Source organism: Macaca fascicularis, chromosome 5 (assembly GCF_037993035.2).
Source record: "Macaca fascicularis isolate 582-1 chromosome 5, T2T-MFA8v1.1".
NCBI lineage: Eukaryota > Metazoa > Chordata > Mammalia > Primates > Cercopithecidae > Macaca > Macaca fascicularis.
In genome coordinates, this window is record NC_088379.1 from 160533928 (window position 1) to 160667771 (window position 133844).

At 37.3% G+C, this 133844-nt stretch overlaps 1 protein-coding gene and 1 long non-coding RNA gene across 11 annotated transcripts; both read left to right on the forward strand.

Annotated features, from left to right (window-relative positions):
* Window positions 1-28253: 28253 nt before the first annotated feature.
* LOC135970825 (uncharacterized) lies at window positions 28254-32510 on the forward strand. The gene is made up of 3 exons (XR_010586676.2): window positions 28254-28383; window positions 32234-32312; window positions 32409-32510. It is a non-coding gene; the product is annotated as an uncharacterized lncRNA (long non-coding RNA).
* A 6325-nt stretch (window positions 32511-38835) lies between these two features.
* GUCY1A1 (guanylate cyclase 1 soluble subunit alpha 1) lies at window positions 38836-108592 on the forward strand. 10 transcript variants are annotated; one of them, XM_015450950.4, is made up of 10 exons: window positions 38836-39212; window positions 39338-39411; window positions 69772-70138; window positions 76966-77027; window positions 81631-81689; window positions 83888-84597; window positions 86933-87418; window positions 93303-93446; window positions 98218-98372; window positions 106493-108592. In XM_015450950.4, exons 3-10 carry the CDS (start codon window positions 69884-69886, stop codon window positions 106692-106694), a joined length of 2073 nt encoding a protein of 690 aa, XP_015306436.2. In that variant the 5' UTR covers window positions 38836-39212; window positions 39338-39411; window positions 69772-69883; the 3' UTR covers window positions 106695-108592. The 10 variants fall into 10 exon arrangements, with proteins under 10 accessions (XP_015306436.2, XP_015306441.2, XP_005556204.2 ...); XM_015450955.4 differs by having other exon boundaries at window positions 69822-70138; XM_005556147.5 differs by having other exon boundaries at window positions 38836-38953.
* Window positions 108593-133844: the final 25252 nt, after the last annotated feature.

Consider the following 133844-nt stretch of genomic DNA (forward strand, 5'->3'; position numbering starts at 1 on the left):
ATCAAAGTACAGATGGTGAGCAAAGCTGTGGAGTGACTGAAGTCATTCAGGGAGATGGTAAGAAAGGAGAAAAGGAGAAAGAATAAAAAGATTATGCTGCACAACACTAGAACTTTTTCTGTGGAGAGATTTTCTGGGGCCTTTTTTAAAAGCATGTATTCTGGCCGGGAGCGGTGGCTCACACCTGTAATCCCAGCACTTTGGGAGGCCAAGGAAGGCGGATCATATGGTCAAGAGATTGAGACCATCCTGACCAATGTGGTGAAACCCCATCTCTACTAAAAACACAGAAAAAAAAAAAAATGCCGGGTATGGTGGTGTGTGCCTGTAATCCCAGCTACTATGGAGGCTGAGGCAGGAGAATTACTTGAACCCAGGAGGTGGAGATTGCACTGGGCTGGGATCTCGCCACTGCACTCCAGCCTGGCAACAGAGCGAGACTCCGTCTCAAAACAAAATAAAACAAAACAGCATGTATTCCTATACCTTTATTAATCCGTCGGTAGAGGAAGGGCATTTGTTCTTAAAGAAGAGTCAGAGGTCATATTCCTCAAGACCTCCCATAGTATTCCACATAAAGCGGTCTGGAAAACAATTCAGCAGTGAGTCAGACAGTTTGGGTTTTAGCTCCCTACTTTGCCTCATAGCAACCATGTGTCCTTGGAAAACCCCTTAATCAGCCACGTCTTAATGCTGTCATTTGTGCACCTAGGATGCTGGTACCTCCACTCCATCTGAATCAGGATGACAGGATTAACAAAGCTACATAATATAGGTGAAAAGCCCTTTGAGCTGAAAGGTCTTTTAAAATAATTGTAGTTAATATTATGATGTTCACTCTAGAGCAGGGGTGGGTCGGGGGGAATTCCTAAACCTATTTTGAGATCTCATAAAATATGGAGAAAATAGAAAGTCCTTTGCCAAACCTCATAAAACCAAAATTGACAACATTTCTGACATGACTCATTCTTCCTTTGAAAGCTAACTGTGAAATCAGATAAGGGTCAACTCATTTTAAATAGAAGCTTAAGGAACATAAACTTTTTTTTAAAGTATTTTCAAAATGAGACTGCTATTCTTTTTCACATTGCTCATTTGGGAGGTGTCTATTAGTTATATCTAAGTTATCCTATACATAATGCTCGAATCTCACCCTAGTCCTAATTTTTAAATTTTCCCTTCAGGCAGATATATTTGTATGGTGGCAAAAGTAGTCAAATTTTCCAATTATGTTTCTCAAATCTTCAGTGAGCTTTCTTGTGGTGCTCTCAGTATTAACCAAAAGCTTTGAAAATCCTTGCATTTATTTTTTAAATTCCAGAAGATTTATCTAGAGATGAGAAGCATTTGGAGTTAGAATGTTTATACTGCCAATGACTCAAGGAATGTATTTTCTATAACTTACATTTTCAAGCTGTAATTATAATTTTTTCAACCATTTTTAGCTCTTTGGATTACAGCCAGTCTTCACTGTCACTGTTTATGTGTTTGAGTTCTTGTAAACTCTGATTTAGAAACACTCTAGAATTCACTATCCAAGCAGTTTATAAGAAATTTGACTCTTGGTTCATATGTATGTTAAGTGGTTTTTTACATACTCTGCCAAGAGAAGGACTTATGCTTTCTGCTATCATCTCTCCACTTTATTTTTCCAACCAAAAAGTGTCCCAAACATAAAAACATTATGCAAGGCTCCATGTACCACAAAGTATTAGCTATGTTTTTTTTTTTTTTTTGGTGGTTGTTTTTTGAGACAGGATTTTGCTCTGTTGTGCAATCATAGCTCACTGCAGCTTCAACTTCCTGGGTTCAAGTGATCCTCCCTGCTTTAGCCGCATGAGTAGCTGGAACTACAGGTGTGTGCTACCACATCCAGCTAATTTTTGTAATTTTTATGGAAAGAGGGTCTCGCTATGTTGCCCAGGCTGGACTTGAATTCCTGGTCTCAAATGATCTTCCCACCTAGGCCTCCCAAAGTGCTAGGATTACAGATATGAGCCACTGGGCCTGGTCATTAGCTATGATTTAAAGGGAAAAAAAGAAATAAAAACCTTCACTGAACATTTAATTAAATTTCTTTAGTTTTGTGTGATAGAAGGTTAAATATAAATATATATTCAGGGATATATATATTATATATAATATAATTTATAATAAAATATATATATTTAAATATATATATAAAATATATATAATAAAATATAAATTTGTTTTGATTTTTCAGTTAATTTCTAAGCTATGTTAGTCCTAGGGATAGTAAATGTTAGGTACCTACATGGGCCATCTCTCACCACCCACATCCCAAACACCAGAAACCCATCATTACACATTTTCTCAATGAGGACTCAGAAGTTTTCTGATCACAGTGACCCAGGCAGCACCTTTTGATCAATTAGAATTTTCACGTAAGTTGACACCTATTTGCCACCCAGAGGCCAACAGTCAGGATAATAAATACCAATAATCATATATGTATTTCATCTTACTTATCTATAGCAGATATATCTTATATGGAAATTTTATCTTTGAATATTAAAAAAGTCGTACTTGTGACTTAATTTATGCTGTAAGTACTTAGACAACTATTTTTCTATAGTTGTTAACACTATGTATAGCATAATAAATTATCACCATTATACCAGTAGTCTCTCTATAATCCTTCATTACCATCAAAAAACAGTGGCGTGTCTTCTTTTGAAAGATATTCATGTGTACTATTTGAGGGATGGTTACACTAAAAGCCCAGACTTCACCACTATGTAACAGATCCATGTAACAAAACTGCACTCATACCCCCTAAACCTATAAAAATTTTACCAAGACAATGAAGTGTTTTTGTTTTTGTTTTTTTTCTTGACCGAGTCTCACTCTGTGGGCCAGGCTGGAGTGCAGTGGCACAATCTTGACTCACTGCAACCTCCGTGTCCCGGGCTCAAGCAATTCTCCTACCTCAGCCTCCCAAGTAGCTGGGATTGCATGTGTGTGCCATCATACCAGGCTAATTTTTAGTAGATATGGGGTTTCACCATGTTGGCCAGGCTGGTCTCGAACTCCTGGTCTCAGGTAATCTGCCCGCCTCGGCCTCCCAAATTGCTGGGATTACAGGTGTGAGCCACCGTGCCTGGCCCTGAAGTGTCTTTTTAAAATTGTTAAATGAACCACTAAAATAAAATGAATTGCTAAATACTCGTATAGCAATTATCACTATACTTATTTCAAATAAACTGGTAATTTAGCAAAGTAAGAGTATGTTGATTTTAAGTGTCATGTGAAGTTTGTTTTATCACTTCCATGACTACAGTCTATTTTTTCATATTTCTGCTAATCTTTTCATTTCTATCTGTAAAGCAATAACAAAATGGACATTTATGATGCACTGATGTAGAAAGTTATCACTATTCTTCTTGAACACATCCATTTGCCTCTTATTGAAGGCATTTTCTTTTTTCTTAAATATTCTTTTGGACCCCTCCAAATGAAATGCTACTAATTGCATTAAGTCACATGATGTAGCCTTTGAGATTATGCAGATGTGTGTTGACAAAATAGCTATTTCAAACATTGTACATGGCCTACAAAAAAAGTGTTTTAATGACTAGGAAAAAAGATTCACTAAGGAAAGCAAGTTGACGGTAAGCAACTGTTTCTTTTTTAAACATTCCTTCTGTTGGACTAAAATCTTATATCTGTCCTCCTTTTCAAGTCAGTTCTTCAACAGGTTAATCTTAGTCATTATTCATTTAATAGTGAATGTCTGGAAGGATACAGTTTTGATATGTAGGTAAAGTATATGGTATATAGTACTCCTGGCTGGGAGCCTTGGACAACTTTATTGGAATACACAGTTCTTAGTTGACAGCATGAAATTGAGTTTCAGCCACCATGGAAAAATGTGGTATCTCATTATCTATAGAACTATAATGTGAGATCTTAGAAATCCAGTTCTTGTAAACATACTTATAAAAAATAGTAGCACTAAAGGTGTGTTTTGTACCAGCAAATAATATATCTCTCTGTAGAGAATTTACATTTGAAACTTACCTTAATTAACTTAGGCCTTGTTATAAAAATCTGGAGCTCTTACGTAAATAATAGTTATAATAATAGTCAGCTTATTAGAAACTTATTTTTAACAGGATTCATTCATTTTTTAATTCTTTCTGTTGATAAAATTAATTGAACAAATAAGCTTATCATAGAGAAATTGAGTAGAATCTTATAGATTCTACTACAGAAAATATGCTGCCACACCAAAAAGGTTCACAATTCCTGTCCTGGATCATAGCACTTTTAATCTCTCTTGAATTGCCACATATCTCATTTGAGAATTAAAATGACCTATGCTGTAATTATATGGTATTGATGAACACTAGAGAGTTTAAGAAATCTAATTTCCATGATTCAAGCATATTGGTTGGGGAAAATGTATATTTCCTTCTCAGAGCAGAAATCAATGACTCTAATTTCAAAATGAATTACATGACATGTAATTAGGATTTTATTATAGTAATAAAACTGGTGAAATGTCAGCACATAACAATCATTTAAACAAAGAACCAATTAAGTGAAAGGTTTTAATGTGTTTACTGATAGATATAACTCAACCATAGTCAATAATTTGATTTCCTAAGTAACAGTCTCATCAATAAAACAAGCTGTCTCGTGTCTGATATTGGTAAATCAATGACCAGTAACTTGGTATTGATGCATCACAAAATACCTCAGTCTTCAGAGCATACAACTGTAAGGTTAAACAGCACAGCAAGTAAACAGCACATGTGACTAATACTCCTGGAGCTTTGTAGTTTGCAACCTTCACAACGCTTGGCAGCTCTGAGAGCCCATAAATAACATCATATTAATGTTTTAATCAACAGTTTTGATGAAAGAAATGAAATAGTCTGACCATGATACGATTCTCACTTTTATATCAAGATTAGCTCTAAAATAAATTTTTTTTGTTTTTATTATTTATTTATTTATTTTTTTGAGATGGAGTTTCATTCTTGTTGCCCAGGCTGGAGTACAATGGCATGAGCTCGGCTCACCACAACCTCTGCCTCCTGGGTTCAAGCAATCCTCCTGCCCCAGCCTCCTGAGTAGCTGGGATTACAGGGGCCTGCCACCACACCCAGCTAATTTTTTTGTTTTGTTTTGTTTTGTTTGTAGCAATGGGGTTTTGCTGTGTTGGCCAGCTCCCGATCTCTGGTGATTCGCCCACCTTGGCCCCCCAAAGTGCTGGGATTACAGGCGTGAGCCACCACGCTCAGCCAAAACAATGTCTTTTACAGTTTGGTAAGTGAAGATTTCCTCAGCCCATGTCTTCCCCATTCAAAGTGACTATATGAAATGAGATAGAAGTTAAACATTTTTGTTTGTCAAGATCATTTGTGAGTTGTGTTCAAAATGTTACTAATTTTAGTAAAACACTCCAATGTGTGTGAGATTTGCTTAAAAAATAAATCAGTGTATTCAAGGTCATCCCTCAACAGTGTCATTCTCATGTGCATTCGAAGTGTTTTCTTCAGTGGAAGCAGAAGAATGACATCATAGCGAGTACCATTAGGACTCCATCCAAGCTGGGCTCTCTGGTCTGTACCACAGCCCATAACAGAGGTGGACCCATGGGAACATGAAGGGTAGTGCACATCGTTTTCTGTGTGCTAGGGCTGATAAAGGAAGAGCAGCTTTACTCTGAAGAATAGATTGAACTCTCAAATATACACTAGCCCAAAGAAGTTCATACATTTTTGTGAAAATGAGAAACTGAAATGCACACACACACACACACACACACACACACACACCCTTGAGGCCTGGAGTCACAGGCAGCAGATGTGGCATACCACATTTCTGATCTGATGACGTTCCCCCCAACCACCTGTCAATGATTATTGCAAGGTGAGACCACCTGCTATCTGGGCCACTCATCTCAGATAAAACTTAAAACGAATGAATTCAGCATTAAAGTTCTAATTCGTGAGTAATTACATGAGCTTTATTTTAATTATCTGTTCAATAAGTATTTATTAATTCCTAATAAATAAGACATGGTCCTTCCCTAAAGAGCTCATAGTGATGTCTTACAAACAGATGCAAAGAAAATACTGCAATATCACATCCTAAGTCCTACAATACATTTATGAGCAAGCAGATGAGAAGCGCGTGATCTGCTTTTGTTCAGGGTTTGGGCATAGAAGGAAAGGCCTCATACCCGAGAGTACTCTAAAGGAGGCAGCAGAAGTGGAGCTGGGACCCAGGAGAAGGTCAGTACCAGTTTGGCCTCTCTGATCTTTGGAATATGAAAATAGTAAGTCTCCATGGAAGAGTGTACAAAGAGCTGGGGCTAGAGTTTCCTTAGGATAGAGCCAGCTTCATTTACAACGAAGTGTCACTATGCCTTCTAGAAAGAGGTACAGACGTGTAAGTTTGTAGAGCACAACAGGGGTCCAGGGAGGATAGGGAAATAGTGGAATGTGACCTCCTTTTCCTCCCTAGACCAATGTATTTCTAAATGCAGCCTAGAGTAAGAAAAAGGTGTTTTGATCCACTGTCAAAAGCATGGTTTCTTTCTGCCTGTGCTCTCCACTCCAACTATGCTCATCTCTTTTCAGTTCTTGCAACATACTACGTTCCCAGTCCTCAGTGCTCTCGCACATGCTGTTCCTCCTGTCAAGACCATCTTCCCTGCCCCGAAACTCCCCTCAATTCTCATACACACTTCACATCTCAGCCTCAACTTCACTCCCTCTGGGACATGCCCTGACCACATTTCTACCTCCCATCTGCAGAGATCAGATTCACCTTTGAGAAGGTCTATACTTCTCTGTACTTTCCTTTCATAGCACTTACGGCTGTTCTGAATCACATATTTAGCTATTGTTTCCCCTCTCATGGGCTATGGAGCAGTGGCCAAAATATTAAACTATTTTGCTCACGACTGTATATCTACCGACCTGGGCAAAGAACTTAGTGCACAACTTGTGTTCAAAATATACCTGTTGAGTAAACAAATGAATGGATGCTCATTCTCAGTGCAGCAGAAATAAAGCAAAAGTAAGGGACTGTTTTTTTAAGTTAATTGACATTTTGTCTTAGCCCTCCTCCAGCTAATTCTGTACACTGCTGGAAAATTTATGTTGATTAATTTTTAATGAGCTTTTTAAAATTTTAGAGTAGTCTTTAAGTTTACAGAAAAACTCCCACTCCCAGTTTCTCCTGTTATTTACATCTTACTTTAGTAGAGTCTAATCGTCACAACTAACAAACCAATACTGCTGTATTCCTAATAACCAAAGTCCATTCTTTATTAGAATTTACTTAGTTTTTACATCATGTCTTTTTATGTTACAGGACCCCATCCAGAATGCCACAATCTATTTAGCTGCCTTGTCTCCTCTGGCTCTTCTTTTCCTTCTTTTTTTTTTTTCTTTTTGAGACAGGGTCTCACCTTGCCACCTAGCCTGGATTGCAATGGTAGGACCATAGCTCACTGCAGCCTCGAATTCCTGAGCTGAAGTGATCCTCCCAACTTTGTCTCCTGAGTAGCTAGGACTCTAGGCATGAACCACTATGCAGGCTAATTTTTAAATTATTTGTAGAGATGGGGACACACCATGTTGCCCAGGCTGGTCACAAATCCCTGGCTTCAACTGATCCTCCTATCTCGACTTCCTAAAGTGCTGGGATTACACATGTGAGCCACTGGGCCCAGCTCAGGCTCTCCTTAACTGTGACAGACTACCCTTGTTTTTGCTAACCTTAACAGCCTTGCAGAGTATTGGAGTTTTTGTTTGTTTGTTTGTTTTTTGTTTTGTTGTTGTTGTTGTTTTGAGATGGAACTTCACTCTGTTGCCAGGCTGGAGTGCAGTGGCATGATCTTGGCTTGCTACAGTTTCTGCCTCCTGGGTTCCAATGATTCCCCTGCCTCAGCCTCCTGAGTAACTGGGACTACAGGTGCACACCACCATGCCAGGCTAATTTTCTGTATTTTAGTAGAGATGGGGTTTCACCATGTTGGCCAGGATGGTCTCGATCTCCTGGCCTCGTGATCTGCTGGCCTCAGCCTCCCAAAGTACTGGGATTACAGGTGTGAGCCACCATGCTCAGTTATTGGTCACATATTTTAAGGACTGTCTCTCTACTTGCCTTTTGTCATGGTTAGACAGACATTGCCAGTTTTGGGGAGGAAGGTCACAGAGGGCAGTGCCATCCTCATGGCACCAAGGATATATATTGCCAACACGACTTATCATGGCTGATGTTGTCCTTGACCACCTGGCTGAAGTACTGTTTGTCAGGTCTCTCCACTGTGTAGTTACTAACTTCCCCCTCTTTCCAGATGGAATTCTTTGAAAGGGAGTCATTATGCAGTCCACACTTAAGGAGTAGAGTTACATTCCAGCTCTTTTAGGGTATGGTATCTATGTCAATTATTTGGAATTCTTCAATATTAGACATTCATCTATTCTCACCCACTTATTTATTATTACATCAATTATTTATATTAGTATAGACTCATGAATATTTATTTTATGCTTTGGGTTATAATACAATACTACATTTTTAATCTTATTGCTCAAATAAAGCCCATTCAGATGACTCCTTTGTCTCATGAACATAGGTTGGTCAAGTGTTTGTTTGCTTGTCTTTAAAGCGTCTTCTTACTTTCTGGTAGAACAAGATGCTCCAGTCTCATCTTGTATGTTCCTTGCCCCAGCCCTGGAATAGCCATTTCTGCATGGAGCTCTGCTTAATTTTATTAGAGAGTAGAATTAGAAACTCAGATTTGGGAACTAGATGATGATTGCTTTTTAAAACTAGTTCAAATTTCAGATTTGTTAAATTTATTTTTATGGCGGAGTCAACAACATTGTGTAGCTGTTTCCCTAACATTGATATAATATTATGCTTTCTTAATGAGCATTTAGTCTTGATTTTTATGTAATAAATAATGATATGTAGTACATTAATTTGATTTTTGTGCATGTTTTGTTTGTAGAGACGGGATTTAGCTCTGTAGCCCAGGTTGAAGCACAGTGGCACAATCATAGCTCGCTGCAGCCATGAGCTCCTAGAATCAAGCGATTCCCCCACCTCAGCCTTCTGAGTAGCTGGTATTACAGGTGCAAGACCGTGCCTGGCTGGTAAATTTATCTGTGAAGTTATTGTTGACATGTTCCTTTATTTTGCCTACTTCATTGATATCCTTCATTTCTGAATCTCAAAGGACTCACAATAGATGTGTTAGTTCTTTTCCAATGCACCCTCTAGTCTATAGTTTGAAATACCCAAAGGAAAAATTTCTGAACCAAAATTTCTTGCTTTTTAAGAATGACTTAAGTGTTAAACACTTTTTTTCAAGTGTTTAACATCTACTTTTTCATTTTTGCTGTTCTTTTGATATATCTAACTTGGCAGATATAGAAAATTTCATCTGAGAAAGAAAAGACCTCTGAACCATTGGCCCCTCTGATGTAGAGCAAAGGAAATTTCTGTTATAAACAGAGGAAGTCAGATGTTTCCTTTTCTCTAACTTCTAAGAAAATTATTATTGCTAACATCTACTCCCACCTAGGAATAAAAGTAATTTAATTCAAATAAAAAAAAATTCCTCATCACAGAAATGTATTTGGTTTATCTAGACACAGATGCTAAACAATGTTCTAATCAACTTGATGGGGATAACTGCTGTTTGTACATAACATAGGTAAGTATACTTTAATCATTGCACAATCTATATTATTTACTTCTAATACAAGGACATGGCTGAATTTTGGAACATATTTGAATCTTGTAATAACTGGACAGTCAGTCTTTATAAATGGACCATAAGGTACTAAAGGAAAACACTTGCACGAGGCTTTATAACTATAGGTGCGCTTCAGTTTTTTCAGTTTATTGTCCATATCCAACACTTTTGAGAAATATTTTCAAATGATACCTATTTTCAAAAACATTTTTAAAAATTAAAAGTAGTCTGGGTGTGGTGGCTCATACCCGTAATCCCAACACTTTGGGAGGCCAAGGTGGGCAGATCTCATGAGGTCAGGAGTTTGAGATCAGCCTGGCTAACACATTGAAACCCCATCTCTACTAAAAACAATACAAAAATTAGTTGGGTGTAGTGGCAGGCACCTGTAATCTCAGCTACTCGGGAGGCTGAGGCAGGAGAATCGCTTGAACCCAGGAGGCAGAGGGTGCAGTGAGCCGAGATCGCACCACTGCACTCCAGCCTGGGTGACAAAGCGAGACTGCATCTCAAAAAAAAAAAAAAAAAAAAAAAATTAAAAGTAGCAAAGCTATATACATTAAAGGCAAACTCTATTTTAATCTTTTGTTATTAACTGTTTTGAATATAACAAATAGGACTTCCACTTTCAGATTTGGTGTGTTAAAAGCTTGGAAGCTGTCACTTCTGCCTTTACAAAAAGAAAAAGCTGACAAAGTGAAAAACAACTACTTTTTTTAGACCCAACAGAAAGCTGAAGTGGTGTGGCAAACCACAACAACAAAATCTGAGTATCTAGAGGATGATAGATAAGCAGCAGCCACTGGAAACACAAACTTGTAGAAATATATAAGTGGCAATTTTGATGAATTTCTAGACACTATGTGTGGCCTAGGGTGACAGTGAGGAACTTTTGGGAGCCACAATCTTGGAAGAGTTTTCACACTTTTGTGTGAAACTAACCAGGAAACTAACCAGGCTCTCACTGTGAATATTTAAGAAAAATCCCCTCCTGGCTCTGGTAGGAAAAGGGACAGAGAAGTTACTGTGAAATAGTCACAGTGCCTTCTGCATAAAAATAGTCTAGTCTATAGAGAAAAGGAGTCACCTTTTTAAGTGAAGGCTTTCCTCCAACTCTAGCCTTCCTGCTTCACATTGGGCAGGGAAAAAAAAAACAACAAAAAACTATGCCACTGAAGAAACATTTGTGAAAGTCATAGCCCTGAGTCATAGACCCACTCAAAGACTGAGATTTAATTGCAAGAGTATAGAACTCATTCCATCTCCCACACTCTACCTCCACACCGATAGGTTTCTGTATAATATTAGTGGATTGTTGCTGAAATTGCTGCAAGAACAGGCACTCTCTGAGGAGGAGTGGTTAGGAAGCCCAGAGTCAAGAGGGGAGATAAATACAAGAACACTAAAGGATTTGAAGCCTCTGATACCTAAAGTCAAAGCACTTATCAAACACAGTTCAATACCAACCCTAACACAAATTCACAAACTAAATGACCATTTTCCTCAGTTCCTACTACCAAATACAACATGTCTAGCTTTCACCAAAAATTACAAGGCACACCCAAAAAAGGAAATAACCAAGCAAACAATGAAAAACACAATCTGAAGAAACAAAGCAAGCATCAGAAGCAGACTCAGATGTCAAACAAATGCCGAACTCATCAGGTCAGGAATGTAAAATAACCACAGTTAATATATAAAGATCTCTAATGAAAGAAAACTGACAACATGCAATAACAGATGAGTAATATAAGCAGAGAAATAAAAGATCTAAGAATCAAAAGAAAATGGTAAAAGTCTAAAAAGATGTTAACAGAATAAAGAATGCCTTTGATTGACTCATCAGTAGAATCGGGCATGGCCAAGGAAAGACTTAGGGAGATTGAAGACAGAACAGTAGAATCTGTCCAAACTGATATTTAAAGAGAAAAAAGAATGAAAAAAAGAAAACAGTTTAGAGCATTCAAAAACCATGAGTCAATTTCAAACTATCTAAAACACATGTAAGAATAAAAGGAGAAGAAATAGAATGGAGCAGAAGAAATATCTGAAGTAATAATGATCAAGAACTTTCCAAGATTAATGACACACTTCAAACCACAGATCCAGAAAGGTTAGAGAACACCAAGAAAATAAATATCAAGGCTGGGTGTGGTGGCTTACGCCTGTAATTCCAGCACTTTGGGAGACGGAGGCGGGCGGATCACGAGGTCAGGAGATGGAGACCATCCTGGCTAACACAGTGAAACCCCATCTGTACTGAAAATACAAAAACTTAGCAGGGCGTGGTAGCGGGAGCCTGTAGTCCTAGCTACTGGTGAGGCTGAGGCAAGAGAATGGCGTGAACCCGGGAGACAGAGCTTGCAGTGAGCTGACATCGCACCACTGCACTCCAGCCTGGGCGACAGAGCGAGACTCCATCTCAAAAAAAATTAAAAATAAAATAAAATAAAATTTACACCTAAGTATATATTTAAGCTGCAAAAATATAAAGACAGAAAAATCTTGAAAGAATCTAAGGGAAGTGAGTGAACAATATCTATAGAAGAATAAAGATTAAAATTACAGTGGACTTCAGATCAGAAACTATGCAAGAAGGCTAGGCGTGGTGTCTCACGCTCATAATCCCAGCATTTTTGAAGGCCGAGGCAGGCGGATCACCTGAGTTCAGGAGTTCAAGACTAGCCTGGCCAACATGGTGAAACCCTGTCTCTACTAAAAATACAAAAAAAAAAAAATTAGCTGAGCGTGGTGGCAAGCGCATGTAATCCTAGCTACTCAGAAGGCTGAGGCAGGTGACTCACCTGAACCTGGGGGTGGGAGGCTGCAGTGGGCCAAGATCTTGCCAGTGTACTACAGCCTGGGCGACAGAGTGAGACTTCAAGAAAAGAAAAGAAAAGAAAAGAAAAGAAAAGAAAAGAAAAGAAAAGAAAAGAAAGAAAGAAACTATGCAAGGAGAGAGTGTCATGAAATATTTAAAGTGTTGAAAGAAAAAAATCTTCCAGCCTGGAATTTTATATTTAAAAAATTTAACCTTCACAAATGAAAGAGAAATGAAGACTTTCTTAGACAAACAAAAACTGAAAGGATTCATTGCCATCAGAACTGTCCTGTAAGACATGTAAGAAGTTCTTCAGGGAGAGAGAAAATGATGCAAGTGAGAACTTGAATCTGCATAAATAAAGGACATGTTGGAGAAAAAATTAAAAAGCTTTTTTTCTCTTTTTCTTACAGTAATTGAGCTAAAAGATAACTATTTAAAGTAACATTACTATCAATGCAATGATTAATTATAGAATATGCATCAATGACAAGAATGACATTGATGTCATAGGGATAGGAGGGAGGAACTGGGAATATTCTGTTATATGGCACCTACACTAACATGAAGTGGTAAAGTGTTACTTAAAGGTAAACCCAAATTAATTAAAAACGTATGTTAGAAATTCAAGAGCAACTACTAACAAATTAAAAAAATATATATGATATACCAAGATAGGAGAAAAAATGGAATCATATAAAATGCTCATTAAAACCAGAAAAGGCAGATAAAAGGAGGAAAAGACACAATAAAAAATGTAATGAACAGAAAACAATGAAAACATGATGGATATTAATTCCAACTACAGTCATACCTTGTTTTATTGTGCTTCACTTTATTGCTCTTCACAGATAATAATTTTTTAAGAATTGAAAGTTGGTGGCAATTCTGTGTCTACTAAGTCTGTTGGCAGCATTTTTCCAACAGCACATGCTCATTTTGGATCTGTGTGTCACATTTTGGGAATTCTCACAATTTTTAAAATATTTTCATTTTTATTGTATCTGTTACCATGATCTGTGATCAGTCATCTTTGATGTTACTGTTGTAGTTGTTCTGGAGCATTATGAACTGTGCCCGTGTGAAACAATGAACTTAATTGCATAACTGTTGCGTGTGTTCTGATTGCTCCATTGACTGACTGTCCCCCCAGCCCCACATCTCTCTCCTTCTCCTCAGGCCTCCCTATTTCCTGAAACTCAACAATATTGCAATTAGGCCAATTCATAACCCTACAAGTTTTGAAGTTAAAGGAAGAGTCACACGTCTCTCACAAATAATTAGAAATTATGCTTAGTTAGGAAAGGACCTCAAAAGCTGAGAGAGGCCATAGCTAAGTCTCTTGAATCAAACAGCCAAGCTGTGTACACAAGAAAGTGTTCTTGAAGGAAATTAAAAGTGCTACTCCAATGAACACCCAAATGACAAGAAAGCAAGACAGTCCTACTGCTGATATGAAGAAAGTTTGAATGGTCTAGATAGAAGATAAAAGTAGCAACAACATTCCCTTAAGCCAAAGGCTACTCCAGAGCAAGACCCTAACAATTCTTCAATTCTCTGAAGGCTAAGAGAGGTGAGAAAGCTGCAGAAGAAAAGTTGTAAGCTAGAATAGGTTGGTTCATAAGGTTTAAGGAAAGAAGTTGTCTCCATAACATAAAAATGCAAATTGAAGTGTCCAGGAAATTATCCATTTCTTCTAGATTTTCCAGTTTATTTGCGTAGAGGTGTTTATAGTATTCTCTGATGGTAGTTTGTATTTCTGTGGGGTCGGTGGTGATATCCCCTTTATCATTTTTAATTGTGTCGATTTGATTCTTCTCTCTTTTCTTCTTTATTAGTCTTGCTAGTGGTCTGTCAATTTTGTTGATCTTTTCAAAAAACCAACTCCTGGATTCATTGATTGGATCCTTTCCTTATTCCTTATACGAAAATTAATTCAAGATGGATTAGAGACTTAAATGTTAGACCTAATACCATAAAAATCCTAGAGGAAAACCTAGGTAGTACCATTCAGGACATAGGCATGGGCAAAGACTTCATGTCTAAAACACCAAAAGCAACAGCAGCAAAAGCCAAAATTGACAAATGGGATCTCATTAAACTAAAGAGCTTCTGCACAGCAAAAGAAACTACCATCAGAGTGAACAGGCAACCTACAGAATGGGAGAAAATTTTTGCAATCTACTCATCTGACAAAGGGCTAATATCCAGAACCTACAAAGAACTCAAACAAATTTACAAGAAAAAAGCAAACAACCCCATCAAAAAGTGGGCAAAGGATATGAACAGACATTTCTCAAAAGAAGACATTCATACAGCCAACAGACACATGAAAAAATGCTCATCATCACTGGCCATCAGAGAAATGCAAATCAAAACCACAATGAGATACCATCTCACACCAGTTAGAATGGCGATCATTAAAAAGTCAGGAAACAACAGGTGCTGGAGAGGATGTGGAGAAATAGGAACGCTTTTACACTGTTGGTGGGATTGTAAACTAGTTCAACCATTATGGAAAACAGTATGGCGATTCCTCAAGGATCTAGAACTAGATGTACCATATGACTCAGCCATCCCATTACTGGGTATATACCCAAAGGATTATAAATTATGCTGCTATAAAGACACATGCACACGTATGTTTATTGCAGCACTATTCACAATAGCAAAGACTTGGAATCAACCCAAATGTCCATCAGTGACAGATTGGATTAAGAAAATGTGGCACATATACACCATGGAATACTATGCAGCCATCAAAAAGGATGAGTTTGTGTCCTTTGTAGGGACATGGATGCAGCTGGAAACCATCATTCTTAGCAAACTATCACAAGAACAGAAAACCAAACACCGCATGTTCTCACTCATAGGTGGGAACTGAACAATGAGATCACTTGGACTCAGGAAGGGGAACATCACACACCGGGGCCTATCATGGGGAGGGGGGAGGGGGGAGGGGTTGCATTGGGAATTATACCTGATGTAAATGACGAGTTGATGGGTGCAGCACACCAACATGGCACAAGTATACATATGTAACAAACCTGCACGTTATGCACATGTACCCTACAACTTAAAGTATAATAATAATAAATAAATTTTTTAAAAAATGCAAATTGAAGCAGAAAGTGCTACAACGAATGTGCAGATGTAGCAAAAATAATTGATGAAGATGGCTACACTAAACAGATTTTCAGTGGGGACAAAATAGCCTATTTTGGGAGAACATGCCATCTAGGACTTTCAGATCTGGAGAGGATAAGTCATTGCCTGGCTTCAAAGCTTCAAAGAACAGGCTGACTCTCTTGTTAGGGGTTAATGTAGCTGCTGACTTTAGATTGAATCCAAAGCTCATTTACTAATCTGAAAATCCAGGTTCCTTTCATAATTATGCTGAATCTACTTTGCCTGTGCTCTATAAATGGAACAACAAAGCCTGAATGACAAGACATCTGTGTATAGCATGGTTTGTTGAATATTTTAAGCCCACCGTTGAGAACTGCTCAGAAACAAAGATTCTTTCCAAAATATTACTGCTCATTGACAATGCACCTGGTGACCCAAGAGCTGTGATAAAGATGTACAAGGAGATTAATATTGTTTTCATGGCTGCTAATATAACATCCATTCTGCAGCCCATGGATCAAGGAGTAATTTTGACTTTCAGTTCTTATTATTTAACAAATACATTTTATAATGCTATAGCTGCCATAGTGATTTCTCTAATGAACCTGGGCATAGTAAATTGAAAACCTTCTGGAAAGGATTTACCATTCTAGATGCCATGAAGAACATTTGTGAGTCATGGGAGGAAGTGAAACATACTAACTTTAACAAAGAGTTTGGCACAAGTTGATTTCAGCCCTTATGCATGATGTTGAGGGGTTCAAGACTTCAGTGAAGGAAGTAACTGCAGCTGTGGTGAAAATAACACAAGAACTAGAAGTGGAACTTGAAGATGTGATTGAATTGCTGCAATCTCATGATAAAACTTGAACAGATGAGGAATTGCTTCTTAGGAGGGAGCAAGGGAAGTGGTTTGTTAAGATGGAATCATCTCCTGGCGATGCTGCTGTGAACATTGTTGAAATGACAACAAAGGATTTAGAGTATTACATAAACGTAGTTGATTGATAAAGTGATGGCGGGGTTTGAGTGGATTGAGTTCAGTTTTGAAAGAAATTTTACTATGGATAAAATGCTATCAAATAGCATTGCATGCTATAGAGAAATCTTTCATAAAAGGAAGGTCGACTAATGAGGAAAACTTCATTGTTCTCTTATTTTAAGAAATTGCTGGCTGGGCAAGGTGGCTCATGCCTATAATCCCAGCAATTTGGGAGACCTAGGCAGGCAGATCACAAGGTCAAGAGATTGAGAACATCCTGGTCAACATGGTGAAACCACGTCTCTACTAAAAATACAAAAATTAGCGGGGCGTGGTGGCACGCGACTGTAGTCCCAGCTACTCAGGAGGCTGAGGCAGGAGAATCACTTAAACCCGGGAGGCAGAGATTGCAGTGTGCTGAGATCGCGCCACTGCACTCCAGCCTGGTGACAGAGCATGACTCTGTCTCAAAAAAAAAAAAAAAAAAAAAAAAGGAGAAATTGCCATTGGCCACCCAAACTTTCAGCAATCACCACCCTTATCAGTCAGCAGCCGTCAACCTTGAGGCAAGTCCCTCCACTAGCAAAAAGATGACTCCAGAAGGCTCAGATGATTGTTAATATTTTGTAACAAATTATTTTTAATTAAGGTATGTAAATTTTTTAGACATAATGCTATTGCAAACTTAATGGACTACTGTATAATATAAATATTTATATGCACTAGGAAATAAAAAATGTGTGTGGCTCCCTTTATTGCAACGTTTAGTTTTTATGATGGTCTGGAACTAAACCTGCAATATCACCAGGGTATCTGTATATCAAGAAACACCTCAAATGTGAATTATATAAATATACTAATTAAATACAGTGATTGTCAGAGTAAATGTTTTTAAAAACCCAACTATGTTGTCTATAAGAAACCCACTTTAAATATAAACACAAATACAGGTTAAACATTAAGTGATAGAGGAAGATATACCATGTTAACACTAGTCAAAGAACGCTGTAACTGCTATATTAATTTCATATAAAGCAGACCTCAGTATGAGATAATTATCAGAGATAGAGAGTGGCTTTAGATAATGTTAGAAGGGTCAATTCTTCATGAAGGTGGAACAATCCTAAAGTTGAATGTATAGAAGACAGCATCAAAATATACAAGGCAAAATATGACAGAACTGAAAGGAAAAATAGACAACAGATTGTTGAAGCCTTCAACATCTTTATTTTGGTAATTAAAAGATTAAGAAAGCAGAACATCAATAAGGATATGGTTAACCTAAATAGATTAACCCCATTAATTAGATTAATTTAATCGTATTGACATTTATAAAAGAATCTATTCAAAAATAACAAGTACACATTCTTTGTAAGGCTCTGTAGACCATACATCAAAATAAAACACATTGTTGGCCACGAAACACACACTAACAGGTTTAAAAGAATATAAGAATATAAATAATAGAGCAGATGCTCTTAGACAAAAATAAAATTAAACTGGAAACTAATAACAGAAAGGTTGCTGGAAATTTCCCCAAATATTTGGAAATTAAACAATGCACTTCCAAATATGATGAGTCAAATAAGCCTCAAATGAAATTTAAAAATAGTTTTAATTAAATGAAAATTAAAGTTAACTCACCAAAATTTGTTTAGTCTGTGGAATACTATTCAGTCATAAAATGAAATGAAATAATGGCTGTTGCGGCAACCTGGATGGAGTTGGAGGCCATTATTCTAAGTGAAATAACTCAGGAATGGAAAACCAAATATTGTATGTTCTCACTTGTAAGTGGGAGCTAAGCTATGAGGATGCAAAGGCATAAGAATATTATAAGGGATTTGGGAGAGAAGTAGGGGATAAAAAAAACTACATACTGGATACAGAGTGTACTCCTTGGGTAATGAGTGCACCAAAATCTCAGAAATCACCATGAAATAACTTGTCCATATAACCAAAAACCACATGTTCTCCAAAAACTATTGAAAAATTTTTAAAAATGTGTAGTAAGGTAAAAGCATGCTTAGACAGAAATTTATACCACTAGATTCATATATTTAGATAAGAAAAATGATTTAAAATAATTAATCTAAGTTTCTATATTAGGAAGCTGAGGAAAGAATGGAAATTTAAGCCCAGATCAAGCAGAAGAAATGAAATAATAAGAATTAGTGGTGATATCAATAAACTTTGATGAAACATTGGAGAAAGTCAATAAAACCAAAAGCTGATCTTTTAAAAAGATAAAGTTGAAAATCTCCCTAACCAGTCTAATGAAGACAAAAACATTGAAGACACAAACTACTAATATCAGAAATAAAAGAAGGTTTATAATTACTGATCTTGTGGACATTAGAAGTAATAACGAAATATTATGAACAACTCTATGCCCAGACTAGGGATATACTTAAATGAAACGGGCCAGTTTCATCTAACGTGTAACTTGGATGAGGTGAATAGATCCCTGGAAGGACAAATTAAGAAAATTTCACACAAGGAAGGATAAATAGATAATATGATGGGCCTTTATCTGTTAAATAAGTTGAATAAATAATTGATAATCTTCACAAAAGAAATTACCATGCCTAAATGGCTAATTCCATCAAACATTTAAGAAATAATAGAAGCAGAAGAGGTACCTCCTAACTCATTCTATGAGGCCAGTACCACCTTAATACCAAAACCAGATAAAGACATTTTGAGGCAGGCATGGTGGCTCACACCCGTAACCGGGGCATTTTGGGAGACCAAAGTGAGTGGATCACCTGAGGTCAGTAGTTCGAGACCAGCCTCGCCAACATGATTAAACCCCATCTGTACTAAAAATACAAAAAATTAGGTGGGCATGGTGGCACCTGTTATTCCAGCTAGTCGGGAGGCTGAGGCAGGAGAATCGTTTGAACCCAGGAGGTAGAGGTTGCAGTGAGCCAAGGTCACGTCATTACACTCCAGCCAGGGCAACAAGAGTGAAACTCCGTCTCAAAATAAGACACTTCAAGAAGGGAAAACTATAGACCAAAGTGTATAGGATACAATCAGGATATTCTGTATAGGATTTTAGAAAAGAAACAAACATTACATTAAAACAAAGAATATGAATAAACTACAGAATTTTGTTAACATAATTTATCAGTAGCGATTCACTGATTTGTACCGAATATACTACATGTAAAATGTTAATAGGGAAAACTGAGTGTGTGGTATATGAGAACTCTTTATACTAATTTCTGAATTTTTCTGTAATGGTATAACTGTTTTTTAAAATAAAATATTTTAAAAAATAATCTTGACACTGGAAAAAAATGAATGAAAAAAGAAAATGAAAAGATGAATCTCAGACTGGGAGAAAATACTTACAAATGATATATCTGACAGTACTACTTGCTGGTGAGGATGCAGAGCAACAGAAACTCTTACTTATTGCTGATTGCAATTCAAAATGTTACATCCACTTTGGAAAACAGTTGGCAGTTTCTTACAAAAATAAACATAATCTTTCTATGCCATCCTGTAATTGCATTCCTACGTACTCAACCAATTGAACTGAAAATTTAGGTTCACATAAAAACTGCATGTGAACATTTATAACTACTTTATTCATAATCACCAAAAACTGGAAGCAAGCAAAATGTTCTTTTAGAAGTTAATGGATAAATAAACTGTGGTCCATCCTGAACACTATGGAACATTATTCAGCAATAACGAGACATGAGCTATGAAACAAACAAAGAAATATAAAACACATAGCTGAATCTTAAATACAAATTTCTAAATGAAACAAATCAGTCTGTATCAAGCTACATACTGCATGGGTTCAATTATATGGCATTGTGGGAAAGGCAAAACTATAGAAACAGTAAAAACATCAGTTGCTTCTGGGGGAAGGTTGCATAGGTGAAACACAGGGGACTTTTAGAGCTGGTCTATATGATAGTGTAATAGCGTAACATGGCAACACGCATTTTCACTAAGAATTTTACAGCACAGAGAGGGAAACTTAATGTATGCAAATTAACATAAAATTATTCATGAGGGTGAGGGATCCCAGAATGGAATGCACAAAATCACACAATAATCTAACTGTATTACAAATGTATGAAAAGGCTTCACTGAATGAGGTCGGGAAAATATGTGTTGACGTAAGTAACTCTGGAAATGAGTCGACTGTAAGACTAGGCAAAAGAAACTCCATAAACACTGTACTTTAGTTGATAAAGCTTTTTCTGATGGGGATACAGATGACTAATACTTCAATTGCGCAATAAAGCAAATGATTAGCGGTTTTTTCCTGCCATTTCTCCATGTTAGTGGTTACAATAAGCAAAGGAAAGGGGCTAGAATAATCCATGTGGTAACGGATTAGAGTCAGAGACATCACTAAGAACTCAGGTTTAACTATAGATACAGGCAGCTAAATATGGAAATATTAATAGATACAAGTATATCCAGTGGTAGGAGGCACACACATATTTCCTTGTGTCAGCTGAGGGGCCGAAAAGCAACAACAAACCTAGTAGCAACAAACAAAACTAGTGTCCAGATTTTGGATCCTAATATCATTCCTCAATAAAGAACAACCAAGGGTCCTTGGAGATGCTTGAATCTAGGACTGCAGCAGGAAATACACAACATTATAACATTAGTTTGTAGCAGCTTTTACTGTCAATAAGTAAGGAAGTACTCACAAAACATTACAATGAATGTATGGCCAAGGGACAAAGCTGGAAAATTTTGAGCAACAGAATAAATATAGTATCAGATTATGTTCAAAATATAAAATACATATGGCTGAGCCCATGCTGATATAAATAGTAGATTGAATAAGCGAATAAATGGAGGAGGAAATAACAAATTTTCCTACAGTATTTCAAATAATTGATGTAGATACTCCAGCCTCAAAGAAGTGCAGCTTAGTCCTTCAGTCTTTAAGTGTGGCTGCACATAGTGACATCCTCTCAAACTAGAAAGTATGGAAAGGGGGAGAAGAGTAAATTTTCAGTGGAGAAACCGGACAAACACTACCTCAATCAGGTGATCAAGGTTAAGATCAAAAGGATGTACCCCGATATGATGTCATGACAATGGCACTTTACCTCTGAGATTCTTTCCAAAAACACATAACCCTCAATCTAATCATGAGTAATGTATCAGACAAATAAAAATGATGACCATTCTTCAAAATACCTACCCAGTAATTTTTGAAGCTGTCAAAATCATTAAAAAAGGGCAAGTCTGAAAAACTGTCATACCTAAAACAAACTTAAGGAGACATGACTAAATGTAATGTAGTATCTTGGAACAGGAAAAACAAAACAAAAAACAAAACAAAAACAAAACAAAACAAAAAACAGTTAAAAGCTAAGGAAATAGCCTGGTGCGGTTGCTCATGCCTATTAATCCCAGCACTTTGGCCTATTAATCTCAGCACTTTGGGAGGCCCAGGCAAGCAGATCACGAGGTCAGGAGATCAAGATCATCCTGACCAACATGGTGAAACCCTGTCTCTACTGAAAATACAGAAATTAGCTGGGTGTGGTGGTGCGTGCTTGTAATCCCAGCTACTCGGGAGGCTGAGGCAGGAGAATCCCTTGAACCTGGGAGGTGGAGTTTGCAGCGAGCCAAAATGGCGCCACTGTGCTCCAGCCTGGTGACAGAACGAGACTGTAATTAAAAAAAAAAAAAAAAAAAAAAAAAACCTAAGAAAATACCCAAGAAAATCCTAATATATAAACTTTAATGTATCTACATTGGTTCATTCATTATATCAAATGTACAATATTGATGTCAGATGTAAATAATAGGGGAAATTTGGTGTGGAGTACATTAGAACTCTGTACTATGTTTGCTAGTTTTCTATAAAACCTAAACCGGTTCTAAAATAAAAAGTTGATTTAAAAATGGCATAAGCAACATGTAATATAAATGCAACTGGTATAGTTTCACCAGCTTCAGTCAACTTCTTATCTATTTTGGCTTCTATTATGTAATTGGATACTTTTTAAAGAATTTGCCTTTACAATACATTATTCTTACATTTCATTCTTTATAAAATTACCTACAAACTACTTCAAAATATCAATTTATGGTCTGGGTACATGTCGTTACCAGCTAGGGCTTCATGGTTTCCTTGAAAGAAAGGTATCAGTCGTTTTACGTCTGAAAAGAGATAAATAATTGTCTTTCAGATTTATCTATATGTTAAAATAAAAAGTCTTTTTTTTTTTTTTTTTTGGCAATAGGACACATGCATTAGTCTGTTCTCACACTGCTAATAAAGACATACCCAAGGCTGGTTAATTTATAAAGGAAAGAGGTTTAATTGACTCACAGTTCCACATGGCTGAGGAGGCCTCACAATCATTGTGGAAGAACAAGGGATGTCTTACATGTTGGCAGGCAAGACAGAACTTGTGTAGGGGAACTCCCCTTTATAAAACCATCAGATCTTGTGAGACTTATTCATTATCACAAGAACAGCATGGGAAAGACCTGCCTACATGATTCAATTACCATTCACCAGGTCCCTCCCATGACACATGGGAATTGTGGGAGCTACAATTCAAGATGAGGTTTGAGTGAGGACACGGGCAAACCATATCAATACACATCACTATCATGAAGCATGGCAGAAGCTGTAAACTCAAAGTGGAGGTCTGACACATTGTAATGATCTGTGATCATTATGATGCAACTACTACTAATAACACTGTATTTCAAAATATTAAAAAATCTCAACAAAGGCTAATCGGTGACAACTGAACAACAGGCACAAATAAAAATGATCACATGTAAAGTGTGACATTCCTAGGTAAACCAGAACAGTTATGCATCATTTAACAATAGGGATATGTTCTGAGAAATGTATTCTTAGTCAATTTTATGATCATGCAAACATCATAGAATGTACTTAGACAAATCTAGATGGTATAGCTTATCATCTAGGCTAGATGGGATAGCCCATTTTTCCCAGGCTATAAACCTGTACAGCCTGTTACGCTACTGAATACTATGGGCAATTGTAACACAACAGTAAGGATTTGTATACTTAAACATACAGAAACACATCTAAACATAGAAAAAGTACAGTAAAAATATGATATAAAAGATAAAAACTGGTACCATGAATGGAGGTACCTTGCAGACCAGGAAGGTGCTCTGGGAGAGTCGGAGAGTGAGTGGTGAGTGAACGTGAAGGCCTAGGACATGACTATGCTACTGTAGACTTTACAAACACTGTATGCTTAGGCTACACTAAATTTACTTAATTTTTTTTCATTTCTTCAATAACACATTAATCTTAGCTTGCTGTAACTTTTTAGTTTATAAACTTCTTTTTAAACGTTTTTGACTTCAAGTTTGAAGGTCTGAGAGTGAGGGGTTGGGTTGGGGTAGTGGGTAGGTTATGGAATAAGTCCCAGTCTAAGTGTAAAAGCCCAAAAACCCGGAGTTCTGCTATCTCGGGGCAGAAGATGGATGTCCCAGCCCAAGGAGAGAGAGAGGATTCGCCCCTCCATTAGAGAGTGTGCCACTCTCACACTGATGAGAGCAACCTTCTTTACTCAGTCTGCCAATCCAAATGCTAATCTCTTCCAGAAACACCCTCACAGCCACACCCAGAAATGATATTTTACCAGCGATATGGGCATCCTTTTGCCAAGTCAAGTTGACACAAAAAATTAATCATCACATCTTTGTTTACTTGCAGTTGATGAATTTCTTTAAAATCATGATATTCTAATCATTCGATTAGATTTCCGGAGAAGAGATTGAACTTTTTAATAAAATGGCAAACTCAGAGAAAAGGCAAAGATAAAGAAGAGGTTTGATTTCCATGTTCTGTATATAGCACAAAATGAAAGGGTAATATTATGAGACCATAAATGTTGCAAATGACATAATGGTTAACGTGTCTACGACAAAACAGCCTGGGGAACATTCACCAAAACCTCATGCAACATGGAGTTTACATAAAAAGTGTTCAATTGCTGACAAATATAGTGTAGTGTGTTGAATTGTGGCTCCCCAAAAATATTTCCACCAGGAACATCAGAATGTGACCTTATTTGGAATAAGGATCTTTGCACATATCATTAAGGTAAGGATCTGGAGATGAAATCATCCTGGATTAAGGTGGCCCCTAAATTTAACAATGAGAGTTTATAAGAAACTTAAATTGAGAAGCTACGGAGACACAGAGGGAACGTCATGTGAAGATGGAGACAGAGACTAGAGTGGGGCACCTATAAACCAGTGAACACCAAGCATTGCCAGCAGCAGCAGCATCAGAAGCTTGGAGGGAGGCTAAGAAAGGATTCTCCCTCACAGTCTCCAGCAGGAATCAAACCTGGAGATACCTTGATTTCAGAATACCGGGCTCCTGAACTGTGAGAGAAGAAATTTCTGTTTTTTTAAGCCACCGAGTGCACGGTAATTTGTTACAGTGGCCCTAGAAACTAATACATGTAACGATTTTCATGGAATGGTTTATAGATTTAAGATTCTCTAGCAGCTATCCTAAGGTGGAATGGAATACGAGTGAAGTCGCATAGTCATTAAGAAAAGACCTACAGACATTAATCTTGCTCTCTTTAAATATCCAAACCAAGAGGCTGTTCTAATGGAGATTTTCAATTATCTTAAGGCTAATGCTCATTTGATTAAATTAAGTTGACTAAGATGAATGCTGGGGATCTGAATAACTTAGTTTTGCTATCTGTACAGCCTAAGCATTTGTATAATTGTGATATCTCCCTTTTTGTGTTGTGATGAGTAAACTTGGCCTCCTCCAATGGTGAGATTCATGCCCTATGACTTAAACAAGTTACAGCTTTCTGATAATTGCCTTATTACCACTAAAATAAGCATTTATGCAAACTTTCCATAATAGTGATAGACATTTATATAGGTACTTTTGTATTTTCACTCTCAGTTTCTGACTACAGAAGTGGGAAATGTGCAGAAAACCTGAAATTCGATAGAGTACACTTGAAAATGAGTTAGAGCTTTTCCTAAAATTAAGAGAAAGCATTATTTCTTTCCTTACAGCAATTAAAAAGTAAGTAGATGAGTTCCAGAGGTTTATATGACTAGTCAATCTACTAGGAAATTTAAATCATCCTTAAGAGACTTCAACTGTAAGAAGGTACAATGATGTAGAATAATTTCTTTCACTTAGTTACGAAATAAAATCAAGGTTAAAGTTAGCAGGATCTAAAAATAAAGTTTATACTGAAAGATTCAAAATTTAGATAAAGTTTGAATCCTATTTTAATTAATATTTTCAACTCAAGTTATAGTTGTCCTTGTTCTTTTACCAAAGTGTAATATTTTTAAAGAAATGCAAAAGTAAATTTAAAATATGCTTCTTCTTGAATTAATGTTTGTAATAGTCACTGTTGCTTGAACTGTCATTCCCCACTGAAAGAGATGTGTTAAAAAATGTATGACGTCTGTGTATTTATTCTGTATAGTTGAAAGAATGTCTGTTGGAAGAATTGCCTACCTGTGAAAAGACTGAATTATAAGACAAGTTTTACGCCATAAATCCTTTTTTCTTTTTTTATTTACTCATCTTAACTCTAAAAATAAAACAAACATTATTTGCAGAAGGAAAGCAGATAGCCAATGAGATAAAAATGTTCTCTCTGCTTCAGTACGGTTAAAATAGGTAATATCATCAGATAGGTCATTAAAAGTGCCTGGACATTGGCCATTTACTTTCCATGGCCTGTAGGCTAAAATTATTGTTCTGTAAAGGGAATACAAGTAAGATTAGAAGTCTCAGTCTGTTCTTACATGTTTAATCTCTGAGTTAGATGGCAAACTTTGAGAAAAGCAGATATGACATATTTGGGGCTTCTTAATAGTATTTGTTGAATTATCAAAGATGCACAAAACCATAATTAAACTTTATGCATATAGTCATGTTTTCTTATAAGTTTTTTTCCTTGTCTTCTTGGTTCCCTTTATTCTAATCACCTAACTTAATTATGTGTGGATTTTAAGAAGTTCTTAATTTTTGTTTATTCATATTCTTTGTTGGTATTGTTTGACAGGTTACTATTACAGTAAGAATTTTATTCTTTTCCTCCTAAAATACATCATGAGACTTTAAAAAGAATCTGAACCAAGCAAAAAAACATCTGATTTTCTGAAATCTGAAGACATCAATCTTAGAAAACTTTAGTAAATACAATCATACCCTCATACTCTATTCTCTGGTCACCAAATCACCCCTCACCCTTCCCTTCCACACATTCAACAAATCTTAACATTAGGAACTCCTACTCTGTGTCAGTCACTATGCTGGCACGCTGTATGACTTCACACATTTAGCCTCTCTGAGCTTCAATTTCCTAATCCGTAAAATTGGACTATTTATACTTCTATTTGGAAAATTACTAGACAGCACTGAATTCTCAATTGAAACATCAACTCTTCAAAATTATTCATGGCCCTTTATGAGTTCCCAAAACACCCTCTGAGCATTTCTATGATATCATTTGTATCACTGTGCTGCAATTATTTTTCAAATTTCCTGTCCACCTCTAGACTGTGAACTCTTGGGGAACCATGATTAGATCACAGTTTTAAAAAATCCCCAGTGGGCCAGGCTCGGTGGCTCACACCTGTAATCCCAGCACTTTGGGAGGCTGAGGTGGGTGGATCACGAGGTTAGGAGATCAAGACCATCCTGGCTAATGTGGTGAAACCCCGTCTCTACTAAAAATACAAAAAATTAGGTGGGCATGGTGGCAGGCCCCTGTAGTCCCAGGTACTCAGGAGGCTGAGGCAGGAGAATTGCTTGAACCTGGGAGGCGGAGGTTGCAGTGAGAGGAGATCACACCACTGAACTCCAGCCTGGATGACAGAGCAAGACTCTGTCTCAAATAAATAAATAAATAAAATAAATTAAAAATAAATAAATCCCCAGCGGTTAAGTTAACAAAGAATAAAATATAATTGAATCTAGTAAAGACTGAATAGATAAATTAATATCCATTCATGATATCCATATCATTAATGACATTAATTCATCTCATAGAAAGATAGAATAAATATCTAAGTGTGTGAAGTTAATGAATAAATATGCAATATATCTGATTGAATTAATATTCATACCACTCAAATTAAACTTACCTAATCGAATCATAAAGAAATTGCAATAGAACTGTCTTTCCTCTCAGTGCCAACTCTACCTCTCTACATTATTAATTATTTAGCCTGCTTTTTCCCTAATATCTCTCTATGCCTCAAACTTCTGGTTAATTAACTCAAAGCTGGGGAATTCATTTACAACTTAGATGGGAAAATTTAATACTCTGTAATAAATATATTGTGTGGACTAATCGGACAAAAACAAACTTTTGCATTTTTTGTGATAATAAATGTATTTTCAAGTTTTGCTGTTGTATCAGATTGCTGTTAGCAACTCTGCATCATTATTGCCCCTTTCTATACTTGCTTTTTTTCTATACTTTCTTTCGCAATGCAAGTAGGGAGCTTAGAATGGACAGTTCCCAGAATCCTCCACCAGCAGGGTTTAATTTGGATTCAGAATTTGTGTCAGATTTAGATGAAAGAGAACAGGAGAAGCACTGTTCTCCTCTGGCAGCAGAAGACACCTGCAGGGGCAGAGGACTTTGTTGAGATCTGTATCAACCTCATGACTGCTGCAGGCAGCTGGCATCCTCAAGGGTATGTTCCTCCTGGGATCCCTACATTCCTTCCCGAGGTCTTTCAGTAGTTCTATGAGTATCCCTTTCAGTTTGAAATGTGTGAAGTGATTTCTGTTTTTCTAACGAAAATGAAATTGGATACCGTGGTTGTAACAAAACTTAAATAGTTCATACTTTAGATATTTAAGAAATAACAATCTATTGGCTGCACAACTGACATTCCCTACTCTTCCTACCTTAACCGTCTCCTACCAACCATCCTTCTCTGCTCTATTTTTCTCCATAGCACATATTGCCACCTGACATCCTGATATTTTATTTGTTAATCTTTTTAATGGTCTGTTATGTCATTGTGGAATGCCACAACAATAGGGATCCTTGCTTGTTCCCCAGTTTACCGAATAGTGCCTGGTATATGATTGCTATTCAGTAAAAGTATCTGAATGAATGAATGAATGAATCTGACAAGAGTGCCTTTCCTTCTTTTTGAATGTCAGTATACAGATAAAAGGGGGCTTTAATTGTTGCATGGAAAATCAGAGTGTGCATACTTTAATTTTAAATAAGTCCTTGCCTTATCTGCCTAGCCCTCCAACTGCATTCTTTCATTGTCCTATTATGATCACCATAATGCAAATAGTCTTTAGCTAGTTTGAAAAGGATAATGATCAGCCCAGCACTGAGTACTTTTTGTCTCTGGTTTCTCATTAAATTCTATTGTAATCTGTAGTTTCTTGTAATTTAATCAAGATGAATTCAAAGTTGAGGTTCATAATTTTGATATTTCAGGTGCATAAACTCACTATACGAGGAATTTCTTGAAATGAATTAGAAAAACACTAATACCTCAACCAAGGGCAAAGGACATCAACTGACAGTCCAAAAAATATGAGGTTGTGGTAATAATAATGACCAGATAAACATGTAAGATATTTAAAATGACTTATGAAAGAAATATACTTTGAGATTCACTTTTAATGAAAAATATCAAACATAAATCTTTAGTAAAAATAATAGCAAGCATGTAGTTCATTCTTTACACAAAACAGATAAGATTATAAATTGATTAAAATATTAAATGATCTGGCAAGTGGTATTAGTCACAATTAAATAACTCATTCTCTGAAACCCAAACTCTTGGGAACATATCAAAGAAAAATGTAGGACATGAGGACTATTTACAAAGTTGTTCATCTGTTTTTAATTATGTGTTGCAAATAACTTTAGTTTGTAGCTTTTTGCTTTATTCGTTTTGAGGAAAGGAAGTACTTAAAGTTTATCACTCTATTTCTTTGTATTTGACCTAAACATTTTACATATTTGTTGTTTTTTTCCTCACTATTGTTTCTTGGCAGTTAGATCTTCTGATTGGAAATTGTTCTTTCTGTACTACGTCTTTAGAAATTATTTATAGGAGGTATGTTGGTTTTAAAATTTCAAAGATTAACTTCTTTCCATCCCCACCAACCATTTCTTCAAAGTCAATTTTGCTAAATATAAAATCCTAAAGACAGTAATTTTTCTCTCAGCATTTCTCACACTATGAAGATTGTCTGTTTTCTTCCACCTTTAATTCTTTCTGTTACACAATTTGCAAAGCTGATAGTCAATCTAATTGTCATTCCACTATCCGCAGATGCAGGTGATCTGATTTTCTCTCTGGTTGCTCTTAAGATTTATTTATCTTTGTTTGGTCCTTTTACCAAATGTAAATATTTGTAAGTGGATTTTTAGATATTTTAAAATGTATTTATCTTTCTTGGAAATTGTTGGACTAAGCAGAGGATGGGTGACTGAACTAAATTCTGGAAACTCTTAACCACTATCACTTTGAATACTGCCTTGCCACTAAATTGCTATGCTCTTCTTATAGTACCTTTCAAACATCTTAACCTATCCTTCATATTTTCATCCATCTTTTTGTCTAAATTCAGTATTTCTTTATATATATTTTCCAGTTCATTAATTTTATCTTCAGTTTTATCTCATTTATTTAATACATTCATGAAACTTTATTCCTAATTATTGTGTTTTTAATTTCTAGGAGTTCTTTCTGGTTTTAGTTTCAAACTGGTAAAGTTATTTATTTGGTTTCTTTGTTATACTATAAATACATTTTATTTAAATATATATATACGTGTATATATATATTAAAAAACATATATTCTGTTTTGAATAATTTCTGCTTTTATAGTCCTTGTTGGTCTGACTTAATTTCTTTAGTTCTCCTTTCTATGATTTATGGCAGCTTTTTCCCTCATGTATTTGATAACTTCCTTATTACAGACTCATTTTCCCTGAAACTGTATTTGTAGTGATTATTTGAAGCTTATCTTTAAAGTGTATTTTCCTAGTGAGGATTACTGTTTGCTTCTGCCTGGCTCCTGGGGCATTCTCAACACATGACCATTTCAAATATAGTTTCTGCCTGGGGATTTTCAACCTACAGAGTTACTATAAATTTCTAATCAAAAACCGTGTAAGTAGAGGCTTGTGATCAGAAATTTTCAGTAGAGATGTGTTTCTTCCCCTGCTCCATTGTGAGCCAATACTTAAAGACACAAGGTACTTTGTGTGAAAACACTCTCCTTCCCCACCCAAGGTTACTATTAGTGTGCTGTCATTTTTGATTTGCACAGCTAGTTTTGTCTTCTATCTCCCCTGCACATGTCACCTGATAACCTAGGCTCTAAGCCCACCAGGTATAAGTAGATGACCTCAGGGCAATTGCCAGATATCATGCTTGCTTACCAGTGGCACCCTATCTCCTCGTTTCTGGTCTCAGCACATTACCTTTTCTGAACAGGCAGCCTAGTTAAGCCTTAAAAGCATATTTAAATTTTTATTCAGCCTGTCAGCTTTTCAGCACTAGGAAGGGTTTCTCTGCACATCTTCCATAGTGTTGGAAAAGGAAAGCTCCTTGCATTAATTTTACAATGAGACCAAAATAGAATACTCTAAAAAGTAATAAGAAAGATTTGCTAAGACGTTATTTCTCTTAGGTAATATTGTCAACTGTTTAAACAAAGTATTTTATAAATATGGGAGCGGCAGCCATAGCTGTCATTTTCATAAAATGAGATTTCAACAAGCCTGCCTCTGCATAATTTGCCTTTTCCCTATGTCAAAACAGTTCTCTTTACTTTCAGACTTGAATCAGTTTCTATTTTCTTTTTTTAAACCATGGCTCAGGATATGCCTTTTGGCCCTGTCTGCTGAGACTATCATTTAAGAGTATCTCAGTGTTTTTGGCTGCCTTTTACAGTTTTGAGATCTATGTGCTTCCCTTTTTCCAGGAGAAGCAGCAGCCATGAAACTCACTTAGGAGCTAGGTTCAAAGAAAACAGTTTGACTTCTAAGGCACAGTGAGAATCAAAAGCAAAACTCATACCCATTCATTAAATGTTTCTGATACAGTTACATTAGCTCATTAATACAAAACATCCCCAGTTAGTGAGCGTCCTGTGTAAGAATAATGAAAATTTCCTGGGCTTATTTTTACAGGACAGCTTAATTTGGCATATTATTTTTCTCATACCATATTTTGTAGCTTTAAGTTATGAAAGTATAATCTAAGAAGTAGAAAATGTTTTATCTCTTATAATATTTTTAAAGAGATGGTACTTTAGCAAATAAAGGCTACTTTTAAAAAAAATTATTTGAAAGTTTACAAACTGTCTTTTTATACAGATGACTCTCTCTTTCCTATAGATCAGAAGCTCATATTACTTTGGAATATTTCTTAAAATATAAGGGGTCATGCTGTTAATCTCCACAATAATAAAAAAAAAAACCCTCTTCTATAATAATTTTGAGTAAATGTGATGTTCTTTTAACGCTGTTATGTTTTTAACTCTATTTCAACTCAGCTATGCAAGACCTCCTGAACTAGCAGACAGCCATATGGTTGAGGAAGATGTTTGGAGCGTCAGCTTCAGGAGTTTTCAGGTTGTTTATGTATCCAGTGTTTTAAAATAGAAGACGTTAAAAATTTTCAACTCTCTGTAAAAGGCTTTCATTTAATCAACGATTACTTTTGAATAGGTTGTGCCATGAAAGGAAGCACGAATAAGACAACTTTTGTGACATTTGAAGAATCGGGAGAAAATTACCTGAGTATATTTTCCTTAATATTTTCTTTTGTAAGTAACTTTATTGAATATATTTCCAGTGCTTTGCTGACCTGCTTAAGTTTCTCTCTCCTTCCCTTCCTCCTTCCCTCCCTCCCCTTCTTCCCTCCTTTTCTACAAATGCAAAATTAAATGAAAACACAAGACACCTATGTAGTTAGCCATTCTATTAGGAAATCAAGCTATTGAAACTCATTCTCCACTAGTCACTTAGTAGCTGAAATTAATGTTAAGCAAAGACATCAAGAGATCAGTTTGATGTGCTAATGTTGAAAACTCAAGCCTATTATATAATGGCATCACCAGAGTGCAAACGCCCAAAGGCTTCTTCAATAAGATTACAATCTTGACATTTTTAGTGTTTGTGTGATCTTCAACTCTCAGAATGATCTACAGACGCTTGTTAAAATATAGGTTTCTAGAGCCTACTCAAATAATATGACTTAATAAATCTGAACTGGTGATCGTTATTTTGATAATTCGCAAGCTCCTTTCAGAGTAGCCAGAATTATTAATACTCCAGGCTTATGAGCCAGATTGCCTGAGTTTGAGTCCTAATTTTGCCACTTCCTAGCTGTGTGATTTTGGGAAAGATGCTTAATCTCCCTATACCCCAATTTTCTCATCTGTAAAGCTGACATGATAATGATGCTCACCTTCAAAGGGATTTTAGGGGAAATAGATAATGCAATGCATACAAAGTGCTTAGAATAATGCCTGGTGGATAATTATCATCCTATTATGTTAACTATTATGATTAATGATGATTATCTCTTGACAATTAAAATGTTAGAACAACAGCAAAGAGATCATTCGTCCTTATTTTGATAAATTTTTTCTTTGATTGGCACCTGGCATTAGTTTTCTATGCAAAAAAAAAAAAAATAGTAAAGTCAAAGACTCATAAAACACAGACTCTGTCTTTAAATGGCCAATTATTTTGCAAAGTCTAGAAATTTCTTAAGAAACAAGATAGGTAATGAGTACTAAGCTAGAGGAAAAAAAAATATATTGAAAACAGAGTGTTGTTGAACCAACTTAGAATGAGAGCTTAACTACAGCTATCTTTCCATGGATTTTCTTTTCTTTTTTTTTTTTTAAATAGACATAATTTCTTCGTATGGCTGAAGCTTTCTTTTGAAACTGATCAACTTGTTTGAGATATTTTGTGCTGAAATATCTTGAGTTACACTCAAAAACACCTTTGAACAAGTTTCAAAAACATTTATTTTGCAGTAGCCATTAATTCATTCATCTTACTTTTTTATATGACACTGTAACCACTCTACATTTTTTCAATATTCCAAAATCATTGAATTTGTAAGTTACTTCTATGATGGAGTATTTTTGAAACAGCATTAAATATGTCAGGGCCTACAGGATGCCATTTTGTTTTAATTCAAAGTGCATACAATTTATGGAACACTAGTGCCTATGAAATGATATCAGGGCTAACTATTGGTAACTAAAAGAGTCGGTATAACTATTATTTTAACATAAGTTAAACATATAGAGGTCTTTTGTATCTAGACATGTAGCAGGCTTTTCAAATATGAGAAATGATAAAATCTCTCAGACTTGCAAAGTAAAAAGACATGTTTACCATGACAAAAGATGACATAGCATAATTTGCAGTGTGGATAGGTTGAGGATTTCCCACATAAATTTCCCAGTTCTAGTTCCTTTTGGCTTAACAGTTCTTCCTTCAATCTTCCTCTTTTTTCTCACATTTTACAATAAATAGCAAGAAGAAAGTAGGCTGTGCCTTCACCATTTTGCTTAAAAATCTTCTCAGTTAAATATCCAAGATCAATATTTCCACATATCTGTGAGACATAATTCGGCTAACTTTTCTGCCACCATATACTGACATATTAGTCTGTTCTCACCCTGCTAATAAAGACATACTTGAGGCTGGATCATTTTTAAAGAAAAAGAGGTTTTATGGACTCACAGTTCTACATGGCTGGGGAGGCCTCACGATCATGGTAGAAGGTAAAGGAGGAGCAAAACCACGTCTTACATGGCAACAAGAAAGACAACTTGTGCAGGGGAACTCCCATTTATAAAACCATTAGATCTCGTGAGACTTATTCACTACCAGGAGAACAGTATGGGGGAAATTGCCCCTGTGATTCAATTTTCTCCACCTGGCCCTGCCCTTGACATGTGGAGATTGTTAAAATTCAAAGTGAGATTTGAATGCAGACACAGCCAAACCATATCAACTGAGGATCTCGTTTCCTACAATTTCCAGTAACACTTTTCTCATTTCCACCTGTATCCTGTTCAATGCACTTTTAATGTCCATATTTGTATCAGCAGTGTGTTCATGATAATTTATGATGATTTATATATTCCCTAAGATGATGCAGATTTTCTCTACCATGCCTCTTACTTTCTTCTGAGGCCTCACTAGCAGAGTTAACATCCACATTTCTACTAACATTGTGTTCAGGGCAATCTAGGTTTTTAAAATGCTGGCTCCACACAATTCTTCCGGCCTTTGTCATTGCCCAACACCAAAGACACTTTGACATTTAGTTTCCTATTACTATTGTAATGAATTACCCCCAAACTTAGGGCTTAAAGTAACACACATTTATTATCATACATTTGTGGAAGTCTGAAGTTTGAAATGAGTCTCATTAGACTAAAACCTACGTGATGGCAGGGCTATTTTCTGTTCCAGAGACTCTAAGAGAGGATAATTTTCTAGCTTTATTCATCTTCTAGAGGCTGCACACATTCCTTGGCTAAGCCCTTTTCTGTTTTCTTTCTTTTTTGCTTCCTTTTTTTTTTTTTTTTTTTTGAGACAGTCTCACTCTTGTCACCCAGGCTATAGTACAATGGTGTGATCTCAGCTCACTGCAACCTCCGCCTTCCAGGTTCAAGTGATTCTCCTGCCCCAGCCTCCTGAGTAGTTGGGATTATAGGCACCTGCCACCATATCCAGCTAATTTTTTGTATTTTTAGCAGTGATGGGGTTTCACCATGTTGGTCAGGCTGGTCTCGAACTCCTGATCTCAGGTGATCCACCTGCATCGGCCTCCCAAAGTGCTGGGATTACAGGCATGAGCCACTGCACCTGGCCCCCTTTCTATTTTCAAAGCCAGAGATTGCTGATCAAGTCTTTCTAACATAGCATCACTCTGACTCTATTGTTTTAATCTTTCTTTTACAAGGACCCCTTTGATTGCAATGGGTTCACCCACCTAATCTGGAATAATATTCCCATCCCAAGACTAGCTGATTAGTAACCCTAATTCTATCTGCATCCTCACTTATCTCTTGCCATGTAAAATTGCATATTGACAGGTTCTAAGGATTAGCAGGTAGACATCTTTGGAATGCCATTATTCTACCTACCACTGTATTTACTGCTCACAAACACCAATTCCTTGGCAAAAATATAGTGGACAACATTTCTGTTACCATCAGAATCTCTTCTAGTCCAGGCTGCTTCGTGAATGTCTGTACCAGGACTAGAAATGTGTGGACTCCAACCTAATAAGATCTAGTTTTTCTAACTAAAGCTTTACATTCATACAAAAGAGACATTTTGGAGTCTTTGCATCATCTTACTGCAAGTTACCAGTGTAAACTTTATCTCACCAGGTACGTTAAAACAAATTTAAAATGAATAATACTAAGGAAAGGAGGAAATAAGGAGCCAGAAGTTTATCTTATTTTTCTTATACTTGAGAGGTTATCCTAATTTGGTAAACAATACAATCCATAGTTTGTTTGCTAAAAATAAAACAAAGCTCTGCCCCTGACATATATGTAACACTTCTCTCATTTCTACTCTTTTTCTGTTCTCTATCTCTTTCTTAATTCCCCTTGGTTTATGAATTTATTATGGTCCACAAAGTCAGTAGAGATGAAACCATTAGTCCCATTACTTTATTTGAACTGACATGGCAATAGTAACCCAGAAAAATAAAGATGCGGGTTCTAAAAAATCCCTGAATTTAGAAAGATTCATACAATGTGTTTTGAGGCTTATCATACTTAATGCCTTGATAGTAGATCAGTGCTTTTCAAACTTTAATGTGCATAGGAATCACTTGAGGATTCTGTTAAATGGATATTCTGATTCAGTTGGTTTGGAGAGGGGCCTGAACTTCTGTACTTCCAACAAGATTGTAGGTTATGGTACACTGCTAACATAGAAACCATAATCTGAGTAGCAAGGATTTAGATACTATCTCTAGTTGCCATTGTCATTTCATTTGCAAGTGTGAAAGTAACCTACATTTAAATGCTCTCGTACTGTTGTCAATTGTGGGTTGTAGGTACAAGAAAAACAAAGCATCTTGAGAGGAAATAAAAATATCTTGAGCTTTTCTGCCAGCACTAACATGGCTAGGGAGATTACTTTACACTGAATAATTTTCCTTGTTAACATTTTTATTAAGTTGTCATGACAACTTTCTTATTCTCAATAAAGTGGAGAAAAGTTTTAACCCATAAGTCAACTATAAGAAAGAAGACTAGAGCTGGAAGATGATAAAATATTCAGGTATTCATTTATCCACTCAGCAGGCATTTTAGTGAATCCCGTTATGAACCAAGTTCATTGCTAGGAAATTAGGCTGTGAAGATTAGTACTTCCCTAACATCAAGGAACTCTTGTTACTTTTTTAGAGCATATCAAACATCCAGATTACAGAATGTCTTTTGCCGTCACCTTTTGGTGGTTCTAGCCACCCTTATGCTTAGATTGGTTGCTTCCTCTTCTTACCCATTGTCTGACAGTCAGAAAGGACAAAGGAGGAAGAACACAAGATATTCTCCAGTGGAGGGTCTACCCTTGGTAAAAGTCAGTAGCTCTTGGCAGAATGTACTGGGGTTAAATGCAATACTAATCAAGGACTTTGGTGTGCTATAAAACTTGAGAATGGTAAAAGTAGAAATTAATGGGTTAAACAAATCATGTTCCAGAATGAAAGGAATATTGGTAATGGTATCAGTAGGGGAAGACAACAGCAACAACAAAGTCTTTATACAAGCCTGCAACACATGACAACTGTGGATCAGGCATCTGAACCGGCCTATCTTTCCACCATATCTTCCTACACTTTTCTTTATGTACTTTTTATTTTTACCAGATGGTATTACTCCTTGTTTCTTGAATAAAAGTGCCATGCCTTTCCAATCTCTATATGTTTGCTCACAAGTTTCCCTCTGTCAGAAAAAAGCAAAAACAACAAAAACGTCCTCTATTTTATCTTTTTTCAAATATGACCAATCCTTCAAGTCCTATCTCTAATACTGTTCCTTTATGAATGCTGTCAGACACTATCTCATTTTGTTCTGAATGTTTGTAGCATTTAATCTACTTAAAAATAGTATGACTTCCCTCTTCCTTTTACTAATGAATTACTGTGTATTTTTTTAAACTTTTCTTCTACATCTGAAGTTCTAAATATTCTTAGTACAAATGTCCTGCTGATCTAAGAGAGTATCATGGGTTAAATGTAGAGGAAGAGAAGTTTCTGAGATGGCAGGAAGGCAAAAGTTTCTGTGGCTACCTGTGCTTACATTGCTGACTTTCTTAACTGTTCCTGACTTATTTAAATGTATTTTTTTCCTGATTCTGATTAATGTTCACTATGAGGCAATCACAGTATGCAAGACCGGGAGAAAGTCTGCAAATGTGATGAGCTTAAAATGGGACCAGATTAGATGGTGTATTTGGGGAAGATATAAAAGAGGAAGATAACCATGAATTGAACTGAATTGAAAAGGGATCACATAAAGATCATAATTAATTGTTACTTCACAATGGAACAGCATGATGGGATTTTTTTAAGTCAGAAACGTGACTAAAAGCATAGTATCACAACACACGCATCGGTAACAAATAGAACTAAATGCATTGAACCAGGCAGAAGCCAGACCTTACTGAAAATATGTAAAATCTCTGTAACCATAAAATTGCATCTGCAAATGAGTAGATTGGCTTCAAATCTGAAAACCAGGACAAGAATGTCATCAGCACAGATGTCAACTTCCCAGCAGAAATGTTGGAGTTTTTAACTGTGGAAAACTACAGTTTCTCTGCACCAGTGCATAGTGGAGAAGACATGTTTTTGTTTTTCTTTTTAAGTGGGCCAAATTTTCCTGGAGTCCCCTTCAATTTTTGCCTTTCTCTCTTTTTTTTTTTATTTTGGTCCCCCGCCCCAGCTGTCTGTCTCCACACAGTAATTGCTGGTATGGCGATTGGGCGGCTGCACAGACCAGGACTCAGTTCCCCTGCCCTAGTCTGAGCCTGGTGGGTGGGACTCAGCGCAGAGTCAGTTTTCCAGAAGCAGGTTTCAGTGCAGAGTTTTCCTACACTTTTCCTGCGCTAGAGCAGCGAGCAGTCTGGAACAAACCCAGGCGGAGGACACCTGTGGGGGAGGGAGCGCCTGGAGAAGCCTAGGGACCCCAGCCCTGCGTGATCTCACCATGGTGCGTTTTCGCTGCTACTTTCTTTTTCAGTCTTTCGGTGCAGAGAAGGAGAGGAGGCGGGGAGAGGTTTGAAAAAATCGAATGGCTTATGGAAAGGAACTGCAAGGGTTCCTTTGGGGTGATCAAAGAGGGAGACACAGATAGACACAGAGAGACAAAGGCAAGGAGGACTGTCTGGGAGCGACGCGGGCGATACAGTTTCCGAGGCACGCAGCGTCCCGCCCAGCCTGTTGAGCAGGTAGACACGAGCGACCCAAGCGTAAGTGCCGCTGCCGCGAGTGCCCAGGGTGCACTCGCGCGGGGACCCACAGGTGCCACTGCAGGGTCCCCTCTCCCGCTCACCGCCTGCCACCCCTGACGCCCGCTCTCTTTCTCCCTTCGCAGTGCGGATTTGCGAGGGGCACCCTGGAGCTGCTAGAGATCCGCAAGCACAGCCCCGAGGTGTGCGAAGCCACCGAGTAAGTGGTCTCTGCATCCCCACGCGGTCGGGGCTCTTCAGACAGGCGGTCCCTCTTCCGGGACCCCGGCTTGGGCTGGGTCTCCTTCCTCTCCTGAGAAACCTTCCGTACGCTCCCAGCTGCCCAGCCCTGGGGAGCCAGGGCCGGGTTCCCACGCTGGGGAGGAGCGAGAGGAAAGGAGACGACGCCCGGGGGGCCGGCCCAGGGCCTGGGGCCCTTCGGGACCCGCGGCGCCCGAAGGAGGAGCACTGACGGGGGTGGGCGCCGGGCAGCGCCGCGCCGGCTGCTGCGCTCGGGGCCGGGCCGTGAGAACGCGCGGGGCGCGCTGGGGCCGCTGCTCTCCCACGGCCAGGGCGCCCGGGCCGCAGAGCCCGCCAGCCCCATGTAGCACTGCGGCCTCCAGCGCGCCGGCAGGCAAGCGAGCGGGCGCAGCAGGGGGATGCCTGGACCCCGGAGGCAGCAGGGCTGGAGGCGGCGGCAGGCTTCAGGGCAACTTCACCCGGCCGGCTGCGGCGTGGGTAAGAGGTGCGTCCTCCTCCACAGCAAACGCTGCGATCGCCGGGCTGCCCAGAGAAGGCAGCCGGCTAACTTCCAGCGGCTGCCCAGCAGCTCCCTGAGGTGTGCGCGTGTGTGCGAAAGAGACACAATGATTTACTGCTTGGCAGTCCCATTTCTGTTTTCGTTAGGACTGCAGCTCTTGGAGAAACCGTGAGGAGGGGGCCACCGCGGTCTCCGCGCCTATCTGCACCCTGTCGCCCCAGCTGCCTGACAGTGACAATGGTGTGAGGGGCTGCGTTGCAATGTGGTCATGTGATTTCAGGCTATGGATTTCGTGCGTCTTTCTTTGCTCACTGATTTTCACATGGTTATTCTTTCATTTTGCACTCCATAAACAGTTTACATCTTCTGAAGTAAGCCAGAAGATTGTACAGCTCACTTAACGATGACTGGTTGAAGGCACTTGATTTTCAACCTATGGAAGCAGTGCTGAGTTCTAAATAGAATAGATTTTTTTTTTTAATGTCATTTGAACTTCATTTACAACGTATCAATAGTGATATTTTAGGATCAGTCCTCCTATGGTGATTTCACTAAATGCCTATTTAATGAATTATTGATTTGATTTCATTACATCTCTGCCACTTACTAGGACTGTCTTTGTAGGAACATCAAACTTTCCTGTTACATATAGGTAAGCGTTGAGGCACTTGAGGTAATTTTTTTTGGTTTTGGTTCGTAGTGTAGAAGTGGTCTGTTGCTTTTCCTAAAATGGCTATACATATTTTTTCTTTAAGAGTGATAATTTCAGGTGTCCTATTATGTACAGTGCTAAAAAATCAACACGTTATGATAGCAACGATGTAACCAAAATAAGCAACACTTGATTTGTCTGAAAGTTATATATATAAGCTTTATTATTCCTTCAGTGTAAGTTGTCTATGCAGTCTATGCTTTGTTCAGCCATTAAACAACTGGGTCTGTGGATCTTCTTCAATGGGGCCGTGAAGTCCCTAAAATTGTATTTAAACATTAGAGTGGCTGCATTTTAAGGGAGATAGTACAGAGTCAAATATCCAAAAGGGACCTGTGCCCTAATAGAAAATTAAGGACCACGGGGTAAAAACACGTAAGCCACATTTTTTCTTCTTAAAACAACAGGCTGTCTACGTACAGCCTGCAGACATAGGCTAGAAGGAAAATTCTAGAACAATTAAATGGTGTTACAGTAGTTAAATATTTCACATAAAATAGACCAGATGTATGTATTTTTATGTATTAGGAAACAGGTCTCTGAAGTTTATTTAGTAGAAATTTGTAATTAATAGATGACCTTATATTTATAAGGTGTATTTATACTTTATATTGTAAGATCGCTTTCTATTATATGACAGAAAATAAAAATCATATTTTGTCTTTGAAATCCAATCAAAATATAAAGTATTTATACTTGGTATGATGTCTCATAATTTATGAAATATAAATAGCCCCTTAAAGGTCTTGCTTCTAGATTTCAAGTATTAAATAACATGATTAAAATAGTTTTCTGTCATTCAGAGAATGAGGAAGGAAATGTAAAAATATTCTATTTATTTATGGCAATACCAAAAACTAAAAAAGTATGGAAAACTTCACAATGCTTAGTACTTATAACTCTTACAACTGTGACTTATTAAGGGATCTTTCTTAAGACATTTTGAAAAGCTATTTTAATATTTCACTACAAACTTAAGTGATAATATTAAAATTAAAGTATATCTATTACAAATAAATCAATAAAATATTTTGTGACCGAATTTTAAGAATTTTGTCATAGATATTTTTCAAATGAAATTGAAAACAATTAAATCTGTATCTAACATCACTTTCATTGACAAATTGAGATATTGTGTGACTTCGAATTTTTTCAGAAACTATACAAGGGAAATTAAATCCTGCATTTACATTTGCTAACAATTAATTAGTGTGGACTGAGGAGAATATTTATTTCTTTACAGGTTAGTTTAAAATAACATGATGTGTACCCCCATAATTTCTAATTAACCTTTTTATAGAACTAAATAAACATCAAATTAGCCATCAGAACGAATCTCTACAAGTAAGGGGAAAGGAAAAGGTAAAGCAATATTTCAATAATACAAGTCAAAAAGTATGTCCACTAACGGGAAAAAAATTTGGAGGAAGTTGTTATTCAGAATACTTGTTCTGTGTCAGATTCACTAAGAAGTTGCTTGGCTTTTATCTGTGAGAAGATTCCATTTTGATGGCACTGATTTCTACACTGGTTCATTAAACATATTTACCCAAGCCACTTTTCTTAAACATTTCTATTTATTACTTTTCTGCACATTTATAGAAACAAATATTTTTTTCCTAAAGGATCAATAATTAAAAATACTTTTGTCTCTTGGCCATGTACATTTATTCTGCAATAGTTTGTTTTGGGTGTCTACATCTTCACTTGATACAAGAAGAGCTTTTGTCAATGTTTAGTTACTAGTTGATTTACTTGGGGTGAAGTAATGTCCTGGCTATCCTGAATCATATCTGCTCCTTTTATTTTCTTTCAGAACTTTGAAATGTCTTACCTATTATATATGTATTTTTTCTTCTTTCCTGGATTCATGCCAATAGGCTTCATCTTCCTATAGCCTCGAAGGCTTACAGAGGATGAACAGAGTTATTTGGGAAGAGTGAAGGAAGAGCTGTAGAGCGGACTTCCCCCTCAGCCCACAGTAGGAGAGAGTGGCTACGTCTTAAAACTTGAGAGACTCTGGAGCAGGCTCTTCCTTGCCACAAGAATGTGCCTCACAGCCTGTAGTTTCTAACTTCTCTTATATGGCATGCTTTCTGGCCATTAATAATGTTTCATTAAAACAAATCCTCCCTTTTATAAAATTGAGGCCAACTCAAATTAATTAACTCACATACCGAGTCCTCTATCTCATCATACTGAGAATTAGCAGGAAGTCGACAGGAGACAGTGGCTTTGAGAGTGAACACCTTCTTGGGGGAAGCTAATGGGGCAGACCCATTTCTTAATCCTGAACTTTTTATTCTAGGTTCAGCCTATCTATTTATCCTCTTTTGCTATGTCACATGTCATTGAAAGTACCTGTTTAAATGTCTGCATCTCCCACTAAACTCAAATCTCCTTAACGATATCCAATGTTGGATCCATAGTGCTTGGTGCATAGTAGGTGTCTAAAGAGCTTAACATTGTTGTCATTGTCATTCTTGAATTAAGGCTTGTTTATGCCTTGATGCTACCACATGGAGCTATGGTCTTGGTGACAGAGACCCTTATGTGCTCGTCTGTCATATAGTTTGTAGCCTCTTCAGAATTGCTTGTAAACTGTTATTTATTTCACCAACAATTTTAACTCTGCTTCAACCCTTAAATCTCTTGCCATTAGACCTACAAGAACCTGCCTTCCCAATGTCAGCTTCACTTGTAATGTTTGCTTTACCTTCCTTGCTGTTGATTTAGCTGGACAAAGAGACATAGCTGTATCTTGTGGCCAACTACCAATTGCTTCACTCCAATGTCAGCTTAGAGGATACTAAGCAGTGCTATGCAGTTATTTATTCTTTCTTAATTTCATATCAAATTCTCCATGGTACATATTCTGGATTTTTTCCAGGTTTTCTAGTCTACCCAGATTATCTCCACTCTTCATTCTTAGCAGAGGACCATACTTTTTAATTCACAGAGGATATTAAGGTCAGTTTTGTCAAATTATTTGTCAACACTCATCTTGAATACAGTAGGAATTTCCTTGATCAGCTCTGAGCATAGGAACTCTTTTCTTATATTCAACTATCGAATTTGTCTCTATAATATTTACATCTTTAATTTTACCCCTTAGAGTATTATACAAAATGCTTTTACATCTAACAACTCTTAATAGTGTCTAAAATAATAATCAGTTTCTTCAACCCATGCTTATTTACCATGGGTTGAGAGTCTCATTGTTACCAGGGCTTTTCTCTTTTGGATGCACTTCTGTTTTTATGAAAGTATGATCCCCAGAGTCGAACACAGAGGATTGTCCTCTGATATATTTATCTTCTCTGGATATTATATAGTAAATCAACCTGAAATCTGTTCTACTCTTTCCCTCCCTTTTTTATTCACTCATTCAACATTGTTTAATTGTGTATCTTTTTTGCACATTCTTCTGCAAATACATTTCTTTTCCCCACCGAATTTTTTGTTTGACCACTTGATTTGGGACTTTTTACAAATACTTGCTGCAATTAAATTTGTTACCTTTAGTTAGCCTGCTGTTCCAGAAAGTCAAGGTCTTCTTGGATTCCGAGTCCTTGATACAGATTAGCCATTTTCACCAATTTAGGGGAGTTAGCGGGATATAATTAACATCTTCATCCAAGTAACTATCTACGATGCTGAACTGGAACTACCTTTGGCATGTTCCTAGACACCTTCCTTTACGTTAGACTCCCGCTTTACGTTAGTCCATAAATTATTCCTCTTTATCAGGCTGTTCAACCAGTTATATAGTCGAATAATTCTCTTTGAAGTTTACATTCCTTTGTGTGGCTTAAGAGAGTATACTGAGACAGACTTGGTCAAATTCCTCCCTGAAATGAGTCTCTACTTTCTGCAGAATAGATGTCGAGTAACTGCTATTAAAAACAAAAGGAGATAACTAGGTTAGTTGATAAGGATAGGTTCCTGTGACCTCTCTTTAGCTTGTAGATAATAGCACTTCACATTTTGAATGCTTGCATGCCATGTTTTTAATCATCTCTTTGGAATAGTTCCTGCAATTAATGTCCAGCTCTCTAAATTGTAGCTGATGGAATCCACCTTCCCAATTTTGAAAATTGAGGTAATGGTTGGACTCTGTCAACACTTCTCTTCACTGTAATATTTTTACAGATTGCTTTAACAATTCCTTTATCTTATCAACGTATGCTTTCAGTATTTTGTAGTGTAATTTCTCCAAATTAATGGATTTAAACTCATTTAGAATATTTGATGTCATTCTATATTCTGGGCCTTAAATTTGTTATTTTTAGTTTTGTCCTACTTTTATAAGTATGAATATTATTTTCTTAAGGAATGGATATGAAACAAAACAAGAGCAGAGTGGTTCTGCCTGTTTGTTCATGTACTGTGATTTGAATATCTTTATCCAGTGCACTCTTCCTACATCTAATAAAAATGCCATAACCACCACTTTATCTGGCAATCATAGCAAGAATTAAAAGGACGTGTTTTCTTGTTTTTGTAAGCTTCAGCTTATTTTATGTCTTACATTTTATAACACTCTTCTTAGAGACTCAGCTGCTATTTTGTACTTCTCTCAATAAAGTTTGTTATGGATTATGCTTGTCACTGAGGAAGATACAAAGCAAAGTTTATGACACACACTCCTTGACTTGAAGGAATTTAAAGTCTGCATGAACAAAACCAAGAAATAGTCTCAGAATTATACATGTCAGCACTTAACAATGAGCATAATATTTGTAGAATAGTTTTAATAAGTTTTAAAGAAGTTAGGAGAAGGAAGAGAGTTTGGTAAGATGGAAATATTGAGTAAGGCTTTCCAGAGGAGATCTAAGACTTAGCTGAGGTTTTAAAACAAGATCAGGATGTTGGACATCATAGGACCTGTAGGATTTAAATGTGGCAAATAGTAGGAAGAGTATTCTAGACAGAGGAAAGGAAAAGATTCACTGCAGGGATCAGATGTGTTGGGGCTGTGTGTGTGTGTTTGGTATGTGTATGTTTGCCCTGTGTATGGCAGAACGGGCAATGCTAAGCCTTCCCAAGTCATAGCTTTGAAGTATTTGTTTGTGGAGAACACCACTTTTCCATTTCTAGCTTTTCGTTTCCCCTTGTTCAATCTTTGTGAGGTCCGCACCTACTCATCTTGTAGATCTCAAACTAAGCTCTGCTGCTTAAAACCTTTCCTCGACCTTCCAAGCCTAAATTGCATGCCTTATTATGTTTTCCTGTAACACACTGTGCTTCCTCTGTAGAATTATTATGATATGAATAATTACTTGCTGAATTTTTACTATTATACTGATACTTGTGGAAAGAGGTACCATTTCTGTTTAGTTCTCCATTTTACACACAGTCATTGAATACAAGTGCTCAATGGCTCATAAGCACTCAGTGAAAATGTGTGCTATGGCCGGGCATGGTGGCTCACGCCTGTAATCCCAGCACTTTGGGAAGCCGAGGCAGGCGGATCACCTGAGGTCAGGAGTTCAAGACCAGCCTGGCCAAGATGGTGAAACCCCATCTCTACTAAAAATACAAAAAATTAGCCGGGCATGGTGGTAGGTGCCTGTAATTCCAGCTACTCAGGAGGCCGAGGCAGAGAATTGCTTGAACCCGGGAGGCGGAGGTTGCAATGAGCCAAGATTGCACCATTGTACTCCAGCCTGGGCGACAGAGGGAGACTCCATCTCATCTAAGAAAGAAAGAAAGAAGAAAGGGAGGGAGGGAGGGAGGGAAGGAAGGAAGGAAAGAAGGGAGGGAGGGAGGGAGGGAGGGAGGAAGGGTGTGCTATGCTGAGCCTACTTGGAACAGTGAAGTTATATGGAGAATACTTGTAAAAAAATGTTTAAAATAAAGAAGGGTTGGATTACAAGTCCAGGATTTTCGTTCTTTATACGCTTATTCTAACAGATTTTTTCTATTTTTAAAATTTATTTCTTTTTATGTCTTAAGCTTTTTTATTAAAAATAAAGACAAAAACACACACCTTAGCCTGGAGCTACACAAGGTCAGGATCTTCAGTTTCACTGTCTTCCACTGCCACATCTTTTCTCACTGCAAGATCTTCAGGGACAATAACATGCATGGAGCAGTCCTCGCCTATGATTACAATGCCTTCTGGAATACCTTCTGAAGAAACTGCCTGAGGCTGTTTTATACTTAACTTATTTTTTTAAGTAAAACTAGTACCCTTTAACAATAAAAGGTATAGTATAGTAAATACATAAACCAATAAAATAGTACTTTATTATCACTATCGAGTTTTATATACTGTACATAATTGTATGTACTATGCTTTTATATGGCTGGCAGCACAGTAGGTTTGCCTGCACGAACATCTCCACAAGCATTTTAGTTATGTGCTATGACATTACAATGGCTGCCAGTCACTAAGGAATGGGAGTTTTTCAGCCCCATTATAATCATATGGGAACATGATTGTGTGTGCGGTCCATAGCTGACAGAAACATTGTTATTTGGTGTGTGACAGTATATGCACTGGAATTTTTAGCTGCTTATTGTTTTCAATTTGCAATCACTTTGCAGCTTCAAATATGCTCATTATAAGCAGTTAAGTGATACGTGGTTTTTATTACAATATTAAGTTAATAAAATATGTGACAAGGAATTTCAGTATTCCATAGTATAACATGAACTTTTAAATTGTGTATTTGTGAGCATAAAGTCATATCAAGATCTTTAGCACTATATGTGAAGTATTTAGAGAATTACAAATGTAGCATTGAAGGAAATGTGGGTAAATGCAATAAAATTGTCAGTACACGAGTTGTAAAGCAAGATATTCATATATTAGATTAGCACTATACATTTATAAATATGATTAGCAAAAGGCAGGCTTCCCAGTGAAAACAAACATCTTTGGGTAAAATTCTATTTCTTTTAATGTTTTAAAATATTTGCAGTCACTAATTGTAAGTCATATTCCTCTTTGTCCAGCTCTATCCCAAATAACAATTTAATACACCACAGCATCTATTTCTGCCTCTTTTCTGTGTGACCGGCTCAGAATAATTCATAAGCCCTTGTTGTTTGATCTTATGCTAACAAAAATCCAGCAGTGGTATGTAGGAGAGCTGTGATATGCCTATAAGAGTTTATACTTTGGAGGGCAAATTATCCTAATTAAAGTCACTGCTTTTCTTCTCTTCTCCTTCTCCTCCTCTTTGAAGCTATGAGAGTTTACCTTAACCTAGACTGGTTACCACCTATGGCTTTATGACTTGCCTGCTGAGAGCAAGAAAGCTGTGTATGAGGGATATTGCAAGGCCACCTTCCACAAAAATTGCTCTCCTACTTGGTCCTGCCCTATGACCTAAATCTCCTTTGGGTTGATGTAATCTTTTGGAGTATCTCCCAGAGTCAACAAGATACCTGTTTTACCATGAAGAGCAGCACAACCTGGTTGCCCAATAGCAGTGGTTACTTTTATTGTGTTGTCTTCTGCCTTCAATCAAGAGCATGACACTTGGACATAGCTTTTTAAAGTAAAGAGAAAAAGGAAACTGAAAGGCTCAGTATGTGGGGCACAGATAAGAAAGTGAGACCTAAATAGGGTGTATTGGGCAACCATACAGGGCTCAAATAGAAAGAGGAAGACCAAAAGAAAGCAAAGAATGTCCTAAGAAGAGCTGTTTTTTTACACTTTTGTTGCCTATTAGTTTTCTTCATTCCTAGGGATGGTTAGGACATTTTTCCACATTGGCATGTTATGGCCTTGATTATCTACCTAAATCAAACCAGAGGAAAATCAGTTTAGTTATTTTTATCTTAACATTGGATCTGTTTAGCATGTCCTGGAAATTAGTAGTTGCATGTTGTCACCATCTATTTTGTACACAGTGAAAAGGCATTTGGTATGTTTCTATTTACATTCACTGTCCTTGATAAATACTAATTGGCCAGTGACTGTAAGTCTCAAGAATTTTTGCTGCAGAGCATGTGTTAAAACTCATTTTCAGTGGTGTAGGAGTCATGCAGTGTTTATCACTTACATGGGTAATCTGACAGCTGTATTTTCCTGCCTGACTGCAGCTTTATTCTTCATCATTCTCTTCCTTGAATAGTGTGTTATGGTCACGTTGTCTTAGCTGCAATTTACTCCTAACCTTCTTTTTGTTTTCAAGTCTGTGTCTTTGCATTTGTTTTTCTGCTCCTGCAATGACTTACTTTGTTTTCTCTGCCTTGCTATTTTCTGTTTATTCTACAAAGCTCACCTTAAGTGTCACTTTTTCAAGGACATGTTTACCAATGTACTGTACAGGGGCACATGCAGATTCTTCATGTCCCCATCACACCCTGTCATGACATCACACTGAACTGAGTTTGTGTGGTCTAAGTCTGTCCACCCCAACCTTTACTCAAAACATTCCTTAAGGAACTAGGATTGGCTTGTTTTTATTTATTTGCTTTTGTTTTTAATACCTGAGATCTCATCCTTTAGAATGCAGTAATAGGTGCCTAATAAATATTTTTGGCATATGTGAATGAATGAATGAGTGAATAAATAATCAGATGAGTTGATGAAAGATTCTAAGGGAAGACTAGGTAATATGATTATAAGAGAAAGGTCCTGAAGAATACTTGGGAATGGATCCTTTATTCATACGTGATTTTGTTCATCAGCTCATGTGTAGCATCACGGTCATTTGGAAAACATTGGTCCATTGAAATTTACACGTTTTCCAAATGGTGACACACTTTATTATACAGTGTCAGAAGTTAGCCTTCATGACTATCACCACTGATCTCATCAGGAAGTTTTTAGTATTGGATAGCTATAAGCTCACAATGGCAGTTCTAGATAGTGCAGCCGTGGACTGAAAATGTTGTCTGGTTTCCTCTTTTTAAACCAAGAATCCATCCTAATATAAGAAAAAAATCAGGCCAGGCAGGCACCATGGCTCACACCTGAAACCCAGCATTTGGGAGGCCAAGGTGGGCGGATCACCTGAGGTCAGGAGTTTGAGACCATCCTGGTCCAACATGGTGAAACCCCATCTCTACGAAAAATACAAAAATTAGCCAGGCATGGTGGTGGGTGCCTGTAATCCCAGCTACTTTGGAGACTGAGGCAGAAGAATCGTTTGAACCTGGGAGGCGAAGGTTGCAGTGAACCAAGTTTGTGCCACTGCACTCCAGCCTGACTGACAGAGCGAGATTCCATTTAAAAAAAAAAGTGTGTGTGTGTGTGTATATATATATATGTATAAAATATATATATGAAAAAATCAATAGTCTTGGTCTTAAATTAGAACAAATATTAAAATCTAAAATAATAACTGTTTATCTAAAAAATTTATCAAAGTGGAATTACTTCTTGTATTTATATCTAAGACCAAGAAAAACTTCAAGATTTCAAAATAATAAATTATTAGACAATAATGAAATTACAAACATTATAGCAAGTACACTGATAGTTAGGAAAAATCAAAATAGAAGTTCTGAGAACAAAGTGCATTAATCTCCAAAAATGTACACTTATACTTTAAACCTACTAATTTAGAAAATTCTACACAAATATAAATTCCATTAGAATGATTACATCATCACATGTCATGTAGTCTCTGGAGACCTCTACTGCAATCTGTGAGAGAATGAGAATGAAAAAGGTGCATAATATTAGAGCATTGTTATGAAAATCGTTTTGACGTTGCAGATCCTCTGAAAAGGTCTCAGGACATCCCCAAGAGTTTGCAAACCACGTTTCAAGAAATGCTGCTTTAACTCAAATGTGTCTTGAACAAGGTAAACACAAAAGTTTTTACAATAATTTTATATCAAGTCCAGTTCATAATAGTGAACATTTCTTAAGTACATATTACATTCCAAGCATTAATACAACTGCATTACTTTAATCAAATCCCTTGAGGAATGTTATATTCTCATCACTGTTCTACAGATGAAAAAAATGATGATACACAGAATAGATAAGTCACTTGCCTAAATGTCACACATTTAATTAATAATGGAATCAGTATTTGTAGCAAGGCGGGGTTCACACTTTTACCTACTGTGGTAATTACTATGGTAACCTTTCTGCCTACATTGTAAGTTTTCCTGATGATTTGTGAATTACCCAGGTTTTGCTCACGAACAATATCATTTGTTGAATGTCTAGCATTTTAAGAAACTGCCAAACTGTTTTCCATTCCCACCAGTATTCTATGAGAATTCCAGTTATTCCACATTGCCAAAAACTCTTGACATTGCCAAACTCTAGAATTTTAGACATTCTGATGAGTTTTTGTTTAATAACTAATAATATTGAGCATATGAAGAAATATTTATTGACTGTTTATATACCTTCTTTAATGAATTGTCTATTCAGACTTTTTGCCCATTTTAACATGGAATTGTTTCTTTTTTATTATTATTATACTTTAAGTTCTAGGGTACATGTGCACAACTTGCAGGTTTGTTACATATGTATACATGTGCCATGTTGGTGTGCTGCACCCATTAACTCATCATTTACATTAGGTATATCTCCTAATGCTATCCCTCCCGCCACCCCCGTCCCCACAATAGGCCCTGGTGTGTGATGTTCCCCTTCCTGTGTCCAAGTGATCTCATTGTTCAATTCCCACCTATGAGTGAGAACATTCAGTGTTTGGTTTTCTGTTCTTGCGATAGTTTGCTGAGAATGATGGTTTCCAGCTGCATCCATGTCCCTACAAAGGACACAAACTCATCCTTTTTTATGGCTGCATAGTATTCCATGATGTATATGTGCCACATTTTCTTAATCCAGTCTGTCACTGATGGACATTTGGGTTGATTCCAAGTCTTTGCTATTGTGAATAGTGCTGCAATAAATACACATGTGCATGTGTCTTCATAGCAGCATGATTTATAATCCTTTGGGTATATACCCAGTAATGGGATAGCTGGGTCATATGGTACATCTAGTTCTTGATCCTTGAGGAATCGCCATACTGTTTTCCATAATGGTTGAACTAGTTTACAACCCCACCAACAGTGTAAAAGTGTTCCTATTTCTCCACATCCTCACCAGCACCTGTTGTTTCCCGACTTTTTAATGATTGCCATTCTAACTGGTGTGAGATGGTATCTCATTGTGGTTTTGATTTTGCATTTCTCTGATGGCCAGTGATGATGAGCATTTTTTCATGTGTCTGTTGGCTGTATGTCTTCTTTTGAGAAGTGTCTGTTCATATCCTTTGCCCACTTTTTGATGGGGTTGTTTGCTTTTTTCTTGTAAATTTGTTTGAGTTCTTTGTAGGTTCTGGATATTAGCCTTTTGTCAGATGAGCAGATTGCAAAAATTTTCTCCCATTGTGTAGGTTTCCTGTTCACTTTGATGGTGGTTTCTTTTGCTGTGCAGAAGCTTTTTAGTTTAATTAGACCCATTTGTCAATTTTGGCTTTTGTTGCCGTTGCTTTTGGTATTTTAGACATGAAGTCTTTGCCCATGCCTATGTCCCGAATGGTATTACCTAGGTTTTCTTCTAGGGTTTTTATGGTTTTAGGTCTAACATTTAAGTCTCTAATCCACCTTTATTTTCTTACTAAGTTGGAAAACTGTATATTCTGGATTAAACTCCTTTGATATTGTGTGTTACAAATATTTTCTTCTAGTATGTGACTTGTGTTTTTGTTTATGTAATAATGTCTTTCAAAGAGCCAAAGTATTTTTTTACTTTGATGAAGTCCACTTTATCATGCTCTTTTTAAATATTTCATGTTTTTTTTTTTAATTTAAACATCTTTGCTTCAAACCTAATCACAAAGAATTTCTTTTTTTTTTCCTCTGTAAGTTTTATAGTTGTAACTTTTGTATTTAGGTTTATGATCTGTCTTAGTCTGTTTATTTTGCTATAAAAGAATACCCGAGGTTGGTTAATTTATTTACAAAAGAGGTTTATTTGGCTCAATGTTCTGCAGGCTGTGCAGGAAGCATGGCACCAGCATTTGCTTCTAGTGAGATCATGAGGCTGCTTCCACTCATGGCAGAGATGAAGGGGAGCCAGCGTGTGCAGAGATTACTCAGAGAGAAAGGAAGCAAGGGAGAGAGAGAGGAGATGCCAGGCTCTTGTGTAACAGCCAGCTCTTGAAGAAACTAGTAGATCAAGAACTCACTGGCTATCATGAGAACGGTGCCAAGTCATTCATGAGGGATCTGCCCAGTGACCCAAACATCTCCCAAATCCACTCCACACTCAACACTGAAGATTAGATTTCAACATAAGGTTTGGAAGATTTGACTATCCAAACCATGGCATGGTTCATTAAGATTTAATTTTTGTATGAGTATGATGTGTGTATAAAAGTTTATTTCTTTTTCTATATGGATTTCCAGTTGTTCCCGTGGCATTTTTATTAAAAAACAAACAAACATATTTTCTTTCCTTATTTTATTGCCTTGACACCTTTTTTGAAAATGCAGTTGTGGATCTCTATTGATCTCTGTGTCACTCCTTTGAAACTGATACCTCACTCTCTTGATTACTTTTAACTTTTTAAGTTTCGAAGCAGGTATATAAGTCCTTCAGCACTATTTTTCTTCTTTAATATTAATTTGGCTATCATATGTCATCAATGAAATCTTAGACTCATTTTGTCAATTTTTACTAAAATCATGGCTGGGATGTTGATTGGAATTGCATTGAATCTATAAACCAGTTTAGAGAAAATTTGTAGCCTAACAATATTATTCATGGTATATATCTCTCCATATATTTAGACCTTCCTTAACTTATCTCATGAATGTTTGTAGTTTTCAGTGTAAGAGTCTTGTAAGCCTTTGGTTAGATTTATTGCTAAGTATTTTATATTTACTGACAGTATCATGAGTTTTTAATTATTTTCTAGTATTTGTGACCAGGACAGAAGTTACAGTGGAATTTTGTATATCAGTCTTGTATCCTGAAACACTGCTTGATTTGCTTCTTAGTTCTAGTTATTTTGTAGATCCATTGGGAATTCCTACGTGAAAAATTTTAAATATATATATGTGTGTGTGTGTGCACATACGCGTGTATAATCTTTGAACAACACAGGGATTTGGGGCATTGACACTCCTGCACAGTCAAAAATCTATATAAAAGTTTTGACTCCTCAAAAACTTAACTACTAATAGCCTACTGGTAACTGAAAGCTTTACCAATAACATAACTACTAATAGCCTACTGGTAACTGAAAGCTTTACCAATAACATAAACAGTTGATTGACATGTATTATACATCATATACTGTATTCTTAAAGTAAGCTGGAGAAAAGAAAATGTTACAAAGAAAATCATAAAGGAAGAGAAAATATATTTACCATTTATTAAGTGCAAGTGGGTCATTATAAAAAATCTTCATCCTCATTGTCTTCATTTTGAGTAGGAGGAGGAAGAAGACGATAAGGGATTGGTTTTGCTACATCTGGGATGGCAGAGGCAAAAGAAAATCTGCATATAAGTGGACCCATGGAGTTTGAATCTGTGTTGTTCAAGGGTTGTTTGGATACACACACACACACACACACGCACACACACGTGTGCATAAACTTGCAACCTTTTGGCCGTTGTTTAACTGATTGCAATGGCTAGGACCTAACTTCTGTACAATATCGATTAGAAGTGATGAGAGCAGGCATCTTTGCTTTGCTCCTGAATAATAGTGGAAACGTGTTCGATCTTTCATCATCAAGTATGACTCAATAATTATAGTTTTCATAGATGCTTTCTGATGGATTAAAAAAATTATGATTGCATAGCTTGCTCACTTGTTCTCATTATTAGGGTTGGAGTGGAAGTCTCTTGTGACTTTCTGCAATTTAATCAGAAGTCAAAGACCCTGTACTTTGAGCTAAGTTTTGTGCTCTATATAGTATTTCTATTTACAGAAAGCTACATATATAGGTAACAAAAGAAAAGGATTTCATATCCTCACAATCCTTCTTTCAAATTTGCTGTTTCCCAATCCATGGATCTTAATGTAATCTGTACTCAGTTACAGTATAGTACTTTATCACTATAACTCCTTATTTTCTTCCACTTTCAGTCTACTATTCTTATTCAAAATTTTGTCTTAAAAGCCATAAACATCTTTTAATTTAAAAATCAAACGATATTTTCTCAGTCCTCCTTACCCTCTTCAGACTTGTGACATACACTTCTTCTTGAACACGTGTCCTCTTTCATATTCATTCTCATTATACTTTTCTAATTGCTGCTTCTCTGTCATAGTCATAATACTTTCTCCGGTCCTTAAACATGATGATTCCTTGGAATTCTAAATTTGGTTATCTTCTCTCTAGGTATGTAGCCTCTTGATCTTAAACAGTTTTAATTAAACTCCTGACTATAATGGTTTCTGCTATGAGGAGGAGCAAAAATTCATCTCTAATCTGTTACACACTTCTGAAGTAAATACTCCAATTTTCAAAAGCACCTCTACCCTAGATTTCCTGCTAACAGTTCAAGATCCATGTATCTAAAACAAAATTCAACATCCTTTCTCTCAGGCCAGTAGCTCTGCTTCTGTTACCTGTTTCCGTGAATGGCACTATATCATTCTACACAAAACTTCAGAGTCATTCTATTCCTCCGATCTAGTGAGTTGCCGCATCATGCCAACTTTAATTTTATAATATATCTAGTAGCCATCTTTTCCTGCCTCTTTCCCACAACTTCCTTCATTTCTTGTTTTCACTTACATTGCTCTTTCTCTGTGGCATGCCCCTCGCCAAAATCTTAATTTTCAAAACTTAATCATTTAAAAAAATAAGCTCAAATTCTGTACATTCCAAGAAGGCTTCCCTGATCATTCTTTTGCCACCATTGCCTAAATCTGATATTTCTTATAAACAGTATTAACTCGCTATCTTTACTTATTCTCACTTTTTACTATAGCCATTAACTATCTAATATAATTTCTTTTATGTATATATAAGAAAATTCAGCCAGGCACAGTGGCTCATGCCTGTAATCCCAGCATTTTGGGAGGATGAGGGGGATGGATCACGAGGTTAGGAGTTCGAGCCTGACCAATGTGGTGAAACCCTATCTCTACTAAAAATACAAAAACATTCGCTGGGCGTGGTGTCATGTGCCTGTAATCCCAGCTACTCAGGAGGCTGAGGCCAGAGAATCGCTTGAACCCGGGAAATGGAGGTTGCAGTGAGCTGAGATCACGCCCCTGCCCTCCAGCCTGGGCAACAGAGTGACATCTCAAAAAAAAAGAAAAAGAGAAAAGAGAAGAGAAGAGAAAAGAAGAGAAGAGAGGAGAAGAGAAAAGAAGAGAAAAAAGAAAAGAAAATTCAGTGTGTGTGTGTATATATACCCCACTCATATCTGGCTTTGAAGAAAATTAAAGAAAGGAACATTTTTATCCTTTTATGAAGCTGAGTAAATTTTGATTGAATTATAAATGGATTTACTGAAAACTCATATAAAATTTATTTCCAATAAGCAAGACATTTTAGAAGCTCTGATTTAGCTTTCTTTTATTTGTATTTTATGTTTTTTTTTTTTTGGTTCATGTTTTGCCCCATATATTGATTATAGCTAATAGCCTAATATTAATACATTTTATTGAGATTAGTTAATATTAATTGAATGGCCAAATGATGGTTGATTCTGTGCTAAGTGCTTCTGATAAGGCAGTGAAGTATAGGAAACACGGATGGTTTTTCATTTAGCTGATTTCACAGCAAAATGAAAAAGGAGGATAGGAAATTATATGAACATTGCTGACTTCTTTATCAAGCACAGACCTTGGAAATGCATAAACTCTAGGTATAGTGAGATATCAATTTTTCTGAAAAAAGTTGAAAAACAACACTCATAATAAGTAAGCTAGAAAGAGAGAATATATAGGAAAACAAAAAAAATCTATTGTCAAACGGTGTGTCATTTACATAGGTGTGTTTGTGTCTTCACAAAGAATCCAGGGAAAATAAATGGAAAAAAAGTGAGTAAATTTGATAATAACAATTTAGTTTACCTATCTTTATCACTTCCGTGTTTATATAGATGACTCAGAGCCAGTAGTTCTTTCAATTTCAGCAGAAAACAATTATTGTCAGTCCCAAAGTTGGATAAACCTTGACCTGCATTGGCTGGTTTGATTAAGGCTGGAAAATAGCAAACTTGATTAAGTGTCAAAGACAAGATAATGAGGAAGGTTATTTAGAAAATGTGTTTAGAGATTTGAAAAAGGACTAAAAGATAGTTTCTCAAGAAAGTGCAAAAGATGATGAGAAAATTATGAAAAAGAGTCTGGGGCAACATTTTAGGAACTGTAGACTGTCAAAGCGATTTCATAATGTATGTTAACATTAGCATGATGTATAGACGTAAGGTCATCTTCTGATTGGTCTGAGATGAAGTAGTTATTTTAACCCTCAAAAGATGGTGAAGTGTGAAATTTGAATTAAAACAACTAAGTTTTCAAGTTTTCTCAAAGTATTCCCTGCAGTGGCTGGTGGTCCACAAAGAGAGGAGGGCTTCTCAACATTTTCAGTAGAGGGGGTGATCAAGATATATTGGGTGAACCCCAGGGTCATGGTCAAACTGCCTGTGTTCCTGTCTCACCTATACACCTCCTGAGCTTTGGGGTTTGAACCACATCACTGAAGTGTGCACTCTGTCATCTGCAAGCAGAAGGGATTGCATTAAATAATCTCTAACTCCTCTTCCAGTTCTAAACTTCTATTATGCAAATGACTCTGTCTTTATATTGACTTTTATGTAAGAGGAACTGAAATGAATAGGAAAAATTGTTTGGTATTTATTTAAGCTTTCTCTATTTTGAATCAATTAGATGGCAGAAGGCATTTAAAGAATATAGTTGTGGATTTGGATTTAATGGGAAAAGACTTAGCCTTTCTCAACATGGACTTTGCAAGCATCCAAATATATACCTCAAGAGTACATGTTCAGAAGTCAAAATTCATTTCTGGTAATGATTTCTTCTAAACTAATCATTATGTAAAAACTTGGCAGAATTGAATTTGTGTTGGAATTTGCCACATGTCTTTTGCTAACCTGGTTGGTTCCAGCATAAGCATCAAGGATCTGTGTCCCATTGTTGTGACAAAAGTTCATTTCCTGTCTTAAGAATCAGAAAGAGCTTTACTGCTGGTCTAAAAACTAGAAAAGGCACCTGCCTGCCCATCAATTACTAATACCTTAGTAGCCTGGTCCCCTGGGCACCTCCAAAGAAACATCTGCTGAGTCTCCAGGCCTCCAATCTCACACTTCACTTCACTTTGATGAGCCTTTTCTCTGCGGTCATAAGAGAAAATTTCTCTGAGAAACGTACTTTGCCAAAGTTTATTCCTCGACTTTGTTGTAAAGATCTTTTAAATGTGGCAGAGACACCAACAGCCTTTTTAGCTGCCTTTCAAGTCTTCTCTGATCCCTAAAACTAGAGAGGCTTAAAGTGAAGTTTTCAAAGGGAGTCTCCTTAGAGTTCACTGGGACCCTGAAAGCATCTCTCCTGCCTTCATTTTGGGAATATCTAAGCTTCATTACCTTAACTGACATGCCCAGCAACCTGATCTTTCATTTTATTCCATAATCTAATTTAACAGATACAATTTAGTCTTTGTTTTCCCAGATTATATTTATTAGTAGGGGAACTTGAATAGCAATCACCATAATATGTCAAAAGCTCCTGGTTTCTCGAGGCAGCTCCACAGCATGAGCTCTGTAGTTAGATAGGGTTGGGTTCATTTCCTGTTTCTGCCACTCACCAGCTATGGCCAAGGACAAGTTACATGATCGACGTTTCAGATTCTTCTTGTGTAAAAAATACTAAAATACACAGACACACGCTCACACACCCTTCCCATAAGGTTGTTGTGAAGATTAAATAAGATAATGTATGCGATGTCCCCAACAGCTCTTTAAAGCAGGATTCAGTCAACAGACCCCATCAAGGACAAGATAGTAGCTACTTAAGGCTTTGCCAGTCATGTGACCTCCAGAGCAGTTACTCAACTGCACGGTTTGAACACAGTAGCCATAGACAGTGCGTGAGTGAGTGGGTGTGGCTGTGCTCCAATAAAAGTTTATTTGTGGACATAGAAATTTAGGTCTCATATAATGCTTATGTATCGCTGAGCTCCTCATGTTCTCCTGCATGGCAGCTTAGCTTTGTCTGACTCTCTCAGCCCTGCTCCGGCTTCCGCAGCTTCTCCACTGCCTGAACCTCCACCATTGATACATCTGTTTTTGTTCTCCTTGTGTTTTTGTTTTTGTTTTTTTTTTATCTTTGCTGTTCTTTCTGTAGCCAGGCCTACACTTCTCGATTAATGTGTTCTTGATTAGGTTTGGTAAGATTCTATCTCCAGCGTTGCATAGACATCTTAAGTTTTCACAGCTGTATAAATTTCTGGTCCTTTCTCTAAAAGAGCTTGGGAAAATTTCCAAAAGCTGGATTAGAAGAACTGTGAGAGTCAGTAGTGTCTCTTATTCCAGAATCTTCCTAACAAATATGACAAGTTAGAGTCCAGCCAGTTTGTCTTTCCCCTACCATTGGGTGAGTTCTGTACTCACAAGGTCACTCTTTCCTTCCCATCAAGGATGAGTTGACCTTGATATCTCCTCATTGCTCAGAAAGGTAATTCAAGCGTTCCACAAGTCAATTCCAGAGTCACTTCACTTTTGTCAGGAATACCTGTGTCTCTTACTTTAACTAGACTCTGGGTGACCTATATTGGTTCCACAAATATCTTAAAGTGAACATGCCAATTAGTGTCTCACCTCTACCTGCTCACAACCTAAACCTTTCTACCAAATTAACATTGAGAAAGTAAGTAGATAAAAGAATTATTTGCTGGGCATGGTGGCCCACACCTGTAATGCCAGCACTTTGGGAGGTGAAGGCAGGTGGATTGCCTGAGTTCAGGAGTTCACGAGCAGCCTGGGCAATACAGTGAAACCCGGTCTCTACTAAAATACAAAAATAAAAATAAAAAATTAGCTGGGCATGGCAGCATGCACCTGTAGTCCCAGCTACTCTGGAGGCTGAGGCAGGAGAATCACTTGAACGCCAGAGGCAGAAGTGGCAGTGAGCCAAGAACACGCCACTGCACTCCAGCCTGGGCTACAGAGGGTGACTCTGTCTCAAAAAAAAACAAAAAGAATTATCACTGAATCAATATTTAGAAGAACAGCTAGCTTATAAAAGCAATAATTGGAGACAAGATTCCTTGTATAACAAATACTAATCATATCCCAATATGGCATTCTAAGAAAAGAAAATCAGATACCACAGAATTTCTATTTAAGCTTGATGGTTACAAGATTTTGTTTTGTTTTCAAATTTCCACATTGGGAATAATATGAATTAATAAAAAATAGTGAGTAGTGGCAATGGCATAAGGCTTGCTTGATTTATAAAATAGTTTCAGCTTAACAAGTAGAAAATGAGGTTTAAAATTCGACATAGTCACCCAATTTTTATATTCTAATATGTCGTTAAAGGAATTAGACATGCAACTTATTATGTAATAGAATTAGATAAGATAAAACAAAAATAGAATGTTTCTGCTCTTTCTGCAACTGTGCTGCAAATTCTATTATTTTATAATTCAATAAAAATAACTCTAACTATTGACTTATATATAACTTTCTTGGTATGTTCTCCAATGCTCATCAAGTAAAGACTGTTTTCTATAGTTGCAGGATAATGAGCATTTGATATATTATCAGAGTTCCCTTAAACCAGCTTTGATGTATGAAAAAAATGATTTCACAGGTATAAAACATTACAGAATCTTTCTGAGAAGATAGAATAAAATTGTCAATCATTTATTTAATAACTTAGGTCAGCACGATTGTCTTGTAGCATGCAATGAGCATTTACTTTTGGTTGTATGTACCAAAAAATATTTTAGGGCTGCCCTGAAGTTATCGAGCAGACACTGATCATTTTGTTCCTGTTGTAAGAAGTTGCCTAGAGTTCTAGTAGAAGAGGCATCACAGCTTTTGTAAGGCAAGTGACTGAAGACTTGATCCAAGACTGGACTTTTACCTTTTATTTTAATTATGGACCTATGGATGCTAGGCAAGACCAGGCACTTAATTCGAATCTGTTACATCATGACTTTACCATTTTATGTGTGAAATAGCAGAATTCATGAAGTTATGAAACTTGTCCAATGTCACACTACCACTGAGTAGCAGTTGCGACAGTCAACATGTATTCCTCCCATACTAGCTGGCAGTGCTTTTCTAAGTGCTTTCTATTTATTGCTTTGTTTAATCTCATAGCACATTTGAGATCGTTGCTATTATTATCCTTATTTTTCAGGTGGAGAAAATTGAGGTGAAGTTCACTTAAGAACTTCACTAACGTCACAGAGCTAGCACATGGTAGACGCAGGTAGCAAACACAGGCCATCTGTTCATGTAGCCTAAGCTTTTAACTGCTATGCCAACTCCACTGCCTCGGGGCACAACTGGGCATGGCACCCACATTTATGTGAACCCAACCCTCCAAATTATGAAGTCTCTGTCATGCTAATTATCTGCATGAGACACACACACTCACATACACACACACTTGCCTGTATTTCTCAGGCACTTAAAAACTCACCATTACAGAAGAGGGAAAATAAGTGTGTGTATGGTAAGTATGTATGAGTGCATGTGTGTTTACGTATGTCTATGACATCAAGGATGTACAGAGTTTACTTCCAGCCCTTCCTGCCTGACCAAAATTTAAAAGAAGAGAAAATGGAGAAAGTATGATGTCATGTAATCATCAAGTTCATTATGTCACTGAAATGAAATCTATCAATTAGCCCAATTATTTAATCATCAAGGATTTGTTTTAACTTTAAAATTTCATCAGATTATTTTACCTAAACCATAGTGTACTCTGTGGAGTCTCAGAGAATGTGATCTTGTTGAGTGTTTCTTCCAGGTTGGTAGGTTGGCTTTTCACCTTATTTGCAAATTTAAACCAAACATCGATTAGAGTAGAGATATTTCTGATATAATACAGTATAGATGTTCTTGGAGAACTTCATATGCTTCAAAACTGTGCACTTTTATTGCCTTCGAAAAATAAAAGGACTTAGGGGAAAAAAATATGTTTGAGTGAAATCACTCAATGCTTAGGAGCACTAAGCCAAAAAAAAAAAATCCCCCAAATATAAAAATTTAGTTAAAAGATGTATTGAATTCTAATGAATACTGCACCTTGGCAATTGTAGGCCTTGACTTAAGGGGAGAAAAATGAAAGTAGTTGGTGGGAAAGAACTATTAGAAGGCCTTGAGTCTGCTGAGTTACGGAGACAAGAGAAAAATAAATGGAAATTGTGCAACAGTACTTCCATGACAGAGGATATGGTCAGACTGGGCTAAGAGGAAGAATGGGGAGCAAAGGGAATCTAGCATGTCTGCCATTTTATCCTGACATTGTTTCCCTAGTGATAGATGTGCCTAAGCCGACCGGCATTCCTGAAATGCACAGTACTTCTTTGAAAACAGATAAAAACAAAATGGCTTTTTACAGAGTAGAAAGGAATCACATTTCTTCCTTAACTCATTTCATAATCATTAGTACCTTTTCAGTAAGTGTATTTTAAAGTGACTAAGCCTCTGCAAGGAGCTACTTTAGCCATGTAACTATGATGAGAATCATAGAAAAAGATGCAAGAAATTATTTTATATATTTTAGGGAAAAACTGTTGAAAAGTTTATCTGATTTCATCATGATTAGCATGATGAACCGTAAGGAGTGATGATACTTAATTTGAAGATGTTTAACTACATGTATTCAAATTGTAGTCGTCATCACACTGGAGTTTTTAAAATATATTTCAGGATTTATAATGCCAAAGGTTTTGCTCTTAAGTTGGTTATAAAACATTCTGAAAATACTTTGATAAAAACTGAGAAACAAAATGTTAATTCAAATAGTTAAAATCTCCCTACTATAGAGTGTACTGAATTTTGCTATTACTTCAAAGATGCCACAGAATTGCCTCTTAAATCTAATTTTAAAAGACTGTGGACTGTGCTCATCTTATTTTAAATAACGATCTAATGCAGCTTATTAAACACAATTTGTGTCCAGTACTGCAGTTTTACCAAGGCGGTCGCCACCCGGCAAGTCGGAGGGCAGGGGGCTCCAATATGATTACCGAAAGTGAGGTTGCTGTTGTCTTTAGAGTTGATCTCTTTGTTTTGGGAGAATCATCAGTACAGGTTCTTGAGTTACAAAAATTTAAGGTAAGCATCCTCCTCCTTAAAAATAGCTTGAGACAGCTCACACTTACATGTAGATGCAGTCCGTTAGGAAGGTGAATGCCCTACTCAGTAATAGAAATTGGAATTAACAATTTCTGGGCTTTTGAACAAGAAGGAGAAATTGCTTCCCAAAATGAGATTTTAACAGGAGAATTTGAGTAACCTAACTCCCACAAGGTGTTATATAATATTTGAAATCCCAGCTCTGGGCTTGGTTAAGATTGAACAACCGAAGTCATGGGAAATGTATTATGGACTATTTTGATTGTGCTCTGTGGTCCCTAGAGTGTTTCCTTGGCTGGGATATTGAGAAGTAAAGTCAGAGGAATGTTTCTTCCCTCTGCTCCAGCCCCCACACCCAGTCAGTAGCCCAGGCCTGCAGATTCTCTCTCAGAATTACTTCTGCAATTGGTTCATTTTTTTTTTTCCCCCAGGGTCCTGTTTTTGCCCAACCCAGATCTACCATCTGTCCCACTCTGACCCATTTTTCATTCTACATTCCAAATAATCTTTTAAAAATGCAATCTAATTCACTTACCCTCTTGCTTCTTAGTTATTTAGTTGATTGCCCTTACAATAGAGTATTATCTTGTTTAATGTGGTTTGTAGAACTCTGCAAACTCCTGACCTCTGCCTATTTTGTCTCTTACCATCATTACCTTGCTCTCTCTTACCTCATTCATGCCTTTGCTACACGGGAATTATTTCCTTTCCTAGAACGTTGGCTCCCAAGCATGCTGTTCTTTTTGGAACTCTCTTGGCCTGGCCCAGCTCAGATGTTTCTGAGAGGATTAGGTTCAGATCTCTGGTTTACATTCCCAGAGCACTATATCCCTCCCCTTTTTGCAGCACAGGCCATGCTTGGAACTGATACATCAGAAATAGTTTTCCTCCTGGATTGTAAGTTCCTTGAGAGCAAGGGGTGTTCTTTGCACATCGCTCTGCCCTTGTGTCTAGAAGAATGCCTGGCACAGAGCAGGACATCCATAAATATTTGTTGAATAAGAAGAAAAACGAGCAAGTGCATGAATGCATGAATATGATGTAGAAGACAATCCAGTGATACCAAAGAATCTATTGGAATCGAAGTTATTAAAAAGAAAATGCAGATGAATGGAGAATTTATGTTAAAAGCCAAAAAAAGTCTTGAGCTTTGACTTTTAGGCATCATCAAATTTAATAAAGAGATATCAGTAACATACTAAAGCAAAAGTCAGATAGTTTTAAACTTAAGAATAAATATGATGTAAGGAAATGAACACAGCCCATAAAGCCAGCCTTTCAAAAAGAGTAACAATAAAGAGAATGGTAGTGCTAGAGAGGAATGATGGGATGAAGGAGTCTGAGATTTGTTTGCCTGTTTTTAACTTTGTGGTGGAGAGAATTGGACATGCTCACCAATTTTTCTACTACTTTGTCCTGCTTTCCTGATACATCGCAGGGAAAGTTCTATAAACATTTTCTACTACAAAGTGAAAATAAATCTATTTTAAAAGACAGATGTATGGGATTTTATGTAATATTTTTCAATTTTTGAGAAAGGAAAACTTTATGTTTTTAGTCCACCTGAAAATTAAGCCTTTTCCTTATTTATGAAAATAGTTGCTATAATTTGTACTGAAGTATACAAACTTGATCCTTACTAAGGCAATTTTCTTTTTAAGTTTTCTCCTCCTTTTGGCAACTCTTAAAAATCTGGACTTTAAAATTTAAACTTAAAAAGCTCATATCTTTTTTATCACAGATATTGGCATGTCCAGGTGCCAGGTCTGATGGTAGACATTTGATACAGCTAATTGCTTTTGTGATGGATACATAATTTTTAGGCTTGCCTCTTCCCTCTAACTTTTTCCGATACTTTATTTATTTAATTATTTATTTATTTTAACTTTTAAGTTTAGGGGTACAAGTGCAGTTTGTTACATAAGTAAACTTGTGTCATGGGAGTTTGTTGCACAGATTATTTCATCAGCCAGATTTTAAGCCTAGTACCCATTAGTTATTATTCTTGATCGTCTCCCTCCTTTCACCCTTTACGCTCCAAAAGGCCCCAGTGAGTGTTGTTCCCCTCTATGTGTCCATGTGTTCTCATTGTTTAGCTCCCACTTACAAGTGAGAACATGTGGTGTTTGGTTTTCTGTTCCTGTGTTAGTTTGCTCAGGATAATGGCCTCTGGCTCCATCCATCGCCCTGCAAAGGACATGATCTCATTCTTTTTTATGACTGCATGGAGTTCCATGGTGTGTATGTACCACACTTTCTTTATCATCAGTTTATCAGTTTATCATTGATGGGCAATTAGGTTGATTCCATGTTTTACTCTTGTGAATAGTGTTCCAACAAACATACGTGTGCCTGTGTCTTTATAATAGAATGATTTATATTCTTTTGTGTATATACCCAGTAGTAGGATTGCTGGGTCAAATGGTATTTCTGTCTTTAGGTCTTTGAGGAATTGCCACACTCTCTTCCACAACGGCTGAAGTAATTTACACTCCCATGAAGAGTGTAAATTAACAAGCATTCCTTTGTTCTCCACAACCTTCTCAGCGTGTGTTATTTTTTGACTTTGTAAGAATAGCCATTCTGACTGGTGTGAGGTGGTATCTCATTGTGGTTTTGATTTGCATTTCTCTAATGAGCAGTGATGTTGCGCTTCTTTTCATGTGATTGTTGGTCACATGTATGCCTTCTTTTGAAAAGTGTCTTTTTCTGACTTTTCATCTGCACCTTAAGACCTGCTTTGGGAGAAAACTATATCAGTATCAGAGAGTATGGAAGGGGGTGTTTTCCTTAGGTCTACATGACCTTGTTTCATGTAGTAAACAAGATGTTCATGCTTAATTAAATTCTAGGATGGACGCGGTGGCTCACGTCTGTAATCCCAGTGCTTTGGGAGGCTGAGGCAGGTGGATCACCTGAAGTCAGGAGTTTGAGACCAGCCTGGCCAATATGGCAAAAACCCATCTCTACTAAAAATACAAAAATTAGCCAGGTATGGTGGCTGCCACCTGTAATCCCAGCTACTTGAGAGGCTGAGACAGGAGAATTGCTTGAACCCGGAAGGCGGAGGTTTCAGTGATCCAAGATCGTGCCACTGCACTCCAGGTGGGGCGACAGAGTGAGAATCTGTCTCAAAAAAAAAAAAAAAAAAGAAAAGAAAAGAAAAAAAAAGTTCATGCTTAATTAAATTTTAAATTCTAGAGTTTAAATGATTGAGGATTGCCTTACTTGAACAATAATCTGTCCCTGTTATTAATACTAGGCCAGTAGCTGGGTCATTATTCTCACCACGGCAAAGTTAATCACTCACTAGTAAAAAGAGAGAGAGCATTCAGTTTATTCGGAGGCTGTTTAATTATCAGCTTTTGGAATGAGAAGTGCCTCTTCAAGTTTCTGAGAACATATTATTCCACTTCTTGCCAAGGCCTGTTGCCAAATGTATTATTTTAATTTATTTTTTTTTCCCTTACCATGTTATTACCATTTCTACAACTAACTGGATACTGAATTCAACTGACCAAACCATTTCTGAAGTTACTGCTAATGTTACCCATAAAAATCATCACTAGTTTAGTTGAGGAACAATCTTTTGCCTGCCAGAAATATTCTCTATTCCTGGCAGGCAAAAGCAAGACAAACAGGTTTCCAAGGTATCAACACTGTGTGCATCTGCTTCATAGTGTAATTTCATCAGTTGAGCAGATGAAGAATGCTAATTAGTTTGTTTATACATATGTAATTTAACGAGACTAAATACTTAACTATCTTAAAGTAAGCACAACTTGTTTCCTGTTGGCTGTTTTTGCTTTAATAAAAAACACTGTTCGGCACATTTCCTGGAAATTATAGTACTGTGCAGTACAGGAAAAGAAATTATTTCCAGGAAAGTTGACTGGTCAAATGTATTCTGCTGCAGCTGGATTCAGTAGGAAGATAAGAATTAAAATATTGGGCTTGGGTACCAACATTGAAATCCAATGTGAATGAGAGAGTGAAGTTTAATGGAAAGATCTATTATAAACTATATTATGGCAAACTTCTAAGTCCAATACTAAAATTCTAATGTATACCAAAATAACTTATTTTAGTAATAATTCTATGCCATCCTCAGACCTAACCTATACTCTTCCATTTCTTATTGTCTTTCTTTTGTTTTTGTGTACCCTTTTCTGCTAGTTATTGTAGTTAGATATTGATATAACTGAAATAGTGGCATTCAGATAATACAGCTCTTTTCCCTGAAAATTAATATAAAATAATGCTACTGTTATTTGTATAAATAGATGTTTAGTATTATCTATCACACTCTCTTTGATTACTTTGAAGTTGTTTAAAAACTGGATCCCAGCCAGGCACAGTGGCTCATGCCTGTAATTCCAGCACTTTGTGAAGCCAGGGCAGGAGGATTGCTTGAGCCCAGGAGTTAAGAGACCAGCCTGGGCAACATAGTGAGACTTTTTCTCTACAAATAATAATGAAAAAAACTCTCCAACTTCCCCCACCCCAATCAAAACTGGACCTGCGTAGGCTGTTATTTTTGGAGAGGAGTGACTAGAGGAGATGAGGAAATAACTTTGCTCCTATAGTCAAAATTATATTTTAATTAAAATGCTTAAGTTAATACACTCAGCTTTCTACAACCAGGGGTCAGCAAACTACTGGCTATGTTCACAGTCTGCTTTTACAAACAAGGTTATATTGGAACACATCTGTGCCCATTCATTTGTATATCATCACTGGCTGACTTCACACTGCAATGGTAGGGTTGAATAGTTGCAATAAAGACCATGTAACCTGCAAAACTGACAGTATCTATTCTCAGGACCTTTACAGAAAAGGTTAAAGCACTTTTGAAGATTAAAGCTGATCACTGATTTGAAGCTTAAATCAGAAGAGAAGTTATTAAACAATAATAGAATTATGTTGAGATGTAGTAAAGACTAAGAAACAAATATTTATTACATTAAGTCCCAAAACAAATGTGGGTAAAATTATTAGATTTTTAGGTTTTGTAGAATCTAAGTAATCATTCCCCCTATAGCCATATTGCCTTTGGACCACTTCAGTAGTCTACTGAGATAGACCACTCGCATTCTATTCTGGCAGAATAAATTTTCTACTCATAAATGCATAGGATTTTCTTTTGTCCCCTCTTGAAGATTCATAAATTATATATGAGCACAGATTTTGGTCATAACTTTAGGTAACAGAGCCTTGGCAGCTTCTTCTGGCCTGCCAGCATCCATAATCTTCCTCTATACCTAATGTCCCATGACATCCCATGGGGATCAGATACTGAATTTAGCTTCCTTGTTTGTCCCAGTTCAGAAAATGAGTTGTTCATTGTTCTAAACTTATTAGATGACTTACATGTGACAATTTACAGGCTGTTGCTTATACCTACTGGAAACATATTAAGGGCATTGAGGAGCATAGAAAATTTAAAAAAAAAATTGAACTCCAACTCTAAAGATTCAAATATAAGGCTGTATCTTGGATGTTTCAGATACCACCAGCCAATGAGCAGAAGAATTATGTTCCTCACTGAATTTTAATATAAATTTGTAAATCATATTTTCAAGATAAAAATCTATTCTTAGTTAATAAACTAAGCCTGATTATGATAGAAACTGCTCTATCTTAGTAATATTAGTTTGGAGTTATAGAAAACACAGGCTCCGGAGTCAGCTGAATCTGCATTTGAATCCTAGTTCAGTCATTCTCTAGCATTTCAAATGAGAGAAAAGTACCTGAAATTTTGAGCTTCTCACCCACTGGGGATAATAATACCTGTGTTACATGGTTGCTGTGAGGATTAATTATAAACATAGAGTTCCCAGCACTGTGTGAGGCACATAGTACTTAGTACATGTGGGGATTAGCAAATATGGGTTCTTTTCCACTCTTTGTTTTTCTTCCCCAAGAGTAGGAAATAGCTGGTAGACCCAGTTAATCAAGATAATTAGTACTGTTGATGAACTGAATTCACACCTTGACAGTTCCAGTAACAAATAGCTAATGATAAATGGGTTGTGAATTGTGAGATAATTTACAACCACAACATCAACAAAAACAAAAGTACAGGGGAAAATATGCTGGAATGACGATGCTTATGATTTCAGTGGGAAGTGGGGTAGTGTTTGACTCACTGCAGTGCTGACTAGATTTGGATCCAGAGACCCCTGCAAATCCCATGATATGTTCCTGGAGATCAGGAGTTCTGATGTTTTTTCATTTTGATAATATTTTTAAATTGCTTTACTATTTAAAGTGATAAAAATTTTCTTTCGCCGTAATCATCTTCATTGAACTTTTTTTTCATTGAACTTTTTTTTTCTAAGTTGGTGTTTCAAATCTGAAAACATATACTTGGGGATCATTATGCATATTATTTTCCCTTAGGTATTTTTGGAAGCCATTGGTTTTTACTGTTCTGACTTCTCAGAAAGGAGAGCATAATGAGAATGTAGTAGTACAAGCATTAATAAAACATAGACTTAGATGTGGCTTTTGTCATAAAACCATGGTGTTCCACTCTTGTGAAATCAAACTGGATCAGATGAGTCCAGATGAGTATAAAAAATGGAAATCAGTAGTTGATGCTAAGAACATTTTAGAAAAATATATTTTATTTTAAGAGTTAAAATAGTAAGAGCAAGTATTTTTCTAATATAGTGAAATTCACACACATTAAGTAAAGTTCTTTGCCAAATGTCCTGCTCATTTTATAACTGGCATTTCCAGCAGATTTTTTTTTTAACTTTAAATGATGTGACTATTGCTTTTTCTCACCTGTCTTTTTCTGTTTTCATCAGTGCATAAAGTCACTCCTCTTTCTGTTCTGACCTTTTGCTGCCCGTAGACATCCCAGTTACCAGTGTCCTTGAATTGATAGTGGCTTCTGTTTGTCAGTCTCATATAAGAACTACAGCTCATCAGGAGGAGATCACAGCAGGGTAAGAGACACCAACACCATGTTCTGCACGAAGCTCAAGGATCTCAAGATCACAGGAGAGTGTCCTTTCTCCCTACTGGCACCAGGTCAAGTTCCTAATGAGTCTGCAGAGGAGGCAGCAGGAAGCTCAGAGAGCTGCAAAGCAACCGTGCCCATCTGTCAAGACATTCCTGAGAAGAACATACAAGAAAGTCTTCCTCAAAGAAAAACGAGTCGGAGCCGAGTCTATCTTCACACTTTGGCAGAGAGTATTTGCAAACTTATTTTCCCAGAGGTGAGTGCTTGCTCTTTAGATTTTGAAATTGTAGAATGTTTTTCTAAGGAAAATTTAAACACTTCCTTTCTCACTTTCAAGGCTACCATAAATGTAGAATATTTTCTTGGAACACATAAAAATATTCTTTTATAGCAATTATGTTCTTAAGTTGTGTTTTATCTTAAGATGTTTATGATCTTGAATTCTTTTCACAAGAACATTGCACTCTGACAAACTTTATGATTTTGGGCAACAGGCTTAATGCCTCTTTACCTCAGCATCCTTGTCCGTAAAGTGAAAATAGTAATAGTACTCATCTTCTAGAGTTTTAATGAGTTTTAAGTGAAACCATCCATAGCTCTTGCCATACCATAAGCAGTCAGTAGTTGTTAGCTATTATCTTAAAATTAAATTCTTCAAAGAATAGCGTATTTTCTGCTGGGGTTTTCTCTCCTAATTTTAAAGAGCATCATACGTCCCCTGCCAATTTTCAGAGTTGTGAAAATCTCCCTTGACTGTTTGCTCTGATTCTGAAGTTTCTGCTCAATCAGTCTTAACCTTCTCCCTTGGGTCGGAGTCATGAGCCTGTGATTGCCTAAACTGTGTGTTATTAGCTCTGACACCTCTTCATATAGCCCTGCAAGCTGCATAGCATAGTGTCATGTTGAGATCTAGAGCACCTTCTGTCAAAACACCTTTAAAGAAACTTCTGGGAACAGGACACAGACCTAAACAGGTCAAATATCTTAGGAATAGAGGGGACATGTAGAAAGCTCCTCTTCCTCTGTAGGATAAATAGAAGAGCAGTTGAAGGTCTTCATGATGTCTTCCTCCCTCTGTCAGTCTTCATAGTTTTATATAGATTTGCTTAACCTATGAATTTGGCTGGACATTGACTCAATCAGACACTGGCTAACATAATACATTGATAATTTTTAATTGACTCAATACCAACCCTCTATTTTATGCAAAGCACCAAAGAAACACAGACTGGCTACTTTTCAGAACTGAAAGGAATTTCACAGATAACCTTGTTTTACTCCCAGGAAGAGCTGAGGAAGTTCAGTGGCTTGACCAAAATTACACAGCTTTCAAAGGGTAGAGCAATTAATTACTGCTGTAAACAATCCAGGCTGGAATGACTGAGAAAGAAGAAATTGAAGTTTGAAGGATGGATAAATTGGACTTAGCAGAAAGTTGAGGGAGTTTATTTCAGATATGATATTAACACAATAGTACTTTGGCAGATAACCTTTGAAATGGAAATGTTTAATTATTCTTACCCCACTCTAGTTGCTAGACAGCCAGCATTGGCTAGGAAAAGGGATACAGTCCTCCTCAGGGAGTTGGTTTGTGGCACACTCTGGGAAACAAATCGGTGCTCTCATTTCCAAGGACAGAGTGAAATGAACAGACATGAACAGATGGTGATGATGAGGAAGCTAGATAGCTTCTACGTTTTCCCTGAATCCTGTCCTTACTATGTTGGCTTTATTATTTTGTTTAGTAAATTTTGATTTTCTACAGTGGAAGTCATACACATATTGGACTCTTTTTTGAAAAACATTCTGGTTCACTTGATGGTGGCCCCAAAAGTTCCACAGGCTTCCTTCTTTTTCATTCATTCTTATTTTCGCCCTTCTGACTGAATAACTTCAGATGACCTCTCTTGAATTTGCTGATTCTTCTGCTTAAGTCTGATGTTGATTGTTTCCATTGAGTTTTTTTCAGTTAGTTATTCTTTCATTCCAGAATTTTTGCTTGGTTCTATATTTGTGGTTATCTCTTTGTTGATATTTACATTTTGCTCACATATAGTTTTCTTATTTTATTTAGTTGACGGTCTGTGTTTTCTTAGAACTCACTAAATTTCATTATGTTGAATTTTTTGTCAGGTAAATCATTGTTCTTCATTTATTTAGGGCCAGTTACTGTAGATTTATTTATTTATTTATTTGGTGTGTCATATTTCCCCAATTTTTCCTGTTCCTTGTAGCTTTGCATTGGTGCCTGCACACTTCAGTATGCAGTCACCTCTTTGCTTCTTTTCAGACTGGTTTTGACAGGAAAAGACATTCACCAGTTGGCTCAGCTAGAGATTTTGAGAGCCTCTCAAACATTTTCCATGGATGTGCATGTTCCATTCCTCTCTTTTCCTGATGAGGGAGAAGTTTCTGGGTGGTGTGCCTTCTCCTGATCCTGAAGAGCCATACAGGCTGCTGTAAACTTCCCTTCTCTTTTTCCTAGGAAAATGTACTGAAAGACTAGGATGCAATACCAAATTAAAATTGTATATATATATATATATATATATGTGTGTGTGTGTGTGTGTGTGTGTGTATACATATTTAAAATTTAGTAGTCTATGTTGTTTGTTCATTAGTTTATAAGAATAAAGCATTAAGATTTGACTGTAGTATAGGAAATGGAAGAGGTATGTTTGGCATTAGTGACTAAAACTCCTCTCCAACTGAGACATTATCCTTATGGCAGCAAATGTTCCAGTGTTGAATACATTTGAGCTGTATAGTACTCAATCTAGATGACTTCAAACATCTACTTATCTTTGATAAATTCTTGTTACAGTTTTTTTCCTACTGATTATCTGTTAAGTTTATAGATTTAATGCTTAGACTACTATTTAGTTTCAGTTATATTAATAATCCAAAAGAAGATACTTAAAATAGCATTTGACATAACAATTTTTGTTTTAGATCATCAGAATCAACTTCCTGGTTATATTTTTATTAGTGAACCGGCAAGTGTAAAAATGTATTATCCTTAGCAAATGCAACATGTGAGAGGTCGTTCCCAAGTAATGGAATACTAGAGCTTTAAAAAGTCTTCTTGATCATCTAATGCAAACTTATCATTTCTATTTTAAGAAATGGAAGCACATAAATTTAGATCTCTTTCTTAAAACAAAAGATAACTGGAGAAATGGAAAACTCTCTGCATTTCATTCATGATCCATTGCTCTTCCTAATATAATATAACATAATATTGTTTGCTCTTTTTTCATGGGTATTGTTTCCCAATAATTCTGTAAGCTCCTTCAGGCATACTGTCTTGAAGGAGCTTTTAATGGAGCCACAGTCACAGCAAATCAGAAACCACTTACTGAACTGAATCAATTGAATTGGATATGCTTGCATAAATGATAAGATCACAAATCAAGTACCTGGCAAAAGTAGGAGCATTTGAAGAGAATCATGAGGTCTGTGGATGTGTTCTAGAATATTAGGTTGAAAGAAGAAAAAAAGAAACACTGTTACAACTTATCTTATGAATTAAAATATCCTTGGTCTAGAAAAACATTAAAAACTGTAGAAAAATTAAAAAGCCAATGAAAATAGTGACGTATTCATAAACCACACCAATGAGATTTTATTAAAATTCACATCATTGACAGCAATGTTGCATCAAATGGCAGTTATTCCTGAAGTATTCATATATGGTATATTTGTGGCAAAAGCACTTGTTTTAACACTTTAATCCGATCTATTCTTTCTGAAGCCAAAAGATAATTGTTTAGTCAAGAAAAACAAACTTGAGAGCACTACAAACTATTTGCACTGGGGAACAAGTGTCCCCTCTGTAAATCAGAAGGTCCACAATCTACAATACTTCAGGTTCTGGTGATTGTACAAATAAGAGAACTTGTTCCTCCAAATTCAAAATGAAGGCTTTCCCAAATAGTAGGGTATTTTAGTGATAGACAACTAAAAGATCTACAAAAGACTGCTACACAATATTTACATATATTGAACTGTAAGGAATGAATTTGGAAGGAAATATTGGATTTAGTTCTAAAATCTGAAACCAAAAATTAATATATAGAATTGTTGGGGTTTGGAGCAGTCCTGAAATGGTTGATTTTATGTCATGAGGCCCTGAGGTTGGCTGTGTTTGACAGATCTCACTTATAGTTGAATCCTGCTTATAATTTTATTGTGGACTCATGTCATCTCAGGGTCAGGATATATCACAGGAAGTACAGCACCAAGGTAGGAAACTCGATGCAACAACAGCCTCTACCAATAAATATTCTGCCTGGAAAACATGTGAGTTCTGTCTCTTACGGGTTTTGCTTTGAATTTACAAAACTTTTCCAGAGGAGTAATGGTATAAGATGAATGTAGATTTCCATCAAAGCCTATTCACTCATAATTTCAGTCAAGTATGTTAGTAATGCTTTGCACAGACTTTATTCCTTTTTTCTTTGGGAAAATAAGTTTTGATTCAAAATGGAAAGCCAAAAATACATTTGCTCCACCAACCCTAGCAATTGGAAGGTGACCATTTCTCCTCCCCTGTTACGATGATAGTGTGTACGTTAGGAGGAAAAGACCAGAAAAAGACATTTCTAGTGGCAGTAGGAAGAAAATGAAAGACAAATAAGGATTTTGACTAAAAGGGTAAAAGAGTATCCCCCTTGGCTTAATCAGAGACATAAAGAGGAGTAGAGTGTCTCCAGTAGCGTTGAAGAGGAAGAAGAAAGCAATCTTCAGTGGCAGAATTGGTTGGATTTTCTTTCTCCCTGGCCCATAAAATGTTCCTGGTCAGGGCGAGCTTGGTGGCTCATACCTGTAGTCCCAGCTACTTGGGAGGCTGAGGCAAGAGAATCACTGGAGCTCAGGAGTTCTTGGCTGTAGTGAACTGTGATCACCACTGCACTCCAGCCTGGATGACAGAGCAAAACTCTATATCCAAAAAAAAAGTTCCTGGTCCAAGAAGCTATATATATATATATATATATATATATGTATATATACACACACACAAATATAATTGAAATAGTTTAAATTGCAAACAACCTAAATTTGTTTGTAAACTAGCTAAAAGAGTAACACCTCTATATTTGGCTTTATCACTTCACAGATAAAATTTTATAGATTAAGCCTTCAAGACTTTGAGTAGCTGGCAGGTGGACATCATTCATTCATTCATTCAATAAATATGTATTGAACATCTCCTATGGATAGGTACTATTGTAGGTTTTCGACAAAGAGGGGTAAGCAAAACAGACACTGTCTGCCCTTTTGGAGCTTCTATTGTAATGGAAGAGACAGATTATGAAAAATTTACAAAGGTGGAGAGCAAATGCTGTGAAGGAAAACTGAGAGCTCAAGCACAAAGGTAGCAACCCTTATTTTATTAAAGACTTCTTTTTTCATATGAATACATTTTGCAGGAAGAAAGAATTCATAGCCACTCATGCTTTCATGGATTTGTATCCACATTAATACTCTGTTACTAGAGTAACTTTCTACTCTACCAAGTAGATGGTTCTTCAGATATTTAAACATTTCGAGCACCCTGGCTGATTTACTTCACATACAGCATCACTAATTTAATGTTACCTTCCTTTTTCCTTGATGAGAAAGATGTCTGGGAAATACGCCCAGAGTTTCTTTCTTGAACATGTTTCTCAACTGCTCTTTGCCTTTACATAGATCACCAGGCCCTGCTCAGAATGTGCCCTCTGGGTGTGTCTTCCACCAGCTTTTCTTTCATCCTGTGGCAGATGTTATACTTTCTCTCTGTATCTGAACAGTCTGAAAAATTGTTCCACATTGTAAATTTAAAATCTCTTTAATTTTTTTTCAGCAATTGTGCTTTCTTTCAATACATTTTAAAATTTTCTTTCTAAGCTTTGTATGTGTATATTTAAAACTAAAAGCCCTTTTCGTAACTCATTTCATTAAAACAGAACCTTGCTCTATTTTGGTTTACTCCAGTACCCCACTTGACTGGTGGAAACTCTACAAGAGATATAAATAGTTCTTAAGGAAAAAGGAATTTCTCAACTTGGAACAGCAAAAAATGTTTCACTTTCCTCTGGGGAAACTATAGAAAGAATCAATGGTTCTCTATATATAATATATGGTTTTATATATATCTGTACATATACACATATATATATAGAGAGGGAGGTACATACATAAACACATATGATTTTTACATGGAATGCATAAAAATGGACACCACTGCTTATCAATGCTCTGCTTTCCACTTATTTATTAGAGACAATCAGCTGTTAAGAGAAATTAATAGCTACTCAACATGTATTTATTAAATATAAAAGCTTACATACAAATGTCTTGCAAAATAGGAAAACTCATGAAGTTCTCAGAAATCAATAAAAGAAAATAAAACCGTAAGTATTTCATGAGGATTATTGGTTCAAAGAAAGGAAATCAGTATAAGCCAAGGTAAATCCAAAGCTTATTTCAAATAAATGATCAACTAACTTTGGTGACAGATTAGATTTAAGAGATCAAAAAAGGAAGAGACAGAGATAACTCCAGAGTTCGCTAGACAAGAAGATGATATGAATGTGTAGTTAAGGGCAGAGAGTCACTGGGGCAGCTGAGTGTGAAGTTTGTAAAGGGAACAGAAATTTGCTTGGCTTGGTCCTTGCTGAGACTGAAGTATTGGTTGCCCATCCAGAGGGATTTCCTGACTCAGAGGAAGTGATACCCATGGAATCCTATATTGCAGAAGACCTAACACTGCCAAACTGAAACCTTCTGTTTGGATTCACAATCAGCTCAACTATTCCGTGGCTGTCAGTGAGACCACCACCAAAAGCTAAACCTATGGGCCACAACACATATCCAGTCTCAGATTAGTCTCAGCACATTGCTTCTTCTCCAGTTTGGAAAACACATAGAAAATCAGTTCCAGTTTCCAAAGTGAAAATTCACAACATTTATCATTCAAGCAATTGTATAATGTTTTTGCTTCTCTAAAATAAATCTTCAGGATGCATTTGTAAATATATAATTTCAAACAAATTATTATTTAAGGGAATGTTTAAAATATTTCTTTTGAACTTTCAGTTTGAACGGCTGAATCTTGCACTTCAGAGAACATTGGCAAAGCACAAAATAAAAGAAAGCAGGTAAGTCAAACCACTTTAGTTGTGTGAACCTCTTGTTTCAATGACTAATACTGCTGCTAACGGTCAGCACTTACTGAATATGTCAACCCTTTATTGAATCATTGTGATATGTCAGAAACTGGACTTAGCGCTTTCGCTGATACTAATTTGAAATTAAGTGCATCTATTTTTCACATTTGATAAATGATTAAACTGAAGTTTATATGAAGTGTTTAGAATTTTATAGCTGGTTAAGGAAAAGACAGAGCTGGGGTTCAAGCCCAGGTTTTTCAGAGCCCATTATTTTAAGCATGTGGTTATATACTGCTGCTTTAACAAGCTCCTGCAAGGCCAATTCTTTCATACTAATTAGTAACTTCTAAAATATTTAACAACAGGTAAGTCATGGATCCCAAACAATCTTCTTGCTTGAAGGATGCTGCCAAAGTTTTGAGCAGGGTCCCAGCAGATACCCCGTCCCCGATAGACACCTCAACAGCATGTTAACACTTTAGTGTCTGCATCAGGAGGAGGTAGAAGGATCAAGGGCTTAAAAGGAAGGAGACTCAGAGTTCTGGGGGTAGCAGCTGTTTATTAATTCTTAGGGAAGTGTTTCTGTATTCTCCTAACTAGTTTGGTTGCACTGCAGAACATTAGTTTGGTTTATACTTTTTTTCTAGTATTCTTTTAAAGGGTTTCTGAAGAGGTTTAATATAAAGGTTTTTTTTTTTTTTTTTTTTTTTTAGAAACAGGGTCTCACTCTGTCATCCAGGCTGAATGCAGTGGTGTGATCATAGCTCACTGCTGCCCAGAAATCCTGGGCTCAAGCCATCCTTCTACCTCAGCCTCCCAAAAAGCTGAGATTATGGGCATGGGCCTAAAGTTACTTTTTTAAATTTTATTTTCATTTTTTTGAGACAGGGTCTTGCTCTGTCGCCCAGGCTAGAGGGCAGTGGTATGATCTTGGCGCACTACAACCTCTGCCTCCCTGGCTCAAGCCATTTTCCCACATCAACCTCTCGAGTAGCTGGGACTACAGGCATGTGCCACCATGCCCAGCCAATTTTTTTTTTTTTTTTTTTTTTTTTTTGTGGAGACAAGATTTCACCATGTTGCTCAGACTGGTCTCAAACTCATGAGTTCAAGCATTCCCCCACGTTGGCCTCCAAAACTGCTAGGATTACAGGCATGCGCTTCTGCACCTCATCACTAAAGTTACATTTTTAAAATCTGATTTATTTAGTGAATCAAACACAATTTAGCACATTTACTGCTGACAGAAAATGTAATAGGGGCCAGGCACAGTGGCTCACACCTGTAATCCCGACCCTTTGGGAGGTCAAGGTGGACGGATCACCTGCGGTCAGGAGTTCGAGACCAGACTGGCCAACATGGCAAAACCCCGTCTCTACTAAAAACACAAAAATTAGCCAGGCATGGTGGCAGATGCCTGTAATCCCAGCTATTTGGGAGACTGAGGCAGGAGAATCGCCGGAACCCGGGAGACGGAGGTTGCTGTGAGCCGAGATTGCGCCACTACACTCCAGCCTGGACGATAGAGCGAGACTCCGTCTCAAAACAAAACAAACAAACAACAACAACAAAAAGTAATAGGCCCTGTTTTTGATTCCCTGAAATTTCAAGGATGGTTTAGTTTATAAATAATCGAATAAATACTGGTGTTCAAATTTGCAGAACTGAACATTGAAGTTTTACAAAACAGTACTATTGTCAGGAATGTTTTAACAATTCATTCATCTGTCTCCTACTCATGAGTGATCATCTGCTCTGTGGATCATATGTGCCTGATTCTCCTTGCTGACTAGCTGGTCCCAGACTGCAGGCAGCAGGACCAAGCCAAGAAGGGGTCATGGACAGGTCCAGAAGGAGAGAGTGTGAATCTATGTGTCTGACAGAAGCTTTGTTTACACGAGTAATATGAAAAGCATTCCAGAATGCCTCTGACCTTCATTCCCAGTCAAGCTGATAAGATAGCCTCAAGTCTCTCACTGTGCTACTGTGTCTGTCTGCTTAAGTCCTTGGCAGCCAGTTTACTCAGAATTTATTCTCAGGGCTTTGTGTTGTGAATTGTTCCTACAGCTTCTTGCAATACTCAGTTGTGATGTGTTTCCAGCAGTATATCTCTTAAAATAATCTCAAAACTTAAGTAAACAATAATTATTTTTTTTGAAATTTTGAAATTTTTGTTTACCACTTCTCTGATTTCCTTAAAAAAAAAAAGAAATCTGATTATACTTTTAAAGTGTCTTGATGAGAACTATTCAGTTGTTGAAAGAAGATTTTTGCTCAGAAGCCTGCCTGCTGATATGTTAAGTGGCTCCTCTGTGCTTTTTTTAGTTTTGGGGCATCCTCTTGTTTATGCTTTTTTACTTCACTTTCTTCTTGGTAAGTCACTGCCGCTTTTATTGCTGTCAGTTTGCCAACTGCTGAACACCCTTTAACCCTTTGTTGTGCTGCTTATTCTCTTCTATGAATTGACAAACAATAAGTCCAATATATCAACCAATGAACTGTCCTTGAATGAAGTACAAGAGCTGCCCCCCTCCTCTTTTTTTTTTTTTTTTTTTTTTTCAGTGAATGAGTTTTAGTACAGCCATCATGTCCCTCAGGATTGGTTGCCCAGAGAGTTCTCGCTTAGTTTCTTTTTCTGGGGTCTTTTGATCACATCATTATATGTATGAACTCATACTGAGGGGTGTGTGTGTATGTGTGTGTGTGTGTGTGTGTGTGTATTTGTATGAGGCACACAGGTGTTTGCTGGTGCATGTGCAATTTTTTTTTTTTTTTTTTTTTTTGAGACAGAGTCTCGCTCTGTCACCCAGGCTGGAGTGCAGTGGCCAGATCTCAGCTCACTGCAGGCTCTGCCTCCCGGGTTTATGCCATTCTCCTGCCTCAGCCTCCCAAGTAGCTGGGACTACAGGCGCCCGCCACCTCGCCCGGCTAGTTTTTTGTATTTTTTAATAGAGACAGGGCTTCACCGTGTTAGCCAGGATGGTCTTGATCTCCTGACCTCATGATCCGCCCGTCTCGACCTCCCAAAGTGCTGGGATTACAGGCTTGAGCCACCACGCTGGGCCGGTGCTTGTGCAATTCTTATACCCACTTGTATTTTTTGAAGGTGAGGGTAGGAATCGTAGTTTGAATTGCACAACGTGCTGTTTGAACTAACAAGTTTCGATCACAAATTTTATCATAATCACTCATCACTATCAGAAATCATCACAAACAATTAGGCAAACATGAATCAACAAGTTGTGCAGTTAAAACTGCAAAAAACTCTTATCAATAAAAAAGTATGCTATTATAGTCTCAATTTCTATGCTGTTCAACGAGTGCAATAATTGAATGAAGAATAGGTTTCTTTCATTACTAATTTTTTACACAAAATCAAGGATAAAAGTTTAATATAATGATATCTGAGAGATAAATAGAGCCTTAAACTAAGAAGCAAAAGATTCTATATATTTGCTTTAGGAAAACATATAATGTTACTTAAAAGTGAATTCTATCTGTATGTAGGTTTTTCTTGGTTATCAGAATTACCATCCTCTTCTTGGCCACTTCACATTTGAGGTTGCTAGCCAGGGAAGGTTCTCTTTAGTATGGAGGCTCCTTGACTTACAGTGGAGTTACATACAGATAAACCCATCATAACTTGAAAACGCCCTAAGTCAAAAATGCATTTAACATGCTTAACCTACTGAATAGCTTAGCCTTGCCTACCTTACACGTGCTCAGCAACTTAAAGTAGCATGAAGTTGGGCAAAATCATCTGGTAACACAGTGCACTGTAGAGTACCGGTTGTTTACCCTCAAAATTTCATGGCCACATGAGAGCTGGGTTCACTGCCACTGCCCACCATCACACGAGAGCATTGTACTCCATACCTGTAGCATGGGAAAAAATCAAAATTCAAACTTTGAAGTACAGTTTCCACTGAATACTTACAGCTTTTGCACCTATATAAAGGTGTTAAAAAAAAAAAAAAGCTAAGTCTGAGACTGTCTGTATTAGTGTATGTAAAGTTCACTTAAAAGATAAACATTCCTTATGATGAAGAATAACAAAACATTCTATCATATATATTTTGGGGTTTTCCAACATTGTTCTGGATAGTACATGTCGTTGCTGCTTTCCTGTAAAATTGATAGTCAATATTTGCTTCTACAGACAAGGGAATTTAAACTATTTTCTTTCTTTTTTTTTTTTTTTTTTTGGAGACAGTCTCTCTTGTTGCGCAGGCTGGAGTGCAGTGGCTGGCTGATCTCGGCTCACTGCTACCTCTCCCTCCTGGGTCCCGGTTCAAGCAATTCTCCTGCCTCAGCCTCCCGAGTAACTGGGATTACAGGCACAGGCCACCATGCCCAGCTAATTTTTGTATTTTTAGCAGAGACGGGGTTTCACCATGTTGGCCAGGCTGGTCTTGAACTCCTGACCTTGTGATCCACCCAACTCGGCCTCCCAAAGTGCTGGGATTACAGGCATGAGCCACCGTGCCCCGCCTAATTTAAACTATTTTCTATCATTATTTCTGTATATTATAATCTGAACTTTTAGCATGTATTTATGAGTTTATAACTTAAAATATTGAAATATTTCCAGGAAATCTTTGGAAAGAGAAGACTTTGAAAAAATAATTGCAGAGCAAGCAGTTGCAGCAGGTAATAGAATTGTTTATGTAATTAGAAAGTATGCCATATACCTCTAGAACTCACATTTTCTCTAGAAATATTCATGTTTATTTGTTGGTGACTCCCAGTATGAAGTGTTCAATATTATGTATTCTGTTAATGTAAAGAGTAACAATTTTTGATACTATATGTTTTTGTTTGACCTAAAACATTTTCTCTGTTTATGTTTAGTTGCTGAAGAGTAGATAAGGCTAGATGGGAAGCTAACTCACAAACATTCACAGGCTTTGATCTTGAATCTAACTAAGTGTTCTTCATTTATGCATGAAAAATTCTACTCAACAAAGTAAAATAAAGAATGCTTTTAAAGGTTAGGAGCAGTCATGGGAAAAAAGTTAACAGTGTTCTCACATTAATCATTAGTTTGAGAGAAAAATTTGATGTGTGACTTTGTCTTGCTGTCCTTTCCAAAGTTTCAGTACATGAACCATGAGGTTGCGTCTTTCTAAAAGTATGATATTGATAATAATAATAATGACTAACTTATATCGAGTCCCTCCTATTCTGAACATAAGCCCCACACTTCACAACAGTGCTATGAAGAGGGCACTATTCTTTTTCCCACATTACAGATAAGAAAAAATGTGGTACTCAGAGTGTAAAGATTAAAGGAGATTATAGAAAGGGAAGATTGTACAGAGCACCCTTGACATAACTAACTCCATCTTTAAAAAAGACTCCATTTTGTATTTCCTAGGGCATTTTGCCAACAAAAATAACATGTTTTATTTAATAAACAAATTTTAAATAGTGAAAACTACATGCAACCAGATAAAAACACTTTTTCACTATCAGTTCTCACCAGAGGACTCTGCAACTATAAAAAATTAAACCTTCAACAACTCAAAACGGTCGTCCTAACTGACACCTTCTTACATTCACTCATGATAAAAATTTGACATCTGCCACCAAGGGCTCTGCCACCTCAGAGTCTTTCTTATAAGACCAACAGATGGCCTGACTGAAACCAAGACTCCTTTTGTCTTCTTCACTATACCCACCCTCATTTGTTAATTCTTTCTCCTATCTCTTTTTCCTTTCGATGTTAAATGTTACTTTGTTACAAAATATTTAACCTATAACATTTCTATTTTCTATGTTAATTAAGCATACTATTATGTATCACTTAAAATACTGACTTGTGGAGTGACTTGAGCCTGTGTGCCTGTAGCTCTAAGAAATGAGTAAACAAAAAGTCCCCAAAAAATTGCCACTTGGCAAGACGTGGTGGTTGACGCCTGCAATCCCCACAATTTAGGAGGCTGAGGTGGGCAGATCACCCGAGGTCAGGAGTTCGAGACCAATCTGGCCAACACGGCAAAAACCCATCTCTACTAAAAATACAAAGATTAGCCAGGCATGGTCATGTGCATCTGTAGTCTCAGCTACTCTGGAAGCTGAGGCATAAGAATCACCTAAACCTGGGAGGCGGAGGTTGCAGTGAGCTGAGATTGCATCACTGCACTCCAGCCTGGGCAACACAGCAAGACTCTGTCTCAAAAAAAAAAATTGCCTCCTTAATAACTTCATATATCTCATGGCTTTTATGATAAAAAGTAATATTAATAAAAGCCTAACATTGTAAAAAGACACAGACATACAGAGGCTTATTTCTAACTTCATAGCACTCATGAAAATGCTATAGAAAGTAAATTACATATTCCAAGCAGATACTCTTTCTGCTAACACTAAAAAACAAGAATGCTATTTTACTCAGGAAAAAAAATGCTTTGTAATCATTTCTAGACAAAATTGAGTTTCATGACCAGTGATTTTAAATTAACTTCAGTGTCTGACCCTTTCGCTGCTGGAAACCCTCAGAGAGGAAGACCCTCTTCATGAGGATGAATTGCTTTTGTTTTTAACAGAAAGATTGGAGGAATTTTGCCAAAAGGTACTTAATACAGGAATTCAAATTGATCTTTTACAGTTAGGTTTCAGAGAGATAAAAAGTTGTGTATTATATTCAAGTGGTCATTCTTTTTTAATGAATTAATTTGGGATATTTCTTCAGTTACTAGAATTTTAGAAGCTAACCTAGGTAGATAATTTGGATATAGGGGTTTCATTTTAATCAGCAAATAGCACAAGCTGAAAATAGGAATAATGGCACAGCTTTACCAAGGTGGCGTATTTGATATGGCAGAACATGTATTATGTGATTTCAGGAGTTCCAGTGGAAGTTATCAAAGAATCTCTTGGTGAAGAGCTTTTTAAAATATGTTACGAGGAAGATGAAAACATCCTTGGGGTGGTTGGAGGCACTCTTAAAGATTTTTTAAACAGCTTCAGTACCCTTCTGAAACAGAGCAGCCATTGCCATGAAGCAGGAAAAAGGGGCAGACTTGAGGACGCCTCCATTCTATGCCTGGATAAGGAGGATGATTTTCTACATGTTTACTACTTCTTCCCTAAGAGAACCACCTCCCTGATTCTTCCTGGCATCATAAAGGCAGCTGCTCACGTATTATATGAAACCGAAGTGGAAGTGTCGTTAATGCCTCCCTGCTTCCATAACGATTGCAGCGAGTTTGTGAATCAGCCCTATTTGTTGTACTCCGTTCGCGTGAAAAGCACCAGGCCATCCCTGTCCCCCAGCAAACCCCAGTCCTCGCTGGTGATTCCCACATCGCTCTTCTGCAAGACATTTCCATTCCATTTCATGTTTGACAAAGATATGACAATTCTGCAATTTGGCAACGGCATCAGAAGGCTGATGAACAGGAGAGACTTTCAAGGAAAGCCTAATTTTGAAGAATACTTTGAAATTCTGACTCCAAAAATCAACCAGACATTTAGCGGGATCATGACTATGTTGAATATGCAGTTTGTTGTACGGGTGAGGAGATGGGACAACTCTGTGAAGAAATCTTCAAGGGTAAGGAAAATGTAGTATTATCTTGAATAAGAAAGCTATTTCATATTTAAGAGTAAGAAACGAAAGCGTAAAAATATATGCATCACTTCAAATGTTTTGATAAAACATATTTAAAACAAGGTTAAAAGAATTGCGCCGGGCGCGGTGGCTCACGCCTGTAATCCCAGCACTTTGGGAGGCCGAGGCTGGCGGATCACAAGGTCAGGAGATCGAGACCATGGTGAAACCCTGTCTCTACTAAAAATAGAAAAAATTAGCCGGGCACAGTGGCGGGCGCCTGTAGTCCCAGCTACTCGGGAGGCTGAGGCAGGAGAATGGCGTGAACCCGGGAGGCGGAGCTTGCAGTGAGCCGAGATTGCGCCACTGCACTCCAGCTTGGGTGACAGAGTGAGACTCCGTCTCAAAAAAAAAAAAAAAAAAAAAAAAAGAATTGCAAAGCTGTAATAAACTTAAACAAAATTCTTTCTGCATTTGTTTGCTTACTCGATTCATTACTCCAAAAATATTTATTGAATGCAGTCTGCCTTTTAATATCTTTTTGGAATGTTTTATAATGAAATTTGATAAATGTTTATATAAAAATATGTTTTCAATTATCTAGCTGACTTAGGTTGAATAATAAGAGGTATTGTTTTACAACAAACAAAAGTCACTTGTTTCTTGTAGGAGGCAACTAAATGGATTTTTAATCAACATTTAATAGACATAAAAAAATAATTTATTTGATTATTTGTTACCAAATGTGGAGGTTAAAATATGTCATCTCATGGTAGAGAACTTCGGTAATTATTTAGTCTCAGGAAAGAAAGTTTGCTAACTCATAGTTGATAATACAAGCAAAGTTAAGAGAGAGATTTCACACATATATAACTTTAGTAGAAGCACTATTTTTCCCCAAAAGGAAAATAGCTTTATTATTGTTTTCTATCATAAAATAATATATTGAGATGTTTAAAAATGAGTAATATTGAAAGGTGTTTATTGTAGCAAAAAAATGAAAAACTAATTATACACATTTTTGTTTAAAACAAAAAAAAATGCTATTTTACAACTTCTTTTATCATGAAACAATGTATTTTGTGCATCCTCCCATGTCATTAGATATAGGTCTATTTGGCTTTCTTGGAGTCTTAGTGGTATCCCATTATATGGTTGTGTTCTACTTTATTTATTTATTCATTTATTTAGATGGAGTCTTGCTCTGTCGCCCAGGCTGGAGTGCAGTGGTGTGTTCTCAGCTCACTGCCACCTCCAACTCCAAGGTTCAAGCAATTCTCCCTGCCTCAGCCTCTTGAGTAGCTGGGATTACAGGCATGCGCCACCACACCCAGCTAGTTTTTGTATTTTTTAACAGATGGAGTTTTGCCATGTTGGTCAGGCTGGTCTTGAACTCCTGACCTCAGGTGATCCGTTCACCTTGGTCTCCCAAGCTCTACTTTATTTAACTAGTATCCTATTGAAGGATATTTGGGTTGCTTTTGGCTTTTTGCTGCAAGAACACACATGCACATCTTTGTCCACATGTACGCAAGTAAACCTTCTTGTGGTTCAGGATGATCACTTGAAGCCCCCTGTCTCTCACATCCTCCTTGGTACAGTCCTTTCTACTGTATGGTTTGCTCTTTTATTTGTGTGGTGGAGGGCAGGGTGCCTTATGTGCTGGAGGCAAAGTTGAAATGGGGAAGTAGCCTCTCCTATAAGATTCAGATACCTCATGCTGAAGTCTCTGGAAAAATAATGACTTCCAAAAGGTAGTTCTGGGGAGCTACTCATGACTGAAAAAAAAAATTCAGATAAAAATCTTACCTTTGGAGGCTTTTTAACTTCCATACCTGCCAGATGGAGCAAGTACTACGGGAGAAGTGGGGAAGAGAAGAGAAACATGCTAAACGAGAAGGAAACAACAAAAAAAATAGAATGAAGAAAAAAGTAAAAGGGAGGGAGGGAAGAAGGAAGAAAGGAAGGAAGACTACATTTTCATAAGTACCATATTATACAAAAAATAGAACTTCAGGTTAACCAAGTGAGACTATTAACAAGAATATCGTGGCAAAAGCCTCAGCACGCTGCTTAGTGAGAAAGCGTTGAAGCAACAGCGTTTTGCATTGTTCACTGTAAATCTTGATTTATGTGTAGAGTATACTCCAATATACTCTTCAAATGTCTGCATGCATTTTAGAACTCATAGCAAATTGGAACTATAAGAAAGCAAACTGTTCCTCTTCAGCAGGTTTGAACACAAAGGGATTATTACTGTATCTACTTCCCCTTCTTTTGTCTCAGAAAGATTTTGGAAACTTGAATAAACCACAGTTGGTTCTCCTTTCCTTCATAGGTTATGGACCTCAAAGGCCAAATGATCTACATTGTTGAATCCAGTGCAATCTTGTTTTTGGGGTCACCCTGTGTGGACAGATTAGAAGATTTTACAGGACGAGGGCTCTACCTGTCAGACATCCCAATTCACAATGCACTGAGGGATGTGGTCTTGATAGGGGAGCAAGCCCGAGCTCAAGATGGCCTGAAGAAGAGGCTAGGGAAGCTGAAGGCCACTCTTGAGCAAGCCCACCAAGCCCTAGAGGAGGAGAAGAAAAAGACAGTAGATCTTCTGTGCTCCATATTTCCCTGTGAGGTTGCTCAGCAGCTGTGGCAAGGGCAAGTTGTGCAAGCCAAGAAGTTCAGTAATGTCACCATGCTCTTTTCAGACATCGTTGGGTTCACTGCCATCTGCTCCCAGTGCTCACCGCTGCAGGTCATCACCATGCTCAATGCACTCTACACTCGCTTCGACCAGCAGTGTGGAGAGCTGGATGTCTACAAGGTAGGGGTGGAACAGGGCAATGATCATTTTACCAGCAAACTCACTGGGGTACAAGCACTGTGCCTAGGACCTGAATTATAATGCAACTGAAAGGCCACCTCTGCACGGTCTTGCAAGCCCAGTCCTGGGAACAGGTATAGTACATTCATTATGTGGGTGTTTTCCAGCCAGAAATAGCTCCGGATCTGCCCAGAAACAGAGGTAACTGTTCTGTGAGAGGACTGCCACATTCTCTTCTCAAACAATGAGCAGAGAATGGAGGGAGGATAAGGTGCTCAAAGAATGGAGGATGGGATGTAGGACCTGTGAATAGGAGAAGTTTAATAGTCAGTGAACCTGCCACTTCACTGTGGAAACTGAGTTGAATTATTAAGTGTGAGATAATTCGAAGTATGGCTTATACAAGGAAACATTATCCTTTGTATCTGTAAGAGTAAAGACACATGAGGATTATAAAAATTGCCTTTAAATAGATTACTTCAGTACAGAGTTAACATGATACTTTTCATAGACAGTTAACAGAAATCAAAATCACCTACTTAAGGCATTTTTGCAGCTTGGCCAAGGGTGGAGACATTTGAAAAACAAAGACCTGTCTTCAAATCTTGTTCTCTGCCTTACTCGCTTTGTAAACTAAGTTAAAAAAAACCTTTATCATCACTTCTAAGAGAAAATAATGCTCACTCACAGAGTCTATACATATGAATAACACACATTATGTCCCATAATCTTCATGAACAGGATTGTTATAAAGATTATGTTAGATAATACATGATATTCATCAGACATACAGGATGAGCCAGGCATCATTGTAGGCACTGGAGATATAGCAGTGACCATCCCTGATACCAATTTTTTTAAAAATGTAACTACTATTAGTAAGAGAGCTAATGAAGAGATTTCAAGTTCTGTCTACTTCTTTAGAATTAAAAGTTTTTACTGATTTAAATTACTTTGCTTTCTTTTAGACATTGGCACTAGGAATAAAGCATACTTCTCATTTGTATGGCTTGAATCATCTTCTTAACTTGCCACATAACATTCTGACGTTTCAGAGCTGAACCCAACAGGAAATAAATAAATTATTGAGGAAGAAACAAATATTATTCATGATAATACATAAGCTCTTGTCTTGTTTTGTTCTAGATGCTAGAAGTAAAACCTTACTTTAAAAAATTCCTAACAGGAAATTCCAAACAGAGCCATGATTCCCTTGGGGAAAAAGAGGCCCATGTATAATTACAGAAAAAATAATTGGCTTCAGTTAGGTTAAGTTTGATGGCCTCTTGTGGAGTTTACTATATTTATTTGTAGACATTTTCTATCTTGAGACTGTCTCCTCTCTTAGAATTGTGAGAAGGAAGTCTTTCTTCCTTGCAAACTGCTGTAATTGCTAACAGAAGTAGCCCTCTTCTACTTTTGGTTATTTCTATCAAGGATATAGGGTATAGTTTTTAAATATCCTAACAAGCATTTTGAAACTATGCTCCTCACTGTAAGGTATAAGGACAACAGCCACAGAGTTCTCTGATGAATCTAACTAGAGCCATAGCTAGATAGTAAACTACCTTCTATGCCAGTCCTCATCTCTACTTTTTCTTCACTTCTGATTTTGCTTGAGATTAGTTGGAGACAGCTGAAAATAAATATAGAAGGGTTTCAGATATACACAATGTATAATCATGGGCCTACCCTATGGGTGCCAATGGCTTCAAAAGAATAGTCAACCTTATTTATTCCAGGACTTGATTATACTATGGCTTTATTTAATTTCATTTTCTCTCTTCTGTCTTTCTGGGGGTTTTGGCCATTTTTCTGTTTCTCTCTGTGTTCATTTACCAATTGTTTCAGCATGTATATACTGGTTATCCAGCATTTGCCAGCATGGGTGGGCAATGGCTACAGAGCTAGAGCGTACAATCACTGTGAGGAAAGTTCACATCTGGAGAAGGAGAAGAGGGCAGAATGGACCAACGCTAGATTTCCATATGACATGACGAAGGGATGCAGTATGTACAAGGGGCTGCAAAAGCAGATATGGTAGGCCCCTAACATCAGGTAGGGATGGGGGTAGAACTTCTTCTGATTAGCATATTTATTGAGCACCTGTGATAGCCATCATGATGAGCATTTCTTATGTGCTCATTGCTGAGAAAAAGCTCATGGGTGACATTGCCACCTGGTTCATTATTACCGGGCACAGGTAATATAGGACTGAATAAACTAGACAAACTCAGAGGGCTTACATATGATTAGGGGAAAGAAAGACGGTAAACGAATGAGTAAATTTATAGTCTTTCAGTTAGTATAATAATATGAAAGAAAAATAAAGTAGGTTAAGGGGAAAAAGAAGGGCAGTGGGTAAGGGGTGATTGCTGTTTCTTAGAGAGTGGTAGCAATCGGCTTTTCTAATAAGGTGAGGTTTTTGTAGGGACTGAAGGAAAGGAGGGACAACCAAGTGGTTATCTGCAGAGAGATTGCTCCAGGAGAAAGGAATAGCAAGTGGGAGCATGTTTGATATGCTTAAGGGATAATGGAAGGCAGTGACATTGGAACAAAATGAGAAATATGGAGAATAAGAAGATAAAGTCAGAGACTAGGAGAAAGACAGGTCAAGAAGAAATCTGGAGCCATAATGAGGGTATCAGCATTCACTCTGACTGGGGAATTTCTGAAGATTTGCACCTTCTTTCTTTTTTCCTTTCTCACCCTCATCCTTTTACAATTGAGGCTTTGGATCAGAATAGGGTCTTATAGTTACAGTAAATATTTGGAGGAGAAGAAAAATGCTGCTCTTAGAATTAGGGAGTTATTTGTGGATTTAAATTAACTATTTGCTTTCTGCAGCCAGTATCACAGACAGATAAAAATTGCCTGTAACATCAACAACAATGATAATGATAATGACAAGGTTAATACTTAGATTTTAGATAATAGCTTGATTTCCAGTGGTCCTTCAAGCATCACCATTGTTTTTACCTACTGGTTCAACATCTTGGTTTCTATAACTGTGATTAGTATCCATTAAACAAGTAATTTCTTTTTTTTTTTTAATTTATTTATTATTATTATACTTTAAGTTGTAGGGTACATGTGCATAACGTGCAGGTTTGTTATATATGTATACTTGTGCCATGTTGGTGTGCTGCACCCATCAACTCGTCATTTACATCAGGTATAACTCCCAATGCAATCCCTCCCCCCTCCCCCCTCCCCATGATAGGCCCCTGTGTGTGATGTTCCCCTTCCTGAGTCCAAGTGATCTCATTGTTCAGTTCCCACCTATGAGTGAGAACATGCGGTGTTTGGTTTTCTGTTCTTGTGATAGTTTGCTAAGAATGATGGTTTCCAGCTGCATCCGTGTCCCTACAAAGGACACAAACTCATCCTTTTTGATGGCTGCATAGTATTCCATGGTGTATATGTGCCACATTTTCTTAATCCAATCTGTCACTGATGGACATTTGGGTTGATTCCAAGTCTTTGCTATTGTGAATAGTGCTGCAATAAACATATGTGTGCATGTGTCTTTATAGTAGCATAATTTATAATCCTTTGGGTATATACCCAGTAATGGGATGGCTGGGTCATATGGTACATCTAGTTCTAGATCCTTGAGGAATCGCCATACTGTTTTCCATAATGGTTGAACTAGTTTACAATCCCACCAACAGTGTAAAAGTGTTCCTATTTCTCCACATCCTCTCCAGCACCTGTTGTTTCCTGACTTTTTAATGATCGCCATTCTAACTGGTGTGAGATGGTATCTCATTGTGGTTTTGATTTGCATTTCTCTGATGGCCAGTGATGATGAGCATTTTTTCATGTGTCTGTTGGCTGTATGAATGTCTTCTTTTGAGAAATGTCTGTTCATATCCTTTGCCCACTTTTTGATGGGGTTGTTTGTTTTTTTCTTGTAAATTTGTTTGAGTTCTTTGTAGGTTCTGGATATTAGCCCTTTGTCAGATGAGTAGATTGCAAAAATTTTCTCCCATTCTTTAGGTTGCCTGTTCACTCTGATGGTAGTTTCTTTTGCTGTGCAGAAGCTCTTTAGTTTAATGAGATCCCATTTGCCAATTTTGGCTTTTGCTGCCGTTGCTTTTGGTGTTTTAGACATGAAGTCTTTGCCCATGCCTATGTCCTGAATGGTACTACCTAGGTTTTCCTCTAGGATTTTTATGGTATTAGGTCTAACATTTAAGTCTCTAATCCATCTTGAATTAATTTTCGTATAAGGAGTAAGGAAAGGATCCAGTTTCAGCTTTCTACTTATGGCTAGCCAATTTTCCCAGCATTATTAAATAGGGAATCCTTTCCCCATTTCTTGTTTCTCTCAGGTTTGTCAAAGATCAGATGGCTGTAGATGTGTGGTATTATTTCTGAGGACTCTGTTCTGTTCCATTGGTCTATATCTCTGTTTTGGTACCAGTACCATGCTGTTTTGGTTACTGTAGTCTTGTAGTATAGTTTGAAGTCAGGTAGCATGATGCCTCCAGCTTTGTTCTTTTGACTTAGACAAGAACCACATGATTATCTCAATAGATGCAGAAAAGGCTTTTGACAAAATTCAACAGCCCTTCATGCTAAAAACGCTCAATAAATTCGGTACTGATGGAACGTACCTCAAAATCATAAGAGCTATTTATGACAAACCCACAGCCAATATCATACTGAATGGGCAAAAACTGGAAAAATTCCCTTTGAAAACTGGCACAAGACAGGGATGCCCTCTCTCACCACTCCTATTCAACATAGTGTTGGAAGTTCTGGCTAGGGCAATTAGGCAAGAGAAAGAAATCAAGGGTATTCAGTTAGGAAAAGAAGAAGTCAAACTGTCCCTGTTTGCAGATGACATGATTGTATATTTAGAAAACCCCATTGTCTCAGCCCAAAATCTCCTTAAGCTGATAAGCAACTTCAGCAAAGTCTCAGGATACAAAATTAATGTGCAAAAATCACAAGCATTCTTATACACCAGTAACAGACAAACAGAGAGCCAAATCAGGAATGAACTTCCATTCACAATTGCTTCAAAGAGAATAAAATACCTAGGAATCCAACTTACAAGGGATGTAAAGGACCTCTTCAAGGAGAACTACAAACCACTGCTCAGTGAAATAAAAGAGGACACAAACAAATGGAAGAACATACCATGCTCATGGATAGGAAGAATCAATATCGTGAAAATGGCCATACTGCCCAAGGTAATTTATAGATTCAATGCCATCCCCATCAAGCTACCAATGAGTTTCTTCACAGAATTGGAAAAAACTGCTTTAAAGTTCATATGGAACCAAAAAAGAGCCCGCATCTCCAAGACAATCCTAAGTTAAACAAGTAATTTCTATGAGGACCCCAAGGGTCCTTTAGAAAAACCATTTCTTTTTACTTTTATGACTATTAATATCTTGGTTTTACATTGCACAATTTTACTACATTCATATGACATTTATTGGGTAGTGACTTGAGGCAAAATACTATTTTATGATGAGGAGGATATAAAACGAGTAAATGATCCCAACATCTTTAAACAATGTATTGTAATTCAAAAATGTATTGTTTCTACAAAAACTATCTTATATGGTGAAAAAAAAAAGAGAGATGAAATGATACAATGAGTCAGTGACAAATCTGGGAGTAGAAGCCAACTGTTATTGTGTTCACAGGACTGTACTGCCTCTCTGCAGTGACTGAATGTAATGGGTCTAAACCTTGTGCATTTCCTGAAAGAGAAAGCCATTTCTGGGAGTATCTGATTAACCTTGATCCTCCAGAAGGCCTGAGCAGTGAGATTTATGCTGTATGACTTAATTTCTTCTATATGACGTAGCCTGTGATTCTTCCTGAGCATTTATTTATAGTATGGAAAATATATTATGTCTAGGTGGAGACCATTGGCGATGCCTATTGTGTAGCTGGAGGATTACACAAAGAGAGTGATACTCATGCTGTTCAGATAGCGCTGATGGCCCTGAAGATGATGGAGCTCTCTGATGAAGTTATGTCTCCCCATGGAGAACCTATCAAGGTAAGGCAGATGATATATTGTCTAGGAGATGTCACAAGAGCAAATGCATATTAGTTGATTATCAAAACCATAGTGTATCAGCTGGGGTTTAGTTGAGAGAGAGAGAGAAAGCAAAATCTATAGAGAACACAATCTTCTCTAACTTGTTTACATTGGAAGAAATATATTATAGGGTATAGGCTTACAGAATCATTGAGAGGACAGAAGAACACGTCTATAAGTTGGACTTTCAAAAAAAGGTCTCCCATAGTATGGGGATCTTCCATTGTCAAAATAAAATAGCTCCTAAAGGCAAACTTCAGAACAACTGCATTTTCAAAAATCTGGAAGCTGATTCCAAAACTATCCCACCAAAGCCACAGTCAGGAAACTGCCATGTTCAGAAAGCTGCTGCCCCTCCAAAACCATATCTACTGTAATAATCAGCACGATGTCAATCCTGCATCATGACTGTTACAAAGTGAGTGACAGGAAAATGGACTCTTTACTAAGCATGCTAAAGAAAACACGAAGGCTTCCACAATTGTGCTTGAGTTATAGTGGAGATGGTGCCTGCCAAATCCCATGCAACTGTGCCTCTGATTTACCAAGCCTAAGTGCATTTAGAAGCTGCAAGTTAGTTTAGAAAATGTAGTTTTGGTTTTCCAACCCCTGGAGGAGAGAATATTACGTTTGAATGGATGTTGACTGCTAATCCACCAATATTTTCCAAGGCACATGACATTTAAAAATTTCTAGATGAGCCAGATTCCAGAATAATATCTCACCACACATGGGGAAATAAAGTTAATTTCTAGATGAGCCAGATTCCAGACTAATATCTCACCACACATGAGGAAATAAAGTTAGCATGGTAGGCATTGGTTTAATAGATAGAATATAGGCACATTACCTTTATTTGTCTCACAGTGAATGTGTCCCTTAATTTTTATAGGACAGTCCCCAGCCTTTGAGGTATTGTAAAATCTTATCTGGTATGCTATAAAACATATAGAGAAGAAAGAAGAAATTTAAAAACAAAACTATGTATTTAGAGGTTTATCCTTAACTCTCTTTAACCTTAATAGGAGCCATATGTTTAAGCCTCCATAACTATTTTCTAAGTCTATTGTCATCCCATTTATATGTTTCTGTGCAACACACTTTTCTAAATGTAATGGTATAAAATCACAACCTTTTATTATGCATGGATTCTGCGCATCAAAAATTTGGATAAGGCATACCAGGAATACCTCGTCTGTGCTCTATAATCTATGGGCCCTCAGCTGGGAATACTGAAATGGGTGAGGGTGCCTGGAATAGCTGGGATTGCAACGACTGGAGCTGGAAGATTCATTCCAAGACTGCTGCTTCACTTACATGTCAGATTCGTTGGTGGGGATGGCTGAAAGGCTGGGTTTAGCTGGGATTGTTAGTGTTACATGTGGTGCACTAGTATGTATTTCTTATGAGGTGGTTCATTTCCCACTGAACAAGACTGGTGGAAGCTCCGTGACTTAGCCTTGGAAGACACACAGCGACACTTCCGCTGTATTCTATCCGTCAGAGCAATCATAACTCTGCCCAGAAGAGAGAGGGCTTAGGGCCCATGAATCAATAGAAGGAGTGTAAAATAATTTGCAAGTATGTTTTAGAAGCATCACAATACCTTTTTTCAGATTTAGTTTCTGTAATTGCATTTTTTTAGAGGAGGACTATCTATTTCTTTCTCTTTCTAATCTGTTTGAGGGGGCTTGTAGCATCAAAGTAAATGTTAAAAAATAGAGACTATTAACAACATTTTCAGTGATTTTCACACAAATACATTTTATAATTAAGATGTGTATGTTTGGTGTGGAGGAATTTTATGGCATTTTTGTTATTTGTATAGATGTATTTTTAGATTTTTGTAAGTTGGAAGAATTATTTATAGTTAGTTTCAAAGATAGTTACCTGGGTAACGATAGGCTAGTTTAAAAGACCTATAAAGGGAGTCATTAATCATACCTTTTTATGTGTACTAACCTGCAGTCCTGGGAAATATCTGATGTCCTTAAGAGATACCTGTGAAACATCACAGAGGCAGAGTGGAGAGTATTTTTAGTAGGGAAACTTTAAGTATGTATCGGAAAGGAGCATATTGTGACTTAAACATTGTCTCATTTAATCCTTATAATAACACTTTAAAGAGGAATCTACAATTCACCAGCAGACACGAGCAGTCAAGACTCCTATGTGTCAGTATTTGGAGTCATGTCCATGTGGCTTCAAAGCCCAGGCTTTTTCTGCCTTTTGCCCTGCTACCTCTTGGTATAGAATTGAAGTGAAAGAATAGAAAATATTTTCTTTTTTTATTTTTCAAACTCTGTACTTTCCTCTAGCACGTCACTTGTGGAAATCATTCATCTATTCACTTATTCCTATTGTTTTCCTCACTAACATCCATCCAGTCAGGCTTAGAAAGCAGCAGGTGGGTTGGTGACAGAGACCAGTGGGCTGAGTGTAACCGTGAAAGTCGGTAGGTGACAAGTGAACATGGAAGCAAACTTCTAGTACCCCTCCTTTCCTAAGCCTAGAAGCCTATGATGAGAAATGGGCTATACCACAAGTGGTCCCAAATAAAATATGCCCTTAGTAGGTTCGCATTCAAATTTTTCCCGGGAGTCAGAATTCTGCCTTTGCCTTTCATTATTTCACACGAAGTCTGTTACCAGTGAAAAGAGATATGCTCGGGGCACAATGTGTGTCTTAAACACATTGTGATTTAAATCTTGCTGATTAATTTGAAAAGCTCTCTAAGGAAATGTTGGGGTTGAGAGATTCAAAACTGGAGAAGGGGAAGAAGGCAGCATGGCGTGGAAGGAGTAGGAGGGACACTTGCCTTGTCTGCATGACTTTGGTTTTTATGAACAGAATATATTTACATTTTAATTATGAAATAAGATAAAAATGCTATGGTAAATTTAACATATAATAAGCTGGAGTAACTATAGGAAGAAAAACTGGTTTAACCAGAAGAATGCTCACAGAAAGCAATAATTCCTCAATCTAAATATGCTAAAGTCGCGGTTGATATTTATGGGCAAAAGAGTATTTATTCTATCTATCTATCTGTCTATCTCTCTAACTATCTATCACTTGTTATATGTGTAAATTCATATTTTCCTAAAAGAGACAAAGCCAGATATATAACAGACATCTAAGTTTTGCTTGTTAATGTAAAACTTTGATGAAGGAAGTTCTTTAAAAATAATCAAACCCTGCATTTTATAGGTGAAAATATGATCAGAGGGAAGTAAAGAGACTTAAGGAAGCCAGACTACCAGTTACTAGTAGAGTTTGTTAGAATACAAAGTTCCTAATTCACAATCTAGTGCTTTTGTTTGAAAATTTTGTAGAATTCATATGACATCTTAAAAGTAAATGAGTCTGGGAAGTTTCCAGCAGACACCTGAAATTACTTATTAAAACTAGACAGAACTGAATTTTTCTGATTTCTAAATTATATCTAAGTTACTGAGTTCTTGGTCTTCATTCAAAATGCATGTATCTAATACAACTTTTTAAAATGTTTGAGTAAACATAGAGTTTGAAAATAATGAACATGGTATCATCATTGTCATTTAAAATATCCCCACTTTAGCTTGCTTTGTAGTAGCAGTAATTTCAGTATTTGTGAATTCTTTAAGATCATCAAGTAATCAGACCTTTGAAGATTCCATTGTTAAATATCCTGCTTTGGCTAGGCAAGGTGACTTATATTTGTAATCTTAGCACTTTGAGAGGTTGAGGCAGGAGGATCACTTGAGCCCAAGAGTTTGAGAATCAACTGGGCAACATAGCAAGACCCTGTCTCTACAAACAATTTAAAATTTAACCAGGTGTGGTGGTGCATGCCTGTAGTTCCAGCTACTCAGGAGGCTGAGATGGTAGGATCATTTGAGCCCAGGGTTTCGAGGTTACAGTGAACTATGATGGTGCCGCTGCACTACAGCCTGAGTGACAGAGCAAGACTCTATCTCTGAAAAATAAATAAAATAAAACAATCTGTCTCAGTGGTTTTCCAAATCATTGGAGACTTCCAGAATTCCTAAAATTTTGCCACAACATATCCCAGACTGCCCCTTATATCTAGGCGCGGCACAAATCTGATCTTTCATCAGTCTGGATTTTTAGTTTCATGTATATAGACATCGTCATCGGACTCAAGTAACTTCCACTTACTGCTTCCTCTGTCATTTTCTGCTTAAATATTACAATTTCATTTCCTCAGTTGTAAGTCATTAGAACAGTGGGATAGTGTTTGGTATAAAGCTGTTTTAATGTAAAATGTCTAAAAAATATATTTAATATCCTTGGAGCTAGCTTCATTTGCCCTTCTTTGTCAGTGTTTGGGAAAACAACTCCAGGAGTCCAGAAATTATGTCTGTCTCACTTGATGGAGAGATGGCAGGTTCACATAAACAGCTCATATCCCCCTTGCTATGCTGCTGTGGTAACTATGATCCCTGTGCATGGAAACTTGTTTCAGATGTTGAAGACAGACACAATTAAGATGGTTTGTGTAATAAACCTAAATGGAAAAGAGTTAAGAAATGTGACTATTGATTCTGCACTAGTCACTTTTAATTGCATATGCGGAGTAGAGGGAAGTTGGCTGGAGGTTTTGAGGAAAGGGGTGGTGTGCTGAGGGTGAATGGTAAAATAATTTAGACAGGGTATTCAAACGATGCTGACAAGTAGGAAGTGTTTTACCAGTGACTGGGAACATCATGTTATTTTTTGCTTTCAGATGCGAATTGGACTGCATTCTGGATCAGTTTTTGCTGGCGTTGTTGGAGTCAAAATGCCCCGTTACTGTCTTTTTGGAAACAATGTCACTCTGGCTAACAAATTTGAGTCCTGCAGTGTACCACGAAAAATCAATGTCAGCCCAACAACTTACAGGTAGTAATTATGTTAAACACCTAGAATCTCTTGTTTTTGTTTATATGCAATTGTCATTTTCCCCATTGATTTGATTCATTGTTCATAATTTTTTTCTTCCTTAATCATAAAGAAAAAAGAAACGTGATAACTTTTATCATCCTCACTTTAACATTTTTACACTGCTTATTAGCCTAAGAATGACTCGCCTGAGGTGTTTGTGGCCCAGCCATAAATCCATGACAGATATTACCTATTCTTCCATCATTGCTCTTTTAGAAGCCTATATTAACACTCTCAGTACATTGATAGGTGTTCTGACATCAGCTAGTACACTGCAGTGAAGTTCTGGCAGTAACCACCCAGACTGAGCACAGTCATAACCACAAGTTAGAGGGCACAGACCCCAACAAGCCTGCCCTTAATTCAGATGCTAGCCACCCTTCAGGACCTAAGTGTGCATTTAGACTGACTGAGCTACAATTTTGGGGGTTCCCATGAACCTCTCAAGTTAGATGATTAGCTAAAATGACTCAAAAATACTTAGGGAATTGCTATACTTACTATTACAGTTGTATTTTGGAGGATACAAATCAGAACCAACCAAATGAGGAAACAGATTGGGTAAGGTTTGGGAGGGTCCCAGATGCAGAGCTTCCATAGAATCAGAACTTATCTCCCTCCGACCACATCAATGGGCTTACAAACCAGGAAGTTCCACCGCACTGAGCTTTGAGTTTGATGTATGGAATCATTGTTTTCATTATGTAAGCATGATTGGTTGAATCACTGCCATGTGACTGAACTCAGACACCACCCCCACTCTCCTCCCCAGAGGTTAGGCTAGCACAAAACCCCAACCTTCTATCCACAAGACTGATTTTTCTGGGGCCCTGTCCCCATTCTGAGTCATCTCATTAATATAAACTCAAATGTGATCCAAGGGCCTCATGGAAAACGGATACTCCTATAACTCAAAAAATTCCAAGAGTTTTAGAAGCTGCCTCCCTGCAATCAAGGACAAAAGCCAGTCAAATGCCCTATCATACAGGGAAGAATTTACCAGAGCAAAACTAGCTGGTCATCAGGGATTTTTCAAAGATGGCAATTTTATGGACTGGCAGCAAGTGTTAACACAGTCAGAGGAGCCATGTGTCATCTAGCGTCAGAAGAACCTCTATCTTCACTGTCTCCTTGACAACATGTAGTGTACAGCCTGCGTCAAAAAATCTGCCATTTTGGTATCACTTATCCCTTTAACCAGAAATTAAACCAATCTGTGGTAAGTAGAAATATATCTATCATGTACATTTTGTCTCACTATACTGGAAACTCTTAAGTAACAAAGAAGTTTTTCAGATCTATACAGTAGCTAAATTACACCAAGCAAGTTAACTTTCCTATTCTCAGAGATAACTCTTTAATAGCGTCTTCTCTCTTCTTCTTCTGCATTTATTTATTTATTTAGTTTTTGAGACCAAGTCTTGCTCTATGGCCCAGTTTGGAGTACAATGGTGCAGTCCCGCCTCACTGCAACCTCTGCTTTCCAGTTTCAAGTGATTCTACTGCCTCATCCTCCCAAGTAACTGTGATTATAGGCGCCCACCTCCACGTCTGGCTAATTTTTGTATTTTTAGTAGATACTGGGTTTTGCCGTGCTGGCCAGGCTGGTCTTGAACTCCTGACCTCAAGTGATCTGCCCGCCTTGGCCTCCCAAAGTGCTGGGATTACAGGAGTGAACCACTGCACCTGGCCTTCTCCCTTCTTAAAGCACCAGCATCCTTTCCTTTCCAGCCCAGACTCTCAGTTGATAATCTTGCCTCATATTTCACTGCCAGATAGAAGTCAGATAGGAACTTTGCCATCTTCGTGCTGTAGGTTCTCTCAGCAGAGCTACCCCAGTACCCATCTCCTCCTTCTTTGTTCCCGTTACATTGGGCCAGCTCCCCTCCTGCCCCTGATTGATACAGCTTTACTGTGAGTGCTATTTCCTCTCACCTTCTCATTAACTTTTCTGTGGAAATTAACTCTTTCTCTCTATGATCAAATTTCTCTCTGATGAAATGATTATTCCCAACAGAATGCAACCATATCTATTAAAACTCTTGAAAACAAAACTTCCTTGTTTCTAAGTCCAGCTTCTGCTACAATCTTAAATTTCTGCTCTCTTTTATAACAAAACTGAAAGAAGTTGTCTATACTTACTATCTGTATTTTTTCCACCTCTTATTTTCTCTTCAACTCACTCCAGTCAGTGTTGACTCCACTCAAACGGTTCTTATCAAGGTCATCAGTGTGCCCTGCTAAAATCATTGTCAGTTGGCTGGGCGCGGTGGCTCATGCTTGCAATCCCAGCACTTTGGGAGGCCGAGGGGGATGGATCACGAGGTCAGGAGATCAAGACCATCCTAGCTAACATGGTGAAACCCCGTCTCTACTAAAAATACAAAAAATTAGCCGGGTGTGGTGGCGGGCTCCTGTAGTCCCAGTTACTCGGGAGGCTGAGGCAGGAGAATGGTGGGAACCCGGGAGGCGGAGCTTGCAGTGAGGAGAGATTGTGCCATGGCACTCCAGCCTGGGCAACAGAGCAAGACTCCATCTCAAAAAACTCTGTCAGTTTTCTCTCCTTATCATCTCAGAAGCATTTGAATAGGCTAAGAACTGCCTCATTTATACATGTTCTTCTTTAAATTTTTGGCACCCCACTCACCTAGTTTTCTCACTACCCCATGTCTACTCCTTCTCAGTGTCTCCTGTTGGAACTCCTTCCCTACCAAACCTTTATTGCATTGCCCAGAGCCTCTGTTCCTGTTCTCTTCTGTGTCTGAACTTTTATGACTCTAACCATTTTTTAAAAAATCTTTAGCCCATCCTATGATTCTCCGCGGAGCTACAGACACATATATCCTATTACATATTTCCACTTGGATGACTAATTGACATATTAAAATGAACTGGACCGAATTAGAATGAGTGATTTCCCACACAGACTGATGAAATCCACTTCCTTCCCACCCAGGCAAGCTTACCAATCACCTTAAAATGATATCACCATCCACCTAGTTACTCAGACCATCGACCTTACAGTGATCATTTCTTCTCCTCTCTTTAAAGAGACACTCCTTAACTATCATAACTATAGCAACAACCTTCTCCTCACATACACTCTCATTATCCTATTTCATCTTCTCAGTTCACACCTGTATCTGAAATTGTCTTATGCAGTATTTATTTATGTGTTGAGTGCCTGCCTCCCTTTGCAGAATGTTAGCTTCCTGTGGTACACATTCTATATTCCCAGCTCCTAGATAAGCGCCTGGAACACAGAAGGAAAGCAAGAAGTATTTACTGGTTGACTGTTGACTCCTGGATATGAAAACAACTCAGTATAACCTAAGAATTGGAAAAATCCCTGGGTTTCATTGTAATGGTAATTGGCCTATGGTCCTACTGGGTATAATAGGTAGGGATAAGATTCCATACCCTGAGATAATATGATTCTACTCTCTCTGTAAGCGTTAAGAGGAATCATCCTATTAAGTAGGAGTCAGTTGCCTGTCCTTTCACTGATATCTGTGTTTCTCTTTCAGTGTGCAAAGATGTGTTATGTGTGTATGTGCATGCTGAGGAATCCTACCTTACAACAAAACTTCTACACATAAAAAGCATATTTTCCTTTTTCTTCTATATTGATTGTTTTTAACAGTATAAAACTAAACTCTTTAGAAATCTGGCATTTTGTATCTCAAAGTCTGGTGGTCTTGAGTCATGTTAGGAGGCACTGATGTTAACTACTCATTTTTCTTCAAAATATAATTCAGGATGTCATGTATTTCAGCAGAGGACCACAACACGTTGGCATATATTTTTGGCAACAGGACAATGCTCATGACTTAAATCTTAGATTCACTATATTGGCAATGTTACTAGAAATGCACGTACAGGTTTTTATAGCATAGATGGTGTTATCTTTTAAATAAATTTTTTATTACTGTAGTAACACATACCCATTTCAGAAAATTTACAAAATTAGTAAATTATAAAGTAAATAATAGGAATAAGTCATAATCTCACTACCCAGAGATAGTAACTATTAACATTTCTCTGTCTTTGTTTCAGTTATGTTTATATGCACATACATGGATGACACTGAAATTTTAATTTAATTTATATTGAACTTCAGCTCATTTGCTGAAGTCATTTCTACATTTTATAGACAAATATGATATATCTTTTTTCCTTTTGTATTGATTTCAATAATAATTTACTTTCCTTTTATTCTCATATATGAGGTATTTATGTCTTGCCTAAGGGAAAGCAGTAGTTAATACTGTCTTATTTAGGCAAAATATAAATACTTAATGTGAAATACTTTTAACAGCTTTTTAAATTCCTTTCTTTGAGAGATACTTCACTTTTCTTCCATATACTAGGAAAATGTAAAATAATATAAATAATTTAAATTTCAGTTAAACATCCAATGCTTTGGGAAATTTAGTCAACAGTAGGGGCATAATTTTAGTTTTACTCAAAGTATAGTACAAGAAGCAGATGCTGAAGAAGGTGTACAAATACAAAACGCAATTTTCTTTGGAGAGCTTTATTGATGATACATTAAATTCTGGAATGATATTTCTTTAATAATACAATAATCTGTTTAATATTGAATGTAGCTTCCATGATATATTTCTGAAATACAGGTAAATTTAGGACACAGAATACATACCTATACCAAAAAAAAAAACCCTGTATCTTCAAATTTCCACTTCCAAATTCTAACCAGTGATTCAAAATGTAGCAGGGTAGTGACAATTATACATTACTGTCTTTTAAACATTGTCAGGAGTTTTACTTTAATTTTAGGGGATAATATTCTGCATTTTGTTTGTTTTTTTGAAGTAAGGAAAACTATTACAGACTAATAGAGACTACATCAGATCAGTGGGTCAGTGGATCCATGTCTACTACATTAGATCCAGGTCAGTGGGTCAGTGTTAGAGGTTTATGTGGTGATCCAGGGATCATTAGAAACAAAAATGGCAAGTGGGGAGGATGCATGGATGCTGTCCAGTGTGTGGAGTAAACAGGCTTAGGATCTCTTATTTGTAGGACAAGTCTGAGCACATTGTGCCAGAGAAGCAAGAATTGAATTCTGTAAGAAAAAGAATGAAGTGAATAAAGGAATATAGGAAAGATAACAGAGAATTGGAGCATTGATAAAGTAATTTGGGGAAAATCGTGTCTGGTGAACAAGGTGTAGAGAAAAATGTCCGCTCTATGAGGACATTTGGGCTGTTGCTGCCTTTTTTGGGTGTTGCTGTCCTCAAACTTTCACCTAAATGGTTTGTTTTTCTAAATGATTTTTCTTGTCTATTCAGATTTTTAAAAAGACAATATAATGAATATTTCTAACTCCATAACATTCTAATTATGTTTGTCTGCTAAGTGTCTTTAAAAAGCATAGAAGTTGTATTCAGAAGACATGCCTTAGAGTCCCACACACAGCACTTACCAGACGTGCGATCCAGAGCAAGGCCCTTAATAAATTCAAACGATGCACTTTAAAGCCACTTGTAAAGGCTGAATATTTTTATATAATACATTTAAATATGAGATTATAATTGTCATTACCATATTTAGTAGGGAATATTGGGTTGCTGTAGATAGAAAAAATAATAGATTTTTATCAATCACCTATAGTTTTATACATTTTTATTTATTAGACTTATAGTTTTATACATTTTTATATTTCATTTTTAAACATATAGAAAAAAGCAAAGAAGATGACATTCATGTAGCCAATACTAATATTTCAGCATCAACATTTTGCCATATTTATTTCAGGTTTCTGTTTTATAAAAACAATAAATTGTAAATAGATATTAATATAATGAAATATAAATATCAACTATTACATGGTCCCTGTCACACACTCTGACACAGTGGATCCTATGTGCTTTATAGCTTGTAGGAGCTGAGAATATGTACTCTGTGCAGACAGTCTCCCAAATACAGACGCATGTTCAGCAGCTTCTCCACAACTCATTAATAAGATGTCACTTCTGCTTTCCAGGAAGGAAAATGGGTAGAGAGAGGCAGGAATATCACTTTCATTTAGGTTCTGTCAGGTAGAAAAATAAAGCCAGAGGAAAACAGATTCCCAATCAACATGTCCATATCCTTTTATGACTTGCGTTGAATCCACTCAGTATTATGTTTGTTTCTGGGATAATTTCCTTGATAAAATGTATACCTAGTCATAAATCTAGATCATTCATTTTAACTATTGCTAATGGAGTGGTTTGCTGGTAAACCAGCTTTACAGGATGAGGTAGAGAATCCACGATTCTAGCATTTGCCAATATCCTTGGTGTTACTATGTCTACTCTGGCAGGTTTCAGGCTATGGATAGCTTAACTGTCTTACAAAGTTCCTCAGTGTTTAACAACTGGTTCTCACAAGCCAGTATGAACCAGATCTAGCATGTTACTATATGTGCATGTGATATAATATGTATTCTAGAGTATGCATGAGCCAGACTCTATCTTCTACCCATGTTTAATTAGAGTATATCCAATTTTTCATTATTACAAAAAGTGATTCAATAGATATCTTAATATGTACGTCTTTAGATAATATAACTAAAAATGGTATTCCTAGACCATAGACTATACCCAGTTTCAACCTTACTAGGCATTAATTAGCTGTTCAGACTGATTTTACCAATCTACACTCCACCAACAGTGTAGGAAGGGTGCTATTCCCCAAGGCCTGATATTGTCAGACTTACTGTTACCAATATGATAGGTGTGGGTGGCGTGATTTCTAATTGATGCTTAGTCAGTTTTTAAAAATTAATTTATTTAATTTTCACAACTGTCCTAAGGAATATGTACTATTATTATCCCCATTTTAAAGCCTGGACAATGGACATCTTTGCTGCTAGAGCTATCAGACTTTGAAGCTTATACTTTTAATACTGTGTAATTCTATAACTTTTCATTACATATTTTCAAATAACAGTCACTCAAAAATATTTATAAATTCATGACTAAGACATCATTTTCATTAATTTTATTGTTTAGCAGATTACAGATTTATTGATGTACTGATGAAAATTAAACTGTCTTTCTTGAGACAGATTTCTATTCGGTTGGTTTCTTCAGTACATAGATGATGTCACAGTGCCAAAATCTAATTCAGCATCATCATTCTATTTAATTTAGACATGACATTACAGACTGGTGAATAGAAGACCATGGTCTGTTTGGGTAAATATAATAAATGCTTTTCTGTAGAAGTTGGTCGAGAGCCCACAACTATGCAACATTTTTTCGTCCATGGTCTGAATATTAGGTTAGAGAGAAGTCTTATTAAGTTCTCATTTGACGGAAAGCTAGGGAAGCACATGGGACGAGGTACCAATAGCTTAATCAGTAAGATTAGAATTTAAAATGAGTTTAGCATAATGAACAAGTAGTAAAGTAGCAAACAATATAATTTGGTAAACAGATGAATTTCCAGAGAAAAAATATTGCTAATAATCATTAGTAAGTAGAGTGGTGATATGTACAATTAAATCTCACTTGAGTCCTGCTAATCTAGAATTCATAAAAATTCTATTGAAAGATTCAAAAGTTGCTGTCACATCATTTTTGTCATTGTAATTTTGATTCACAATTTCTTGCCCATGATTACTTTCTTTGCCCGTGATTACGGTAATATTTACAAAATTAATGAATTAATAAATGGACATCTTACCTCTTTCAACTCAGGAAATCTTAATACTGTCATGGTTATGTGTGGATACTTTGCTATTATTAAATCTTTGGATTATTTTTTCACTACTGCAAATTGCACTGTTGTGTGGATATTATTTTTGCAAAAATGTTTTATAATTTTTTCCAATGTAAGTGAAATACGTTAGTTGACACAATTTTCTTATTGTGAATTGATTCTTCACTGTACTTCTGTGAAGATGTCTGTTAACCTCATTAGACTTTTTCTGTCAGTCACACCTAAAATCACTGGTTTATTAATATTCTCAGTAACATTCAGTTAGTTATATTGCCTTCTTTTTATGAGCTGATAAACATTTATGTCAGTATTATATTTTAATATTTTTATTTTAATATTTTCAGATTACTCAAAGACTGTCCTGGTTTCGTGTTTACCCCTCGATCAAGGGAAGAACTTCCACCGAACTTCCCTAGTGAAATCCCCGGAATCTGCCATTTTCTGGATGCTTACCAACAAGGAACAAACTCAAAACCATGCTTCCAAAAGAAAGATGTGGAAGATGGCAATGCCAATTTTTTAGGCAAAGCATCAGGAATAGATTAGCAACCTATATACCTATTTATAAGTCTTTGGGGTTTGACTCATTGAAGATGTGTAGAGCCTCTGAAAGCACTTTAGGTTTGTAGACGGCTAATGAGCAGTATTAAAATTTCAGGAGCCAAGTCACAGTCCACTCTTTCTCCCATTTAACATGACAAAGTGTACTCACTTCAGTACTTCAGCTCTTCTGGAGAAAAACAAAAAAACAAAAAAACAAAAAAAAACTTAAAAAGTTACTTTTGGGGGAGTATTTCTGTTATATAACCATCACTTACTACCTGTACTCAAAATTCAGCACCTTGTACATATATCAGATAATTGTAGTCAGCTGTACAAACTGGCAGAATCACCTGCAATCTCATATCCTGGTGGAATACCATGGTTATGAAAGTTGTGTTTGTGATAGTGTTGTCTTAAAAATGTTTCTAAATAGAAATTACATTCTTTGACGCCCTCAGTTCTTTCAAACTTTCAACTCTGCATTGTATTGCATTTTCTCATTTAACTGGTAGTATATGTTTGAATATAGGCTGACATTTTTTTCTCTATTGCACTTTCCCCTTTTTTTCTTTTTAGAAAATAAGCAATTAGGGATTAGATGCAATACAATTATAAAATAGTTCTGTAAATATCAAATATTATTTTTAGTTCTTGAAGTTAAAAATACTCTCCATAGTAATGTGTTTTATAACAATAAGTATTTCTTCTGTTTGACATATTTAAAAATTCTACAATGGCAAAAGCTATTTTAATCCATGTTAGCAATTTAATTCCTATCAATTCATTTTACTATCATAATAGCAAAGTATTCCAAATAAAAGAGGTTTCTATCTTCTATTAAAATGCAGTAATACTATTCAAATCTAATTGAGCTGGAAGCAACATGGGAGTAAAGTAATCATACAGAGGACTCACCATAAAGGACATTGGTAAAACATTTACACATGTACACACACATGCAGGCACACTTGGAACAACATGGACCTACTTCAGCAGACATCTTCTATTGCCATGCTGAGCCATTTAAAGTTTTAAGAAGAAAATCTAAGTACAGAAGTAGAAAATAAGACTTGTTCATTCGGTGGATATCTCATTTTTCTTGAGTATTTGTGCTGAACATTTTGGTGCATGTCTATGAACTAAGAATCAAGTTTTTGTCTCATTAAATATACATATATGAAGTGTTTTTATTCTACTTGAAATATCCTGATTAAAAAAGAAAAAGATTGTTAGTATTGATGAAGCAAATGAGGCAGTGACTACATTATGGAAATGTCTAAGTATTTTTTCCGGAGCTTCAACTTTTTTCTTTTTTTTTTTTTTTTTTACATAAACGTTTAAGCAGTTAGGAACTTTTATTTTTGATTAGGTCAGTTGAAGTTCTCTGGTGAACTAAAAAAATATACATTTTGGCTGGGGATAAGGATTTGATTTTAAAAAGAGCTCGAATTTAAGGCAAAAAAAAAAAATGAACGTTGTAGTTTTAAAATCAATATTAGCAGAGCCATAGATAGGCGGAACTCTTATTTGGGGTTCTGAGAAATAATTCAGTTTAAAAGTTATTTAACTGCCTCCATTAGTACCCAGGCTAGCCCATGGTGACATCAGGAATGTTCATTACTGATTGGCCTCTAGTATTCCAAGGGTACTACTATAGATATTACAATAATGCTGTTTACTAAGTGATAGCCCAATGTCTTACAGGACTGACTCTGACTCAATAAACACTCACCCTATTATTGGAAAGTACCAGAGGCCTTGAGGAAGTATAGTTACATCTTCACAAATATATGAAGTTAAGTCACTACTTACAAGGAAAACAAAAATGTAAATACATGTTTCTTTCTGGAACAGAACTCTTATCGTGGGGAAATAATAGAAATAAAGAAAATATAAAAGCATGAAATGGAATGTAGTCTTGATCAAACATTTCAGCAGACCTCAATTTGCACTCAAAAAGTTTATAATTCAATCAGAATTCAAAAAGTATTTTGTGTGTTTGTGATGTATTAGCATATACACAAAACAAATGAGGGGAATGTATATACTCTTGGTGAAAAGTTGTATGGGAGTTTCTTGTACCATTCCTGCAACTTTTCTATGAATTTGGCATTTTTATCTACATAAAAAATTACCAAAAAATATATTTTCACAGAGAACTTAAATCATCTGTGATAGGTTCCCCAGACCAGCCTACAAAGACCCATTAAACACAGAATAATTTGTAGATCTTAAAGAGGATGAACATACATTTCCATGACAGAGTCCACACGAAATTCACAATTCAGATGCTAAAAAATTTAAGGAATTTCCTTTTTTCTCTATCTTATCTGCTTTGAAGCATAGAGATTAGGGAGAAACTTTTCAGATCCAGACCACTGATGGTAGCCAGAGTAGAGACCCTGGAGAATAGATTCTTAAAATAAGTAACGGGCGCAAGTCAGAGCTTTGATGTATTGGGGATAGAAAAGTAGTGGACAAACAGCCTGTAATCAGGTTGGGGACTACTGGTACTGAATTATATTGCCATTTAACTATCCTAAAAAATAAGACTGGGTCTCAAGACTGCTTCCGTAACAGTTTCTCCTGAAAATCCAGGGGCTGAAAATCCTTCTGTTCTGGTTATATAGTTTCCATTCATGGCTTCTTGTCCTATTTTTTGTGTTAAGTACACTATATAAATTAGCTCCTTACACATTTTTCTCAGGCAAGCACAGAGTTATACTCAAGTTTCCTAAAGATGCTTTGCATCAAGAAGCAAAGGGAAATACAGAATTAAAATGTTTCTTCCCATTTTGCTTTGTCTTTCTATATCTATCTAGACTTTGTAAGAAAATGCAAAGTGTATTTTTAAGAAAACATAAATAAGAATAGATTCATTTACTCATTTTCATTTATTCATTCATCAAGAATTTATTGAATGCCTATTGTGTGCCAGGAATATTACTATTTTTTTTTTTTTTTTTTTTTTTTTTTTTTTTTTGAGACGGAGTCTGGCTCTGTCGCCCAGGCTGGAGTGCAGTGGCCGGATCTCGGCTCACTGCAAGCTCCGCCTCCCGGGTTTACGTCATTCTCCTGCCTCAGCCTCCCGAGTAGCTGGGACTACAGGCGCCCGCCACCGCGCCGGGGGGCTAGTTTTTGTTTTTGGTATTTTTTAGTAGAGACGGGGTTTCACTGTGTTAGCCAGGATGGTCTCGATCTCCTGACCTCGTGATCCGCCCGTCTCGGCCTCCCAAAGTGCTGAGCATGGCCCAATCTATCAAGAACGGAAAGTGAGAGACAAATGTAAGACATAATTACAACATTCTGTGGGAGCACAAAGTAGGGGACTTCGTTCTTAGAAAAGTCCTTTGGTCTTAGAGTTCATCAAGCAGAGAAGGGGAAGGACATCATCCAGGAAAATAAATTAGCAGACACAAAGAGATGGAGTATTGGGGGTGCATAGTACATTCTGGAGAGCCAGTTGCCTGGGATGAGTTGGGAGGGAGGAGAATAAGGACAAAAGACCATTTGCGCAAAAATCACCAAGGGGTATGTGTGTCATGTAAAGGTGTGCCATGATAGTTGTTAGTATTGCTATTGTAATATTAATATATAGTAATTAATAACTACATATGACACAGCTTTACATGACCTTAGTTATCAACATTACCATAATAGTAATACTAATAACTATAATAAGAGTTATTATTATTCACTTGAAGCACTTGTTCAAAATAGCTCTTACATAAGAAAAAATAAAAGAAACAGCAACACTAGTAAAATTAGATCCATTGGCTTCTGTCTCCCTCTCCAACAGTTTTAAAGCTACTAGATAAGAGAAACATCAAGTCTTAAAGGAAGAGAATGGTATGATCAGATGTGTGTTTTCCAAAGACTATCAGAAACAGCATAGATAAGGATAGATAGGGTGGATATTTACTTGCACAGGTGACTGAATGAACATCTGTTTTTACCTCAAGGGAAAATGATTCATTTTGTATCCTGGATATTTTACCATAAGTATAAGCATAAAGCTGGGATGTCTGGCATTGGAATTTTATATCACTCTCAAGGCTATTAGTCTTTCAGATCCTTTGGTAGGGAGGAAAGAAGAGTTGCTTCAGCATTTTAACGTTTCTTCCAAATTTCTTCCCTGATATTTCCAGCCACACCAAGGCAAAGACTTCCCAGCCCTGTCCCAGTTAGGTTTAAAGAAGGCATAGGATGGAAAAGGGTGGTCTGTGGTAGACCCAGCAAATCAAAGAGATGAATAAACAAGAGTGTCTGGTCTAAGTAGTGCCTGAGGAATAGACATCAGTCCTCTGAGATTACCAGCTGGAAAACTGCCCAGATGGAGCTTTAATGCAAAACTCCAGTGAAGTCTAGTGCTATATAATGCTTTAAATCCACCATCAAGCCCTTGTTGATGCAAATGTTAGTAGCCCAAAACAGAATGGGTTAATGAATTACTGCAGTGGTTTTAGGTGCATGGGTTATACCCACATAAATCATTTTAATAAGTAAAATTGAATCTTTGATACATATTTGTTGAGGAGCTTGTTAGATCACTACTTTTCACTGAACACTAAAACATGGATCATTTATTTCACCTCATTTTGCACTTCGATGCAATTTCACTCTTTAGGTGGTTGTACTTGGACAGCTAAATTAAGGCTGACTTTAAGGGTGAAGGGATGGAGAACACAGCATATGTGAGAGGTGGGAGGGCAAGATGCCTTGCAATTCCTGTGAGGAGGGACTTAACCATCTCCTCCAAAACAGAAATTCAGTGCTACTGAGACGGTAGCAAAGTGCAGTTCTCTTGTTAAAACACAGGCTAAAAGCAGGGACTGCTTAACTTACTAAGCAGAGAAAAGCAAAATGTCATTTTCAACCAAAATTGAGTGTTAGAATTTATGGTCTTTGTTATGATACTTTTCAAGACCTGGGAAATATTTGTATCCTTTAGTGAAAAGAGGAGGAATCAATTACTGAAAGCCATAAGCTTACAGCAACGGAGACAATTAGTCCTTTGTCATCTTTGTTGAGTTGTTTTCTTCTGTTCTTAGCACATCAGCTACTAGATCTTGGATGAACTGTTGCTCCTCTTTAAATGTTTCTTTTATTATATTGATGATGTGGACTCATTCAGTATTCTCATTTTAAGCTGCATTAATCACTGTACATTTTATTGCTATCTGTATTTCCCTCAAAATGGCTTTGCCAATAACAGCCACACCTGCATCTGTTTTGACTAGACCACAGAGCCCACACTTTTTTCAACCAAAACTATCCCATTACCTTCTTATTTATATCCATTTGTTTTCCTATATAGTGTCTGCCAAAATAGTAGCAAAAGCTTTATCAATGTATAGATTTCAGTCAGAAAAACCTAAGCAAAAGGAAAAAAAAAAAAGTGATATTCTAAAAGCCACACTTCTTTTATCACCAGTGCAGTTTTTTCCATCATCATAAACTTAGTTTTATGAAAATGTTAATATCTTGGATTTCAACATTGGAGTAGAAATCTGGACAAAATTTAAATGGCATATCCAGGACTTAATCTCAGATGTTCTGGTAGAAGATATTTAGATAAGGTGGTGGCTGCCTGTCAAGTTTTTTAATTTTTTTAATTACATAATATCAGAAAATTAAATCACAGATGAGTCTTCCAGATTGTGAGGAAAATTACTTGGCCAAAAATGACTTTGCATAATGCCCAAATCTTAAAGTATCTGCTCAGATGTTTGTTCCATCTGAAATGCTGCCAAATCCATCTGTACTGAGGAAAGAACTATGAGTTAGTTTCAGAGAAAGTGAAAACAAAACAAAGCAAAACAAAAAGGCTATTACAGAAGTTGGACAGCCCAATGTGTTAAGTATTATACACCTGGAACAAGAGCAGCAAAATTGAAGCTCTTTGGAAAGTTATGGCAACAGTGGTCTAGGTATTCTGGGCCTTTAGAAATAGTGATTCCCAGTGATACAGGGATGTGCAGCATCCAGACACTGCTTAATCACAGTGAGCTGCCATCTTCCCTGAATAAATTGTATCTTATAACATTGAAGTGAATGAAAATGTGTTAGTATTTGAGAATTTACTATTCCTTCACCTCCTTGCACATGTAAATTAAAGATGTTTTGGAAAATACGAGAACTTGATATTCACTTCCCTAGAGCACTATTCTCCAACCTTTTAGATTCCTGTGATCTATTGATAAAATATTGTAGCACAACAATTCTATAGACTGATACATGCTGCTCTCAATCCATATACTACATATTAGTACAGCTTTTCTTTTCTAAATGAGCATGAATATAAATAGAAATTTTCATATTTTCTTCACCTAACTCAGTGAATCATCTTTATATTTTACGTGGAAAACTGCTACAGTTGGCCAGTGGGTCTTTACTTTTATCACTTTGTGAACTGGATAAAAGACATAGACTATCACCCCTCCAAAAATGTGCATATGGCCCCATACAAGACACATATACTGCCAGAGCTTGGAGAACTCCCTAGAACCTACTCTTAGACCACCCTAGTGAAGTACCGTAGACCATATTGTCTAGATGGGACAAAATAATAAATTTGGACTAAGAACTTACTGTTTAGAGAGAGAAAATAGTAAATAATGTTCACAATGAGAAGACAATAAATAACTGACAAGTCTGTGACTTTTGATTTAGATGAGACCACTTTTGATTTTTGAGGAATAAAAGAAGTTAGTTTTTTGGTCCTGATACATAAAATGATTCATGGGGTTTCACATACAGACAATTAGTTTTCTTTTCAGCAAATATTTAACATATCTCTCAACATACTTTCACCAGTTTTTGGTAAATACACATTGCTGTAGGTATACCAAGTTTTTGTTATGTTTAGTAACTAATTTCATGTTTTCTGTATATATAAGTATAGCTATTGGACCCTGCATTGAAAACCTTCTTAGTACTAACAACACTCCTTTTATTATTACCTTCATAGTTGCTTTAAATGACACATTTATTTTGAGTTCTACTTCTGGCAGAGTTGCAAAGTCTATGAGAATGTTACCTCCTGTCTCAGAAGCTTGTTAGATATTGCTGCCACCTAAATATTGTAATAAAAGTGTTTAAATAAAAATCTTCTTAAAATTTAAAATGAGTTATGTTTGAAAAGAAAAATGAACTTTGTATCAAGAAAAAAACACCATTGTCCCAAGTTATACAAATATATTTGCTTTGATGTAGGTCTTGCTACTGAAGAGAGAGGAAACTTCCAACATAACAGTGTGGAAAACCAGATTAACAACTATTATGTCAGGCATTTGCTCTGTACAGATCAATGTATTTAAATCCCTTTTCAAAAAGCTATTGTTAAATAATGTACTAAAATAATCAAAATACATTTATTTCTAAAGCGCCTATTTCCAACAAAACTCATATCATACATAAAATCACAACTGTTTTAAAACCTAAATTTAAAAATAAAAATTGTTTTCTATTTATAAAAAACAAAATTTAAAAATCTCGGTTTTTCAAATCATATATAAAGTTAAAACTTTTTTTAAAAACACCAACTTTAGAAACAAAACTGTGCTTGGCTTATCCAAGTGTAGTGGTTTGTAGCAGAAACTGGGGGATAAATTTGTCTCCATTGCACCCTGTTGGGAGAGAGTTTTCTATGTTTCTTGACTTTAATAGAGGGCGGGGTTACCTACTACCTTTGTTTTATATTATCTTCTCAAAGATGTTTGTATAGCAAGCAGCCTTAGAAGACAGAGATAATGTCTCTCCCAAGAACAAAGAGCCGGCAGGCTTACTGCCCATTATAAAAGATTTGTGTTCCTAAACTCAGGATTTATCTTCTGCCGTGCAACTCACTGTGTGCAAGTGTAGTTTATTTATTTTCACGTTGCTGTGTGTGACCCAGTGAACCAGTGCAAGATAATGCTGATACTCTTGGTCAGGTGCAATAGTTGTGTGAGTCAGTGAAGTTCTCTTTCTCTGACCCAGGAGTCTCACGTCTTCTGCCAGCATCCATGAAACTGTGGCAGCCTTGCTGGTTAACTTGCAGGTAGAGTAAAATCTCAGGCCCTTCACAATTATTCACAGTTTGGAAATGAGGATGGGATGCTGACAGAAACTTGGCTTCCTGGAAGAGAAAGAGTAAGGGTATTGTGAGCTGATTAATGGGATTGGAGGGAAAAGTTCATGGGAATCGATGGCAAATATGGTAACCAAATTACAAATCAGCAGAGTGAGAAATGGTCCCCAATTTTATCACCTGCTATTGAGAGTGAATTCAGAAAACATTGCATGTCAAGCATCAGAAAGTGGGTTCAAAAGCAGTGGCCTAAACAGTGGCTTGGTTGTTGTTAACTGTCACTGGGTGAGCAGATTCTCTCTCCACTGGGCTGTCAGCCTCAAGTCTACTCCTCAAGCCTCAAGTCAACAAGATAAATTGGAGAGGTTAGACCTGTAGCCCTGGAAAACTCTCATAGGTCTTAACATATAACCATCCTGGGTTATGTCAGGCCTCTGAGCCCAAGCTAAGCCATCGCATCCCCTGTGACTTGCACGTATACGCCCAGATGGCCTGAAGTAACTGAAGAATCACAAAAGAAGTGAAAATGCCCTGCCTCGCCTTGACTGATGACATTCCACCACAAAAGAAGTGAAAATGGCCAGTCCTTGCCTTAAGTGATGATATTACCTTGTGAAAGTCCTTTTCCTGGCTCATCCTGGCTCAAAAACCTCCCCCATTGAGCACCTTCTGACCCCCACTCCTGCCCGCCAGAGAACAAACCCCCTTTGACTGTAATTTTCCTTTACCTACCCCAATCCTATAAAACAGCCCCACCCTTATCTCCCTTTGCTGACTCTCTTTTCTGACTCAGCCCGCCTGCACCCAGGGGATTAAAAAGCTTTATTGCTCACACAAAGTCTGTTTGGTGGTCTCTTCACACGGACGCGCATGACAGGTTAGAGGAAGGTTCTGACCTTCTTCAGACAAGAGTTACAGATATATTCATTTTATAAACAAAAATAGCCAAGTAATTATTTTAAATAGACAAATAAAAATTGTACATATTTTTGATGTAGAACATGATCTGTTGATATATGTATACATTGTGGAAAGCCTAAGTCAAGCTAATTTACATCTCCTCACACACTTTTTTTTTGGAGAGAACATTTAAAATCTGCTCTTGTAGAATTTTCCAATATGCAGTACATATTTATTAACTATAGTCACCATATTGCACAATAGATCTCCCAAATTTATTTCTCCTAAGTGAAATTTTGTATCCTTTGAGCAACACAGTGTACATTTACACTGACCACAAAGTAGAAAATATATGGCCCCTATGAGCAGAAACCGAGTAAGTTACTAGAACTTGGCTAGTTCATTTGAGAGATAAGGGCAGTAGACGCATAATGCTTGTTGAGGAAGAATGGCAATAGCTGGGAAGCCTTAAGACTGAGTCCTTCCTGCAGTCTTTCATGCCAACCTTGGATTCTTTCAGAGATGACAGTCAAAAGTCTCAGAGTGTTTTCCAGCAGGTCCTGGCTCCAATGGGAGCTTTGTTCCTTTTGGAGAGATTTCTCTGGAGGTGACGAACTTCCACAGGAAAGCATACATAAGGCATTGTTATGTGTTAAACTGTGTCCCCACAGAAGTGATAGCCTCAAGTACCCTAGAGTGTGTCTTTATTTGGAATAGGGTCATGACAAATATGATGAGGTAAGTTAAGATGAGGTCATACTAGAGCAGGGTGGGCCACTAATGCAATATGCCTGGTGTTCTTATACAAAGGAGAAATGTGTACATAGAGACGCACAGGAAAAACTTCATGTGAAGATGAAGGCAGAGAGTCAGTGTTACATGGATATACCAAGAAACACTACAGATGTTCAGCAAACCTTTAGATGCTAAGTGGGAGGCATGGAACATGTTCTTTCTCAACAGCTCCCAGAAGCAATCAGTGATGCAGACACCTTGATCTTGGACTTCCAGCCTCCAGAACTAAGAAGCAATAATTTCTGTTGTTTAAGTCACCCAAGCATTATGGTTCTTTATCAAGGAAACCCTAAGAAACTAATACAGGCATTGACTAATCTTTGGGCTTTTAATGCCCCTGAATTGGGTTTGCAATGCTGATAAAAGTGACTCACTGGAGAATGAGAGACTGACATTGTAGATGTCAGTCAGACCTGTAGACAATGTAGATGTACATTGAGGTCAGACCTGTAGCCTTGGAAAACTCCTATAGCATTTGCATTTAAATTGGGCAAGAACTTAAGTATATTTTCTTGATAATGGGACACCAAATGTCTCAGATTAAGGTGCATCCCTTTTTAAAAAATTGTCCCTGTGCCAGTCAATCCCATGTCAGGTGATGGGTACAAATCCATGCCCACAGTCGGAATACAATGCTGCTATGGCTGCCTGGTCAAGGGACCCCCAAAGCTGAAACAGGTAGTGTCAGTTATGAGGACTCTGCCACCTATTAGAGTGTTGGCCAGGTCGAATACACTGCAAATTCATTTGGTTGAGCTGCCTCTGTTGCTCATAACTAAAAGTAAGTGCTCCCCCCTTACTGGTGGAAAGCTACAAGCTACTCTCTATATCTTATACCTAACCCATCCCTCTCTCTCTACTCTGATCTCAGCTATTTTAAGGAGATAAATGATTAGAGATGAAGTCAAGCTCTCCCTGCCTACAAGTGGAATCAAAGGCCACAAGCAACTGCCCAAGTATAGCCGCGGGCAGAGACTTTGGGGAGGGGAGGGAAGCATAATTTCATGCCTCTGTTGTATACTGACACGCAGGGCCCTTGTCAGAATGGGACATGCAAACCTTCCATTAATAGAGTTTGGGCAGGAATTAGAGTAGGGAAAGGAGGCAAGTGTGATCTTGTGTTTGTGGTCTTTTTGGCCAATACAGTGTATTATTTTTTGTCATATCTATGCCTGAAATGTCTGAATATACATTAGAAATTGAAGTGCTCATACTACCTTGTCTAGGAAGTGGTGGAAAATCCTCCTGATCAGTAACAGCAGTAAGTAGATAACTGCAAGTACCGAAGGGGCCCCACAACCCTCATGGGCTCTCTGAGCCACAAGTCTCCATGTCTGATAGTCTTGGTGATTGGAGCCTCTTATGATAAATGGGGCCAGCCTTTACCCAGAAGTCTTTGTTGACGTCTGGACCCATCACCTTCTTGACACAGCTGTTAAATCACTTTGATTTAAAGCCTTTTTGGCTTGCTACTATGCTCCTTCAAAACTAAATACCTGACCCACGAAAGTCTTGTGGCTCTCCAGCCTGATATTTTCATTTTGGGTGGGTTGACTCAGACTCACTGATTAATAAGATGGAGAGGGTCTGACAATCCCTACTTGGTAAGTGGAAATGGCATATTCAAGAAAGCAGCTATCCCACTGCCAGCAGCACCTTGTCTTAACATAACAAGTAGCAGCTATCACTCTGGGGAAACCTTTATTTGTCACTTTGCCATTTACAGCAAAGCTGCTGGCTCAATGGGACCTTCAAGTCACAGATTTTTCCTGTGTGTCTGTGCCTCTTTCCCTGATGGTTCAGCTAACCTGAAACCCAATTGTGTCCTATTTTTACCTATTCTTAGTTTGTTGCTAATGTCCTAGCTGTTTGGTCTGCCATTTGCAATACTACATATTGGCAGATTGAAGGCACCCATTTTGGGGATCCTGAACGCTGGAAACAAATTGCAATCAATTATGTCTGTATTATTCATGTAAATTAACAACAGCAAGGACCTGTTCTGTAAGGACACTGGCTGGATCGTGCTGCCCAAGTGGTAGTACAGCTTGAACAGCAGCCTGGTCCTGTTTCAGTGTCTTTTCTTGTTCTAGGCCCCACTCAAAACTAGAAGCTTTTTGGGTTGCTGGATAAACGGGCTAGAGCAACATACCCAAATATGTTGTCTCCAGAATCCAAATAGACCTACTAGGCCTTGTGCCTCTTTCTTGGTTGTACAAGGGGTCAAATGCAATAATTTATCCTTCACCTTAGAAGGAATATCTTGACATGCTCCACTCTACTGGACCCCTAGAAAGCTTACTGAGATAGAAGCCCTCTGAATTTTAGTCCAATTTATTTCCCACACACTGATACACAAATGTCTTATCAATAAGTTGAGAGTAGTTGCTACTTTTTGTTCATTATGTTCAATCAATATAATGTTATCAATGTAATGGACCAGTGTGACATTTTGTGAAAGGGAAAGGTGATCAAGATTTCTGGAAACTAAATTATGACACACAGCTGGAGAGCTGATACACCCCTGAGGTAGGATGGTGAAAGTGTATTGCTGTCCTTGCCAGCTGAAAACAAACTGCTTCTGGTGGGCCTTATAGGCAGGTATGGAGAAAAAGGCATTTGTCAGATTAATAACTGCATACCAGTTACCAGGAGATGTGTTAATTTGCTCAGGCAACCAAACCACATTTGGTACAGCAGTGGAATTGAAGTAACCACCTAATTAAGCTTAAGAAAATCCACCATCATTCTCCAAGAGCCATCTGTCTTCTGCACAGGTCAAATAGGAGAGTTGAATGAGTATGTGGTGAGAAACACCATCCACTGTATCTTTCTTCTTTATATTGGCACTGATTTTTCTACTCCCTTCAGGTATGCGGTATTACTTTTGATTTAGTATTTTTCTAGGTAGAGGAAGTTCCAATGGCCTTTCTCACCAGGTCCTCATTCCACAGGTCAGGGAACCAATGTGGAGCTTCTTCCAGCTGTTCATTATGTACATGCCAATTATGCATTCTGGAACTGGGGAAATAACCACAGGATGGGTTCAGTGACAAAATGGACCCATTGTGATTTAAGCCTGAGCTAAAACTCCATTGAACACTTGACCTCCATTAGGACATACTCTAAATAAAGCACCACAGTGACCTTTCAAGGCTCTCAAATCAATATCAGTAACTCCTTCCCCCAAAGGACTGATTATTTCCTTTCCCCCATTGCACAATTACCCTGGTAAAAGGCTGGAGGTTCCTTTGGGGAAGAATGAGAGAAACATTAACAGTATACGTTTTTGGTGGTATACTGAGTGCATCCTCAAAGGGGCCAAGTGTTCCCTTCATTCAAGGGGCTCTGCCTTTGTAAACTGACTCAAATCTGGGAATTGACTGAGGGCCATGATTCTCTCTTTTTAAGATTCAAGTTAAACTTTTGTTTGCTTAACCTGAAAATTTTTGCTTACATATGTCAGGTAAGAATTTAGTAGGAAGTCTATCTATTTCATTTACAAGAACATCATGATTAACTAGCCAATGTTATATATATCTACAGGAGTCACACTATTCTGATGGATGCTTTGACTCTGCTCCCTATCAAGGTTACCACATCCACTTTGCTCTTGATGGTTGAATACTGCCACTTGGCCCCTGCCATCCCGGATTTTATTACCCTTATTGTCTGTAGGTTTCTTAATTCAGTGACTGCAGATTCCAAAGTAAGGTCTAGCCTACAGAAAAGAAATTATAGAGCCTTCAAGGATGCCAGTGCTCCTCTCACAAATTTATTTCTCACAGTATTGGCAAAGGTATGTCTTCTGGACACTGCCAGTGTGAGTGAGTAAGTCTTACATGACAAATCCATTCTAACATTTCAGTCTCCCTAAGTTTTGAATCCCTTCTTCTACATTAATCCAAGGAATGTCTGACATTTCCATTTCACTCTCTGTGGGCCATCTTGTGGTCCATGATTCAGTCAACCAACCAAAGAAACTTTTAGAGCCCTTTCTAACTCCCTAAGCTGCGACACTAAATGCAGAATCTCTGCACAGTGAGCAGAGATTAAATTCAATCTCTGCTGTCAATAAATTCAGCCTGATCCAACTGTATATTGCTTCCACCATCATCCCACATGCTTTGTATCCATTCTCACCATATTCCTTGGATTTTTGTCTGCATAAATTAGAAAACAAAAGTGGTTCTTTTAGAGTGTGATGCACCTCCTCTGGGTCATACACTGTACCTCACTTTCAGGGGCCTACTAAAACTAGAGTCTAGTTATAGGTCTAAAAGGAAAGAGGGATGGTCAGGGTGGGCCCTGAGAAGAAACAGCATTGTCTTGCATAGCAATACCTTGGAGAGACTATTACCATTTTGTCAGGTAATGCAGGGTTAACCCCTCAGATAAGGATGGAAAGCCCAATACAACTGGGGGTGGGGATGCCACTGTCATGAAGGGTTGGGAGGCCCCTTTGCAGGGGTTGGGGAATTAGTTCCACTGGGGCTGGGGAGGCCACTTTCAGTGGGGGTTGGAAGACTTTTTCCACTGGCAAAGAAGACTCATCAGAATTTAGGGACTCAATGTCTCCAGCTTCATCAGGATCTTTGCACATGTCTTTATCTTTAATTTAAAGAAACCCATTCTTTCTAATTGATGTCCTCACTTTAGCGTAGAAATCCTGCAAAGGTGGAAAGTCAACTTTGTTGTAATTTAGCCAGTTGCAGAATGAGGTTTTGTGTTTAATTTTTAGCAGTTTTAGTCCCGTGGCTACAGGAGATAAGGGTCTTTTTCAGGGTACACATAGAAGCTCTTTGATTATTTATATGGCTGGGAATTTGAACTTTTGCACTCATTCTTTTCTTGTGCAACTTTTCCAATGACATTAGGACCAACCAGTCTATGTTGTTATATGCATTAGTTTTCCAGAAACGTTCAAAAATATCATATACAAAGTCTCCCAACTCCTTACTTACTATTAGTGGCTCACTGGAAGTATACAGTGCAGGTATTTTGCATATCCCTATTGCCAGATCATGCCAGTGATTATCCCTGCACTCTTTACTACTGGAAATAGAGTCCTTTGTATATTTAAATCTAATCAGATTAGAGAGCCAATTCCATAAACTTTGGAATGAATTCAGAAAACTCATCCTTAATATGTTCTTTTAGAGCCAGTCTCAGTACTAAAATCTGTATTAGAGTTCTCCAAAAATACATATTATTATGAGAAACTGGCTCAGGTAATTATGGAAACTGAAAAGTCCCACAATCTGCTGTCTGCCGGCAAGCCAGAGGCCCAAAATAGCTGGCAGTATAATTCAATCCAAAACTGAAGAACTGAGAATGCGGGGAGTTTATCTAAATCCCAGTTCAAGGGCAGGAAACAATGAGATGAGACGGTGACATGGTTTGGCTCTGTGTCCCTACCAAAATCTCACCTTGAATTTTAATAATTCCCACATGTCAAGGGTAGGATCAGGAGGAGATAATTAAATCATGGGGGCTGATTACCTCATGCTGTTCTCATGATAGTGAGTGAGTTCTCATGAGACCTGATGGTTTTATAAGGGGCTCTTCCCTCTTTACTGGGCATTCATTCTCTCTACTGCTGCCCTGTGAAGAGGTGCTTTCCACCACAACTGTGAGTTTCCCAAGGCCTCCCCGGTCCTGTGGAACTGTGAGTCAATTAAACCTCTTTTCTTCATAAATTACACAGTCTCAGGTATTTCTTCACAGCAATGTGAGAACAGACTAGTACAGATGGTCGAGCTCAGCAATGAGGGAGGAAAAAAAAAGACTGAATTCTTCTTTCCTTTACCTTTTGTTCTATTCAGGCTTTCAAATGGATCAGGTGATGCCTACCAACACTGTGGAGGGCAATCACTCCACTGAGTCCGTCAATTTGATACTAATCTCATTCAGAAACACCCTCATAAACACACCCAGAAATAATGTTTAATCTGGGCACCCTGATGCCAGTCGACACATAAAATTAACCACCATAGGAAGGACAAGAGATCTTCAAGTGTCTTCAAGGAAATCCCAGGAGTAGATCATGATACCTGCAGGAGACTATGAGATGTTTCCAAAGGGGAAGCCATTCTTAATTTGTAGGAAAGCTTTCTTGAGAAATAACTAATTAATTATTTATGCATACAATGCATGCAGTTATCCCTGTGATGGGAATCACACAGTTAAAATTTTCCCTTTTAGCTGAAGGGATTAAATATACCGCCTTGTCCACCAAAGGCATTCAGTCAATACACAACTTTCTGGCCAGGGTCCTTATGAATGATAATAAAACCATCCCAGACTTTCCCCTTGCAGGCCAAGGTAGAGTCTGTGTAACTGCAAATACACCCTGCAGTATCTAGAATAATGCTTTTGGCTAAGGGGAAAGATCACTAGAGAAACTTGGGGAAAAACATACCTGGTTTTCTAAGGTAGACTTGGTGATTTAGGGATTTGTTCAGCTCGTTGAGTCCAGGACTGGATAAGGTGGTGAGGCAGGGCATGACAGGTCAATTTTGCAGGTTGGCTTCATTCTACTGCTAGGAGTCCTGTTGATAGTAACTGCAGTTCAATGCTATATAAGCCAAATTGAACAGATTTAGGCCCAGCTCTTTCTATCAGATTAATCAGAGTGCTGATGGAATGATGTATCCACGGGAAAATTCTCCAGAAGACAAGATGGTGTAGAAACTAGGGGAGAATATTGTTGGGAGGTGGTCTCTCATATTTACACGTGTCTTATGAGCAAAGGTTCTGAGTGTCTTTGTTCTACACTAGCTTTGTACAGCAAATTGTTTGTACAGCAAAGTGTTTGTACAGCAAATTGTCTTGGAAGATAGAAAGAGTATTTCTCTCTGGAGCAAGCGGCAGGCATGCTTACCGTTCAATATAAGAGATTCATGTTCCCTACGTTCAGGGTTCCTCTCTTGTAATGTAGCCTACTGCATGGACAGGTATTACCTGGACCTCTTTCCATCACCCTGTAGAATTGGGACTCAAGAAACTGGTTACTCTGGCTATCGCTATTGCTGTAATACATTCTTTGCTCACTGACCCAGAAATCTTACGGTTTTTGCCAGCATTTACAAAATGCAGCAGGCTAACTTATTAACTTCCAAGTAGGATCAGGTTAGGGTATCATGCTAGCATTTTTAAATCAAATGATTTCGCAAAGAAATCGAGATCACTCATTGTATTTGGCATCACTGGATCCACAACGTCTCACCAATGAATCGTTGTCCCTGAGTGAGAGCTGCCTCATTTGGGTGGGGTAAATATTCACGATTTACTGCATTCCCCAATGCTCACTTTTACCTCAAACCAACCCAACCTGCCTCGTCACTTTATATTACCTGCTGAACCCCATGGTCTTTGCATGCCTAGCTAGTACAGCAAACCTGCCCTATGAAAATTAATGATAAAACTAAGTGTGAATGTTCACTGCGTAAAGTCTTTCCTGTATAGAATCCTATATTCTACAATACAGTTCTATTAAATTACTTGCCTTGGTTCATATAAATGTGATTTGATTCATGGTCATAAGAACTGTATGTGGCTGTCAGGAATATAGTTTCTATAAAGTGAGGTTCACTTTAATACGGTTCTCCCACAATGCTGATATGAGATAGCTGTATGTATTTTGTGGATGACACAGTAGCGGTGGGTTTGCATCTGAGCTGGCCCAGTGACACTGACATTAATAGCCATGGGTTGAGTCCCCAGAGGGTCTTTCAGTCAACAGTTTGGTAATTGTGACTCCTTCTGAGCCCTCTTTCTAATGACTTTGAGAGCAGGTAGAGTCTGTCTCAGCTCACACCTTTGCCTCCTGTTCACAGAAAGAGTAACACCCTTGAATGGAACCTGGTTTCTTCACACAAGGGCAAGGCACAGCCCCTCACCTGTTTGGATGGATAGAGTGTGGGATAAATAATTTACTCAGCTTCTTGCCTTAAGAAGGATGTTCATGGTACAGGGAGCAGAGTTATCATCACAGTAAGCAATCTTCAGGCTGCAAGGTCCTCAGCTGGTACTGTGTCTTTGAAAGTAGCCTAATCTTGCAATAAACAAACCCAAAATTTGAGCGACTCACAGGAGCAGTTCCTTTCTCACATATTGTCTAAGGATGGGGGTGATGAGGGCTGAAGTTTCGCCAGCCACTCATGATCTGGACCAACGGATTGCTCTTATCTTCCATGTCACCTTGAGTATAGATATCTACTGGGCAGTTGGAGAAGGAATCTCGGGGAGTATGTGTGGCAAATTGTTAAGTTCAGTCCTGGAGGAGACACATATTCCTTCTGTTCACATTCTGTTTCCTTGAACAAGTGACACAGCCAACCTCACTGCAAGAAAGGCTAAAAGAAGACTGGAATGATTTGCATTATCAGTACAATTCCTGCTACAAGTGATTTACTGAGGGTTAACTCAGTGTCAGGCAATGTTCTACACTTCATGGTACACATTATTTGAGAGGTTCACATAATAATGAGACTGAAAGTTTTTGTCTAGACCAGGCCCATCTTGAATCCTGGGAGCAATGTAATCCTGAGTGTAAGTGACAATAAATGAAGAATCAATGTGGCAAGCCATCTGATCCTGCATGAAGTGAGTCTGAAGTCCCCTCTTCCTGCTCCCAAATCAAGAAAACCCTGATAGTGCTCCATAGATTGTGCCCATCAATTAGCCTGGTGAATCTGAGCCAGAATCCTTTAGCTACAGGTAAAGATGAAATGCACCTGAGTTGAGAAAATACCTGCCCTACCTATTATAAACCTGAGTGGTTTCAGATGGGAGAGGTAGGGCACCCCCCCCCCCCCGAAAGGACATACCAAAATAAAGAGGACTTCTATCACCTGGCAAAGGCGAGTATGTATCTCTTACTGATAGGTTAAAAAAAAATGTAGATACAGGGTGCCACTTCTCTTTGGCTGCAGTGTGGGATGAGAAGAGACTTCCGAGTTCCCTCCTGTCTCCCATCTTTAGTTAAAGGGAGAAGAAACCGAGTTCTGGACTATCAGTTCCTGCAGTCTGGTTGCCTCCCACCCAGCCAATTCCATACCAAGGGTAGCTTCTTCCCAGGAGGAGTTTTGCACTAAGAGCAGGAGTTTGGCCACGCAGTTGCTAAAAGAAGCTCATTACTGTCACAGCTGGAAATAATCTGTAGGTAATTTCCTTATATTTGATGCAACCTGCTTAGGAATCTCTTATAGTTTTTTGCAGGGAGTTCCCTGCACATTGGGTGCCATTTACTTTTCAACTTTGAGATCAGGTGAGAGAAAATCAGAGTACTATGAATGAGACTTCACTTGGAAACCAGACAGTGGGCCTCTAAATGTGGCCCACCTGCTTGAGAGTCATTGGAGGGAGGGAGTGCTTGTTAAAGTGCAGACTCCAAGAAACAACAACTTATTTACCAATTAAAACAACAGGGTTGGGTTCCAGAGATCTGCATTTTATTTTATTTTATTTTATTTTTTAATTATTATTATACTTTAAGTTCTAGGGTACATGTGCATAACGTGCAGGTTTGTTATATATGTATACTTGTGCCATGTTGCTGTGCTGCACCCATCAACTCGTCAGCACCCATCAACTCGTCATTTACATCAGGTATAACTCCCAATGCAATCCCTCCCCCCTCTCCTTCCCCCCTCCCCATGATAGGCCCCGGTGTGTGATGTTCCCCTTCCTGAGTCCAAGTGATCTCATTGTTCAGTTCCCACCTATGAGTGAGAACATGCGGTGTTTGGTTTTCTGTTCTTGTGATAGTTTGCTAAGAATGATGGTTTCCAGCTGCATCCATGTCCCTACAAAGGACACAAACTCATCCTTTTTTATGGCTGCATAGTATTCCATGGTGTATATGTGCCACATTTTCTTAATCCAGTCTGTCACTGATGGACATTTGGGTTGATTCCAAGTCTTTGCTATTGTGAATAGTGCAGCAATAAACATACGTGTGCATGTGTCTTTATATCAGCATGATTTATAAGAAACTACCATCAGAGTGAACAGGCAACCTACAGAATGGGAGAAAATTTTTGCAATCTACTCATCTGACAAAGGGCTAATATCCAGAACCTACAAAGAACTCAAACAAATTTACAAGAAAAAAACAAACAGCCCCATCAAAAAGTGGGCAAAGGATATGAACAGACACTTCTCAAAAGAAGACATTCATACAGCCAACAGACACATGAAAAAATGCTCATCATCACTGGCCATCAGAGAAATGCAAATCAAAACCACAATGAGATACCATCTCACACCAGTTAGAATGGCGATCATTAAAAAGTCAGGAAACAACTGGTGCTGGAGAGGATGTGGAGAAATAGGAACACTTTTACACTGTTGGTGGGATTGTAAACTAGTTCAACCATTATGGAAAACAGTATGGCGATTCCTCAAGGATCTAGAACTAGATGTACCATATGACCCAGCCATCCCATTACTGGGAATATACCCAAGAGATCTGCATTTTAAAGAAATACCCCAAGAGATATTTATCAGCATTTTCAATTCCAGGAGCCTATTGCAGTCCTTCCCTAAGGGTTGGGATAACTCTATTAGTATTTGCCCACCGGATGGCAAGCTCTACTAACAGCTAACATTTCCATAACTTTGTGGATTGTTAGATAAGCATGTCAATCCATATTTTCCCTACTTCCTAGACCATGGAGACAGAGGTCCAGGAAGGGAGACAGAGAAACACCAAGCTTCCTAGAACCCCTTCTATTTTTTTTGTTCTTGTCTTTCCTAGCCTCAATAGGTTAGAGTGATGATATGCATGGTTCAGGACACTGAGGTAAGAACAGAAGAGATAGATATCCCCTAAAATGCCAGACCATACACCGTAGGGTTACATCTGGGACCAAGGAGAAAGGATCTTTACTAAGAATCTGTGCTAGGAAATAGTAGCTAAGCCAGAAGATGAATGATAGAATTGGGATCTAGAAAAGTCAATCAGTTGGCTCAGAGTGGTTTTACAGCATTTATACTCAAGTGTAAGTAGTATGTTCAGTAAAATTTATGGTAAGTAACAGTATTGATTTTCATTCATGGGTTATAAATGAGGTGTGACTCATCTTCTCTGGATTGTTTTTCCCTGCCCCAGAGATGAACACTTCCATGTGCCCCTTCACTTCTCTTTCCCAGCCTTACGGCTTCACTGACGGCTCTTTCAACGCTCATTCTCACCTCTCAGGATGAACTACTTCCATCTACACATTCCTGATATTCGAATGTAATGAAAACATGGAAAGGTTAATTCATGTTGGGAAACAGATCAAGGACATTGATGGTAGTAGAAGGAGGTTCTCTAGCTGTGAGAACGAAGGTAGGAAAAAAACTTTAGACCCTATAATGTACCTACCAGCAAAAAAGCAAAGATACTTTTTTAACTCCCCAAATCAAAAACGATTAAATAATGCTATCTTCTCATAAAAGTCACCCCAAATCTTCATACTTATGTAACATATGAAGCACAACTAACCCAAATCAATGATGTTTTGCTTTCCCTTTTATGAAGGAAATGAGTAGAATTTATACATAGTTTATGTTTCTCTCACCATCTTTTCAGTCTTCCTTATGATATTGTGAGCTACCCAATATTTATATGTTTCTTTTCCTTAAGTTAGCTATAATTGGTTTCTGTTGCTGGCGATGCACAACTTTGATGGATGGAGAAACCAACAATTTCCCTAACAACTAATCCTCGGGAAACGTACCTTCTTTCAAAGAAAGCTGTGGCTATCTGTGAGAGGGGAATCCTACCTTATATATAAACAGCACCAGTATTGCCATTTTCTCAGTGAAACACAGCAGGGCCAACAGGAGAAGATGAGATTGACACACACAGTACTAGGATATATGTAGAAGTAGAGTGGGAGACTTTCTACTATTATTGACATTTCTGAAAGATTAATATAGAAAGGTAACTTCTAGGTCTGCTTTGTCAACTCAGATTGCTATAACAAAATACCATAGACTGGTTGGCTTAAACAACACAAATCAATTTCTTACACTTCTGGAAACTGAGAAGTCCAAGATCAAGATACAGGCAGATCTAGTTCTTGGTGAAGTCCCTCTTCCTGACTTGCAGACGGTTATCTTTTTGATGTATCCTCACATGGTAGAGAGGAAGCTCTGGTCTCTTTCTCTTCTTATAAGGATACTAATCCCACCTTGGAGGGCCCATCTCATGTCTTCATCTAAATAGAATTACATCCCGAAGGCCCTAAACACCATCACAGTGGAGGTTAGAGCTTCAACACATGAATTTTAGAAAGACACAAACATTCAGTTCATACCCAGGTCTCTGAGATATCTCAGAATTTGGGTCAGGAAAGATACTTGACATACTGTATTAGCATCCTACTGCTGCTGTGACAAATTGTTATAATCTTAGTGACTTAAAAAAAAACAGAATTTTTTTAGCTTATAGATCTAGAAATCAGAAGTCCAAATACCAAAGTGTCAGCAGAGTTGCTTTCCTTCTAGAAGTTCTAAGAGGTAATCTATTTCCTTTCCTTTTGCAGCATCCAGAGGTCCTCTGCCTTCCTTGGCTCATGGCCTCTTCCTGGCATCATTGTGACCTCAGCTTCCATCATCACACCTGCTTCTCTCACTTTGTCACTCCTGACTCTCCCTTATAAGAACTGTTGTAATTAAATTGGGCCCACTCAGAATCAGGATAATCTTTGCATATCAATGTCCTTGACTTAATCACATATGCAAAGTACCTTTTGCTTTGTAAGGTGACATAGTCACAGGCTCTGAAGATTAGGATATGGGCATCTTGTCAGGGCAGGGATGTGGGGGTGGGAATTATTCTATCTACCACAGCATACCTAATGGTTACATAGGTAAGAAAATCCACATAAACCTCAGGACTCCCTAACTCAGTTTATTCCACCATTCTACTTTTTTTTTTTTTTAATGTGTAAAATCTCCTGGCTTCACTAAAATCAGCTTTACCTAGGATCAGACTGAAGAAACCACAGATTTCCATTACAGGCCAAAAAAAGTAGGTCTAAATCGCCTTAGAAATTATGAGCAACTTCTTTATTTGTCTCTTGGCAGGAATGAAAATGAAAGTAACAGATTGCAAAGAAGAAATAAGAGCAGTTCAATAAACAGAATGCACATTATTTTGGTAGACAGAATATGAAAACATACCTCAGGGCTGATTTTCATTCACTTCAGATAATAGAACAGAACACATCTGGGGCTGCTTTGTTCTGCTGACTTTGGTTCCTGTCTGTGGGACCGGAGTAATAAAAGAGGATGGGATCAGAAAACCATGCCTTAAATTCTCTATAATGCCAGGATGGGATTTAAGCAAAGTTATTTTATCGCAAACACAGCATATGTGAAAATAGATTATTTACATTTTTATAAACAGGATGCTTAAATGAATGATAAAAGTCACATTTACATTTACGGTATATATTCGTCCGTTTTTACACTGCTGATAAAGACATACTCAAGACTGGGTAATTTCTAAAGAGAGAGAAGGCTTAATGAACTCACAGTTCCCCATGGCTGGGGGAGCCTCACAATCGTGGCAAAAGGCAAAAGGCATATCTGACATGGCAGCAGACAAAAGAAAGAATGAGAACCAAGCCAAAGGGGTTTCCCCTTATAAAACCATCCGATCTTGTGAAAATTACTCACTACCATGAGAATAGTATGGGGGAAACTGCCCCCGTGATTCAATTTTCTGCCACAGGATCCCTCCCACAATACGTGGGAATTATGGGAGCTACAATTCAAGATGAGATTTAGGTGGAGACACAGCCAAACCATATCACCATGTATCAATCACTGTAATATGTCCTTTATAGATACCATCACATTTAATCTCTGTCATTGCTTTATTTTCAGGAGAGAAAACTAAGGTTTAGAGAGGTTCAGCAATTTGTCCACAACAGGGCCAAAGGCTAGAACACCATTATGAATACCACTCACGCTCTTATCTCCTTTGTGGTATTTTCTCATATTAAGAATGTTTAAAATTCATATAATTCAAATAGAGAACCTTATAATAAAAATTAAATGTGCTTATATATTACTATATATAAAATGTTTTCATATGTGTTAATTCCTTTGATCTTTACCAAAAACCCTACAAAACCCTACATAAGTTGCTATTTGTATTACCTCATTTTCACAGACAAGAAAAGTAAAGTTTAGGGAAATGATGTGAATTCTCCCAATTTACATATCTATAATGTTGCAGATATTTCTCTTCTAATTTCTTTCCACTCTACTAGGTGTTATAACAAAAAACACCAACAGGTGATTCTCCTGACATGTAAAGGAAAAAAAAAATGATATCTTCAGGAAAGAGTTATGGGTTTGGGTTAGGTGATCTGCAATGGGTCAATGAGGCAAGTGAAGACCCCGATTAATCTGTGAGCCCCTCACTGCTCTGGGCTGCAGGTCCTCATGTGCAAAAACAGAAAAACACTATCTACCTGATAGAAAACCATAGGGGATAACTCCTGCGAATGTGCTTTGTAACCTGCAAACGTTATTTAGAGGTAAGGTCTCCTGTTTTTTTATTTTTGTTTTAACTACAGAGCATTAGAATCATTCCACTGGAACAAATATTGCTTTACTTTCCAATTTTTTCAATAGCGTATTGATGCTTCTCAAGTAAAGCATCATTAATAGTTCCTTAAATGTGGCCAACCCAGTTTAAGTCTTCTTGTTTCTGCATTTCAGGTTGATATTTTGATGTTCTTTGTCACATGGGAGAACTATCATGTGGAGACACCGTAAGTCATAAAGATCCTTCAAAATATATTCTAAATGGCATTTTATTACAGATGTATGTTTTATAAGCATACCAGTAAATACACTCAATGCAATTATTTTTCTTCAAATGTCAATAAAACTCAGTAAGATTTTAATACCTTGGCACAAACTAATTTTAACTTTTTATGTTGCTGATGAAGCACCCATTCAGAAAAAAAAAAAAGTTCATGCTTTATATAAACATATTAATGGACAATTTACCTCCTTTTCATTAGTTTTACTCATGCTATATTTGTTAGAAAACTGATAATATACTTGTATGTTATGAATCTAGTTAGATTTGTATTTTATTTTCAACAAAAACAACAACAAAACCAGTAATCTGAACATGAAAAGTCGATGTAGGCAAGAGATTTTCTTGCAGATTGTCAGTTGTCCCTCCATGTTTCATACGTGACTTATTGTTACTAACTCCAAATGATCAGTAACAGAGTTATGTAGTCCTTTAAATTTTATAAGAAGCTTTCAAAGATGTCTCATGTGATCCTCTTAGTACCTTAGTTGAGCAAGGTGGGCCAGGCAATGCTATCACCATTATAAAATGGGAAGTTCCATTGTCTGAGCCTGGGAAGTTCCAGGCTCAGACAGGTTGACTTGCCAAGCAAGTAACTGACAAGGGTGATCTAGATCTTTTAATTTGACATGTTTCAGCTCTTTTCACTATGCATTCACTGTCAGTGGACATATTACATTTATATAAGATGGACAAAAGGGGTTTAGTTTCATTAATCATTGACTTCAACACAGCAATAACAACCACCACCTCAAAAACAATATTAACTAACAGTCTGTGAGGAATGTTAAGTCCTTTGCCAATCATTGCTTTAAGCATCAAACTTGCAAACCTGTGGGGCAGGTAATATTTTTAACCTTCTCAGCACTGGAGTATATTGACCTGTTATTTTTCCTATTTTACAAGTGAGGAAACTGTAGTTCAAATACATTAAGTAACTTGTCCAATGGTGAAAAACAGGCAGTCTGACTAAAGAATCTGTACAATTAACTCCTACACTAAGCTGTCCCCATAGCTAATTTTTGTTTTTAAAATCAAATAAAATTGCAAAAAGAAGCAACCAAATACTTGAATTAGTGGCTCTTATTCCATGCTATTTTCTATTTTTATTTATAATAAGTAGTTTGAGCATAGACTAGAGAAGAACAATATTTTAATATAGTATCTAGAGGCTTTTGAGAGTTATGGACAGCTTTTGAAATCTAGATTCCAACTTCCACTGGGTGAGACTATGGGAAAGAAAATATATTTAGCTCTAGTTCAATGGGCATCTTAATATCCTCCAAACTTTCTGAGGACATCAATTCATTACTAATTATACTTCTTGGCTAAGATTTTAAGTTTTCACTGTTCCCCAACAAGTTCATAACGAGTTTCCAGATATAGGAAAATAAAGTTTGACTAAATGACCTCCAAAATACCTTTCAATACTCAAAGTTGATCAATCTTTGACATAATCATGGTAGATCTATCCTTACTAAACTAAAAAAAAAAAAGGTTAAGATAATCTCTCCCAGCCATGTACAAGCTTAGGCTATAAACAAGGTAAGAACAAGTTAGTTTTTATTTTAATCAAGTTGACTTCAGAAGCATAACTTTAGAGCTCAATCTGGTATTCAAAAGCTTTTCTCGAAAATAAAATATTTTTATTTAATTTCATATACTCCCAGTATGATATAGTGATGTGTTTATTTAACTTAATTCTTTTAATTACTATAACATCGATACTAAGCATCATCTTTAATTCTCTTTTAATTTCTTTTAATTTTCACACATAATTACTTAAACCCTATAAAGAAACGGATATACATACATACATATATATATATATACACATACATATATATATATATGTATGTATGTATGCATGACTAATGTTTTTTGTTTATAAGTTCTGATGGCAAGGTAAATATTAAAAGAATTTGATGTAGAAAAAAGTAATTTTGAAAAGTACTTCTTTTAATATTCAATACTACCTTTTTCATATGACAAAACTTACAGTTCATTGGCAAGTGAACAATAAATCTGAGTGTCACTTCTTTAGGAATCTGAGTTCTTAGATCTCTCTTTGCTCTATTGGTCTAGAATCACATCACAGAATGTGTCATTTAGAATGTGCTTTTCTCTTTGCTTCTAAGTATTCTGAATTCCTTGCTTGAAGTATTGAGTGACTATATTAGCAAAAATCAGGACAACAGATGTGATTATTGTGTGACTAAGCAAGATCAGCAGCAGAAGCTTCACAAAAAATCAATATCGGACTCTTACCCACAGAGATTAAAGAGGCACATGAACATAAAGCAAATCATTGTATAAGAAATAGTTGAAATTAAATAACATACTGCTCCATAAAATGATCCAAAAATGGAAGCCATGGTTCCATGATAGAAAAAACTGTCAAAACACCAAAGCTTTGAGAAACACACGCACAGACCTGGGAACACCCCCAAATATGTGCTTCCTTTGTCCTTAATCAAAGGTTTCTAATTTTCACATTAACTGGCAAAGCCTTGAAAACAATGATTACAATACTTAACTTACCAAAGTAATT

What these genes read in the sequence shown, in the direction of transcription:
- GUCY1A1 (XM_015450950.4), top strand. Translation starts at nt 69,884, where the DNA reads ATGTTCTGCACGAAGCTCAAGGATCTCAAGATCACAGGAGAGTGTCCT. An exon ending in GCAAACTTATTTTCCCAGAG is followed by an intron (nt 70,139 to 76,965) that starts GTGAGTGCTTGC and finishes TTGAACTTTCAG; the next exon opens with TTTGAACGGCTGAATCTTGC. An exon ending in AGAGCAAGCAGTTGCAGCAG is followed by an intron (nt 81,690 to 83,887) that starts GTAATAGAATTG and finishes ATGTGATTTCAG; the next exon opens with GAGTTCCAGTGGAAGTTATC.